Below are 144,179 nucleotides of genomic sequence, written 5' to 3' on the forward strand. Positions count from 1 at the left end.
GTCATGTAATAATTCTCCCATATTTTATTAATCAGAGAAGTCAAAAGCTCACACAAATTCAAGGGGAGAAATCAAAAACTCTATTATGTTTTTCTTGATTTTATATTGTTGGGAGAAAAAAAATTGTCTATCATTAGATGGGAAGAAATGTTAAGGAACCTGTGATTATGTTTTAAGAATCATAGGCTCACAGGAAATGCCGGAACTGTGATTTAAATCCAGGACTTCTACTCCAAATTCCATTCCTTTGATCCATTATATGAAGAGTCAGCAACAACCCACATGCCTGTAGGATGTAGAGACATGAGGGAAGAGGCTGGCAGGGAACTGTGGCAAACCAGGAAGCATAGACTCAAGGGCAGACCAAGACTCTGTGGCCAGTTGTGTTGACTTATCATAAAAAGATAAAAATCCAGTTTTTTATATGAAATCCCCCAATTTTTAAATATTGATAAATAATGCAAATTTTAATGCACAGTTTGAAATCTCTCCCCTATATCACACAATTTGAGCTTTTCTGTTTTGCTTTTTGTCGGGAAGAAAATTACACAATTATTTGTTTCCTTTAAAGCAAGAAGTGGCCGGGCATGGTGGTTCATGCCTGTAATCTCAGCTCTTTGGGAGGCCAAGGTGGATGGATTGCTTGAGTCCAGGAGTATGAGACCAGCCTGGCGAACATGGTGAAACCCTATCTCTACAAAAAATTAAAAACAAATTAGCTGGGCATGATGTCACTTGCCTGTAGTCCAAGCTACTTGGGAGGCTGAGGTGGGAGGATTCCTTGAGCCTGGGAGCAGAGGCTGCCAAGATCGCGCCACTGCACTCCAGCCTGGTTGACAGAGCTAGATTCTGTCTCAAAAAATAGAAAATAATACAAGTTCAGATTGGGAGTCAGCCTCAGATTCTAATTCTGGTTTTGTTAATTGCTAACTCTGAGACTTACACTAAGTCACTTATGCTCTCTGAGCGTGCATCCTCATATGTAAGATAGGGATAATAATAACAATAACCCTATAGAACTGCCATGAGAATAAACTGAGGCAATGCATGTAAAAAGCCTAGTATAGTTCATGATACACAGAAGATGCTCAGTAAATCATACTTATGATTATGGAGAGAAAAATATCCTACCACACTATAATATGAAACACTATGAAGAACGTTGACCAGAAATCAAAAGACCTGAGTTTTATTCTAGGCTCCATTTCTGGATAACATTCTGATTTTTATCAATTCAGTCTCAATTACTTCATCTATAGAATTGGTATGGTAATATCAATGCTACCTACCTCAAGATGCTGGGAAATCAACAAACTACCTGTGTGGAAGAGCCTCCTAAGTTGCTCCCAATATTTAAGCCACACTTAGAATACCACCATGGGCCATTAGACATCTTGACCCACATTGGATATCAGCATCAGAGAAGCAAAGAGCACACTGGTCAGAGATAAGTCTAAGCTATGAATCAGCAATCAGGGAGGCTAAAAGGTAGGGGGCCCCTACAAGAGCACAGTCTACTTCAGGCTGTGAATGGATATGTTAGTCCATTTTGTGCTGCTCTAGCAGAATACCTGAGACTGGGTAATTTATAATTAGCAGACATTTATCAGCTCACAGTTCCAGAGGCTGGGAAGTCCAAGATTAAGACAGCAGCATAAGGGGAGGGCCTTCTTGCTGTGGCATCACATGATAGAAGGCAGAAGAGCAAAGACAGGGTAAGATGACACCAAATTTGCCCTTTTATAATGTTATCAACACTGCCTATGAGAATGGAGCTCTTATGGCTTAATCACCTCTTAAAGGTCCCACCTCTTAATACTGTTACGATGGCAATTAAATTTCAACATGAGTTTTGGAGAGGACAAACATTCAAAGTGTAGCAATAAAGCACATGAAAACAGAAGTTACGATCTGTACTGAGGCTGCAGGAATAGGTGAGCAGCATGGTGGGCCCTAGACTTAAATTCTGACCATTATTTAGATGACCTTGGGAATATCACTTCTCTGAAGCTTTTTTAATTCATCACAGGTATTATGAATAATATAATCTCCTCTTGAAAGAGTTAATGTGCAGATCCACTCAAAAGCTCATGTTAATTATATGAGACTGTCTCATACATACTCTTAATGAATGTTTATTGAATCTGACTCTGAGCCATTCTAAAGTCAAGCAGAAGACTAAAAATTTTGCCCCTTTGAAACTCAGGAGAAGACACACACACACACACACACACACACACACACACCACAAATGAGTACAGTAAACTGATAAAACCTGAAAAGTTTTGTGGATTGTACCAATGCCAACTACCTGGTTTCTATGTAGCAGTAGTATACTTATGCAAGATGTAACCATTGGGAAATAAACTAGATGAAAGGCAAGCGTGAGTCCTCTCTATATTTTTGTGTGTGTGTGACTTCCTATGAATCTGTAATTGTTTCCAACAACAAAAAAAAAAGTTAAAAAAAAAAGTCAGAAGAAACAATGGAATGTAAATGAGAGAGAGAAAGATAAATTGGTAAGACATTAATATCAGAAAACAAGGCAAAGAAGAGAGTCGAAAGGCCAGGAACATTGTGGTGAAGGAAGAGGAAATCCACAGACAGAAAAAAAAAAAATAACTTAGGACCTAGCCAAATCCACGGCTGCAGATAAAAATAGGTAAATGTGACCACATGGCTAGAAAGGGAGGGTATGCTATGAAATGGGGGAAGAAACAGGGAAAGAATAGAGGTCACTGGAAAAAAAAATACCAGAAGTGGATTATGCATCACACTGTGTGTGGTTTTACATGTGTGTCCTGGAGCTTGTTCTGAGGCTAAGTCTTGAATGGTACATTTGTCTTTCTTACAGATTCGTGACCAGTTTCTTGTTTATTCAATCCATAGAAAGGTTAATTATGCTAGTGACTGTGGTTGGAAAACAATTCCTGGAAAATGCTTTGGTAACAACAGGTTGGCAGTGTATGGAAACCATCTGCTTCCTACAAATGTTAAGGTAAACTTTAAAACTTGTGGGGTTAGCAATTACAGATTGTATAGTAGTTTAATGGAGTGAAAATACATGCTGTGTTGATGCAGACTTTCTGGATCTTCTTGACACCCAGCCTAAAAGGAACACCATGTTATAAGAAGAATGGTCTTTGGGCATATCAAAACTTTGAGTAAGTCATCTTTGTTTGCATGTGTTAAGGCTAACAGAACAAGAACACCACACAAGGGAATATAGTATTTATACTGAATGTCTCCTAAGTAAATTAAGTCTCTCTGGTTTGCTCTTGCCTTGACCCACTAATGGGAACCGGATCATAGATGGAAGATTTGTTTCTCATAAAAATATTCTGTTTATTCTACAAAGGAACATAAAATGCTGTTCCTCTGACCTCATGGCATGAGCTGCTCTCAAGGGCGGCACTTGTGGTGGTTGCAGCTGCTTTGTCATAGAGCTGCCTGCTCTCCACTTCTAACGGCAGAGCTCTCCACCTCCATTCTGGAGGAGAGAAATGGAAATGGCTAATGTGCTCCCAACTTAGTAAATGCTGTTGGGGCTGCTAATCCATCACTCTAAGGGTACTCCTCAAAGAAACAGATCCTTGCTAAAACCATTCAGCTGAAGCTGAGAGGGAAAATTTTAAGTAGAGTGGAACTCAGAATTATGAATGGCAATGGAGAGTGGACACAAATCATATTTGCTAATGGAAGTGAAAAATCTAATAGGTCCCTTGTGGTTTCAGCTTCATAGCAACACCTTATAATGCCTAGGCCTTAGGTGGCTTATGTCCATTACTTATTGAGGAATGGCCATGCATACATATAAATTAAGGTCTTAGGCAATCCTAAATCTATAGGTAAGTAACATTCTCCACACAACATTCTCACCCTGATTAACTATCTGTAGTGCATCTGTTGAGGTCTGGCAAAGCCAGAAAAAAAACTGTGTTGTCTACTTCAATTTGTATATGTGAATATCTTGTAGGAATAGTTATAAAAAATGAAACATACATCCCAGTCAGAAGACTGTAGGGCATAATTAAAAGCCCCAAATTTGGAATTAGAAAATATTTGTTTGAATACAGATTTTGCCACTATATACTTAACCTTGTGATGGGTTTTTAAACTCTCTTACTCATGGAATCCTCCTAATTAAAACTAGATAGATGGCAATATGTCTTACATAGGATGGCTGTATGTGAAAAACAGCTATTTCACTTTGTGACAGATACCTATTATTCCCTCTTTCTTAGTTCATCAAGCCCCAATTTTGCCTAGGTATTCATATGTGCCCTAGCTATGTGTTCAGAGAAATGAATCCTCCCCAAGCCTAAGTGGAAAATCATGATCGGTCTAAGCCAAACATGGTCATTCCACTTCCTCTGACAGAATCTGGTCTAGGCATTGGTATGTGACAAACTTCTGGACAAAGAGGCATATGAAAGCAAGGCTTTGGGGGAAGAAAGTATCTAACAAATGGATTATTCACTCTCACATAGAGCCCCCTGAAGATAAACTTCACTTTCCTTCCTCAGGATATAGTCAGCCACATGGGACACCTGAAACTACAGCAGCCAAGTAAGAGTCATGAAAATAAAGCCAAGATAATTTCAGAGAAGTCAGGGTAGATCAGTTGCTCAATGACAGGCTGAGTCTATGAGTTAATAGCCCAAGAACCACCCTATCTCTCTATGATAAACTTACTGTGTTTAAGCTACTTTTTGTTTTACTTGCAACAAAGAAATCCTATCTGATATAATGTAAAAATCAAATAAATAATGTCCTGGGAGGCTACACTCTAGATATGGGATGAACCAGAGGCAAATGGTAGCTTTCTGAAGTCACGAACTAGCTTCTAGTCATCCCCCAGTCCTAGACTGTATTAAAGTGATCTGTCCTCTATTTACAGTCTTGCGGATATGGGGAACTCACTCTGGAGGAAAATGACATCACTCAGAGATTCTATAAATTCCCATACACAGTGTCTGGCATTCAATTAAACATGCCAGACAAATCAACAGGCAAGACTCAGAGAAAAATAAAAATAATAGAAAAGAACCAGAGATGACCTAGTCTGGGGAGTCATCAGACATAAACTTGAAAATAACTGTGAGTAATATGTTTCAGACAAATAGATGACAAGATAGAGAATGCAATCAGAGAACAGGGACCTATAAAATAAAATTAAATTCTATGGCTAAGAAATATAATAATATAAATTAAGAATTCAATATGGACTCAACAGTTAACCAGGAATTAGGTCAACAGAAACTAATTCAAGCCAAAGAAAGAAGAGCAAAGTAGCTGGAAAATTCAGAAAATATGAGAGATATATGAGAGATAATTGAAAGGTCTAATTCACATTGTAATATAAATTATATATAGTTCTCTCTATATATGTATATATAATTAGAGTCATATAAACGGAGCAGAGAGAGAGAGTCAAAGGCAATATTCGAAAGTTACAGCTGAAAATTGCCAAAAATTTATAAAAGACATTAAGCCTCAGATTAAACCAGTATTTATACAAAGAAAACCACACCTAGGCATATCATAGCAAAACTACTAAAATCTGAAACCAAAAACATTTTGAAATCAGCAAGAAGAAAAAACACGTTTACTTTCAAAGAATCAGTAAGTCTGATGGCTGGTTTTTCAGAAACTGTGGAAGCTTTAGGACTATAGAGATGTTATTGTTAAGGTACTGAAGGGAAATAGCTATCAATCCCCAAATGTAAAATCAGTAAAAAAATCCACTTAAGATGAAAGCTATCCTTGGTACCCACAGAAATAACTATTTATTTCCTACCAAAAAATATGTACAAGAATGGTTATCACAAGTTTCTTTTTAATAGCCAAAATTGAAAACCAACCAGTGTCTATCAATAATAGAATGAATAAGTAAATTGTTTTATATTTATATGGTGAGATACCTCACTGCAATAAAGAAAAATAAACTACCACTATTTATAAAATATAGATGGATATCACAGTCCTAGCCAGAAAGAAAAGTACGTATTACGTGACTCCACTTATATGAAGTTCAAGAACAGACAAAACTAACTTATGGTAGGAGAATACAGAATAGTAGCTACTTCTGTGGGAAGTATGAGGGGGCTTACTGGAGTGCTATGTATGTTTGAAACCTTGACTTCAGTAACACGCGTGTAAAAATTCAAGTTGAACACTTAAAATTTGTGCTCCTGAATGTAAGTTAATCCTCAATATTACTTACATAAAGAAGAAAAAAGCAAAGCAAAAATACAAGCAAAGAAACAAACCCTTGGAAAATTTGCTGTCAGCAGAATCCCTGTAAGAAATGCTAAAAGTAGTTCTTCAGACAGCAGGAAAATCATCTCAAACAATGAAATGAAAATGTAGGAAAGAATTAAGGGTGATGAAAAAAGTTATATAAGTAGATAAACCTAAATAAATATTTATCTTTACAAAACAGTAATAATGTTATGTGAAATCTAAAATGTATATTATATTGCTTCACACCAAAAACATCAGAAAGACAGCAAACATGATATAAATGTTCTAAATCTTAGCAATGTCCAGAAACTAGTAAAATACTAATTTATATTAGACTGTAATTAGTTAAGAATTTTTGTTGTAATTTCTAGGATATCCACTAAAAGCCTGATAAAATAATGAATAACTAATCAGTTAATTGAGTCAAAATAGTAAAATAATAAACATGATAGAGAAAGTGGAACAAACAAATATACTAGTAAATGCATTAAATATAACTGGACTAAACATTTCAATTAAAAACAAAGATTGTTAAATTCGACGAAACAAAATGTAACAACGCGCTCCTTGTAAGAAACACTCTTTAAATGTAAAGACATAGACAGATGATGAGTAAAAGGATGGCTTCTTATGCTGGAATTCCAGAGATGCAGACTCTGACACAAGAATTTGAGTGCAAATATTATAGTTAAGTATTAGGTTATGCCAGGATCATATGCAGGGGACTGGAAAAATCAGACAGAGAAAGGAAGGAATACAGGATGCACTAATGAACAGTTTAATTCTTCAGGCTACTGTAATTGAATTCTGCTATAGACAACTGAGAGGTGATATAAAATGTATAACACAGTTATCTCAGCTGAGACATTAGGAAGCTGGGGTATTTATCTCGAAACTTCCATACCTCAGTGGTGGAAGACTGCACCTGGAGAACTACTAACTTCCCCACACTTCCTGCCTGCTCCACAAGTCAATTAAAAGAAAACTGTACAAGGTGCCTTCATAAGCACTCAGTAGAATGCTGTGGCACTCTAGAAGAGTAAGTGCTACGTAGCTACTGCCACAATTTTTAAAAACATATGATGCAAACATTAAAAAAAAATTTATGTAGTCATGCCAAAGTCAGACAATGTAGGCTTTAAGGCAAACACATTGATAAAAATTTAAAAGTCTATTTCATGAAATAAGGAAATAATTTGCGCTTACTAAAATGAACTCAACTGCATAGCTTCACAATGTATGAAATATAAATTGACACAAGTAAAAGGAGAAATAAATCTACAATCATAGAAATATTAACAGCACTCTCTTAATAATTGACATATTGCCTGACAAAAATATCAGTAAGAAAAGATTAAGATTTGAATAACACAAATAACACATTGGAACTAATTGACAAATTAGTTCACTGCAAGTGAAAGCAATGACAGAATACACCTTCTTTTTAAGTGTACATAGAACATTTATCAAACTTGGCAATATGTTAGACCATAAACACATCTCAACAACTTCCAAACAATTAGAGTCATACAGAATATCTCCTCTGATGTCACTGTTTTATACCTAGAAATCAATAACAAAAAGACTAAATAGAAAACCCCTAAAACTAGAAATGATGCAAAATATTTCTAAATGGCCACTGTGTCAAAGAATAAGTCACAAATGAAATTAGAAAATATTTTGTATTGAATTATAATAAAACATAATATACAAAATTTGCAGGATGCTGCTAAATTAGGCTTAGATGAAAATGTGTATCCTTCCCATTCAGAAAAAAAAAAAAAAAGGGCAGCTTGCTGCCAGTGCTCATTTCTTTTTATGTAAATATGCTCTTTGAGAGTGAAGGAAGTCTGACTGATTTTCAATGTGAAAATAAAATATAAAAACTGTTCTTAGAATTATTTCTAAACAGAACTGGTCACTAATCCTCATGTAACAGAAATGTATATGATGATCACTATTTAATAACTTTTTTTTCATGTGGTAAATTTCAAAGCACACAACACCACAAAGCAGAACATCACATTCTGCCCAAAAGGTGATCTGGCATTCTCGTCGTTGTGCCAGCAGCAAACTTTGCAGCCACCAGCTGCATTCGGTTTCTCTGATGTTGGTGGCATGCTGTTGGGGAAATGTCTTCCAGACAGGCGAAGAGATGCGACACCAGCAGAACACGGAGGACCTCAGAGACATTGTTGCCTTGGCTTGTGATGCTTTTCCAGCATTCTTTCCATCAAGGTCATTCTGAAGTTTGCATGGTTCATCGTGTGTTCAGGATTGTCCTTCTTGATGTAGGAGTTCAGCACTGCAATGTTTAGAAGGTGGCAAAAGAATTTCTTATATCAAACCTTGTGCCTTTTGTGCTCCATTGGATAAGAAGTGAGCATCTGATCAGCCAAGTCCACTGCTCCCATATTCTCGTTATAATCCACAGTGACACATGGCTTCTTAGTTTTCTTTCCATTTCTGTTGTCTACTTCAATCACAGTATATTGTGGAATGTTGACAACATTGTCACCTCCTTCTTGTCACACCATTTTATCTCAGGGTAAATGCTGCAGCCGCAAGTGCCACTAGTGAGTATTCTTGGGGCAAATGGAAAATGGGTTAAATGCACATATTAGAAAAGAAATTTTAAAAGGCCGAAACTCAGTGATATAAGTAATTAATTCAAGAAGTAAAAGGAAGGAGATTAAAAAAAAGAGCAGAAAATAACGAAATGAAAAAATACAATAGAGAAAATAAAGCAAAAATGATTAGATTAAAAATGAATAAACATCTAGCAAGACTGATCAAAAAGAGAGAGAAAGAGGATAACTAGGTATAAAAAAGAGTATATTACAACATACATTTTTTACCCTTTTTTAAAAAGCATACTTTTTGAAAAGATAGATAATGAGAGGATATTATGAATAGTTTTATGGCAATAAATGTTAAAGTTTAAATAAAATTGCCAAATTTATTTTCTAAAAACTCCTACACTCTTTTGACAAAAGAATAAGTAGAAAATAATCTATATTTATTTTAAAAAGTTAAATCTCTAATTTAAAGCATTCCATTAATCTCTAGGCTCAGATAGCTACACTGGTTAGTTATTCCACATATTTAAGAATTAAATATTATCAATCTTCTACAAATTTTTCTAGACACAGAAAAGGTGAGTTAACTTTATAAGGCCAGAATAACCCTGATACAATAACTTGGCAAAGGTATTATTGTCAGAGCAATCTCTCTCAAGATCATATAAAAATCATAAATAAAATATTAACAAGCCCAATCCAATGTTATGCAAAAATGATAATACACCAAAGCCAAGTAGGGTTTTTTTTAGTTCAATCAATTTAAGTCAGCACATTAATGAAATAAAAAATAAAATCATATGGTAATCTCAACAGAGGAAAGCATTTGATAAAATTCAACATTCTATTCTAAAAACTCCTAGCAAACTTGGAATAGGGTGAACTTTCTTAATGGGACAAATAATATTTTTTAAATACTTATATCAAATATCATACTTAAGAGTGAAATACTGAAAACTTTCTCCCTAAAATTGTGAATGAAACAAGGATACCTGATATTACCATTTCTATTTAATATTGTACTTGTTGACTTGGCTGGTACAATAATGCAAGAAAAAAATTAGAAGTAAGAATTGCTATAGAGGAAATTAAAATGCCCTTACATATAACATGATTGTATGCAATAGGCAATCTAAACGAATATACAAATAGAACTAGCAAGTGAAACAAGTGAGATTGATATTAATTAATTACATAATAGTTTTCATGTAACACTAGTAAATGGAAAGTAAAATTTTAGAAAATACTATCATTTACAATAACATCAAAGACACAAAATACCTAGGAAAAAAATTAATGAAAGAGGCAAGACTTTCACAGTCACAACTATGAAATGTTACTGAGAGAAATTAAAGAAAATCAAAATAAATGGAGGGATATACCATGTTCATGGATTTAACAACTCATACTATAAAAATGTTAATTTCCCTCAAAATTGATCTATTGATTTCATACTATCTCACTCAACATCCCCAGCAAAAATTATTAATTTGTTTTGTGAAAAAAAGACCATCTGATTCTAAAATTTGTGTTGAAATGCAAAAGGTTAAGAATAGCAAAGACAATTGTGAAAAAAGACAATACTGGGAGATTTACCCATGAGTTTTCAAAACTTGTTTATGTCTACATTAATTAAGACATTGAAGTATTGGTGTGTTGATAGATACATAATTAGAACAGAAGAGAGAGTTCAAAGATACAATATATGGCCAATTGATTTTGACAGTTATTTCTCTGAAGTGTAGTTTAAAAATAATGATCTTTGCAATAAATGCTACTGACTCAATTGGAAATTATTATTGAAAAATGTAAATCTCAATTGTTTCCGAACAAGAAGCAACAAAAACTAATTATCAGTGAAATACAGATCTAAATATGAAAATGTAGAACATTAAAGCTTCTAGGAGAAAACAAAAGAATATACTTTTATGGTCTTAGGGTAAGAAACACAGATTTATTAAACAGAATACAAAATCAATAACAGAAATTATAAATTATATAAAAATTAGTAACTCTTATATACCAAAAGAGTATTTAAAGAGTGGAAAGTCAAATAAGGGGGCTATGGGTAAGGAAAAAATAAAATAAATAATTAATTTAAAAAAGAAAAAGTCAAGTTACAGAGTAGGAGAATATATTTGACATATATATAGCAAAGAATCCATATCCAGATTAAAAAATAATAATAATAAACTACAAATCAAGAAGAAAGAGGCACAACCAAAATAGGCATTTCACAAAAGAAGATGTCCAAATAGCCAATAAGCATATGAAAAGGTACTCAACTGCATTAAACATTTAAAAATGCAAATTAAAATTACAAAAACAGTACATTACACATCCAATAGACTAGGTATAAAATTTCTGACCTTACCAAACTTTGTTGAGTATGTGGAGCTACCTTCTACCTGCTGGGGAGAGAGTAAATTATTTGAACTACTCTGAAAAACCCATAGGCAGTATCTAACAAAGCCAACAAAACAGGTACTCTATGACCCAGCAATTCAGCTCCTAAGCATACAGCCAACAGAAATGTGTTTCTGTTTTATCTGTATATCGAAAAACAAACACAATAATTTATAGATCCCCAAAAGCCTGGAAATAACCCAAATGCTTTTTAACAGGAGAATGGATAAAAAATTCAATACAGCAACAATAAAGAACAAACTATAACACATGCAAAAACCCGAGTAACCTTACAAACATAACTGAGTAAAATAAACCTTACCTAAAAGTATACAATAGGCAATTCCACTTATTCAAGTTCAAAAACAGGCAAAACCAATTCAAGCTGTTGGAACTCAGAAGAGCAGTGACTTTGACTAGGATGCAGCACAAGGAGAATACAGGAAATGCTCTTCGTTCTTGGTCCTGCTGCTAGTTACATAGGTGCATTGTACTTTTTGAAAATTATTCTTCACTTGTGATGTGTGCATGTTTCTGTGTATATATTATATGTAATAACATGTATTAAAATAAAACAAAATAAGTGTATACTAATATGTTTGGTAAAATGAAAACTATGTAGAAACAAAATGAATATATGTGACAGTACTGTAAACAAGTTTTGATTGCTCAAGTGTAGGGATGTGATGATTCTCAAAATATGTTTGGTAAAGAAGGAAAGAGAAAAAGAAATACACAAGGAGGACTGAAAGACAGGTCAAAAGGAAAGAAGAGAGGGAAATAGAAACAGAAACTGCCAATACAGCCAAGGATGTATACACCTTGAGCAGTCTCTGCTATGCTAGCTATCAGATTCACTGACATAACCTGTACTTGCACACAAAATATAAAATTTCAGCAGTCCAATAACTCCTAAGTATCAGGCTCTGGGTTTTTCTTCAGTTAGACTTCCAGATCATATTTTTAACTTCCATCCTCTACTGCTAACACAATTGTCAGTTGTTATCTATGTAGACATATGCAAGTCTAAATAAATAACAAGACCTAAGGCTCTCCCACTTCTCAAATTTGTTTCTTAATATTTATCTTCCTTTATCTCTGATGAACAGTGAAGTTGTCACTTGATAAAGGAAAAGCAGTAAAACATAATACAACAACGTGGTTTCCTACACAGCAGTCTGGAAATGGGTCACTAGGAGAAATGTTTTCAGGGTTTGAACTTGCAGGTGAAGACAATGGGGCTCTAAAATCATGTTTGTCTATGTGCTCAGTGCTAGTAACTAAAGAGAAATGTCCCTTTGCTTTCAAAGCAAACCTTAAAAGTTTCTTTCCACCATTGAGAAAGATCTCCCTATTCTGACACCTGTAGTATCCAAGATCACACTGAAGACCCCTCTGTGTGACATCTTTATTCCCCCCCATGCACATCTTTCATGAAGCCAGTATTCAAGATTTCACATACCTCTTTTCAGGTATTCAGTTTCCTGCCCTTCTGAAAATTCTTATTAAAAACATGTTTGTTGCTCACCTACTGGGTGATTTTTATGGCCTATCTCAACGAATCCTCATCACATGTCTATGGGGTAGCTTATTGGTTCTCATGTTTCAGAGGAAGACAGTGATGTAGAGAGATGTTAAGGGGTGTGTTCAAGGTCATACAGATATTAAGGGGCAGAACCAGAATCTGTTGGATACTGAGACCTGTCTTCCCTTTCCACACACTGCCTAAATCAGGCCCACATTGCATATTGCAAACTGGTATGAACATCTGGAATCTGAAAAAAGAGAGAGGAATATGAGCAACTCTAAAAAGCAGACTAAAACACAAAAAGCTTAGCACCCTGAGGCTAAATGGCCAATCTTTCATAATTCCATAGCCTCTAAAACCTTAGTAATTGAATTACATTATAATTATTGAGGTTTGTTTATAATTACTCAGGTCCACTTATACATGCATTTATCAATCAAACCTTTAGTTAATATCTATCAGTTACCACATACTGGTCTAAGAACTAGGAATTCAAAAGGGACTATTATTAATATTATTATTGTCATTATTATGATGATGATGACAGCATGCTGCCTACTTTCATGTAGTTTATAATCTAATGGAAAGATAACCAATTAAATTAGCAACACAGTAAATGTGTTATCTGTTATAACAGGAAATTATGAGCTGGGTCATCAAAATAAAAATACAATCATGATTAGAGTTATGTTGTCAAGAAGGCATGAAAGTGGAAAATATATTTTAGATTTAAATCAAGATAATATTAAAATAAGTTTGGAACCTTTACATGTATGTGCCTTAATAATCAGAAAACTATATAGCAAGAATACTCTTTTTTGGATGATACAAAATAAATAAGAAATTATTCCAAGTGATTATCTACCTCGGTTTGGCAGTAAGATCAAAGCTCATCCACATGAGCTTTTAGGTCTGGCTGTATTTCCATATCTAGCAAGGTATTGTGTAAAATGCAAGATCTCTGGAGGCACAGGCACTGAGTATGAATATCAAATGTGTCCCAAGACTGGCTAGTTCTTTATTTTATTTCTATTAGAAAGAGCTATTCATAAGAATATTGGGCATAAGATTGTTGTGAGAACCGAGGAAGATAACATATATAAATGTACTTTGTTATATATTTTATTAATCAGACACTTTTTGGCTGCAAGTGCCAAAAACTTAACTCAAATTAGCTTTAAAAACAGTATTTACTGACTCCAGTAACTAGGAAGGATGGAGCAGATCTCTCCTCACAAGTTGCTAGGGCTTAAAGGATGCAATCTGAGTGCCCTCCATCTCTTGCCTTTGGCTTTATCCTTTGTTTTGTAAACAGTCTCCTTGAGGTTTACCTAATCTTACCTAGCAACCCTATAGGAGACAGCAAGTCTTTGTCTCCACTTCTGCATCTATAAATCCCACAGATTCTCATTGGCCAGACTTCATCCTATCCCTAACCCTCAAGTTAATTAATAGGACTCAAGTCAATTAATAGGACTAGAATAAGAGAATTAGTGTAACTGACTAAGCCTGGTCACATTTTTCCCATGTGGTCACATTTACCGTACATGAAATTGGCAGCCCTATCAGAATACTGCGGCAGGTGTTCCAGGGGAGGAGCAATTCTCCAAAGAAGACAGGACAGAAACAATCATACTGGAGAGTCAAATCTATGACTACACAATCCACTACACTGAGTGTGCCTGAAGTTAAGAATTGTGGATTTCTACAGACACCTCATTAAATTCTAGCTGTGTGATTTGGCCTAGATATTTCACTGCTCTGGGCTTCATTTTCCTCATCTATAAATAACGCACTTTGCAGAGCCATTGTAAACATTAAATGAAATAATCAACCAAGAATGCTTTGTGCCTTGGACATAGAACTGCTCTGTGGGTAGCCATTATTAATAATACTAATTTTCATCTCAAAGGCATAGGAACAAAAGCCCAAAGAGGTTGTGACTTACTCTTGGCCACATCCACTGAACACCCCCATGGAGAGATCAGAACAAGCAGAAGAGCCTGGAGCCCTGCACATAACCTTTACACTCTGGGAATTGTACAAATGATTGATCAATGGTGACGTTTGGTCCTGAGGGAGACAGAGGCTCACATTTAGCTGTGCTTAAGGACAATCGTATAATAATCATAATATCTTGTGCTTCATGGTGCTTTTATTTTTCAAAGTGTTTGCCATCAATTACATCATTTTACTCTTAAATATCCCTATGAGTCAGGAAAGACATTATTGCCATTAGTTGTTCTTCTTATTATTGATTTTTAAAATGCTCGCTTGTTACAGAGCAAATACAGCCATTCCCATTTTTAAACTGTTTCTAGTATATTTTTTCAATACATTCTGTGGTTTAGCTTTCTCTTACTCGAGTTGTCTTCAAATTGAAACATGGCAAATTTCCTTGACAAATGCACAGCAAAATGGCTTAGGAAGAGAATCACTAAGGGATGGAAGAGCAGGAAAATGCATTTTTATGTACAAAAGAAATGGATTACAAAATCTGTAATTCCCATTCTTGAATTTCTGCAGTGGCTCAAGTCAGGAGGACCAAGAGATCTATGAGCTGATATGACACCACAAGTTAGCAGCTGTTCACATGGATCCCAGGCAGTTGCCAAATGAATGCATCTCTCAACGTAAATAGAACCAGTGGAAAGTCTGGGCCTCATGAAATCTTGAAATCTGCCAAATTATTCCAGCTGCACGAAAATGAGTTCTTACCTTCTTTTCTCATCATACAGAGAAGAAGGTATGATGCAGAAAAGAGAATTCTCATCTAGGTAAAAGCCAGAAATCCCAGATTCATTCTACCACTCAGCTCTGCCATGGCCTTACTTTAGGCATGTCAAAGCCACTCTCTGAGACTCATTCACTTCTAGAGAATGGAAATACATGAACTTCTGAGGAAGAAGGTCTGGATGTGAATCTAGATTTTCTACATTTTGACTGCATGACAAGTTATTTAATTTTCTGAGCTCTAGTTACATTTGAATTGCTTAGATTTGAAGATTAACACCAATCTGTAAAAACACCTAATATAGTGTTGGGCATATAGCAGAGGATTAAGAGTTATTAGTAGAACAAAATAAGCAATAAAGTTTACATAGGCTTGAAAGCTATACAGATGATATATACATTTATAATTACAGAGGTATTTCTTAAAAATAAAATCAGTTATTTTAAATGATTATAAAGGATACATCCTGCATAGTATACATTAAATGTTTTATATCATTTAGAATTCCTGAATAAATAATTGCTCTTCAAAAAAAAAGTAACATTGTATAAAAGCAAAGGGTAGGATCACTCTCTTCTTTCAGACAATAATTATCTAAGGATCTCCTATGTGCCAAGCACTTTCATGCACATGCTACTAACAAAATATACGGTGTCTGCCTTGTATAGAAAGAACATTCAACCAATAATAAAAAAGGACTGTTCTCCCCCGGGGAAAGTACTTAGAAAGAGTGTTTGAGGAATATATAAAAGTGCTGTCAAACTCAGTCTCAACAGAATTTAGCTAGGTGAAAACAAAAAGGTAGAGAATTCTAGGTTGAGCAAAGAGCATCAATGAACCAGCTTTGAGGAAGAAGATGAAAGACATTTGCTAAGAAAGAGTCTATAGAAATCTTGGGGGGAAAAGCATGAATGAATCTCTTAACTGACAAGAGATAGCATCCTTGTCTAATAATATAAGCAGCTACCACATGATTAATGCCGATCTTTCCAAGGACTTCCATCCTTGTTTCCAAAATGATCAGTGTGCCCATCTACAAAAACAAAGCAGAGAGGAGTTTAGCTGCTAAACATGCTTTGGTAGCCAAATATTCTCATGAGTCTCTAAAGGTAACCACTTCCATAGTCCATCCAACACTTTGTGGACAACGGGGTTTCACAGTCCAGCTAGGCCACTTACTAGTCAGATGTCCTTGGGCAAGTCACTGAAGACCTAGACCTCAGTTTCCCCATTGTTCAATGTTGACAGTCATAAACCATTTCAGCCTTCTTTTCAACCGACCACATGAGACCAACATTTTGATGAGAGGTGTGTTTGGATGTTACCTCCTGCCCTACAATTTTATGTATTTATCATGAAGCCTGATTTTATCATCAGCCAATAACCACTTATAAAAATGAAAATATCCCTGCATAATAAGACTCTTGTGGGAATAGTAAGCGAGTTGGAACTCACTTATAAAAATCAAGTAGCAAAATGATTTAGCTGTTGGTTAACTCCAGCCTGGGCTATGCTGTGCGTGGGAAATGAGCTCAGCTTTGAATGCAGCAGATTCTGCTTGTTTGGGTAGTACTTCTAATCGAAGCATGTACGTATATTTTCCCTCAATCACAGGAAAACAAATTGGCAGTGGCATATTGCTTTGATATTTCAACCATTTGCTGGATTTCCATCCCTCCAAGATATCCAGCATCCAATTCATGCTAAACAGAAGCATGAAGCATGAGTAGGCCAAACTAGAGAAACCAGTATTTATGAGCCTATTCGAAGATTGTAAAGATTTGATCAGCAAATATGCCAATTGATACACCATGTTTTACAACTGCAGTTGTCTTGGTCTATAAAACTTATTATAATTCTGAAGGGATTTCTGCTTTCTTTGCAGACATTTCTGTTTTACTGCCACCGAGTGGTCTAGATTAAAATTGGCAGTTTTGTTGCTTGGAGTTTCAAGAAGCAAAAGAAAGAAGAGTATTTTTATTTTTAAGTATAAGATACAAATAAATGATCCAGAAAGGCATCTTTCTCTCCTGCCTGATTCGTTCTATTTTCTCCATCTAAATCATCTAAATATCTCCCCCAGTATACACACACCCACACGCGCATACACACACACACACACCCCATTCTATTTTCTCTATCTAAATCATCTAAATACCTCCCCCAGTACACACACACATCCCACACACATTATTCCAGCCAAAATCTAGAAGACCCTAGTATGGATGATGGCCTATAGTATCAATGGGCTATTATACCTGTGTGATCTTGACTAATTCATTCTACCTTTCTTTTCTACAACAGAGATTTGGTGAAACACTATAAAGGTTTTTTTTTTTTTCAGCTCTTCTTCCCCATCCACTCCCTAGGTGGTATTTCTGATGTTTTAATATTATCCCATTTGTTATAAGCTGGATTATGACCTCCAAAAATTTGTATGTTGAAGCCCTAATCTCCAAGTACCTCAAAATATGACTATATTTGGAGATATGGTCTTAAGAGAGGTAATTAAGTTAACATGAAGCCGTTAGAATGGGCTGTAATCCAATCTGACTGGTGTCCTTATAAAAAGAGGAAATTTGTACACATAGACTGCAGAGATGCAGGCACACAGAAGAAAGACTATATGAGGATACAGCAAGAAGGCAGCCATCTGCAAGCCAAGGAGAGAGACCTCAGAAGAAACCAAACCTGCCAACACCTTGATCTTGGGCTCTGGCCTCCAGAACTGTGAGAAAATAAATGTCTGTTGTTTAAGCCACCCAGTCTGTGGTACATCATTATGGCAGCCCTAGCAAACTAATATGCCATCTGAAGCAAAGATATCAAATAATACATAATGTATAGACTTTGAAGCAAGCAACTGGTGTCTTGTTAAAGAGTATGTGGCATGAAATTGCCTGAATCTCCAATCCTAAGAGGTCTCAAGATGATTGAAAACTAAAAGCTCCATCTGTGTAACTATATATACCTACATAGACATGTATATTTATATATGTAAATATGTATATTTACATATATGGATATATATTTATATATGTAAGTATATATGTACATACACATGCATATATGCTATATATACACACACACAGCTTTGAGAGTGAGACAAACTTAGGTTCAAATCCAGGCTCTGTCACTTATTAGCCGGGTGGCCTAGGCAAAATACTTCTCTAAGATTTATGACCCTGTTTTATATGACAAAATTGGAAAATAACAAAGTGTAATGGTATAATGAAGTAATACATATGTATTAAAGGGAGTAATCTTTCTTCTTCATAATCCATACTTATACCTCACATATTTATTAGTCAGTGTTCTCCATAGGGACAGGACTAATAGGATAGATGTATATATGAAAGGGAGTTTATTAAGGAGTATTGACTCACATAATCACAAGGTGAAGTCCCACAATAGGCCATCTTCAAGCTGAGGTGCAAGGAAGCCAGTGTGAGTCCCAACACCTCAGGGAAGCTGACAGTGCAGCCTTCAGTCTGTGGCCGAAGGCCTGAGAGCCCCTGGCAAACCCCTGGTGTAAGTCCAAGAGTCCAAAAGCTGAAGAACTTGGAGTCTGATGTTAGAGGGCAGGAAGCATTCAGCATGGAAGAAAGATGAAGGCCGGAAGCCTCAGCCAGTCTAGTCTTTCCATGTTCTTCTGTCTGCTTTTATTCTAGCTGCACTGGCAGCTAATTAGATGGTGCCCACCCAGATTGAGGGTGGGTCTGGCTCTCCCAGTCCACTGACTCAAATGTTAATCTCTTTTGGCAACACCCTCACAGACACACTGGAGAACAATACTCTGCATCCCCAATCCAATTGAGTTGACACTCAATATTAACCATCACACCTCAGATCATGAAGAAAATAATTTCCACTCCTTTCTACCCCTTACTCACGTTGCCCCAGCGGGAGGTGCAGTTAATGCTAATCCTGAAAACTGATGTAGATTTGGACCTGTTTTCACAAGAAGAATGGCCCAACATTAAAGGGAAACAGCCTCTCTTTCCCCATTATTTTCTGCTGATGACTTAGCCTGTGACCCAACAAGCCCCCGGCTAAGTACACGTACTCAGCATCTGCTCTACAGAATCAGCTAGACCCACAGTCAGGACCTAATCCTAACTTGGAGGAAGTAGAAAAGATCCCAAATCTATTTTTGCCAAAGGGCCCTGATCTTTAATATCTACTGGGCTATAAATAAAGATGACATTTTGGCTCCAATTTGACTCCATGTTTCAAAGTCTCTACTAGTTGGAATCCAATGGAATGAAGCTTCTAGTCTTCTGACAACAGGGACCAAGAAATCAGTGGTGTCACGGAGTAAATATGGGTTCCTCAGGAAAACACTGAGTTGATCTTGGCAGAGAATCATTGCCCTGGACAAGCACACTGGGGTGTCCAGTGGAACTTCTTTTTCTTATTATTTTTTAAATTTTTGTTATTTATTTATTTTTAATTCAATAGTTTTTGGGGAACAGGTAGTTTTTGGTCACGTGGATAAGTTCTTTAGTGGTGATTTCTGAGATTTTGGTGCATCCATCATCTGAGCAATGTACACTGTACCCAATGTGTAATCTTTCATCCCTCACCCCCTCCCACCCTTCCCCCCAAGTCCCCAAGTTTATTATATCATTCTTATGCCTTTGAGTCCTCATAACTTAGCTCCCACTTACAAGTGAGAACATATGATGTAAGATTTTTCCATTCCTGAGTTACTTTGCTTAGAATACTGGTCTTCAACTCCATCCAGGTATATATATATATATATGGTAGAGATATATATATATATATACACATATATATATATATGGTAGAGATATATATATATATGTAGATATATATATATGGGAGATATATATATATGTAGATATATATATATATGGTAGATATAGAGATATATATATATATATATATATCTCACAATTTATTTATCCACCCATTGGTTGACGGGCATTTAGGAAATGGAACTTCTTTTTATGAGATTTTAAGAGCAGTAAGCAAAGGCAAAAAGAGAAAACCACAGCCTCATTGTGCTCAGCATATAAAGTGGGAGAAAGATCCCATTCTACTGAGGCTTTATGGCTTCCTACAGAAATACTGGTTCCAAGGCAGCACAGAAATGTTTAGTCCCATCAGATTAATAATTTTTCATCTCAACACAGTAGCATCCCGACAAGGAGCATTTGAAAGAAGGAGATGTGTTTTAATAGCCACAATGAATGAATGGAGTGCACTCTTGGCATTCATTTCCAAGGGCTGGGGTTGCTAAATGTCCTGCAATGTTCTTGACAGTCCTGCAAAATGAAGCATGTCCCACCTAGAATGCCAGTACTACCTCCACCAAGAAGCACCACTGTAACTTGAGGATTTGGGCAATTATTCATTCTATTTCGTTCTTTAATATAACCTTTTCTGAGCTCCATATCAGGCCCTGAGTGAAAATCGATGGATCTGATATTAACAACATAGTCACCCATAAATTTCAAAGCATACCAGTGGATATTCCATGCATTCTCATCAACACACCAACACTGTACTTTGGTTGAATTTTTTTTCTCCCTTGGGAATATCATGGAAGCCACTTGAGAATAACACTTTGAGGGTGTTCTCCAGTAGGATGTTATTATAATTACCTGCCAAGGATGCTATGGTCCAAAGTGCTCAAAGCATCAAACCCTCAAGAGACTACAACAGACCTGCACTCCTTATGATTCTCACAGTGTTGAGGCCACACTGGGCTTTATGCCAAAGAATGGGAGACACTTTTGCTTTTCCCTTTTATGTAACTCTGTCACCTGTTCACCAAACAAGTGCTGCTTGTGTTCTCGTGTCTCAGAGTCTCCGCACATCACTCCTTTATCATCCACTTGTAGCTGTGTATAGAATAGACTGGGGTACATGAGCAGGATACCTAAATTTCAGATAAACACTCTAATGTCCAACCTTTTGCAGACTCTGTCCTAGATACCACATAAAACCACATTATTTTTCTCCTTCAAAAACCCTTTTCCACCCCCGGAAAAAAAAATCCGTCATATAAATCCGCTCCCTAAGGCTTTACTTACCAGTTCAATTTATCAGATACATGTAAATCCTAGTTTAGGATCAAACTGGAATGCCCCCTCCTACTACATATGAATTGAATTAACTACACTTTCTTATACCTGTTGATGATTTACATAGATTAGATAAATAGAGGACAGATCCACTGACAGAGAGAGGGAGGGAGGAAGGAAGGAAGGGAGGGAGGGAGGGAGGGAGGGAAAGAAAGTGGGTGGGTGCTTGGCAGACACCAGACTCCCAATTAACTTTAGCTATTATCATTAATACATGTTGCTACAACTCTGCTATCAATGTCATTTTTAAAATGCAGAAACTGAGGCTCAGTGTCACAGGCAATTAGTCCGTAGCTTTAGGAGTCTAACTCATTGCTGACTCCAAAGTTTAGGCACTTTTGATTAAATTCTATGAGCTCTACATTCCACTCTATGTAAAACTCAGCTATTTTGAGACCATGGAACAATGTATCATATATGGAAGACTGTATGTATACCCATTACGTAGTTGTACTTCATTCTGTAAGCATGGGTTCCTCTCTCATCACATTCTAACAGGGAGGGTAAACTGTCATGGTTGGACTGCAGTGTGCAGCTGAAGCCAAATGTCATGTCAGCTGCATGTCAACATAGCCTATGTCACACTTGACATACACCAGTTTATGCTATTCTAGAGATAATAACAGGCAGATTACGGAAATAAGTAGGTATCTTTCTTCCACATGTATTGTGGGTGGATCAACTGTAAACAACGTTTTCTTTATTTGAAAGTGGTAAATGCAACAGATGGGAAAATTTCTGTTAATAATATATCAGCAATCATGCATATCTGTATTTTGTTTGTAAATATAAACTTGTTCTGAATCATAGTGAATTTTCTGCAAGTGTGGGTGTGGTTAACATTACTAGGGCTCATTATTATCCACTTCTCTCTTTTCAGGCACAGGGAGACTGTGCCCTTTTTAAGGTACAGGGCTGTCATTGATTCAGGCCAATGGACTGCGTGCAGCAACAATGTGTGTGTCTCTCCTAAGGCAAAGCATTTCATTCCAGGTGGGTAACCTTCCAGCACTTTCTTGTCTTGCCACAGGCATCATGGTAGCATGTGTTGAGAGGGAGGTGCTGTAGGGTGCACAGAGACCAGATTGTTGAGCCAACACATGGAGGATAATCATCCTGGAGAATTGCCCAAATCCACAGCAGAATTTGTGTGAATGAAAATTGCATTTTTGGTTTCTTAAGCCACGGAGCTGTAGGTGTTGTCTGTTAACACAGTGTAACTTGGCCTCTCCTGATTAACACTATGGATGAGGTTATTTCATTCATATTGTAAGTTAACACATACATCTCTCTGTTGTAGTCAAAAGTAACATATGCATTGTCATCTGATACTCAAACTCTACAATCTGGCCCAAACCTACTTTAGCAATTTTGTCTTCTGAATTCTCCAAATGAACCTAGATGTGATTCCTTGGCCACATCCCATTTCTTGCTTTTCTATGTCTCCACTTAATGTTATTCCCCTGCTTAGTGTATTATCTTCCCTTCTCATATGTCAATTACTACCTGTCTTTTAAAGATTCAACTCATCTGTTAACTCTACAAAGAAGTATTTCCTAATCCTACAATTATGAAGTAATTTCTCTTTCCTTTGAATTTTCATATTTATTTTTTGTTACTCTTCCTTACTTTATGTTGTATCTAATGATTATTTATGAGCATGTTTTATCCCTCCGGCTGGTAATCTTTAGAGGGGCATTTGAATCTGATTCATCATTGTATCCTCAACAACTCACCATGGTGCCTTAAAATTACATTCAATAAATATTTGATAGATGTAGAGGTACCAGTATCATGAATTTAGTAAGTTTTATCATAAAATCAATTTGGGCCACTTGGGGATGTCTAAAGGAGTCAAGAAGCATTCCTTTACTCAATCATTTTTTCTTCCCCTTTTAAAAAAGGGAGAGCATTATCCTAACCAGGCCATGTTTATTAGTGGGTGGGGATATCAGGCATTGAAAAGTCCTGCATATACACAAGGCCAGTCTTCTAGGCCATGAAGCAGTATCAGGAAATAGAGCAGGCTTTCTTCTTGTCCCACAAGCATTTAGGAAATGGGGATTTTATGGCCCTTAGGCTTAGGGGCTGGTGGTAAGAAAATTGGAACTGAAAGAAGAGTATCAGCAGCACTAACAGTTATTGGGAATGTAGAGCGTACCAGGACCTGTGCTAACTGCTTTATGTATGTTACGTCACTTGCTATTTCCAAGAGCAGCAGGGAGATGGTATCACGTGGTGGATAATGCATAAGGTCTGTAGCCAGACTGCATATGTTTTAATTCCAGCCCCATCACTACCTGAAATCTTGGACAAGGCACTTGACTTGTCTCTGACTCAGTTTCCTTAATTAAAAATAATACTCCCTACCTATTATGATAATAAATGTGTTGATAAATAAAAAACACTTAGAAGAAGGCTTGTACATGATAAATTCACTATAAATATTGCTTTAAAAAAGAATGATATTGCTGTTATTATACTTGGTTTATAGATTAAGGTACTAAAGCATAAATGCTAAGCTCATTGCCCAAGGACATCAAGGTAATAATTAGCAGAGCCAAGATTTGAATCCAAACCTTCTAGCCTCAGAATCAGCATTCTTAATTCTTCTACCATACAGCCACAGGCCTTCAGCATCACTGGGATAGAATGTTATAAGGAATATTAATGCTCCACCTGGCTGGGTAGAAGAATGGCCAGACCCGATAACTTGTGAGGTGTATTTCAACCTTGAGATTCTCTGTCTTAATCTGCTCAGACTACTATAATAAATATACCATATACTGGGTGGGTTATAAACAACGGAAATTTATTTCTCATGGTTCTGGAGACCGGGAAGTCCAAGATCAAAGTGCAGCAGATTCAGTGTCTGAAGAAGGCCTGTTTCCTGGTTCATAGACAGTCTTCTTCTTGCTGTATTTTCCCACGGTGGAACAGGCAAGAGAGCACTCTGAAGTGTCTTTTATAAGGACTCTAAACCCATTCATGAGGGCCCTGCCCTCATGAACTAACCTCCTCCCAAAGGTCCCATCTCCTAATACCATCACCTTGGGGGTTAGGATTTCAACATATAAATTTGGGGGAATACATTCAGTATATAGCACTGTAGTTCTATTCACAGATGTTAAAACTTAAAGGCAGGTAAAGTTCTTAATAATCTAGAGCAGGGTAAGCTAATGGCAGAGGTGGCCAGATGGTCTTTATGTGGTTAGAACTTCTGCTCTGTGGTCATTCTCTTGAACTTTATTGCAACCACATTTTCCAGGCCACTATTATTATACTATAGAATTTTAAAACATAATGCTCCAAGGAGATGCTTTAGAGTCAGGCATATGTGAATTTGAATCATTGCACTACCATTTATTTGCAGTAAGATCTTGGGCAAGTTATTCAACCTCCTATCAGGTTAACCTCTATTGGGTTCCTGTACCTTATAACTGTCTGGGTACTAACTCTTCCAATAGCTCCTACTAACAATTTTGTACATGATTCTACCACCCACCAGCTCCATCCCCCAATACAATTCATTGGTTCAGATATTTCCTGACCAAGCTTGGCTGACCATAATTTCTCCTGTAGCAAATGGAACTAAGAAATTCTGGATTTTGCCAGCTCCTTGGGTAGAAATGAAACTTGTGAATTATGATTAGTGACTTTCTTTCTGGTGTTTATTTATGAGCATGTTTTATCCCCCAGCATGTGGCCTGGGGGATGAGAAAACGCTAATGTGTGCTACAGAGAAGAATAAATGAAGCTGATACGTAGAGTAGCAGAGACAAGAGTCCTAAAAAAATTCCCTGCCATAGTCCCTGACTGTTTCAGAGGCCTGGGTTCATTTCTGTACTTAGTTTCATGAGAAATTCCTTTTTTGCTACAGTCGGCTCTAGTGGAGTTTCAGCTATGTACAACCAAGGTCCTGGACAATCCAACACTCTGAGATTAGATTCCTCATCAGTAGAACAGAGAAAATAATACCCTACATCCCTTATAGGATCATTACTGAAATTAAATGAAGTGTCACATATAAAGTGCCTCATCCAATGACTAGCACATAGTAAATCTTAAATAGTAGCTGCTATGATAATATGCTTATCAAAATCACATTATACTATTAAAAGTCATCTATCATGTTTATTTTCTCTCGTGTATGTAATATACATTTGTGATCACATACTATGTACTATCACTGTGCTCAGAATGGGCTATGTGGGGAGTAAGACATACTATTTATTTATCATCAACAATTGAGCAGGTGAGAAAGATTCTAAAGTCATAATTACTATCGAAATAGTAGATTCAATAAAACTGCTGGTTTACTGAAAAGAATGAACCATCTGACTGGGGGCGTTGAGGATAAATGCCTTTGCAGGGTCAGTAACACGGACATGATCTTAAAAGTCAGAAACCGAGTCACACAAAAGACCTTTCAGGCAGAACAATGACGAAAACACTCAGCAGAGGCACGTGGGGATCAAACTCCAGGGAAGGCTGCGGAACACCAGTTAACTGCAGCTGAAGTTCATTGGGTTGGGAGAGAACGTGGGACATGAATTTGGGGAGGTGAGCAAAGCCAAACCAAAGAGGCCATAATGAAGAACATGAACTCTAGTGTTCTTCAGCACTGTAAGGTGACTAAGGTTAATAATAATTGATATGTATTTTCAAACAGCTAGAAAAGAAGTTTTGGGATGTTTTCAACACAAAGAAATAATAAGTATTTGAGCCGATGGATATGATAATTACCCTGATTTAATCATTATACATTGTACACAAGTATTGAAATATTACTTTTACCCCATAAAATATGTATAAGGAAAGAACACTAATAGCAGTAAACTCTTGCAGTACCAAACGCTATTCTAAACATGTAAACTCATTTTATCCTCACATTATTGTACATACTGGTATTATTCATGAAGAAATAAAGTCACAGAAAGGCAAGGTAGTTGCCTGAAATAACATCATATTAAATGGAAACCAGGTATTGAACCCTGTTAAGGGTTGAATGGTGTCCCTGCCTCCCAATTTATTTGTTGGAGTCCTAGCTCTGACCATCAGATCTCAAATGTGACCTTATATATATGTAGGGTGGTTGCAGAGGTAATTAGCCCAATATCACTTGTGTCCTTATACACAAGGGGAGATTTGGACACAGACACACACACACAAGGAGAACACCATGTGAACATAAAGACGGAGATCTACAAGCCAAGCAACATCACAGACTTCCTGCAAACCCCCAGAAACTAGGAGAGAGGCATGGAACAGATCCTCCTTCACCATCATCTGAAAGAACCAACCCTGCCAATACCTTGACCTCAGACTTCTAGCCTCCAATATCTGTGAGACAATGCATTTCTGCTCTTCAATCTCACTTTGTGGTACTTCGTTATAGCAGCCCTAGAAAACTACGACAGGGCCCAAAGTTGGCCCATCTAATCAGTATGCTACACAGTCTTGTTTTTCCAGAGCCAAGAGAGCATTTTAAGGAGAAAAGAAACTTGACCATATTTGCATTCTATTTAAAGTCGGCCTGCCTTTGCTTGTCTTTTTACCTGAAGTCCCCCATTAGTCATAAAGATTAGTAGCTTGGGTCCTGCATGTCACTTGGAGAAAAAACAAATGTAACACCCCCATATCTTTGTAATACATCTCAGTTTAACATCAGTATTTGCCTCTCCTCTATTTGGACAAGAGACTTCACTGCAAAATGCCTCATTTTTATAGATCTATGATTAGACTGTTCAAAAGAGCAGTTCTTTTTTGCTTCCTGTTTATAAACTCATTCTACTTTGACTTACAAGGGCAAAAACAAAACATTGGAGACCATTTTTTTTCCTCTTCCTTACTCTGTTTGATGGTAAATGTAAAATCCTGAAGTTTTAGGAGGGGGCATTCTTTGGTTCCCTTATTACAGCTATTCGTCTTTCTTTGGGAAGAAAGGAGAGAGCGCTGACTCGGATGGAGATGTTTCTGTGGAATCTTTCTCTGGTGACTCGTAATCTAAAGCTGTTGAATTCAAGGAACGCAGTTTTAACCACAGTATTTAATCTTATGGAGACATTTATTGCACAGCTTTTTGTTTTGCCTTGTTTAATATAAACCACTGGAGAGATGTTTCGTGGTTGTGTCATTTCATAAAGCAGAGTGTAAAGTAGAAAATAGCAGCTAAGAAAAGACCACTCCTTAGGAATTCTGTCACAGAATCTGCATTCTGTAAGGAATGAAGAGCCTTAAAACAGCAGCAATAAAAATATTATCACTAATACATATTTGTAGTAACAATGGCTAACTAACATCCACAGAGGAAGTAAGGAGGAGGGGCTGGAGGGGCTATAGAGGCTACTTCCAGAGTCAGGCACACCTGGATATTTTATTGTGCTTCAGACTTTTCCTAGCTACATTCCCTTCTGCAAGTTCTTTATCTTCTCTAAGCCTCAGGTTCCTAATCTCTGATATGAGAATATTAATAGTCTTTTTTCATAAGGTTGTTATGAAGATGAAATGGAATGTTGAATGAAAAGCTCTTAACTCAGTGTCTGGCACATACTAAATATTCACTAAATATTAGCTGCTATTGTTATAAACAAGAATATAATTTATTATAAGCCTGTTGCATGTCAGGGGCCTCCAGGTACATTATCTCTAATCCTGATAACAACCTTAGAGGGTAATTATTATTTTCTCCACCTTACAGATAAAAGAGTTAAATTACTTGTTCAAGGTCACTCAGCAGAAGTTCCCTCGGGTCTGAAAAATAGATCAGATTTCACCTGAATACCATCAAACTGGTAGAAGAGCTGCCCAATAGAAAGCCTCTCACCAATGCCACTATGTTTCAAGTTGGCATTTGTAAAACCTACGGAGTCAAGATAAGGTCAAAGGATAGTCTTTAGTAGAATAACTAATTTGATCAAAACCAATTTGCTCCTTCAAGCTTTATCACAGAATTTATAGGAAAACTCAAAATGCCATCCAATCAATTAACTGTATCCTATAGATAAAATTTAATAACCTGAAGTTTAAGAGTCTCTATGTTAGGTCTCTTTGGGTAAAGATTAATGACAGTCATCTCAAAATATTTTAAACAAAAGGGATGTTTATTACTCGTGTGTTTGAGAGTTCTGGAATCTCTAATTTCAGGCATAGCTGGATCCAGGCTCTTTGCTTTCCTCTCCTTCTCCACACTGGCTCCATTTTCAGCTCTGCTTTTCTCTGTTGGCTGAGTTCTTCCTCCTCTCTGAAAAATTGCAGTATGTGTTGATACAGATATCAACACCTTATCCTCACAGTCTAGTAATCTTAACAGATATAAACTTTTTTCCTCCTACATGTGTGTACAAATGATCCTTGAACAACACAGGTTTGAACTGTGCAGGTGCACTTATAAGCAGATTTTCTTCCAGCTCTACTACCTCCAAGACAGCAAGATCAATACCTCCTCTTCCTCCTCCTCTTCAGCGTACTCCATGTGCAGATGTTGAGGATAAAGACCTTTATGATGATAACTTTCACTTAGTAAATACATTTTCTCTTCCTTATGATTTTCTTAATAAGATTTTCTTTTCTCTAGCTTACTTTATTATAAGAATACATTATATAATACATATAACATACAAAATATGTGTTAATTTATGATGTTATCAGTAAGGATTCCAGTCAACAGCAGACTATAAGCAGTTAAGTTTTGGGGGAGTCTAAAGTTACATGCAAATTTTCAGCTGCATGAGGAGTCATCACCCCTAACCTCTGTGTTGTTCAAGGGTCAGGTGCATTGGTCATTGATAAGAACTCTGGCCTTCTTAAGCCATAGAGTATAATCAAGCAGGACTTTGATTGAAAATGCCCACAAGGACTCCTTGAAATAGGAAAAGAGATTCCCAAACAAAGCATTCATTTCACAGAAAGAAAGAATAGGCAAGCGTTTTAGGTAGATAAAACTCCCACCTGTACCATTTTCATTAGAGTATTTTTTAGAGAGAAATTTTAATACTTAATTTTGGTTCTATTCTCCTTCATTCATTTGGTCAAAAAATTTTGTAGAGCACACTATAATCTAGACACTGTTCTGGATATTTAACAAACACAGAGAAGAAAAAGAAAAGAAGAGTCCTTCAATAGCATGACGTTAAATTTTCCCATGGATAATATAATAAATTACCACACACAAATGTATTGTCTTACATTTTTGAAGGTTAGAAATCCAAAATCAGTCTCACTGGGCTAAAGCCAAGGGGTTAGCAGAATAGATTCCTTCTGGGGGTCTTGAGTAGAATCAGTTTCCTTGCCTTTTCTAGCTTCCAGAGGCCGTCTACATTCATTGGCTCATGATCCCTTCCCCAAATCCCTGTACCCTCTTGCCTCCATTGTCACATTTACTTCCTCTTCTGTCATCAAATCTCTCTCACCTCCCTCCTATAAAGACACTCGTGATTACATTTAGGGCTCATCTGAAAAATTTAGATAATCTTCTCCTCTCAAGTTCCTTCACCTAATCACATCCGTAAAGTTCTTTTTGCCATGGAAGGTAATATTCACAAGTTCTGGGGATTAAAAGGTGGACATCTTGAGGGAGGGGCATTATTCAGCCCTCTACAGCATAGCACGAGAAGCCCGGACAACCAAAGCAAATAAATACCACACTCTCAGACAAAGACACACATATTTCCTAAGAGAGAAACCACAAGTTATAGATAAGATGAAGAAGCCACTTTCAGCTCTGGAATCCAGTTTGGCTTCTTCCAAAATAAGAGCAAACATTTATATTGTTCGTTATGTGTCAGGCATTGTTCTAAGTTCCTTTCTTATATAACTCGCTTAAACTTCACAAAAAGTCATCCTCATTGTATAGAAGAGGAAACTAAAGCACAAAGATGTTAAGTGATTTGCCCAAGATTACACTGAACTAGCAGGGCAAGGATTTGAACTCAAAGTGTCTGATTCCCAAGTTCACATATCACTTGAGATCCAACTTAAAGAATGGATAGGCAGGCTGACACAGTGAGAAATGGAAGGGCATTATAGGCAGAGGAAACAAAGTGAACAAAGGCACTGAGGCAGAGATATGAAAGGGAGATTCAAGCCAGTGAGTAGACTGGGTTGGATGCAGCATAACAAGCCTAGGAGAAGTAGTGGGAGATCAAGCTAGAGATCTAGCTTGAAGTCAGATAGTGGAAGGTCTTGAAACCACAGACACCTGCTGTGGCTGATGAGATCTTTCAGACATTTGAGTAGAGGAGGGGGCTTGTCAGAGTTGGGCCTTGGGAAGACTGATCTGGAAGCAACGTGAAGGCTAGGAGGGAGGAGTGAGAAGGGAGCTGTCCCCGCTTCTCTGCTCCCTTAACACTTTCTATATCATAGAATGTGGCTGTGTGTCTCACCCACTAGAGAGTGAGCCCCTGGAGGGGAGCTGAGTGTGCTGTCCACCTCTGGCTGCATGTGCCAGTGGGTGATATATTCACCTGTAAAGCACAGTACAGCTAGAGGTTAGGAGGCAGGGGAACAGATGCTGGAGCTGCTGCTGCCTATGTTGATGCAAATAACAATACCGTTTGGGAATCAATCTAAAGTGTCTTTGCCTGCATCAGCTGAAGTTTCTTTTAGCATAATAACAACTGTCTGGAAATGTAGGATATGCAGATCTATATTCTAATCTTAGCTCTGTACTTGCTTTTGCAGGATTTGGAGTAGTTTATCAATACCCCAACTTGTTTCTTTTCTCTTTAAAATAAAGTAAAACTATTTTGTTTATAACTATTAACTTGTGAGGTGAGAGTTATCCAGCTTGTCATAGGGATCTGGCATAGAGACAGTACTCAACGTTATTATTATCAATCTATGATATTCTGGGTTTTTTGTTTCTTTGTTTGTTTGATATGGAGTCTCGCTCTGTTGCCCAGGCTGGAGTGCAGTAGTACCATCCTGGCTCACTGCAAGGTCCACCTCCCAAGTTCAAGCAATTCTCCTGCCTCAGCCCCCTGAGTAGCTGGGATTACAGGCGCGCACCACCACGCCCGGCTAATTTTTTGTATTTTTAGTAGAGACGGGGTTTCACCATGTTAGCCAGGATGGTCTCAATCTCCTGACCTCGTGATCTGCCCACCTCGGCCTAACAAAGTGCTGGGATTACAGGGGTGAACCACTGAGCCCCGCCGATATTCTTATTTAATTTAGTCACCAAATCGCAGTTAGGACAGTGTTGTTATTTTGCCCCGTTTTACAGATGAGGAAACAATCTCAGGGAAAAGAAGGGATTTACTCAAGCCATACAGTGGAGACGTCTGGATTTGAACCTACTGTGTTGGAATCTCAACTATGTGCAAACTCACAAAGGGAAATGAAGCCTTCGGAGGAAGGGCGGGACAAGGGTGACCACACAGGTGAGCGAGATGGGCTTCTAGAAGGACGCCCGCATATCTCTGAGGAACAGAGAAGGCACAGATCAAAAACACCTAGGCTCTTCATCCGTCGGCAGCCAGAGCCTGGGTCCATTGCCTAGGCAGTGGAGAAAAACCTGGTCCCCGCCCAGAAACAGCCTTCAGCGTCCTTAGCGACCAGGGCGGAACAGGCGCCGCCCGCGACGCGGGCCCTGTGATTGGCCGGATTCCTGGGCTCGGTCCCCACGCCCCGTCCCGTCCCCGGGTCTGAGAGTGTCAGCTTCCTGGGGAGAAGCACGGACGGCGCACCTCTGAGCTGCCAGGGTGGGGACGCTGCCCTAGCGGTAAGCCCCCCGACTCTGTTCTCTCCGGGCAATCAGGGCCGACATGCAGCTGCTGGGCAGGGAGGGGATTTGAGGATCACGAGTTCCGGGTCTGGAAGATTCCAGACAGGTGCAAAGAGGCTGCAGGTCCCCGGGATGAGGGGCTGCCCTAGCACAGCAGGTCTTTAGTATTGGACTTTTGGGAAGAACCCTGGCCTAGACATCAGACCCAAGTACTGGAAACAGTCCCGTCCTTCATTCCTCTGTGACCCTTGTCAAATAACACACCCTCTCTGGGCCTTAGTTTTCCAATCTGTGAAGGAGCCTTTGGAGTAGAATGATTTCTAAAGGCTTTCAGTCTCTGGGTGGTTCTAAAAGGGAGTGTTCAGCTGTGGCCAGATTTACTGAACTTCTGATTTTCCCTTGGCATCACTCTGTTTAAACACCTTGTGCAGGAGTTCAATTTCAGATTCATTGTATTGTTGTAGAAAGAGATCAGTGATCACAACAAAAGTCTGTCTGTCTTGTGTACAGTCTCCCTTCAGATGCATTATCTCCTTGGATTCACCCTCAAGTCCCTGAGAACAGACCTAGAATTACCCTGATCTCATAAATGGGGAAACTAAACATCAGAACTGAATATGGATTCTTCATATGTCCCACTAATGCCCTTGTTTCTGCTCTGACCTCACTGGAATTCCATCCTATGTCTTGTAGTACAGGAAGGTAGAGTCACCTAATGATTCAGTAGATCTGCTGTGCAGACCTCTTAGGTGAGATTCCCAAGTCAGCTAATTACTGGTGATGTGATGTGATGTGAGTAAGTCATATAGCTACATTTTGCTTGTTTGCTCAACAGTAAAACAAAAATGATAATAGTAGTTAAAAATATCTTTCTCATGCCTTTGTTAGGAGTGTTAAGTGAGGTAATATAGGTGAAACACTTTGTCCTGCTATTATTATTGCTTGTTGTTATTGGCAAGGATGATGCAGTTCCCTAATGGAAAATCAAGAGGAACTATTTACTTATTTTCACCCCTAGGGATCTGAAGGGATTTTGAAAGGAATCATGTCTTCAGCCTGGAAGACTCCCCGTGGATCAGATGCAATGCCTGAGATCATGGTGAAAATCATTGGAAGTAAACACTTTCAATACCTCGTGGAGAAGCCAAAGATGTAAGTCCATATTTGAAAAATATCTATGTTGCTTGGATGATAATGAAGTTTTATTGTTTTGTTTTCACCCAGAAATTTAAACTTAAAAAATGCCATCCATGGAAAACGAAGTCATTAAGATGCAACAGTAGAGGTAAAATCGTGTTGATAACTTCCATGTGCACTGTTTTCCTGATATTTTTCATCTTTATAATTCCCCATACTCCTTAATTACTTGGGCTGATTTTCCAAATAGATGGGAAATATGAGCATTGCGACATTTATAAATATTAATGGAGCACTGCTGCCTTTTCTCATCGGGCTTGTAATCTACCACATGTACTAATTTTGGGGAGAGTGGGGGAGGTTTAATAGTCAATTTGTTGTGAATTAAAGGAGTAGGATTAATACAGAATCATAAATTGTAAGGTTTTCACTTACTCCTGTTTGTATTTGATACTCCTCTAAGCTTGGGCTTCTCAGATCATGGCTAAGATCTCTTTCTTCTATTCCAAACCCATCACAGTCACATTTAAGAGATGACACTCCTGTATTTCTAATATTCACCAGATGTTTCAGCACAGAACAGTATGACTAGCTCTTTCTTACAGAGTTTCAGTGGCTCAAAAAAGGAGGGAAGGTACTAGATCTGTCTTTCATATAGTAGGCGTTCTATAAGTAATAGCTAGTCAAAAATTACTTTTCCTTCCTAAGATTATTTCCTTAGCTCTATCTTCTATTTCAGAAACTCATAGACTGAACAAATATACAAAGATATGGTATTGTTGAACATAGGTGCAAGAAGAAATTTTTGCTAAACCTAGCTGTCATCAGAATCACTGGGAGAGACCTCAAAAATACAGATTCAGGAACCAGCTCAAGGTCTGCTGAATCAAAATCTCTGAATGTAGGTCACCAAGACTGCTGTTATGAAGTACAGGCTTTAATAAGGCTTTAGAAAGGCACATTCGTTCTACTTCCCTACTATCAGTATTGTAAGGTCTAGAGGGATTCCAAAGTGACTGCTATAATCAGTTAGTAATGTCTGCCACTGCACAAGAACTGAGGTTTGCAGCACGTGATTCATACATTTGGGATCCCTACAGTGCTGAGAGGTGTGAAATTGAATCTTAGGTCTGATTCTTTCTTGCCTTTTTGACATTGGGAAAATGAATTAACATCTTTGGCCTTGGATTCTACATATATGAAGTGGGGATAAAACAACACCTATCTAGTAATAGGGTTATTGTGAGGATTAAATGAGAAAAAGTATGCAAAGCACCTTTCCAGTGTCTATTATAAATAACATGCTTAGTAAATAATCCTGCTATTATTATAGAAGTCTTTCTATAGATATTAAAAATGTAACAAAAAATCGAACCTCTTTCTCTGAAATGTTTGATGTCCCTTTTATATTCTATGCCTAGGACACAGTTTATGTCTGTTTTGTAGATGAGGAAACTAAGACACTGTGATATGGTAAGCGATTATTTTGAGATATGTCAAATCCCTGTCACTGTCAAGAAAAGTAAATAGAATTCGTTTGGACACCTGGCTCAGATCTCCTACCTGGAAAACTATATTATTACTAATTCCATTCCTTATTTAGGTTATTTGTTTAGCCTTATTCTCTCCCAAACTCCTTGCTTTTTCCAAGGGTAGGGAGCTTAATATGTTTTTAAACAGAAAGCAAGGAGTAGTATTTAATTTTTAAAATAGTGAAAAGTTAGCTTTATCTTATAGGAAGGTGCCTTTCCCCATTTTGTTTTCTAACCTTCAGGAACCAAGAAATAAAAGAGCACATTAAATCAGCTAAATTAATTGTAAAATAAAATATGCAGTTCTATCTCTCCTATTATAGTATAACAATTGGTATTTTTTTAGGTAGTAAGATGGATATTTTGCTTGTTTGTTGTGTTTCCTATAGACTTCATGTTACTGTTGCTGGGATGACATAGGATAATTGATGTGCATTGCTAAAATATTCTTGTATGTTTAAAAATAAATAATTCTTAAATGCTTCTTGTTGCTCAGGTAAGGAAAGTGCCGCCACTATCATGTCATTCATGCTGCAGAATCTGTCTTCCCAAAAGTGTTTATACTCATAAACCAGGGCCTCAAAATGCTGTTTTCTTTGGATTGAATAAGTTGAATCCATTAATAAAAATCCACTTAAGCAGCATAAGTAAACATCAAAAAATAAAGGCTTCTCCAAAATGAAAATTTGAATTAAAAGAAAATCATGGATCAATAATGGATAGAAAAAGAGAAATCTTCTGTATAACCACATTTAGCTCAGATTTCCTGCAAGACATGTGTTGATGATGGGATGGTATGACAGACTTGAAGGTAGCCTTTTAGATGCAGCCCACTATATTAGCTTGCTAGGGCTGCTGTAATAGTGTACCACAAACTGGGCGGCTTAGAACAACAGAAGTTCATGGTCTCAAGGTCTAGAGGCCAGAGGTCTGAAGTCAAATTGTCCATAGAGCTGTGATCCCTATGAAGGTGCCAGGGAAAGACCTATGTGTTCTAGGCCTCCCCTTGTTCTCGCAGTTCCTTGGCTTGTGGCAGCATATCTCCAAGCTTCACATGGCTTTCTCCCTGCATCTGCATCTGTGTCCAAATTGCCCCTTTTTATAAAGACATCAGTCAATTACATTAGGGGCCCACCCTAATCCAATATGACCTAATCTCAGCTCATTACATCTGTAATAACCCTATTTCCAAATAAGGTCATATACTGAGGTATGGGGGTTAGAATATCACCACAGGAATCTTGGCAGGGCCACAGTTCAACCCATAACAACCAGACTCCCATTTTACAGATGAGGTGAGATAACTAAGGCCTCAGTGGTCTTAAAGCAAGCCCCTGAAGTTCCAGGTTGGTTATTAAGAACTAAGACTGGAATGGAGCTCTCCTTCCCTCTTTCCTTAAGTTAACCTGTGTAATTGCTCACAGATCAAAGAAAAATACTTATATTTAGTATACATATATTTCACAAAAGAGAAAAAGAGACTAATGTTTGGGCTTCAAGGAGTGAAACAGGTTTCCCCTTATTTGTGCCATCATCATCTTCCTCCTAGGTCACTATAACCGCCTTCCAACATAGTTCCCTGTCTCTAATCTTCACACACTCTACTTGACTCTCTGCAGTTTTGCTCCTGAATGTGTAGTCCATGCATCCCCAGCATCAGTCTTAGCTGGGAACTTGTTAGAAACAGAACCTCAGCTCCCTTCCTGATATATTGAGTAAGAATCTTACTTTAAACCTGAATTTTCAGGTGACTCCTCCACACATTCCAGTTTGAGAAGCCCCATTCTCCAGTATGGCCAGGGTGATCTTTCTAAAATAAAAATTTAATGACGTGCTGCCACCACCAGACCCACATTTGCCTGCCCCACCTGGGGGCTCCTGTAACACCCGTAAGGAATAGTACATGCTTACAACTTCCTATGCATTTCTGTCTCCCCAATTTACTGTAAATTATATATGCACAACTATATCCGCAGCGCAGAGGATAAAATATTGTACATGGTAAAAGCCTATTAAATAAATTAGAGTGACATGGCTGCCAAGAAAAATAAAAATCTAGAAAGATAATACTTAGTTGCTTTAAATAAATCCAAATCTAAAGGCCCATGCTGTTAAAATAACATCCAGATGTTACTATGCAATCCTGATGAGTAACATGCCATGTGACAGGAGACAAATATTCTCATTTTCAAAAAGGAGATAGGAGCTAGTAATAATATCACAGAGTCAGAGGCTTGTGGACAATCCCTGCCAAAACTGTAGGCCAAAGAATTAAATATATTAGTTGTGAAAATAAAACACCAAGAGTAAGTATGCATTGACTAAAAATAGATTATGCCAAACTGTTCCATTCTCATCATTGACAAGATTACTGCAGCCCAAATGAAGAGAATGATAAAGACAGTATGTGTTGATTTTGGTGAGTCATTGGGCACAACTTTTTCACAAAGGCATGAAACAAGGCAGAGAACTCTAGACTGGATGGTGTTGAGATAGGTGATACACCAACAAAGTGGTGATGGAACAATTGATATAATCACAACTTGCTGGAGGTGGGGAGGATTTGTGTGCGTGACCCTGCTCTTATTCAACAGTTTTTAATACACAGTCAAAGGAAGATAGACAAATTGTTTTTGTAAACCCATAGGTAGCAGAAAGCTGAGAAGCCTTGGCAGGGAAATAAGCTAAAACCAACAAGATTAAATAAACAGAAATATATGCAAAGGCTATCTTTGGAGAAGTGTACATGGAAATGGTTATATGGAATAAATGTTTGGGTATTGCCTGTGTTTGAGCTTAGCATGAGTCAAGGGTATTCAGACAGAGAGATGTGGAGGCTCACTCTACACAGAACTCAGTGGAGTACTGCACACTTCATTCTGGATGCCACATTTTAGGAGGCGCCCTGGCATGCTAAAGGTGGGGGCAGTAGAGGGCATTATGAAATATCCATTGACCAGAACAGAGGCCTCAGAAATAACACCACACATCTACAACCATCCGATCTTCAACAAACCTGACAAAAACAAGCAATGAGGAAAAGATTTCCTATTTAATAGATGGTGCTGGGAAAACTGGCTAGCCATGTGCTGAAAACAGAAACTGGGCCCCTTCCTTATACCTTATACAAAAATTAACTCAAGATGGATTAAAGACTTAAATGTAAAACATAAAACCAAAAAAACCCTGGAAGAAAACCTAGGCAATACCCTTCAGAACAGAGGCATAGGCAAAGACTTCATGACTAAACTACCAAAAGCAATTACAACAAAAGCCAAAATTGACAAATGGGATATAATTAAATTAAAGAGCTTCTGCACAGCAAAAGAAACTATCATCAGAGTGAACAGGCAACCTACAGAAAGGGAGAAAATTTTTGCGATCTATATATCTGACAAAGGGCTAATGTCCAGAATCTACAAGGGACTTAAATAAATTTACCAAAAAAAAAAAACCCCATCAAAAAGTGGGCAAAAGATATGAACAGACACTTCTCAAAAGAAGACATTTATGTGGCCAACAAACATGTGAAAAAAAGCTCACCATCTCTGGTCATTAGAGGAATGAAAATCAAAACCGTAATGAGATACTATATCACACCAGTTAGAATGGCAATCATTGAAATGTCAGGAATGAGATACTATATCACACCAGTTAGAATGGCAATCATTGAAATGTCAGGAAACAACAGATGCTGGTGAAGATGTAGAGAAATAGGAACGCTTTTACACTGTTGGTGGGAGTGTAAATTAGTTCAACCATTGTGGAAGACAGTGTGGTGATTCCTCAAGGATTTAGAACCAGAAATACCATTTGACCCAGCAATCCCATTCCAAAGGATTATAAATCATTCTACTATAAAGACACATGCACACGTATGTTTATTGCAGCACTGTTCACAATAGCAAGACTTGGAACCACTCAAATGCCAATCAATAGTAGACTGGATAAAGAAAATGTAGCACATATACACCATGAAATATTATGCAGCCATTAAAAGGGATGAGTTCATGTCCTTTGCAGGGACATGGATGAAGCTGGAAACCATCATTCTCAGCAAACTAACACAGGAAGAGAAAACCAAACACCACATGTTCTCACTTATAAGTGGGAGGTGAACAATGAAAACACATGGACACAGGGAGAGGAACATCACACACCAGGGCTTGTCAGTGGGGGGTTGGGGGAAGGGGAGGGTTAGCATTAGAAGAAATACCTAATGTAGGTGACAGGTTGATGGGTGCAGCAAACCACCATGGCATGTGTATACCTATATAACAAACCTGCACATTCTGCACATGTATCCCAGAACTTAAATTTTTTTAAAAAAAGAACATTTGTGATTCATGGGAGGATGTCAAAATAGCAACATTAACAAGAGTTTGGAATAAGTTGATTCCAACCCTCATGGATGACTTTGAGGGTTCCAAGACTTCAGTGGAGGAATCACCGCAGGTGTGGTGAAAATAATAAGAGAACTAGAATTAGAAGTGAAGCCTGAAGATGTGACTGAATTTCTGCAATCTCATGATAAAACTCAAATAGATAAGGAGTTGCTTCTTGTAGATAAGCAAAGAAAGTGGTTTTTTGAGATAGAATCAATTCTCCTGGTGAAGATGCTGTGAACATTGTTGAATTGACAACAAACGATTTAGAATATCATATAAACTTAGTTGATAAAGCTGTGGCAGTAATTGAGAGGGTTGATTCCAATTGTGAAAGAAGTTTCCCTGTGGGTAAAATGCTATCAAACAGCATCATATGTTACAGAGAAATCTTTTGTAAAATGATGAGTCAATGGATGCAGCAAACTTTATTGCTGTCTTAAGAAATTGCACAACCACTGCAACCTACAGCAACTACCAACCTCATTAGTCAGCAGGTATCATCGAGGCAAGCCCCTCCACTATCAAAAAGATGAGGACTTGCTAAAGGCTCACAGATGATTATTAGCATATTTTAACAACAAAGTATTTTTAATTAAGGTATGTGCATTGTTTTTTAGACTATTGTATTGCACACATAAGAGACTACAGTATAGTGTAAATATAACTTTTATGTGCACCGTGAAACCAAAAAAATTATGTGAATCACTTTATTGTGATATTTGCTTTATTGCAGCTCTCTGGAACTAAACCACAAATCACTGAGGTATACCTGTAATTTGCATTGATATTTATACCCAAGATATGCAAAGTTCTGGTATTTTCCCATGTGACTCTCCTAAAGCCCATATTCTGTCATTTTTGAATCCTCCAAAACCATTTATATTAATAAATTCTTTGTGACTTGTCTTAAACTCCTTTAAGTGTTAAAGTTAATGGTTTTAGAAATTAATGTATATATGGAATTCCATCAACTTCCTTTTCACAAATATTAACTGAGCACCTACTGAGTGCCAAGCCATGGAGACACAGAAGTGTACCTGAAGTTCTAGTGATGGGAAACACATAATAGACAGATAAACAATGATTGTTCATGCAGGGATAGTGCAATAAGGAAAAATAAAGGAACATAAGGGTCTATCAGCTCTTAAAGGGTCCCAGAAGCTGTCTCTGAGCAAGAGACATTTGAACTGAGACAGTGCAGAGATAAGCAGCTAGAATTATGCAATGAGAATTATCCCAGGTTAGCTACCAGTGAGCTAAGACTAACCCAGCCTTCCTCCGTGTGCTTATGGCTCTACCAGATTTAAACTCTCCATGAAGCTAATAGTATCTTCTTCCCTCCCCTGCTCAAGAAAAAGAGGCTGCAACTATTCACAGGTCTCAAGTTTGCCCAATATTGGGCATCTGACATTCTCATTTACTGTTACAAACCGATGGCACTTAAGTTGACCGCCTGGAGCCCAGGTAATTTTTTTTCTTTTTGTATAAGGTTGCCTCATGCTTGCCTCCTTGTATTAGTCAGGGTTCTCTAGGGGGCAGAACAAATAAGATATATATAAATAATATATTTTTTAATATTTTATAAAATAATATATATATTATATATAAATAAAATATATAAATTATATATATTTATATATAATATATATATAAATATATATATAAAATATATATAATATATTTAAATATTTATATGTATTTTATAATAAATATTGATGTATTTATATATTGTATATTTATTATTTATTTTATATTACATATTATATAATATAAAATATTATATATTTAGAATAAATATATATTTATATATAATAAATATATAAATATATAATTATATTTAATATATATAAAAATATATTAAATATATAATTATATTTAATATATAATTATATATTAAATATAATTATATTTAATTAATTATATTTAATATATATTTATATATTAAATATATAATTATATATATAAATATATATTTATATATAATTATATATTTAATATATAAAATATATAACATATATTTATATATAGGATATATATTATATATAGGACATATATATTATATATGATATATATATCCTATTAGTTTTATATATATAAAATATATATAATGATGATTATTAGCATATTTTAGCAATAAACTATTTTTAATTAAGGTATGTGCATTTTTTTAGACAATGCTATTGCACACATAATAGACTACAGTATAGTGTAAACATAACTTTTATGTGCACCATGAAACCAAAAAAAGTATGTGAATCACTTTGTTGTGATATTGTGTGTGTGTATATATATTATATATTACATATATAGTATATATGATATATAATTTATATATTATATATAAAATATATATATAATATATAAAGGGGAGTTTATTAAGTATTAACTCACACAATCACAAAGTTCCACAATAGGCCATCACAAGGTGAAGAACAAGGAGAGCCAGTCTGAGTCCCAAAACTGAACAACTTGGAGTTCCATGTTGGAGGTCAGGAAGCATCCAGCACAGGAGAAAGATGTAGGCTGGGAGGCTAGGCCAATCTAGCCTTTTCACATTTTTCTGCCTGCTTTATATTCTAGCTGCGCTGGCAGCTGATTAGATGGTGCCACCCAGATTGAGGGTGGGTCTGCCTTTCCCAGCCCACTGACTCAAATGTTAACCTCCTTTGGCAACACCCTCACAGACACACCCAGGATCAATAATTTGCATCCATCAATCCTATCGAGTTGACACTCAGTACTGGCCATCACACTCATAAAAACCAGAACACCATCCCTCACCAGGAGCACAGTGCTCAGGATCAGGGAACCCATATACCTGCTGCTTTTCTGCCACTGAGGTCCAGCTTGCACCAAGTGATACCACAGGTACTCGCCTCCATCCTAGTGACTCCACAGACCTACAGAGAAAGTAAATCATGTAAATATCTGATGAAAGAGCATTCTAAGGAGACAGAATAGTCAGAACAAAGCCTCTTGGTATGCTTAAGAAAGAGCAGGAAAGCCATTTTTTGTGGAGCACGGTGGGGAATGGGGAGAGGAGCAGGAAATAAGGTCAGAGAAGCCAGTAGGGCCATAGTAGGAACTTTGGATTTTGTTCCATGTAGAATGGGAAACCATTGGAAAATTGAGAGCAATGCTGCTCACATTGTATTTATGTTTTCTAAAGGCTGCTTCTGTCTGTTAAGTGGTGAGTAACTTGGGAGTGACACAAATAAAAAGAGAGAAAACATTTGGAGAGTTACTATGATAATCCAGGCAGGAGATGGAAGCACTGAACAATGATAGTCCATACATAAAGTATGGATAAATTTTGTGATTGAAAAATTCAAGTATCCCAATTATTATTTTTTAGAAACAACTGATCAATAAGCCTTATCTTTGTTTACTACTTTTCTCACTATACAATCTACACAATAGCTGAATATCTATGAACTCAATCTCTCATTAAAACTGAACAATAACATCACAGAAGATACTTATCTTCATTTTTACAAGTTCAAAATAATAAAGTAGTATGCTAAAATCATACTTCTATTAAGCCCTTTCCACTGCATTAAACTGCTTCTGTATTAATATCCTGGAATAATTTTTGTTTGTTTTTGTTTGTTTTTGTGTTTGTTTTAGGCACTGTGAGAAGTATAAAGAAGCATAATATACTGTTGTTCTGGTCATAAGTCTGTAAATAAGAATACAGGGCATTATGAAAGCAAATGTTAAATAGATGTTTTAGAAAACTTATAAGTGTCCGTTGATCCCAAATATTGAGACTATGAGGTAACAGTTATTTTTGCCATTTGAATTCTATATAGTTTAAAAAATATAATACAAAGTCAAAGTCAAAAACAAAATACTGTTTACAACATATGTGACAGAAAAATAATTAACTCCTACATGCATAAAGGCTTTTCCAAATCAATGGGAAAAAGATGAACAGCCTCATTTCAATAATTGGCAATAGACCTAGACAGGAAATAGAAGAAATAAAAAGGAACAACAGATATGTGGGGGTATATTCAACCTGCAGGATAATAAAAGAAATGTAAACAGTAATGAGACATTATTTTTTACAAATCAAATTAGGAATGTTTTATAATGGAGATACCCAGTGCTGGCAGGTGTTTAGAGAAAATACTCATATGATACTGTGTTTTTTAAAGTATACTTATTGAAAGCCTTAAAAGTATATGTACTTTGGCATAAGATCTGTATCTATGAATCAGTTCTGTGGAAATGATTATGGATGGGTATAATGATTTGGTTTCGAAGATTTACACAAAAATGTGTGTTGTGTCTGGGTCCCAATAGGAAACAGATTATACACTCAAACAAGGATGGCTTTAGTTAAAAAGGACTAATTACAAAGATATATGCTGAGATTAAGAGAACTGCAAGTTATGGTGCAGGAATCATCGGCTAGCAGCTGCAAGGTTGGTAGGAGCACTAGGTCTGAAGAGAGGAGAGGAGGGGAATGTTACCGAAACTAAATAAAGGAAGCATTCTGCCGCTCGGGCCATCTTGAGAAAAGCAGTGACCTTTGGTCAAGAGACACAGGTAGCCTGAGTCAACCTTGCAGGGAGGGAACCTCCTCCTGCCAGGGCTACCCATTGGCCCAAACCACCTAGAATCATAAGACATAGGCACTGCTTTTCTTAGAGACAGGATCTCTGTCCATCACCCAGGCTGGAGTACAATGGAGGGATTGTAGCTCATTGCAGCCTGGAACTCCTGGGCTCAAGCAATCCTCCTGCCTCAGCTTCCCAAGTAGCTGGAACTACAGGTGTGCACCACAAAGCCCAGCTATTTTTTTTTTTTTTTTTTTTTTGGTAGAGATGGGGTTTGGCCATGTTGTCCAGGCTGGTCTGGAGCTCCTGGCTTCAAGTGATCTTCTTACCTAGGCCTCCCAAAGTATGAGATTATACGTGTGAGCCACTATGCCTGGCCTCATGGGCACCATTGATAGAGTAAGTCCACAGAGGTCAATTTCCTGGGGTTGAGAAGGATGGTGAGGATATAGGTGCAAAAGAAACATCTCCAGCAGAGCAGCAACATTGAAATTAATGAAAATTTGGAAATCAAATTAATGTTCAACAATATAGGAAAAATTAAATAAGCTATTTTATATCTATATAATGAAATACCATTAGACATTTAAAATGTTGGTGTAGAGATAGAAGTATTGGCCTGTAAAGGTATCTGTGTTATTTTGTCAATTGGAAATTTTTCTAAGAGATTAGAAAGGTTGATTACAATCAATCTTTGTTTTAGAAACAAAATAAAACTTCTCATGTGTGTATATGGAAGCTTTGTATAAAGAGATTAAATGATATTTGGCCACCTTTAGTTTCGCCAGCTAAGATTTTGAGATAACAAATTTATATTGATAGAGTATTTTTTAAATCCATCATCTTTTTATATATTCCTGATTTAGTTCAACCTGATTAAACAAAATAACGTAGCAATAATGATTGCTCCTCGTTCCCATAGACCATGTGGATGCATCCAGACGTGATGCAGAGACAGAACTGTTTATGCTGCATCCTCTCAGAGTATGGATAGAAGACCTGGCTCAGAAACTGTGCCCTACAGCACAGAGATCATTGGTGAAGAGGCCAGGCAGTTGCACAGTCATTTTGCTTAGACTTGCAAAAGCGAAACAGGAGAGAATGCAAGTGCAAAAGACATTACATTTCAAGTCATTAAAGATTGGTTCCCAGATTTACATTTTAGCCAATAAACATTGGCTCCAGACTGGTAAAGCTGCACTGTCTGTAAAGCTCTTGGGTGTAATCCACCTGAGGACATCGTGATGCAACAATGTTTGGGTTGTTTTTCTTTTAATCACAATTAAGGAATGTGATTGCTTTATCAGAATAGATTTTTAATACTAATTAATCTTTGTTTTTTAAAGGGGGGGTAATTTCTAAAATTTGTATTTACTGTGATTGGTAAATAACAAGGTGGCCAGATAGATTGCATTAATTATCTCTCTTTTTATCTATTTAAATAGATTTTCTTGAGTTCCTATCTACTACAAAACCTTTACTTTTTGAACTTTAGTTTTGTCTGTCAATAAAGGAAGTTTTGGGATTCCAGAGAAAGAAGCATCCCTTTGTACCTGAGTGATGAGGAGTGTGTGTATAAAGGAGCTAGCACTTTAAGTTATGATTAACATAAAATTACTATTTGTCGAGGGCTGCTGGAGGAACACCGGGCTTGGTGCTCAATATTTTATACATTTTATCTTGATAAGGATTATTTTTTCTCATCTCACAGCTGAGAACCTGAAAATCAGATATTCCCAAAGTCACACAACATGAAAGAATTTATGTGTGGTGGCTGACACACATAAGCATTTAGATAGAACATATTAGCTAAAATAATTACATTGATAAAGAAATGATTCAAGTATAGGTTCAGGAGTTGAATGAACATATTTTTATGATCTTTTCGAAGACTAAATTTCTATGATAATAGTACATGGTATGGTTCCATGACATAAAAAAAAAAAAAGAAAAGAAAAAGAAACAAAAAACCTTCATACTTCGACACAATAGCATTAGCTACATTAGCACAGGCTTCACATTTCAGCTTCCCTGTGGAGTTTGGTGAGCTTTTTCAGCTGTACTCCCCTCCCATTTCCGATTTTATTTTTTATTGTCTTTTTAAAAAGAGAAAAGTCTGGTTGTCTTGATTATCTCTTATTACTTACAAATAAGAACATGCTTTCATTTACTGAAATTAGATCCCCATTCACTGTGTTGGCACACTCTAGGCTGTCTTCTCCAGAGGGTTTAGGGCCTGTTAGATGGCGCACAGTTGGAAATTGGTGGCATTGAGTCGCTGCCAAGGCTGGCAGACCTTTAAGATGGCATCTGGTGACCTTTTGCTGAGCCCCCTGGGTCCTTCATTTGAGATTTTATGTTCTCGGCAGGGGTGTAATCCAAATCAAATGTGAGATCTGGTGAGTTGGAGTTACATGGGAGGTGGGGCCAGCGGGGGATCCCTACCTTGCTTTGGGCAGAGGATGCTACTAGACGCCTTTGCAATGTTTCTTTCTAACCCTGAGACTCTGTGCTCTAATGGAGGGTGACTCTAATGGGCTGGTTTGCAGAAAGAGCCCAGTGAGAGAGGGAACGACTGGACAGTTTTCTCCTCATTTATTTATCATCCAGGAACACAGTAATCCTCTCTAATTGCTCTCATTCCTGGATGACACTAAACTCTTCACGGCACCCCCAGAGCAGCAGCTGAGGTCAGAAGTACATATGCGGAAGCTAGCTGTGTCTTGCTTCCAAGATAGTATTGATGGCGTTTTTTCCCCCCTTCTTTTGAAATGGCAAATGTCTATTTTCAGTAATGTAGGTAGATGGTACACAAGCCTAGGAGGAAGAACTGTGAGTTTGTGAACAACATAACAACCAATGCGTGTTGACAAATTGTTTGTGCTAACCACGGACACATGCCGTTTCTCAGCTAGAGAGTCATTTTCTTGATAATTTTCAAAGCGCTATGTATTTTTTTTTAAATACAGCTTTTACTTGAAACAGATTTAACAGGTTATTTTTGGTTTTACATCTACAGGGACTGTTTTAAAAGACAGGCAGATACATTTTACATTTCTCAAGCAATTCTGTCTTGACACTGCCCACAAAAGGATTTCAAAGGTGATTAAAGCAAAGATAATCCATTGTCCCTGCCTTTATCCAAAAGAGTTAACTCCCTGCCAAAAGACCATTTTTGCCTTCAAATCCTGCATTTCCTACTTTGGTTACCTGCTCCTGTACTTTCAGCTCCTCACATAATCCCAAACTTCCATGGACCTTCCTCTGACTCTACTGCCAATAGGATCTGAGTCTGTGCAATGAAGTAGACAGGTTTAAATCCTGGCTCCACTACTGAAAAGCCATGTAAATAGAATTAGGCCAATCACATCAACTTTCCTGGCCTTAATTTCTTCATTCTAAAATAATAATAATAGGAATACCTGACTATATGGTTGATTTAAGAAATATATAATCTAATGTATATAAATAAGTATAGTGTGGCTGTCATGTTAAATGTTCAGCAATAATATTATTTATGTAACCATTGCAAACCATAGTTATTTCTGTTTCTTATGAACTTCAAATAGTACTGAATCTTTGTAATGTTCATTTGGCATTTATTTATATGCTAACTGGGTATGTTTCATATTACTTATGTAAATTTTATACCAATTTAATACTTTATAGAGATACAACATACCTATATTTACATAAAAGTATACATCATAAGTCTACCACTCACTGAGTTCTCACAAATGTGATATACTCATGCAATAAACACCCAGATCAAGAAACAAAATAGTACCAGCATCCCAGAAACCCCGTTATGCTTTCTTCTGGGCTATACATCTCCCCTCAAAGGTAATCACTACCCTGATTTCTACAATATAGTTTTACCAGTTGTTAGCTTTATTGTTTGCATTATTTTTGGACAACCAAATGAAATTTAAATTTCTTGAAGGCAGGGAACATATATGTCTTCTCTCATTGCAAAAAACTACTTGTCAAATATACACTCTCCTTCTCATACTCCCGTCTTGCACTATTATCATTTGAGTGTGTTTGTCTGGCAAAGCCCCAGTTCTGTGTGAGCCTCACTGTCTGCCTTCTCTGCATGTCTGCGAGGACTACTGGGTGAAGTGCCATTCACCCTCTCAAATTGATTTCACAAAAATCAATGGTCTTTAACCTTAACTGGCCACTCAGTTGGCCCAGCCAACCTGTCTTATTTTTCTGATCACCCCTCTTCCACTCTTCATAGCAGCTGTCCCAAACCATCTGCCCTTAATTCAGACTTTCTACCCCATCATTTCCCCGATGAGACACAAGGTAACCACACCTTGTTGTCAGAGAAAATTCAAGCTGTCAGCAATTTGATCAACATCTTGTCATCAAATGTACTAATTTGCCTACATCCTTACCTATTTTTCTACAACCTTAACCCTGAGGTTTCCCTTCTGTGTCTGTCCTCTCAATGACTTCCATTTCCCTTTGTCAAGGTTCATCTTATATCATCAATGATATCCTCTCCTTTTCTGCAGTTCAACTGGCTATTCACCATTGGCATTTCAACAGGCTAAACTCCCTAACATCTTTGAACATGATAACAAAGTCTTATCTGAAACCCTATATTCCACATCAATCATCACCCCATCTTTCTCCCTTCTTGCAGCCAAACTTCTTCAGACAGGTCTTTATACTTCCTGTCTACATTGCTTGTCCCCCGTCTTTCTTCAATCCACTTCAGTCTAGCATCCACCTACATTACCTCATTGTAACTCCCTATACCAAGATTCCTGACTACATCTTCATGGCTAACCCAATGGACCCTTTTCAGAAATTTCCTTTCTCAGCAGCATTTAATACTGTTGTCTTCTCTCTAGAGACATCCTCTTGCTTTTCTACCAAGTCTTCCTTCTAGTCTCCTGATTTCCCTTCTACTTTACCGGGAATTTTTTTAAAGCTCTTTTTAAGGCTCATCTTTCCTCTTTAAATGTAGTATCCATCAGAGTTTTTTCCTAGGCCTTCTTTTCTTCTTGTGCTACCACCACCAAGAGGATGACTATAAAAATATACATATATTCAAATTATTGCCCATGGTTTGGTCTTATTCAAATCAACAAGTATTGGAGTTCAACAAGTATTATTTAAATCAATGAATGTTATATTTAGATAACATGATATGCTTGTAAATGGATCTTTTCCACTGTATCTATAAATAACAGCTAGAATTTATAGAATGCCATGTAGTACAAGGCATAGCTACTTTGAAACTTATTTTTTCTGATTATAGAATAGTATTTTCCTATGTAGAAAATTTAGAACAATAATACTATGAAGTATAATCTGACATGATATAGTGTAATAGAGTGTAATGTAATACGCTGAGTTCTACCACCCAGAGATACTATTAACTTCTGGCACATTGTTTGCTACATGGAATAGGCACACACGTTATATACATGCCTTTTACACAGTTGAGACAATCATATATTCACTTACTTTTATAAGTGGACATTTACTTGTATCATTAAATTATTCATAACTATTTTAATGACTTCATACCCTTTATCACGAGCAAAGAATGAAATAGTCAATGCATCCACCTATTACTAAATATTTAGAGTTTTCTTTTTTTTTGCATTTTTCTCCTTAATACACATGCTTTAACATTGTTCTACAATGTCAGAGTTTCAGCTTCTTGACTCCTAATGTTTTGTCAGGTCACCCACTGTAAGAATTATATCTGTCTTCTATGTTTAAAATGGTACCTTGTTACTGTTTTGATTTGTAAGACTTTCCATTATTTTTTTATTTTTTATTTTTTTAGAGATGTGTCACCCAGGCTGGAGTCTAGTGGTGCGATCTCGGCTTACTGCAACCTCCGCCTCCTGGGTTCAAGCGATTCTTCTGCCTCAGCCTCCCAAGTAGCTGGGACTACAGGTGTGCGCCACCACGCCCGGCTGATTTTTGTATTTTTAGTAGAGACGGGGTTTCACCGTATTGGCCAGGTTGGTCTCAAACTCCTGACCTCATGATCCACCCGCCTCGGCCTCCCAAAGTGCTGGGATTACTGGTGTGAGGACTTTTAGTTATTAAACAAAGTTGAACCTTTAATTTTGTTTGTTATTTGAATTTCCTTGAATCATCCTACAGTTTTTTTTTTCTTTTGTCTAGTATTAAACTTAAATGAAAGGCTCCCAGGAGAAAAGGAAGTCTCAAGGGGAGAGGCATAGAGCAGAACTGGAGCTGACAAACTGTTTTGACTTTCTTTTCTAAGGCTGAAAATACCTGTTACATTTACAAGTAAGAAATGTGATAACCTTTAGGGTTCATTTTTCATACTGGCCATTGCTTACAGTAAGGGTTTGGGAGCAGATGGATAGATTATGAGTATGAGGAAGAGGGTAAGGAAAAAGATAAAGCCTGCAAAGATAATATTAATAATATGTTCTCTCTATGGTCAATGATGCATAGACAAATAACCAATGTTTATGCTTCCACATTCCACTGTGCTGAGTTACCACTGTTCACAACACCAAACACACCTTCTGTTCTTATGGCAGCCTAGTGTATGAGGAGTCTGCCTGTAAGTAACAAAGTATAAAATTCTTTCTTCACAGCAAGGAGAATGACAGCTTGAAAACAGAAACCCAAACAATGCACCAGAAACCAATGACTGATAATGCAAGGCAGATGAGCAGAGACACCCCAGTTCCCATTAACTTCACTGATCAGCAAACCAATGATAATCCAGATGATGTGAAAGAGAAAAAGCACCCAGAGAACAACCAGAAATCAGAAAACAACCAGAAACTACTAACAGGGGCAAACAGTAGCAGATTCCTGGATGGCAATGTGAGTGACAAAAAATACCTACGTTTATCTTGATAATTTATTAGGAAAATATAGATAAAAACATAGGTTCACACAAAAACACACTGTACAAATGTTCATTAATATATTTTGCATGAGATAGAAGTAAGAATCAATTTTTTTCAATCTGAAAATGAACTTCAGGGTCATTTTGTATATTGTATCTTTGCTGACCACCAACGGAGTTGGTCATGATCACCAAAGAAGTTGGTCATGACAACCAATGGAGTTGGTCAACCTATTCTGCCTGTGGTTAGCTCAATGATACTCAGTGTTGTTACTATACATGCAAAGTTGGGGCGTGTTGGAGGGTAAGAGTCTGTCTGCTTTTACATTACAAAAAGAAATTATTTTAAAAATACAATGCAACCATGTCTAATTACAAAAAAAAATTATAGGCCCCAAACTCTGTTGATAGAAATATATACCACTGCACTCTGTTAACAATCAACCAAACAATTCATAACAAACTAACTTGATGATGATGAATCTATATGATTAGTAGTTTGTAATTAAAAAGCAAGTAAAGCAGCAATTGAAAACTGGATCTAAATCAAGACAAAACTAATGATTCATTGATAACAAAGTACCATTTCCAAAATTGCTGAAATTGCAATTAAACAGATACATAGAGTAGGAGTTTTGCAATGCTGCCAAGCATTAAGTGACAGCCAGATATTTTAGTAAAATACTGAATTAGAGTCTGCAGTACACTCTAACATAACTATTTTTAGTTTGTAATTTTAATAGCCCTTTCTAAATCACTGAGCTACTAGCTAGTCTTTAGTCATATGAGAAAATGAATGCCTATGGATTTGTGATCTTCTGCTCATAAGAACCATGCAAAGGATCAAATTTTGGAGTGGTTAACAGCCTATCTATGGACCTCAGGCTATACTCTGCAAGGTCTAGTTGAACACTGAAGACCAGAAATGAAAGTGACTTTCCCAAAACATGAGTGACACAGATTGAGCTGTCACTCAAGCCTCTTAGTCTCCAGTTTGGCTGAGTCCTTGAATTTAGGCCTTGGTTACAGCAAAAGATAGTGAATCTGCAGAGGTGATATAATCCATTTGAATGATCAAATGTGAATTTTTATCTGAATGTTTTAACCTAATTTAGATTCTGGCATTAATATATTTGTTGTTTTTGCTCCCAAAGAATGGCCTTGGTAATAATATTATGGTTATAAAAGACGTTATTATTGACTGATTGCTTCGAGGTAAATTTTATTATTTACTCTTTGAAATTAACCCTGTGAGGTAGATACCATTGTTATTTCTACCACCATGGCATAGATGATAAAACTAACACTCAGAAAGGATAAAGTGACTCATAAGTGTGTAGATAAGATGTTTGTCTAGGTTTTCTTTTTTTTCTTTACTTAAATTTTTATTGAGCTTTCTAATTATAAAAATAGCATAACGATGTAGCAATTTTTGAAAAACAGGAGAATATAAATAAGAAGAAAAATATCAACTAAAGAAAACTAGTGGTTTTCTTTTCCTTTCTTCCTCTTTTTTCCTTCATGCATAGATATAGAATAAGAATCATTATACTCTTTATTATCCTGCTTGATTCACTTCATATCATATCAAAAATTCTCCGCTTGGCATGAAAAAATCATCCTACGCATCATCTTTAATGGTTCTGTGAGAGTTGTACTCAGAACTAACACTTAGATGGATAGCATTTACTATGTGCCAGGCAGTATTCTGAGCTCTTTACAGATATTAACTAATTTACTATTCCCAAGCACCCGGCGAGGTAGGAACTCCTATTATCTTTAGTTCATGTTTAAGGGAGCTGAGAAACAGAGAGGTCAAAGGCCTTGCTAAAGTCATAGAGCTGAGAAGTGGCAGACCCACAATTCAAGCCCAGGTTCTAGGTCCTTAGTCACCAAACTGTATACATTCCTTTATAGAGATATAACACAGTTCACTTAACAAACGCCTTATGGGCACTTAAGCCATTTCTAGTTTTTCTCTTATATATAGACATCTGTTTCTTGACACTCCTCCTAATACATCAAACTGCTCATTCCTGTCATGGACTCTGCATTCGCCATTACCATAGGTAGCATGTTCATTAGGTAAGCTGTTCTTGACCTCCATGATCTGGATTATTTGCTAGCTCGGCAGTACAGGGAGAAAATTTGCCCCTCCCCTCCCAGAACTCAACAGGGTTTCTAGTGGGAGGCTCAGCGGGGGCTAACACTCTGCCACCAAACAAGGAAGGCCTTGTGGGAGGTGTGGGGACCGACTAATTGGTTCTGTCTGCCGGGCGGGCGTGTGGTGCTGGCCTGCCAGATGGCAGCCACAGTTGCCTGGTACAGAGACCCTCATTACCAGCTTGACTAAGTGGTAAATGGAATCCTGCCGCAGTTACAGAAGCACACCAATCAGAACTCTTTCTAGATCCTTATCACTCACACATAGATGAAAATAAGCTTTCCTGCCTGGGACGTAACAGGCAATCTGGACCAGCTGAATTTGCTCCAAAAGAGAAGTTGCTGATAAAGACTGAGCTAACATGCGTGAGGACGAGCAAGTGTGAAACTCTTTTCCAAATCACAGAGTAAGTTCGAAGAGTCTCATTGGTAGGAAGTAAGTAAAACTGAAGATGTTAAGAGAATCCCTCATTTTGTGTATATAAGAACAGTGAGATATCTTACAAATAAACAAGTACAAACCTTCCTTTCACAAAGGAAGAATGAGAGGACCAGAGAGCTTAAATGCTCCAAGGTCTCACAGGAAAAGAGCTTGGCTCTTCTGACTCCTAGTCCTAGGATCTTTTTGCCTCCAAATTCTGCTTTATATGCGTATGTTTTTGAAAAAATACATATTGTTTATATCATTTCTCAGAATTATCAGCTCTGCTTCTCTCAGAAGAATAAAAAAGAATGTGTGACTAGCAACAAACTCAGTAGCACAGTTTCAAAAATAAAATTGTAGTGTGCTTTTTGCATCTGGCAGCATGAAAATGAAAGTGTTAGTGATTTAATTTTAATAATTATCACAGTTTATTGGGAAGGTTTCTTTTCAAAGCCCTTTTGTGTGTTTTCCCTTGTTCCTTCTCCACAATAGCCCTGCAAGCTAGGTAAAGGCACATGATGTTATCTTTATTTTATAGATGAATAGACAGATGTCAAGGACATTTCTACTTGGCTGTGCATTTGCAGCTCAGATTTAGAAAGTTCAAAGCAGAGCCTTTGATCTTGTACTTCTGGTGGTCTGTGTCTCACAGAATGGTCTCACCCCTCTCTCAATTGCACCAGCAAGAAACCTCAACATACTTTCCTCCTGTCTCTCCCTAACCCTGACATCCAACCAATCACAGATTCCGTTAAATTCTACCTCCTTCGTGTCTCTCAAAACCTTATCTTTCTTTTATTTTCCTTGTCATCACCTTAATCAGACCACCATTTTGTCTCACCAGGGAGATTTTAATCATCTTCAAACTGACTTTTCTGACTTTAAAGCTCTCTCTCTGTATTGGTCAGCTATTGTGATAAACACTGCTGCGTAACAAATCACCCCACAACTCAGTGGTTTATAACAATAATCATTTATGCTCACATCTACAGATATGAGCTTAGGCAGCTTTTATTTATCTCAATTGGGTTGGGCTGGGCTTGGCTCTAAACTGGATTTGATTCAGGTCTGCTCTGTGTTTTCTTGTTCTGAATCCAGCGAGCTCTTCAAGGTATGTCCTTCTCATACTGATGGAAACATTTTAAGAGAACAAACTCAATTACACAAGTGCATTTTAAGTCTTTGCTTTTTGCTTGTGTCATATCCACTAACATCCCATTAGCCAAAGCAAACCACATGGCCAAGCACAACATGAATGGGGCAGGGATATATATGCTATCTCTTTTAGGAGGAACCACTTGATCAGATATAGCCTCTGCTTAAAACACTTAAATTCCCTTGTTAAATCCCAATTCCCTGGTATAAAATTTAAACTCCTTGACTTAGCATTCTAGCTCAACTCTGTCTATTCTCTATTTCACTTTCATCCCCACATCTCACTAAACTGAAATTCTTTTCCATAGAGTTCTGTTCCCTTTCACCTCAAATCCTTTGCCCATGCTATTCTTTATGGGTAAAATTCTCTTCCCTCCATCTTTATTTGATTAACTTCTAACCATATAAGTGTCCCAACTTAGATAGCAGCTCTATCAAGAAGCATTATCATCTGATTTCCAAGACTGAGGTAAACGCCTTTCCTAATGTATTTCCAAGAGAATCTGTGCACACTTCTACAGTAGATGTTGCCATACTATTAAAATAAACTGTTTCCTTATCTGTCTCCTTCCACAAGTCTATAAGACCACTGAGAGTAAGAATTGTTGCTTGTTCATTTTCATTTCCAAATGTCTTTCTCTGTATATTGGCTCAAAGCCAACATCTAATTTAATGGGAAAACACTAGAAACTTTCTCATTTCAGTTTGGAAGAAGTTAAGAGTGCCCACTGTCTCCACTGGCTTTTAATGTTATCCTGGAGATATTTGCCAATGCAATTACATAAGAGAAAGAAAGTACAGGCATATTACTTAGAAAAGAAGAGGTAAAACTCTTTTCAGAGTATAAGATTGTACATCTAAAATCTCAAGACAGTTAATGAAAAAACTACCAACAATCAAGATAATTTGGCAAACTAGATAGTTATAAAATCAATAACACAAATCAATGGCCTTCATATATGTCAACAAAAATGAATTTGAAGATAAAATGGAGGAAAAGGCACCATTTACAATAGCAAATAAATGTAGAAGTAAATTAAATAAATAAATAAATCAAATGCCAAGACATAAACTTAACAAGAAATGTCCAAACCTGTATGAGAACAAAATATAAAGTACTCCAGAAAGACACAAGAGTAGATTTGAACAAATGGAAAGGCATGCTGTTTTCTTGTACATAAAATGTTAACATCATCAAAACGTCAATCCTCCCTAGGGTAATTTATAAATTTGTTGGGATTCCAACAAAAAAATAGTGTTCGGTTTTTATTTTGTTTTGTTTTACAACTAGCCAAATTGATTAGCAAGTTAATTTGGAATAACAAACAAGCATGAATAGTCAAGAAAACCCTGAAAAGGAGAGCAGCACTATGAGTAATGGGTAAGATACCATTACCAGATATTAAAACAAAAAGTCTGTATATTTAAAATAGTGTGGTTTTGGCACATGAATACATGAAAGACCAATGAAATTGAAAAGAAAAATTCAGAAATAAACCCACTGGCATATTGTTATTTTGTATATGATAAAGGTGACATTGGAAATTAATAAGAAACAGATGGACATTTTAATCAGTGACACATTATTGGATAGCTATAGAGAAGTTTTAAGTTGGGTCTATTCCTCATATACCATACATACGTAAGATGTACATTAGGATATATTCCAAATACATCAAAGGTTTAAGTGTAAAGAAATAAACATATACAAATAGTACAAGTAAACATGAGTGATTTCTTCTATCATCTGGGATAAGGGGAAACTTTCTTAACTGTGACTCAAAATGCAGATACAATGAGGAAAACGATACTTTTCACTGAAGGAGTGATTATTTTCACCATATGGCCAGACACCTGTAAGCAAAGCATATAAACACCTGACAAAGTAGGAGGAAAATCTGCAACTTGCATCATTGACAAATATATCTCTCATCTATAGAATATTCTGCTTAAAATAGAGAAGAAAAAGGGTTATACTATTAGAAAAATGGGCAAAATACATGAACAGGCAGTTCACAGAAAAACAAATGTAAATGTTCCTTAAATATATCAAAAGATGTGGACTTGCTTTTAATAAGTAGAATGTAAATTAATTCTGCCCTGAGATATAATTTCTCATTAGCAAAATCCAGGAAATTGATAACATAATTTGGCAAAATCCATAATATTGATAATATACTTTGTTGGAAGGCTATGGGGAAACAGATACACTGCTACAATGATAGAAAAAAATTTAAATGGAAAAACTGCTTTGGGAGAAAAATTGACAGTAATTAGCAGAACTACATCTACATTTTTTAATAAGAAAATCTCACTTTGAGAAATCTATCCCAAAGATGTACTTGAAAAATATAATATTAAAAGATTTATGCAGAAGATATACATTCCAACATTACCTGTTACACCAAAAAATTATAAACAACCTAAATTTCCATAGACAATGAACTGTTTGAATAAACTAAGGTACATCCATACATGGAGTACTATGAAATTGTAAAAAGAAATGTAGAATTTGTGTATATATGAGTATTATTATATATTATTATGTGGAGTAATATAACAAGATACATTATTAATTGAATAAAAGTGAGGTAGAAAAATATATATAGATTATTCTACCAGGTATCTATCTATCTATATATCTATTATGTACATATCCCTTTTGTTTTTTAAAATGAAGGAATTAATTAAGAACATTATTAAAAAGTGGTTATGTCTTGGGGATAGATGGAACATGATGAATGGATAAAAAATAGAAACCATACTTCTCTGAATGTCTTGTTTTGTAGGTTTGGCTTTGCAACCATGCAAATGTTTTACACTACAGAATTATAAAGTAAAATTATATGTTAAGAAAATCAATTTGTAAAAATCAAAAACAAAATAAAATAAATCTGGTTTTCTTATCTTTTGGTATACAACAAATTGCCCTAAAACTTAGTCACTCAAATCAATAAACATGTATTACCTGCTACTGTTTCTCAGGGAAAGGAATCTAGGAGTGGCTTAGATGAGAAATTTTGGTTCAAATTCTTGCAAAATTTCACCCCAGATTTCACCCAGAGATGCAGTTTTCTGAAAGCTTGATCAGAACTAGAGGATCTACTTCCAAGCTCACTCATGTGGCTATTGACAGAGGCCTCCTGGCTGTGTCCACAGGTCTCAGTTTTCCTCATTTGGGCTTCTCTCTAGGGGTGTGCATGACATGGCTGGCTTCTCACAAAATGAGTGATCCAAGAGAGATTGATTGTACACAATCAAATTGGAAGCTGCAATATCTTTTATAACCTAATCTCAGAAGTGACATACCATCACTTCCACAGTATTCCACTGGTCACATAGACCAATCTTGATTAAATGTTGAGGGGATGAAGGAGACTACATAAGGCCATGAAACCAGGAAGCAGGGATCACTGGGGCCACCTTGAAAATGAGTGACCACATGAACCTAACTATATATTAATTGGCAGTAAAATTAAACAGAATGAAACAATTGTAAATGATTTTAAAACACAGTGACTTCATTGCATATCCCTAGTGGAATATTTACTGTAAAGAAAATATTTCTTGAAAAAAATATTTAAATGTTTTTAATGACCATTATGTTGATACTGTTATTCTCTGTGTGTATATTTTATGTGATAAAGCAAGTGAGTCACTATCCTGGTGGTTTTCTCTTTTTGTTTTTTTTTTGGACTTGCTATTTGGGGTATAGAAGAAATAAAATGTAGGTAGAGTATTGATAAAATTACATAAAACCCCTATGGTCCTACATTTGAAATGAAAAATCAGTATGAACTCTTTTTAAAAATGTATTTCCCAGTTCTGTCCATTGGAAAAATTTAGAAACAATGACTAGGCCTGAAGCAATGAGTAGCCTTGCATCTGCATTATGTTCAGGAAAATTCCAAGAGCTGATTCCACCTTTGAGCCTGGAATATCCACTTATACCGAAAGCAATGAAGATACAAAGCCTTCCTAAGACTGGTCAAAAAAGACTCAGGATCTAACTTAAAGAGTTTCCCACAGTTGAAGGCGACATAATTTGGGCATCAATAAAAATAATAATTGCAATAGATTGAAACACATTAAATATGTTTAAACGTATATATTAATAATGATTATTTTAAAAAACAAAAACTCATTGGTTATCTCTGAAGAATGCTAGGGAACAAACTATTTATTTGAAAAAAAAACAGTAAATAAAACAACCAAGCATTTATTCATTTGGCCATTTTCTATGCAAACTGTATCTGAAGTAATAGTTGATGAAGGGACGTTTCCCTTTAAAGAACTATTTCTGTTAATAAATGAAGAATGGTGGGATAAGAATTTCACCATTTTGCAAAGCCCTAATGAAAATGAAAGGAATTAAGCAATGCATATGACTGCCTGTAATTATGATCCAAAAAAAGGCAATTAGATAGCATTTGCTTCCATAGGAAAATATACCACCTACAAAAGTGTCTTCTCAAATAAAATTGATCTTGAACATGAATATGACTTTAGATTTAACTACTATTTTACAAGAAATAAATGATACTTTTTAAAAACAGCATAGGGGTGCCAGAAAATGCAGACTGTGTAAAACTCTACAGTTCAGACAACACAGCTTCTTCAACAATTGCAAGAAAAAATAATGATGAAAGGGGCAGACTGGGAAGACTAGACATTTTAAAAATATGTAAGCCTGGATGCAGTGGCTCATGCCTGTAGTCCCAACACTTTGAGGGGGTCAAGGTAGGAGGATTGCTTTAGGTCAGGAGTTCAAGGCCACTCTGGGTAACCTAGCAAGAACCTATCTCTACAAAAAACAAAAAGTTAGCTGGGTGTGGTGGTGTGCACCTCTAGTCCTAACTACTTGGGAGGCTGAGACAGGGGATTGCTTGAGTCTAGGAGTTCAGGCCAGGCTGTGGTGAATAATGGCTGTGCTACTCTGCACGCTAGCCTGGGTAACAGAAAAAATTAAAAAAAAAAAAAAAAGAAGAAGAAGAAGAAGAAGGAAGGAAGGAGGAAGGGAGGGAGGGGAGGAAGGGAGGGAGAGAGAAGGAAAGAAAGAAAAAGAGAAAGAATGAAAGGAAAGGAAGAAAGGAAGGAAGGAGGGAGAGAGGGAGGGAGGGTAGGGGAGGGAGGGAGGGAGAGAGAGAGAAAGAAAGAAGGAGAGAAAGAGAAAGAAAGAAAGGAAGGGAAGGAAGGAAGGAAGGGGAGGGGGAGGAGGAGGAGAAGGGGAAGGAGAAGGAAAGAAGGAAGGAAGGAGAGAGGGGGAGGGAGGAAGGAAAGAAGCAAGGAGAGGAAGGAAAGAAGGAAGGAAAGAAGGAAAGAAAGAAGGAAGGAATTTTAAAAGATGTAAGGAAAAGAGGAAAGAAGGAAAAAAGAGAGAAAAGCAGGAAGGAAGGAAGGAATTTTAAAAGGTGTAAGAGATATTAACCTATTGCAATATATGGTTCATATTTTGAATATACAAACTATGAAAATAAGATTTACCAGAAAACAGGGGGATTTTAAACACTGATGAGACATTTGAAGATATCGAGGAATTACTGTTAATAATAAGGAATTTTTAAGTGTTATAATGTTATTATGTATTTAAAAAGAGTCCTCATTCTTGGGGCAGTGGTTCTCAAACTTCAGCGTGCGTCAGAATTACTGGAGGACTTATTCAAACACAGATTTCTGGGCCCCATCCCACAAATTTCTATTTAGTGGGTCTGGGGTGGGTCTCAATAATTCTCATTTCTCACAGACTCCCAGAGGAAGCTGAGGCTTCTGGCCCAAAGACTACACTTTAAGAACCACTGCTTTACAGACATATGCTGAAATAATGTGGATGAAATAACACACTGTCTGGGCTCACTTCATCTCTGGTGGAGGGTAATGTGGGGATAAATAAAATAAGATTGTCAGTTGATCACTGAAGCCTGGTGATGAGCACAGGGAGTTTCATCATGCTATTATCTCCACATGTGCCTGTTTTTGAAGTTTCCAAAATTAAAAGTTTTAAAATGTAAACAAAGTATACATTGTTGCAAATATGAGTAAAATAGTCAAATAATTAATATCAATATGTATTGTATTAATTTGTTTAAAGCACATTTAAAATCACATATTACATATAATATTAATTTGGAAATACATTTTTTTCTAAGTCTACATTTCTTAAAAAAAAGTATACAACTTTTTACTTAATGTTTCTCATGGCTGTCTTCATTATCACTACTGCCCATTTTTGAGCCATTTAACAGCTTTCTAGAACACCCCAGTACCTTGGTCTAAATTGTTTAAGAAACAGAACTTTTCACATCTGCATTTAATGCTATCTCTGGAAATTTTCTCCCAAACCACAGCTATCCATTGCATAATGTTAAGATGATTTGTTGTGTTCACTTGTCTTGAAAGAGAGTGTGGATGACTCCACACACACTCAAAAATAGTTTTATTTATAAGCAACCTTTAAAAGACTTGTTTACATTTCCAACTCTTGCAAGTTCCAACACCCCCAGAAGAGTTAGTAAATCTGTATTAGATTTCTGTGCTTCATTTGTACCAGTTCTTTTAGGCAAACATCACACAACTAGGATTGATTGAAGTCACTTCAGGCTATGGTGTTGGTCCCCAAGCGGTATTTTGTTATTCAAAGTAAACTAAATGAGAGAAACCTATGGTATTAGAGACTTCATAGGTGCTCTGACAAATCCCAAGGTCAGAAACCTGGGGAATCTTGATAAAATTTCTCATTTTATCTTTTTTGACACGTGGGGAACACTCTTCACTTTGGAAAAATGACAGCCCCAGGTGACTTAAATCAGCAAGGGAGAAATCTGAAGCCCAGCCTGCAGCTGGCCTGAACCCAGGCACCAAGAGCTCCTCCCCATTCTCCCATGCTGTTGCTCTAGTTTGTCAGCAGATTCAGGGCTGTTCTTGATGTGGGGGGGTGTCAGCCAGGCACAAGACAGAGTCCTGGCCCACATGGAGATCATATTATTGGAGGGAGATACACAAAATACAACAAATAAATATATCATAAGGTTTTAGAATGTATAAAATATTTAAAATACATAACACTCATTCTTCACAACATTCCAGGGAGTACAGTATATTTTCCTCTTTCCATAGGCGAAGCCAGAAAACTTAGTCTGTGGCTGGGCGTGGTGGCTCAGGCCTGTAATCCCAGCACTTTGGGAGGCCGAGGCGGGCAGATCACGAGGTCAGGAGTTCGAGACCATCCTGGCTAACACGGTGAAACCCCGTCTCTACTAAAAATACAAAAAAATTAGCCGGGCATGGTGGCGGGCACCTGTAGTCCCAGCTACTCGGGAGGCTGAGGCAAGAGAATGGTGTGAATCTGGGAGGTGGAGCTTGCAGTGAGCCGAGATCGCGCCACTGCACTCCAGCCTGGACGACAGAGCGAGACTCCATCTCAAACAAACAAACAGAAAACAAACAAACAAAAAGACTCAGCCTGTGATGTCTAGGCCCAAAGAACTATGAGGACAGGAGTCACACCTGCCTTGTTCATTTGTATCTGTACTGTCAAGGATAAAGGCACTTAATACATTTTCATGTTTAAATGAAAACAAAAGCAACTGAAAGATACCTTGACTCATGGAATGATGAAGTATTGATAACATTTCTTTAAAACACTATCATAGAAACACATAAATTCTCAGAGGCAAAAAAAAAATTTGTGTGTGGCTGAAAATGGAAATATTTTATATTGCAAATAATTTGCAAAGAAACATATTGTCCTGTGAACAATATGTCTGAAATACCTAGCCAAATACTTTAAAGAGTGAAATTGGCCAGGCCTATAATCCCAGCACTTTGGGAGGCCAAGGCAGGAGGATCAGAGGTCAAGAGATCGAGACCATCCTGGCCAACGTGGTGAAATCCCATCTCTACTAAAAATACAAAAAAAATTTAGCTGGGCATGGTGGCATCTGCCTGTAGTTCCAGCTACTCTGGAGATAGAAGCAGGAAAATCTCTTGAACCCAGAAGGCGGAAGTTGCAGTGAGCCGAGATCGCGCCACTGTACTCCAGCCTGGCAACAGAGTGAGACTCGGTCTCAAAAAAAAAAGAGTGAAATTGCTCTGTGGACTGACAGTGAATCTCCCTCATCCTAGTGTAATTGGGAAAAGCAGGATTCAAATATCTGCACAATTTACTAGGGAGTGTTTTGGACAAGTCTGCTCTAGTCATTGCTCTACTAATAACATTTTTATGGCTCCCATTGCCCTCAGAATAAAGCGTAGATGCTAACAAGGCTAAAGGTAATTCATTGCCTTTCTCCTGCCTCTCTCTCTCCAGGCTTATCTTTTGCCTTTTCCAAAAGTTAAACTATGCTCTGAAAGCATCATTTGTCTCTTACATGCGTGCATGCACCTTTGAGGTTTTCTATATCCAGTTCACTCTTCCTGTAATCCTCTTGTCCTCTCCTCCTCCCTCTCCACTTGTTAGCCTATCCAAATCCAAATCTGACTTATCTTGCAAGCCTAGATTTAGATGCCATTCCCTTCAGACCTGGACCACCAAGTCCAGATCAGGTGGACCATGGACAATTCTGAGAGTGGCCCTTAGAATCCCTTTTCTATTGTCATGGTTACTTTCTATGCCTCCCACTATCAGCAAACTCTGTGAGAGCAGGGGCTGAGTCTCTTTTTATCACTGCAGGGCTTATGACAGTGCCTGGCCCAAACTAGACAACCATAAATGTTTTTTAAATGAAGGAATAAAGTTATTTAACTTCTGCAAGACTTGGCTTTCCAAATGTAAAAGGATGCTAGTACTACCTACCTTGTATTGTTGTTGTAAGGATTTAAATAAAATGACATGAGCAGGACACCCGTGTGGTGCCTTGTACAGAGTATGAGCCAAATAAATAACTCTTGTGATTTTTGTGCCTATTCAGAACTCTCTGGCATTCTTGCCCACTCTGCTCACTCCAGAGAGCCTCTTGGTTTTTCCTTAAAATGTTCATGACTATAAAACATCTGTAGGTTGCTATTCATACTGATAGGTTATTCAACATGACTGTCAATTTAGTAGTTTATAGAGAATCCTTCTGATCATGTCGCCCTTCTATTACCTGGTATTAAAAATAACCATGTGTCCAGAGGCTGAGGCAGGAGAATCACTTGAACCCGGGAGGCAGAGGTTGCAGTGAGCCGAGATCTTGCCACTGCACTCCAGCCCGGGTGAAAAAACAAGACTCTGTCTCAAAAATAAATTAATTAATTAATTAATTAATTAAATAAAATAACCATGTGTCTTGATTTGTGCCAAGTTTTTGTTTTAATCAGATATGGTAAGATACCATACTTGGAGACAATTGCCTTTGAAAAAAGAGTTAATTGCTTTCATTTCCCAAGAGAAGCAGGGATTCCACACCATATCGGGCTACTTGAGGACCTCAAGAAGACAGAAGGAGGAGCAAGGAGAGAAAAGCACAAGCCACAGCCTTTCTCTGGGGTTTAGGTGGGAAAGGCAAGGCAGGGCAGAACAAACAGCTTAGGACTAGCTAGTTGGAATAATTCCCCCAGGCTTTGGGGCATAGTGACTATCCCTAGTTGTCTGGAGCCTAGTCTTGGATTTATTTAAGGCAGGAGAAAAAAAGGCTTGCTGTGTGAGAGTTAAATAAAGGAGGTATCTGGGGGTTTGAACTCAGGACTGGTTTGCATATGAAAGATGTATTAGCAGGCCAGTTGTTTGCCATCTCTAGGAATTAGCTAGTCCTGGGAGGGGCAGTTCCCCCAGCCAGCAAGGCCTACCTTCTTAAGATGTCAAAACACCATAAAATATGAATAATTTAAAAACACAATTAATATACCATGCTCCATGGCAAGAGAGAACAGGGTTTTATTATTGATCCTAATTCTATCATTTATGCTATTGTAACTTTTAGTGACATTACTCCTAGAGTATAATATTCTGAGCTTTTTAATCTCTTGTCAAAGTTAACAATTACCTTTGCTGCCCTTCCTGAACCTGCTAATTAAAACAGCCTAATGATACCCTTATCTCTAATAAGAACCCCACATTTGCCTATAAACACCTTATGCTCTACCTATTATTTTTTGCCTGTCACACTTTCTTGCCCAAATGAGACATACCTAAGTGTGAATATATTTATCTAACATGTGTCAAGCGTATAATGCTGAAATTGGTATGAAGGCAACATTTCTTCACGACGATTCAATGACTCAATGATATATGGGCTAAAGTTCATTTAGAACTGGGAATGTGCTTAAATAAATTGGTTGGTTTACTCATTTTCTCCATTCTTTCCTCTTTCTCTTCCCTACCTCCTCTTCTGCTCCTTGCTTCCCTTTGTCCTTGTTCTGTTAAGATTCCCAGTCAAGCAAATGTCCACTGCAGCTCTGTACCAACCGGAGACCAGTCCTTATCCTATGTGCATGGCGTTCCCAGGAGAAAGCTTAGAGACTGGTCCTTGGAACAGATGGTGAGAGGCAGCTCTGACCAACCTGAGGTGTGTATACTAAGAGTTGTTGAGTTGCGTCTATTGTAGATGAAGGAGTGTTATTTGTTGACTCAATTTCTTGATGTGGAGCAGATGATAAGTTGGTCTGAGGGCTGGTCATAGTGGCTTACACCTGTAATGCCAGCACTTTGAGAAGCCAAGCTGGGAGGATCACTTGAAGCCAGGAGTTTGAGACCAGCCTGGACAACATAGTGAGACCCCATCTCTACAAAAAAAAAAAAATTAAAGACAGTCTGAGAATAGACAAATGGACACCAGACTTTGTTTATCCAGTCAGCTTTCCAGAAAGTGTCCTGAGGAGTTCACAGACAAACCTTAAAAATTTCAACCGAACTCCTCATGCTCCTCGCACCTTCCTCCTTTTCTAGGATTGCTGAGCTCAGGAAGGGCCATTATGCTCCCAGTTAACTCAGTCAGGGTCTAGACACCATCCTTGATTTGCATCCCCCATGCTAAACTCCCAGCTGCAATGGGTCTCCAAACTGTGTTATTCTAAATTCTTATGCCATCAAAGCAGTTATTTTGTAAAAGGCAAATGATGTATGTTAAAGCATCTTCTACCAGACCATGTACTCTAGGATTTGCTTTCTTCTCCTGAAGGAAGAGAGCTGATGCATTGTAAATAATGAATACACCAGATTGAATGCTCACCTTCAGTGCCACAGACTTGTCCTGCTCCAGGCCAGGACTGCGAGTGGACACTCAGATACCAGCCCCAGTGTGCCTCTGCTTCCTTGCTTTGGTCTTTAGCTGGCTGAATGAAGAGTCTTGCTCTTTGTTTTCCATTGTTGTGTTAGGATATTGGCCAGAGCCCAAGTGGGACAACAAATGAAGACGCTTTTCTTCTTGCCCTGGTCAGAAGAGAACTCAAGTCACGTCCTTTGAGTTCCAACTTATTAGAAAAGCTTCAGAAAGAGCTGAAGATCCTGGACCCAATCTCTTCAGGATTTCTTCTCCAATCTCAGCTGAGCCGCCTCTTTTTGAAGCATGAAGTCCCTCTACAGTTACCAACAGTTAAAATCCTTTGTCAGAGATTTTCTAAGAGGGGTTCTCCTGAAATGGTATGGCAATCGTACTATTGGAAGTGTGGGTTCCTTTTTTTTCTTTAACTTGTACCCACCAGGGTAAAAGACTAAGAAGTTAGCTACTTTCTTGCAAATAACTTTTATCCCTGACTACTGAGATAAAAAGCTTATTTATATTCATGTGTAGAAATTTCTAGTTCGAATAGAAAATAGAGTTAGGTCTCTTCGCTCTGTTTCATTTCTCTTTAAAGGTCCTCCTTGCCCCAACTTGCATTGTCAGCTTTTAACAATGTTAGGGTAGTTACAGATTCAAGAAAATGGGCCCACTCAAGTCCATTCATGAGCTAGCTTAGTCTGCAGGACCCAAGGTAAGAATTGAGACTGAGCTAAGATCTGCTTTGTGTCATCACAACTTCCTAGAGAGTTAGAAGTGGGAAGTATCTTTGAAATTTACTGATTAAGGAAATGAGGCCCAGAGGATGTCCAATAACTTGTTTAGGAGACTCAGAGAATTAATGGCAGACACCATGCTAAGACACAAGTTTCCCAATGACAGGGCCAGAGTTCTTTGGGCATTGTATTTTCCAAGCTCATACCTATGTCTGAATATAAAGAGTAGTCCAAGTGTCACTAAATTCAGGGAGCCAGAGGAAAATACCCTGAAATAGGAAGAAATAATAGCAATAAGAATATCATTAGTGAGCATGTATCAATAGCAAGGCAATAGACAGCACAAACCTTAAAAAAGAAGGCCTGGACTTTAATCTTAATCCCACCATCTTAGCTCTGTGACATGGAGCATACTCTACTTAAGTCTTCCCATGCCTCAATGATCTCATCCAGAAAACCAGGCCAAAACCAACCTTGCAAGTTTAGTCTCAGGATTTAGTAATGTGATAAATGCAAACTAATAGAATTAGTTATATATTTATGAGAAGTATTTAGCAATACAACATTGATTTATTAGTGCAACCCATATGAATATTCAGTTCAACCAAATTTTCTGGCCTGAGACCTAGTTTCTATCAGGGGCCCTATCTAGCTTCCCTCTCCCACTGCTCACCACTCTGCTACCCTGGAGCTGTCTGTCCACCAGAGTCCTTAGGATGGCATCCAGCTTAGCAGTGGAAATGGATGACATTCCTTCAGTCCTTTCCTATGCAGAAAAAAGGTCTTCAGATTTTTCACTTGGCCTAATAAATTTTTGTCTTCAGATTATCTGAATATATCTGCTCAATCTATCTAAATATATCTGCTGAATACATCATATATAATAAATGTATAAGATATGTGAGAAGGAACAAGAGAGAGAGTGGGGGCAGTGGTGGGGAGAGAGAGAGAGGCTAGAGGTTAGGTTGTACTGTAGTAATAACCCCAAAATCTTTGTGGCTTAAAGCCACAAAAAGTTATTTTTTTTCATTTTTATTTCCATAGAGCCAGCCATAGTTCTTCTTAACACTGTTGTCATTTTAGCTCTGGGACCCAGGATGATGAAATAGCCACTTTAGGATATTTTTGGACAGGATAGCAGAAGGGGAAAAAGAGTCCTGGAGGGTCTCATGTTAGCTCACAGGGTCTCGGTTCTGGTTATAACTCATTGGCCAGAACTAGTCACATGGCCTTACCCAACCACAAGACAACCAGGAAGTACAATTTTACCATTTGTCCAGAAGGGAAAATAATAAGAATACTTGCTAAAAAGCACCAATAATTATGATACTATATTTTTAAGTGTTTTTTTAAATGTTTGATGGTAAACATTTGCCAAATACATTTTATCTCAGCAGGCCTCTTTCCTTACATATAAATTAAATGAGGATGTTCTATTTTACATTTAATTTTCAGGTGAATTATGAAAAGCTACTCTGGTTTTTAAACAGTGCAGCATCAGATTATCCACAGCAAAATAAAGCAGCTGCAGACCTGAGAAAAACTGAGAGTCATGGCACTCATAGCCAAAGGTACTCTTCTCCCTTTTTGTGAGGGTATTGTTCCTAGGTGTCTTAGTCTGTGTGGGCTGCTATAAAAAAGTACCATAAACTGGGTGGCTTATAAAGAATATAAATGTATGAATCACAGTGCTGAAGCGAAGGTTGAAAGTCTAAGATCAGGGCACCAGCATGGTTGAGTTCTGGGAGGGTTCTTCCAGGATGCACACTGCTGACTTCTCCCTGTATCCCCACATGGCAGAAAGAGAGCAAGCTGGCTTGCTGGCCTCTCCTTACAAAGGTATTGCTATGGTTTGAATGTGTTTCCCAAAGTTCATGTGTTGGAAGCTTAATCCCTAATGCAACAACAGCCCTGGGAGATGGGACCTAATAGGAGGCAATTAGGTCATAGGGCTCTGCCTCCTTGAACGCATTAATGTCATTATCTCAGGAGTGAGTTCATTACCAAGAGAGTGGATTTGTTGTAAAAAGCGAGTTTATCTCTCACCCTTGCCCCCTCTTGCCCTTCTGCCTTCCACCACAGAATGATGCAGCAAGAAGGCCCTTTCAAGATGCCTGCCACTGACCTTGCACTTCTCACCCCTGTGAACTGAAGAAATAAAATATCTGTTCTTTATAAATGACCCAATCTCAGATACTCTATTATAACAGCCCAAAATAGACTTAGACAGGCACTAATTGCACTCATGAGGACTCCACCCTCATGACCAAATCCCACAGGCCCAGCCTTCTGATGTTATCACGTTGGCATTAGGGTTTCAACACAGGAACTTTGAGGGGATACAGTCAGTCCATGGCACTAGATTCCTAGAGCTGGCAGGGATCTTGAAGGCATTCACTCAAACACCTCACCCGACGCAGAATCACTTTGCTCTTCACCAGCACTTGGCTTGTGCTCAGAGTTTTCTCTCTCTCTCTTTTTTGTGCGCAGGCCAACATAGAAAGTTATTTGCAGCAATTGCATATGTTTTTTAACATCAAGCATGTGTCTTTTTATGAGGTTGCTGTGTGAAAATGAAAAACCTCATTATGAAATAAGAAATGATTGTGTACGGGTGCAGAGCTCATCTATAAAGTGTGATTCCAAAAAGATGTTCAGTCAGTCAGCTCCTGAGTCGCAGGCACTAGCAAAAAAAGGTTTGAGATTCAGGCATCCATAGTTACTTCATATAATCTCAAGGGAGAGAAATTACTCAAAATACAAATAAGATGTGAGGAATATAATCAGAAATGAAACGCAATAAAGTATAATATTTTCATGTTTGCCAAAAAAGGTGACAAATCGCAGTGGTTAGGAGCATAGCCTCCATTGCAAAAGCCTGGCCTCAACTATTGTCTTTGCCACTCTGGGGCTATATGACCTTGGCATTTCACTTAACTTCTCTGTGGTTCCATTCTCCAACTGTAAAATGGGCATGATACACTTCACTTCATTGATTTGTAATAGTAACTGAGTTAATAAATGCAAAGTTCCAAAAATCAGTGCCTGGTACATAGTAAGTACTATGTAAGTGTTTTTATTATTTTTAACTATTCTTCTAGAGGACACTCTTTTCAGCTGCAAATAATGTGGCATGGTGGTTAAGAGCTATGGCATTAGAGTTAAGTGTTTTACTCTAGGAAGAAGGTAGCATTTTTTGTTTGTTTGTTTGTTTGTTTGAAAATGTCCTTGGGCCAACAGTTGGACTTGATTCCTTCCTACAGTGTGCCCTGTTTCACTGTGATAACTTCAACACTTATTGAATGTGAGCTGTTTGTCAGGCTTACTTTGCTGGGCACAGTGAATTCCAGATTGACAAAGCCTAGTCTCTTCCTTTAGGGCTCATGTTCCAAAGAAAACAATACTGCCATCTAGGCATTCCAGTCAAATATCACTCTGGGAGCAACTGTCTTACTGAGAGCCATAAAGCCCTAGAAATTTTTAACCAACAGCAACTATCCTTCACATAATACATACTGTAAAATTTTGACCCTGAGAGGTCATAGACCATGCGGTAGAAAACAAGGCCAATCCCTGGCATGTAAGGTCTTATGAGTCCTAGACAGAAAGCCTTTTCTGATACCTAGATAAGGTTAGATCTCTGTGTTGTTAGTTCCATAGTCCTTCCCCTTCATAGCGGTTATGGCATTTTCTGTTATTTATTTGACATTTGAGGTTAGGAATTGTGGCTGTCCTGGCCAACTCTGTGTCTAGCATAGTTCTAACATAGTTCCTGGCATACAGAAGATGCTCAATAATATTTGTTGAATGTAATTGGCACCTCCAATTTTCTAAAGAGCTCACATCAATTTACTTTCAGGGATACGTGAATATCTGTTCTATAGAAAAGGTGCATGAAGAAATCATTTTGAGCTCATCAGAGAAGGTGCTGCTTTCTAAAAACCAGACAGTATGTTTGTAGAAATACAGGACTGATGGCCTGTAATAAAGCCAGGCTATTTGTTAATTAAGGTATGGATCAGGAAAATCCTCTTCTCATGCTCTGTCAGGTAGATCCTCTAATAGGATAGCTCTGTGATGTTTTAAAAGGTTCCAGCATTGCCAGTGGCAGTAGGGGTGGCAACAGCTCTCATCTCCTAAACTGGACCAGATGAAATAAATTTCTGCAACAGGCCTTCTAAGAAGCCCTACCAGCTGCAGTAAATGGGTTCCATACAACACCTGCCCATCCAGTACTCAGTGTACGGAGCCAGGGACCAAAGCTTCATGAATTCTTATCCCCAGAAACTGTCCTTGCAAGAAAAGAGGAAGGAAGACTTATGATTCAGATCTGGAACAGAGATATCTGATTGACAGTGTTTGGGTCATGTGCCCTTGCAGCAAAGAGAGGCTGGTAAAGCAAATAGTTGGCATTCTCCTCTGCCACAGTGAGAGGTGGACTGTCTCATGAGCTGGGGAACTCCCTGGACAGGTGAAGGCACATGCAAAAGTTGGTGACCAAAATAAATGCACGTGCCCACTATTCCTTCTCTGTACCAAACTTTTGGAAATATTATATATTATTAAGTAGTTCAGAATAGTATAATTTGGAGCCAAAACTTGTGTGAGAGTCCTAGAGCCAAAAAAAAAAAAAAGGAAATAATATCACCTTTGGACAAAGTTACATACATCTGAAATGAATCAATTCCAGGTACTGTACAAGATCCCTGGGAAACAGTAAGGAACAAAACAGACTTGACCTCTTAGAGCAGACTACTAGGGAGGAAGTCAGACTTGAAAAAATAAGGAAATAGAGATGTGACTGCAAGTTGGAGGAGACCTATTAAGGAAAAGAACAAAGCACTATGAATAAGTATATAAATCAGGGGTGTGCAGGAGCCAGACATGAGGGCCAATGATGCACACCTCTTCCCAACTCCTCATTCAGCGATGTCACAGTGGTAGCCTGAAATCAACCATGGTGGGGGTATTTACACCAGGGAAATCAGTAATGCAGCAAATTAGGGCTTTATCTTGCAAAGCTGATTGTTAAAGATTTACCAGTATACCACTGAAAGAAACCCAATTTAGATGGGTAGAAGTTGAGCAATGTCATGGACTGTCCCTCTAGGGAACGTGGTGTTTAACTTGAGACAATGGAAAACAGGAAAAGCTTCACAGAGGAAGCAATAGTACACCTGGATCTGGAGGAACAAATACATTTGGCTGTTAGATAAGTAAACATATCAAACCAGTTTCATAAAATCAGTGAATATAACATCTCACCCTGTTGCTTTTCACCTATTATTTAAAATAACGATAGTCAGTTAGACAGACCACCTTAATACTTATGTACATTTGCATGCCAGACTGTAAGTAAATAATTACTCCCAAACATTTCTGGGTTTTTCAGATATAAGGAGCAGAGTCAAGGTTAATGCAGGAAATTCAGCTGGTTCAGGATTTCCTCCCAGGGAACTAGGCTCTCTTGGTATGGGGATCTGGTGGAATCTGCTTTGCTTTGCTTGTGGCAGTGAGCAGTTTCGAAATGTCGTTTGTCATCAGTAATTATCTGAGTTGAAGAAAAGTAAAATCAAGCAGATAAAGTAAACTACTATGATTGCTTATTTTTTGTCTCAACCTAGAAAAAAAAGAGTTACAAAGATAGATTAAGAATTTTGGCCTTTGTTGTAGTCAGATTGGTTGGTGCCTCTTGGAAAAGAGATTAGGTAGAGTTCACTCAGATGGAGCAGGTATGAGTTAAGCTATGAAATGTCTGCATGCGGCCTCATGACCAGGTTCCCAAGACTGAGAGGGCCTACGTAGATGGGCTGTCTGGTTCCATAGTGTGTAGCAAAGTTGAGAAATGTAGTAGGAAAGCATGCAGCTGCCTTGGGTGGATAACCTTTTCATAGCCTTTCCCATTTCCCCTACAATCAGCACTCCACCTCAGCACTCCAGCTCACAGCCAGAAGTGAACAGGAGTCTGTTGGAGATTTTGAAGATGGCACTAAGGACAACCAATGGCAGACTCAACATAGACAATCTCAATCTGAGTTTTCGAAAAGAAGATCGCTCGTTCTCTGGCTGCCTCCCTCCACCTAAGGTAACCAAAATTCAATTTCAGATTTGTTCCTCTGTAAAGGCCACTTCAGGGCATTGGGTCTATAGTAATAAGGCACAGGGCTGATCCGTATTCTGCCTGTGGATTACATTACACAATTGTTTGTTTTCTTTGCCTGAGAAGTGAAAAACAAGGCAGAAAAGGAATTGTGAAATGTACAGGAATTGTGAAATTGATCCCGGAATTACTTATATTGGGCTGTTTTATGTTAATAATAGAGAATATGACAACACTCAAATAATATTTCATAATGGAAAACAACTATTTTTGCAAGGCCAAATGTTTATTTCTCACACTCTTTCCTGGCTTCCAATGAGAACAGCATGTGGTGTCCCAACCCTTAGCAAAACCAAATTTTAGGGACCGATGTAATTTACTGCCAATAGAGGCTACCATGCTGTTTTGGAGCATTAATTAATAGTGCAGATGTGCTTCATGGAAGATAATCCAGAACCATAAAAATTCATGGAACTTCTGCAGCCAAATAAACCCCATCATAAGGCTTCTTTGGATACAGGTGAAATAATAATTACCACTACTACTGTAACTCTGTTAGCAACACCTCATCATCACTACACTTTTACTAAGTGCCAAGCACCGTGCTAAATGCTTTGCTTACATTATCTCATGTAACACTTACAAAGTTAATTCTGTACAAAATACTACAAAATCTAGGTAGTCCTTATAATACCCATTTAATAAATTTTTAAAACTGAGTCTCGCCAGGCGTGGTGGCTCATGCCTGTAACCCAGCACTTTGGGACACCGAGGCAGATGGATCACCAGGTCAGGAGTTCAAGACCAGCCTGGCCAATATAGTGAAACCCCGTCTCTACTAAAAATACAAAAAAAATTAGCCAGGTATGGTGGTGCATGCCTGTAATCCCAGCCACTCAGGAGGCTGAGGCAGGAGAATTGCTTGAACCTGGGAGGTGGAGGTTGCAGTGAGCCAAGATCACGCCACTGCACTCCAGCCTGGGTGACAGAGCGAGACTCAGTCTCAAAAAAAACAAAAAACAAAAAACCTGAGTCTCAAAGAGGCCAACTGAATCACCCAAGAGTCACAGCTAACAAGTGGCAAGGCCAGGATTCAAAGTCCAGAAGAGTTATGGAAACTGAGAGGCAGAATTGGCACTTCATTAGGTAGAAGATATCTGGATGATTCCATTGAGTTCAATATACAAGAGTTAGAATTCCAGAAGATTAGAAAGAATTGGAAATTATAGGCCAAAAAATCCCTGTTAGAAATATTGGGAAATGCCTTTCATCTAGGTATGCAGAGGTTGGAATTGAGGGAGTCAGAGAATTTAAAAGAACGGTGATATTTACTAAGGAGCAAGGACATGATATGCTGAAAATGAGTTCTTATTCTAGGACAAAAGCATTTTTCTTTTAACTTCTATATTTAAAATCAACATGCAAAGGCAAAACTCTGTGTGTGTGTGTGTATGTGTGTGTGTGTGTGTGTTTGAATATTATACATGCAAGCATATTTCATGAGAAAGAGAAATAGAGCATTGCAGGAAAGTCCACACAGCACATGTGGCCTTTACTTGTTTGTGAGAAGATCTACAGAAATAGACTCTTAGTCTAAAAATTCTTAGCAGCAATTTTTTCTTAGATTAGAAACCACATAACCCAATGGTGAAGTTTGAATATTCTCAGATGATACTCATAGAATGAAACATAAACAACTTGAAAATCAAAATATATTTACTAAACCTCTTTGAGTCTCAGATTTTCCACTGGCAAATCTGGGTCCCAAATATCTACCTCCTGTGTCTATGTGAGGATTAAATAAAATAAATATGTGAAGGCATTTAGCATACTATCTGATTTATAAGGCCCTCACTAAATATGCTTCCTTTCCTTCTTATAAAAAAGAAATCAGTGTTTGGTGAGGGTCTCACTTCAAAACAGCCTAAGAAAGGAGAATCTTCCCACAGTCAAGTGATGGCCACATTGAGGTCTGGTTATCAGGGCAGACCTTGAATCTTGAATGTTCTTCTCCCCACAGCCGTCCCTGAAAGCTTAACTTTATGGTTCAGATCCAAGGAGATGGGGTACATTTTCCTTGAAGCTGGTCTGCCTTTCGTGAGCCATCTGGCATCTCTTAAGACATCTGGAACTCACTCAGTGCATAATACAGTTCTGGGAGGCATGTAAAATAGAATTCTGTTTCCCCAGAACATGAGGCAAATTGAAGCCCAAGGGACATTGGAAACAAGAAGCAGCCACTATCACACCTCAACTCCCTTACTCCTGAACACGGGACTTCAGAGTGGACAAGGAAAGGTTATGACTGAGTTAAAAGGGTTTTTTGTGGGGGTTGTTTTGACCAGTAGCTCTGAATTTCCTTTGGGTGCAGAAGAGAGAATCACAGACTATGAAAGCTATGCACTCTCTCTCCAGAAAGATTAAAAAAAAAATTTAAAAGCACATCCAGACTGCCACCATTTCAGAGGGTTCACAGATCATCTATAACTTCCAAGATAGATAAATGCAGTCTTAAAGGATATTCTATGGGTCTTGTCACTAAAATCAATGGAATCTGACCATCCACAAAGATCAGTATAGAAGCATATAAAGTATCTGTCATCTTCATTCTGCGGACTCACTCATCCTGTTCCTCTAGCATACCTTCAATGCAATGATGGTTTCTGTCAGGACTGCCAAGGCAATGTGGATACACATTCATTGATTTATTAACTTCCCCAACTATTACCCAAGTCAGATGTAGATTCAATAGGGTTGTAGAACCTAAGACATTCTATGCATGCAGGCTCAGTTTAACCCTTTTACACAATCCATATTCTTCAACATTTGAACTCATCCTCTTTCTGCTTCATAGCACAAACCCTCCCACATTGCTCCCAAACCTGCCTCCCAGGAAGAGCTAGCTAGAACATAGGTTGTTTTAATTACTCTTTGCTTCATTTTCATGTAGCTTCCTCATCATTGGGAGGGAGTCCCCTTACTGATAGCCTGGGTTTGTGAATGTGAAGTTCATTCTTGTGGCAAGACTCTAGCTAGGACATGTGTTTAAGTGGACCAGGACTGTAAGACCTCCTTCTGTAGTTTGTCAGGTTCTATTTTCATATTTAGTGTTTTCTATAACTGGAAGCTCTGCCTTAAAAGTATAAAAAAGATTTTTACTAACTTTGAATGTTTCTCCTCTTCCAATGCAACAGCCACCTTTCTGATCAATATGGCATATTTAACCCTTTCTTGCGTTTGACGTAATAATCACTCAATATGTTCTGGGCATTGTGGTAGGCACTGAGGACAACAGACTTTTATGGTTTGGGCTCCCGAGTTCTCAAGGAGCTCAGGGGAAAGGCAATGTTTTAAATACGTCATCACAATTCTATGTGACAGTGCAATGACGGCAGTAACTCTGAACACAGAGAAGGAACACCAATGTGCCCACCTGAAAGCTCTCCAGAGGAGATGATGTAAACACTGAATCTTAGAGGACAGGCAAGTTTGGCAAAGAATGCGGGGACAGGGGGACCGGGCATGGTGGCTCACATCTGTAATCCCAGCACGTTGGGAGGCTAAGGTGGGCAGATCACAAGGTCAACAGATGGAGACCATCCTGGCCAACATGGTGAAACCCTGTCTCTGCTAAAAATAAAAAAATTAGCCGGGCATGGTGGCGCATGCCTGTAGTCCCAGCTACTTGGGAGGCTGAGGCAGGAGAATCACTTGAACCCAGGAGGCGGAGGTTGCAGCAAGCCAAGATCCTGCCACTGCACTCCAGCCTGGGTGACAGAGCAAGACTCCATCTAAAAAAAAAAAAAAACAACAACAACTTGGGGGGACAGGGGAAGAGATAGGAAAAGTGTTCTCGGTAGAGGTCGCAATGTGAAAGCACTGACATGAGAGCATGGCTAATTCAGGAAACTGTAAGTCCCGCTCAAGTCAACTTTAGAATGGAAAGTAGGAGCCAGTTTATGAAGGGTCTTTCTAAGGAGCATGAATTTTATACTGAAGGTCCAAAGGAATCATTGAAGGGTATTAAACAAGTGAATGATATGATCAGATTCAAATGGGAAAAAAAAGCATTCCAATCGAATTTGGAGAATTGATTAGAATTAGGCAAAATTAGGGGCAGAGAGACCTTTTAGAAGGCTGTTTCAATAATCCAGGCAAGAAATTATGAGGGTTTAAGCCAAGGCAGTAACAGGAGGGATGGAGACATCAAGAAGGTAGAAAAGCAAGTCTTGATGACTAATTAGATATGGGCCCTGACTTAGGAGAAATCTAGAATGACTCCCAAAGTTCTGGCTTTGGCAACTTGATGGATAGTGGTGCCATTCTCTGAGATAGGAAACAGAAAAGGAATAATTGAGAGGGGTAGAGGAAGGAGTGATGAGTTCAGTTTTGAACACGTTGATCTGGGTAGAGAGGTGAAACCTGAATAGTAATTTAAGACTTTTCAATATGGAGTGGAATTCATAGTAGTTAAGATCACCCAAGGATGTAATGGCAAGCGAGAATGGAAGAAGGCTGAGGAGAGCACTCATTGTTAAGGAGTAGTAAACAAAGAGAAGCCAAGAAAGGAAATTCAAAACAATCAAAGGAGACATGGGAGTGGAAAAAAAAAAAAAGCAAAAAACAAAGAGAGTTTGGAGAAGGATGGCATGATCGGCCATGTCTCATGCTGCAACAAGATCATCTATAAATACGATTGAAAAGTATTCATTAAATTTAAAACCACGGAGGTTCCTAGTAACTTGGTAAACAGAGTTTAAGCAGAATGAAGAGGTAAAATGCAAATGGAGCTATCTGTGGGAAAAGAGGGCGCTGAGACAGTGTGCACTGATCTTTCAAGGAGCATTTTGGGGAAATGAATGTTTATTTCACATGTTTTTTAATAACAGATATTTTATTTACTTCTGGTTAAAAACATTTCCTTATTAAACAGAATAAACTACATAGAAACATTTTCTTAACAAGGGTCATCATTATGAATATTGATGTTTTAAAGGATTTTAATAATAATCGTGAATAACATGGAATTGCTGTGATTTTCTGGTAGATGTTTCTGTTGTGCCTCTCTAACTGGCAGCAGTCAGTTCTTAGCAGCTATCAATCAGTCTGCTTCTAGGAACCCTGATGTACTATTTCTAATATGCTGTTCATTTTAGCCTAAAGCAAAACTCAGTGTTGCCAGAAGTAGGTGATCTGTTTTTAGAATAATCTCTTAATATTGATATTTAAAAATACATCAATATGTTCTAATCATGAAGATAGTTCAGTTCTTATTTATGGAGTAAAATGGCCTAGTGTGACCAATCTCTGACTCTTGAACTTTATTTTTTTGCCAACCTCCACTCATACACATTCCACTCTTCAACTCATGCATTCATGGCGTCTTTCACCCATATATACATTTATTCAATAATTATTGATCCTTTATTTTTCAATACTCTGCTAGCCAATGGTGATAAGAAAATGAATGATACCCAATCCCAGCCCTGAGTAAGCCACCACCTTGTAGAAATGCTCAACAAATAACAGATAATTACTGCCCAGCCTGGAAAGGGGTATGATAGCAGAACAGATAATGTCAAAATATATGCTGCTTCTAAAAAGCACCGTGCTCTTTCTCACCCATAATTACACATGCTTTTCCTCAGCCTGGAATGCCCCCCAACTCCTTATTCTTCTAGCAAACTCTATTCGTTTTTTCATGTTTCAAATCAATCTTTTTTTTCCCCCTCTTTTAAGCTTCCCTGACATTTCTCCTCTATACACAGGAACATGCAAGTTTCAAACCCGATTGGTTGTCTTTCCTTTCATAAAGACAAACGAAGATGAGCTTTTTGTTGTCATTTTAAAATGTTGGTTTTATGATTATTCAGGTATGGTGAAACCAACAGATCAGGAGATGAGATGACTGCTACTGAAAAGATAGTCTGTTTCTCATGGTTGCTAAGAGGAGCAGGCACGCCACACCATGCGGGGCCAGGCCACACCATGCAGGGCCAGAGGAAGCGCCAGGTTCTGTCAGGAGGCAGAGAGAGTGAGGGGAATGTGGGCCTGAGATTTTTTTGTGGGGAATGGGCAGAGCAGGGTAAACAGGCTTAGGATTGGCTGGCTTGCATAACCAGCAGGCTCTGTACTTGGCCCCAGGGTGGTTAGAGCAGGGAAATAGTGGCTCTGTGAGTGCATCAATAAAAGAGATGGTTGGAGTATGGGCTTTGGATAAGTTGGTTAGCTGATAAAAGGCAGACTTCAGGAAGGGCAGTCTCTCCAGGGTCAACAAAGCCCTGCGAAGGCTGAAGTATCAATATAAAAAGATAGGCTTAATACAGGCACTAGACTGAGCTTCCTCTAAAAATAGTAACAGTGACTAAAAATACAGGTCAAGTATCTCTTGTCTGAAATATTTGGGACCAGAAGTGTTTTGGATTTTGAATGTTTTGTTGGATTTTGGATAGTTACACATACATAATGAGCTATCTTGGGGACAGAACTTCAAATCTAAACATGAAATTCATTTATGTTTTGTATATCACTTATACACATAGCCTGGAGGTAATTTTATACAATAATTGTATTAATTTTGTGCATGAAACGAGGTTTGTGTTAAATACAAATGTGTAGAATTCTGCACTTGTGGTGACCTGTCAGCACTCAAAAAGTTTCAGATTTTGGATTTTTGGATTAGAGATGCTCAACTGTAGTTATGTTTGGACTAAATAGCTAATTTTAGTAGCTGCTATTATTTACTTATATATTCATTTTTTACGTAGTTACTATTAGAAATGTCTAATTTAGTGTAAATAGTCCACACATTAAACTTGACATTTCTTTTTTCCTTCCTTCTCCCCTTCCTTCCTTCCTTGATACCCCACTACCTCTCTCTCTCTCCCTCCCTTGTTTCCTCTCTTCTTCCTTCTTCCATTTCTCTATTTTCCTTCTTCCGTACTCTACCCTCTTCTCTCTTCTTTCCTCTCACTCTGCTTCCTCTCTCCTCCCTCTGTCTTTTCTTTATTTCATCAAATATTAATCAAATGCCTACTAAGAACCAGGCACTATCCTAAATGCTAATTTTATCATGCAATCCTGACAGAATCCTGGGAAATAGAAAGTACTAGTCTTGTTTAGTAAATGAAGTTGTAGGACCTAAAAAAGGTTAAGTAACTTCCCAAGATCAGAGAGATCACAGGCAGCAGATCTGTGCTCAGATAAGGTCTGTTTGGTTCTATCATTTATATGTTTAGCCATTATTCTAAATATACAACAAAAGTTACTACACCCTAAAAGTTTGAAATATTTGAATCTAAGTGTCACTTACCCACCAACCTGAGAACTGAACTAGTTTGTACTAGTTCAGAACAAGATTTAGAACATATTATGAACTTGGGAAACTTCAATGACACCTCATTCATTCATTCAACAAATATTTATCTGAGCATCTGGTTTCTAGACTAAGTTCCATAACTTATTAGCTATGTGACATTAAGGAAATAATCCCTCCAGGTCTTTGTTTCCTCATATATAAAATGTAGATAGTAATATTAACCCTGCTAATACAACAAGCTTGTTTGGCTAATCAAAATGGATGATACAAAAACATTTAGCAATTTACCTATATAATCAAGTATGTGTAATACATAGGCATTGACTACCCCTTCCATGGCTGATAAAAATGTAAGATCAGCATTTCAAACCCCAGTGACTTCTGAGTAATGAAGTATACCTCTGTGTCAACTGAATAAAAACTTGCTGGTAAGCATTCAGTTGCACATTCTTGTCCTAAATGGTATCCTGAAGGATACCTCAATGGTAGAATGTACTCCTGGGTATTAATTCTTTGTCAAAATAATATAGCTTCCAATTATGAGAAAAAACAAATATTAATTGTATTCTATTGAAACATTTTGTATCCTAGTGAAACATCAAATCTTTTTTATTTTTTTTAACTTGTAGGTCAGGGCTATATGTGGGAAGCATGGATTATATCTGACCCTGAGCCTGCTGGAAACATTGCTTAACCATCAAGATTTGGGTTACCAAAATGAAATAAAGTAAGTCAACTCTTATTAAGAACTGAATGTTTGTATCCACCACCCCTTCCCCAAATGATATGGTGAAGCTTTAACTTCAAATATGATGGTTTTTGGAGACTGGTTTGGGAGGTGATTAGGTTTAGATGATGTCATAAAGGTGAAACCCCCATGATGAAATTATTGTCTTTGTAATGAGAGGAACAGACATAAGAGTTTCCTGTCTCTGCCATGTGAAGATACAAAAGGTAGCCATCTGTAAGTCAGGAAGAGCGTCCTCAGCAAGAACTTAACATGCCAGCACCTTGATCTTGATTTTCTAGACTCCTACCTAGTGAATGACATTTTGTGATAGCAGCCTGAATTTTTTATTCACTCTGTCTTCTGTTAGGAGGCCAATCACATAGATCTGTCTTTAGAGTAGGAGTTCTATGTGTGAAGCAATCGATTTCATCACTTGATGGAGTTAAGAATGTTTGCTTTTATTGCGACCAAAGGGTCTTCTTGGCCATAGAAAAACAAAGCAGGAAACTTCCACTTACAACCATTACAGACTATCAGGGACTAGACTTACCATTCTACCTTAAACAACTACAAATAGGACAAAATATATGAAGCAGTGATTCTCAGACATCGAACGGCAAGCAGCACAGAACAATGACTCCTGGGAGAAGAAAAATAAAGCAAGTGAGCCTAGCTTATTGCATAGGAATGGGGAATTCAGGCAGAGCCCAGCATTCTTCCTGAGTTAAAGGGACAGAGTTTCGAGTTCAAGAAGGCCAAAAAGACTAAAATGCACAGTACAGAGGAGTAGAGAAGTGAGAAATCCCCAGGGAGCCATCTCTGGAGATTTCCAAGAGTTACCCTTAAATCTTCAAGTAAGTGCTGGCTAATGTGTCCATTTGAGGAAACTACCCAAGGCCAGGAAAGGTAACACCAAAAGAAAGAGGTAGAAACATTTTTAGATCTCACATAGGATTGGGAATACTTCATGTTTCCACCAGCTAGTGCGGCAGACCTCGTAACACATACGGCATTGAGTAGAAACCTTAAAAAAGTACATCATTGTAATAATGGTGCCAAATTACCCCAGACAAACTCAACAAATCTTAAAACTCTAACAAGGCTTGAAAATGATCAAAATGTTTTTGAGCAACTTAATTTTATCTAAGAACAAAGTCCCCCAATTTCAAAGGAACAGAAAATCTCAATCAACAATGCAAAAATCACAATTTTAAAATGTATACAAAAATTGCTAAGCACAAAAAGAAGCAGGAAAAGTAGGACTTATTATTCACAGAAAAACAAGTTAATAAAAGCAGATTCCTAAACAACACAGATAACACAATTAGTAAAGAAGCATATTAAAAGAGCACTTATAAATACACTTCTCCTGTTCAAGAAGGCATGAACATAATGAAAGATAAGGAAGATTAAAAAAGATCCAAATAGAACTTCTAGAGATAAAAAATACAATGTCTTCTCCCCTGCAACATGTAACCCCAGTGTAATAATGTGAAAAACACTAAACAATTCACAACAGAGAGACATTCTACACAATGCCCAGCCAGTGCTCCACAAAACTGTGAAGGCCATTAAAAATGAGGAAGATCTGAGTAACTGTCCCAGCCAACAAGAACATAAGAAGACATGAAGACTAAATGTAATGGGATAGCCTGGAGGGAATCTGGAACAGAAAAGAAATATTAGGTAAAAATTAAGGATATTGGAATTATGGACTTTAATCATAATGTATCAATATTGGTCCATTAATCACAGCAACAGTATCATATGATTGTAAGGTATTGACAAAAAGGGAAAACAAGTATGAAGTATATGAAAATTCTCTGTATTATCTTACATTTTTTTCTATAAAATCTAAAACTACTTTAAAAAAATGAGGTTTATTTTAAAAATACAGTACCTGAAAGAAAACTGTTTGTTATGGAAGCAACGGAGGTTAAAACACAATAACAAATAAATGAACTTGACGACATAGATACGGACACTATGTAAAATAAAACTCAGTGTGAAAAAATGAAGGAAAAACTAACAGAGCATCACTGGGCCTTGTGACACCAGCAGCCTAATACATGGGAAATTGGAATCTCAGAAAAGGAAGAGAGGGATGAAGAGAAGAAAAGTATGTTGAACAAATAATAGCTGCCATTTTTTTCAAATTTGGAGAAAACTATAAAGACATGGACGCAAGGAGCTCAATGAACTTCAGACACAAGAAATTTGAAATAAACCATGCAAAAGTTCATTGTAATCAAATTGCTTAACCCAGTGGTAAAGAAAAAACCTTAAAAGCACACAGAGAAAAAGACAAATTATAGTAGCCTTCCCCTTTCTGTGATTTCACTTTCTATGACTTCAGTTACCTATGATCTGAAAACATTAAATGGAAAATTCCAGAAATAAGTAATTTATAAGTTTTAAGTTGTGCACCATTCTGAGTAGCATGAAGAAATCTTATTCTGTCCTTCTTGGTTCTGCCTGGGAAATGAATCTTCCCTTCATCCAACATATCTGTGCTGTATATGTTACACCTGTGTTAATCACTTAGTAGCTGTCTTGGTTATCAGATTGACTGTCATGGTATCGCAGTGCTTGTGTTCAAGTAATTCTTATTTTGCTTATTTGCTTATTAATAGCCTCAAAGCAAAAAAGTAGTAATGCTGGCAACTTGGATATGCCAAAGATAAACTGTAAAGTACTTTCTTATGTAAAAAGATGAAGGCTCTCAACTTAATGAGGGAAAAAAATGTATGCTGAGGTGTCTAAGATCTACAGAAAGAACAAATCTATTTGTACAATTGTGAAGAAGGAAAAAGAAATTTGTGCATAGGATATATAGGGTTCAGTACTAGCTGTAGTTTCAGGCATCCACGATGGGTCTTGGAATATATACCCTGTGGATAAGGGGAAACTACTGTAATTTCTTTCTCAAATTTTTGGTAGAATTCACCAGTGAACCCAACTGGGTCTGGTGCTTTCTGCTTTGAAAGATTGTTAATTATTGATTTAATTTATTTAATTAGCAAATCAACTCATATCCAGAATCTGGTTCCCTGTCACCCCCTCTATTGTTACTTAACAACACCCATCCACACTACCATTATCTTTCTCCTGGATTTCTGTAATAACCTCCTAACTAAACTCTGTTTCTACTCTTATACCTAGTTTATCCTCACTCCCACAGCTATTGTTGTCTATTAAAAAACCTAAAAGTGTTTGCATCATTACTCTGCTCAAAACACTGCAAGAGTATGTTATTACACGTAGAAGGCAAAAAAAAAAAATCAAGGTCCTCTATCAGAGTTGCTCCCCCATCACTTTGGCTCCATCTAAAATTTCCTTTCCCTAATCTGTTCCAGTTACACCATGCCTCTTTTCTTCCTCAAACACACTATGCAGACTTCACCTTAACACCTATCTTTTGAATGTTCCCTCTACCTTGAAAGCTCTTCCCACAGATATCCTTATGCTAACTCCCTCACTTTCTTCAAGTTTTTGCTCAAATATCTCCTTGTCAATGAGAACTACACTAACCACCCTATTTAAAGCTGTGGTCCCCATCCTTTGTTCCCCTTCAGCTAGTCTCTTTTTGTTTTCTTTTATACACTTATCAACCTCTAATGAATTAGGTAATTTGCTGATTTATCATCTGTATAGCTATTATCTGTATCTCCCTGACAGACAGTAGATGATAGTGCCATGGGGAAGTCAGGGTCTTTGTTTTATTCATTGATGTATCCAAAGTGTCTAGAGCAGTGCTTGGCACATAGTAGGTTCTCAATAAATATTTATTGACTTGAACTGAATTGGGGGTTGGGGATACATTGACTTGAACTGAATTAGAGAGGTAATCCCTCAAAATATTCTCAGGGATGCAGATACATAAATTCTTCCCAGTCCCTATCTCATGAGCAACTTGAGGAAGGCCTTCCTTACCCACCTCACCAAAATCAGGTTCCTTGTGCTGTATTCTCTCATGGCACCCAGTCATTTTATTTGCTAACACTTATCAGTATTTGTAATTATGTGTGTATTTGTGTGATTTGTTAGTTTAATGTCTACATAGTGATCTCCATGCTAGCAAGGGGCATGACTATTTTCCTCACACTATATTTCCAACATCTAGCCTAGTTCTTGGCTGTATTAGTCTGTTCGCACAGTGCTATAAGGAACTACAGGAACTACCTGAAACTGAGTAATTTCCAAAGAAAAGAAGTTTAATTGACTCACAGTTCTGTAGGCTGTACAGTAAGCATGGCTGGGAGGCCTCAGGAAACTTACAATCACAGTGAAAAGCAAAGGGGAAGCAAACACATCTTACCATGGCAAAGCAGGAGAGAGAGAGAGACAGCGAGGGGGGAAGTGCCATAGTTTTAAACCATCAAACCTCATGAGAATTCACTCAACATCACAAGAACAGCATGGGGGAAATCCGCCCTCATGATCCAATCACCTCCCACCAGGCCCTTCCTTCAATACATAGGGATTACAATTTGACATGAGATTTGGGTGGGAACACAGAGCCAAACAATATCATTCTGCCCCCAGGTCCTCCCAAATCTCATGTTCTTTTTACGTTTCTAAACCAATCATGCCTTCCCAACAGTCCCTCAAAGTCTTAAGTCATTCCAGCATTAAAGCAAAAGTCCAAGTCCAAAGTCTCATCTGAGACAAGGCAAATCCCTTTTATCTATGAGCCTGTAAAATCAAAAACAAGTCAGTTACTTCCAAGATACAGTGGGAGTACAGGCATTGGGTAAATGCTCCCATTCCAAAAGGAAGAAATGTGCCAAAAGAAAGGAGCTACAGACCCCATGCAAGTCCAAAACCCAGCAGAGCAATCATTAAATCTTAAAGCTCCAGAATAATTTCTTTTGATTCTATGTCTCACATCCAGAGCACACTGATGCAAGGGGTGGGCTCCTAAGGGTTTGGGCAGCTCTGCCCCTGTGGTTCTTCAGGGTACAGCTACTTTGACTGCTTTCACAGGCTTGCATTGAATGCCTGTGGCTTTTCCAGGCACACGGTTGCAAGCTGTCAGTGGATTTACCATTCTGGGGTCTGGAGGACTGTAGCCCTCTTCTCAAACCCCACTAGGCAGTGCCCTAGTGTGGACTCTGTACAGGCACAGAGTCCTGTTTTTGCCACAGCTGTTTTTGCCACACCTGGAGCTGGAGCAACTGGGATGCAGGGCACCACGTCTTGAGGCTGCACAGAGCCTCAAGCCCAGCCTGGGCCCAGCCCACGAAACTATTTTTCCCTCCTAGACCTCCAGGCCTGTGATGGGAGGAGCTGCCAGGATCTCTGAAATGACCTAGAGACATTTTCCCCATTGTCTTAGCTATTAATATATAGCTCCTCATCACTTATGCAAATTTCTGCAGCCAGCTTGACTTTCTCCCCAGAAAATGTGCTTTTCCTTTCTACCTCATAGTCAGGCTATAAATTTTCCAAACTTTTTTGCTCTGCTTCCCTTTTAAACATAAATTGCAATTTTAGACCATCTCTTTCTAGATGCTTATGACTGTACACTATTAGAAACAGCCAGGTCACATCTTGAATGCTTTGCTACTTAGAAATTTCTTCTGCCAGATACCCTAAATCATCTCTCTCAAGTTCAAAGTTCCACAGATCTCTAAGGCAAGAGCAAAATGATGCCATTGTTTTTGCTGAAGTGTAGAAAGAGTGACCTTTACTCCATTTCCCAAAAAGTTCCTCATTCTCATTTGAAACTACCTCAGCGTGGACGTCATTGTCCATATCACTGTCAGCATTTTGATTAAAACCACTCAACAAGTCTCTAGGAAGTTTCAAAATTTTTCCGACATCTTCCTGTCTTCTTCTGAGCCCTCCAAAATGTTTCAACCTTTACCCATTACCCAATTCCAAAGTCACTTCCACACTTTCATGTATCTTTATAGCAGTGTCCCACTCTCCTGGTACCAATTTTCTGTATCAGTCTGTTTTTACATTGCTGTAAGGAACAACCTGAGACTGGGTAATTTATGAAGAAAAGAGTTTTAATTGACTTACAGATTTATAGGCTTAACAGGAAGGATGGCTGAGTGGCCACAGGAAACTTATGATCCTGGCAAAAGGCAAAGGGCAAGCAAGCATATCTTACCACGGCAAAGCAGGAGAGAGAAAGAGACAGTGAAGGGGGACGTGCCACACTTTTAAACTATCAGATCTCGTGAAAACTATCATGAGAACAGCATGGGGGAAATCTGCCCCCATGATCTAATTACCTGCCACCAGGCCCCTCCTTCAACACATGGAGAATACAATTTGACATTAGATTTGGGTGGGGACACAGAGCCAAACCATATCATTGGCACATGATAGGTACACAGTAAATGTTTAAGGAATTTACTTATTCATTTATTTAGCAAGCATTTACTGGGTACCTACTACATACCAAGCACTACTCTTACACACTAGGAATATAGATATGAATAAAACAAAGCCCCTTTCCTCATGAAACTTATATTCTAATGGGAAAGATAAATAATACATAAGTTAGAATATATGGCATATCACATGGTGATAAGAGCAATACAGAAAAATAAAGGGTAAAGGTTATGAGCCACATCAATCGATGAACATATGAATAATGAGGTTATGATATTGAGCTTAGTCAATGAATTTCCACTGTGCCAGCTTTGGACATGAGAGTCTGCCTTCTTTAAAACCTTGGGGGTGGTTGGATGAAGGCGAGAGGTGTGGTTAAGCTGGAAATGCAGAAAACTGAGCTAAGAGCCAAGTAGAAAATTGCAAGGCCAAAATTAAGACTACCAAAAAGGCACCAATCTAAAGGAGGAAAAAGCAAGTATCAAAGCTCACATTATACCTATACGTAGTAGAGACTCAATAGATATTTGTTGATCAAAAATTGAGATCCAGAACCAAGATTCTGAGAATCGGGAATATGAGACCAAGAGAAAATGCAGAGCAAATAATGTTAGGCTACTTACTATCCTATCAACACTCTCAATTTCTCACTGTTTTTGTGCAGATCAGAGAAGCACACAGATTTCTTTATTCACCTGTCTTTGACTTTTAAATGTTCAAGGATATCACAACCATAAGAACTAAAAAAGAATTGCATTTATAAGAAATATACCTGTTTCATCCCTAAACAGTCATTGGCTAAAGCTTCTTTTGTTGAATTAAATCCATTTTGTTAAGGGCTTTGTATGCAAACCTATATCCTTAAGAGATTAAAGATGCAATTTAGACACACAGTTTAGAAGCTGAATGCACGAATCATTATTTTAGTACATATTGTCCATTAATCTGCTGTTCAATTGGGAACCCATTTGGAATGTGGCTGCTTGCTAATTAGCAGGATTCTAGTGCTGAGCTGCTTCCTGACTAAATGTCCTTTAGAATCAATAAAACATCAGGAGGGATTATGGTGATGTGGGATTAGCCCCATCTAACCAAATAAAATGAGTTGTGCTTCCTCCTTAAACTGTCATGTTGTGAGAGTTGACGAGAGGAGCAATTTCACAAACCCTGTTACAAAGTTGTTGTTGTTGTTTTTTTAACATTGTGATTTGTTTTTTTGCCATTTGCCTACCAATTAGCAGAGACATTAGTGAATGACTGCCAGGATAAGGCGATTTTGAGAAAGACTTGATTACGATTTCAAATCTCTACTCTGAATCACCCTTATGTAAAATGAGTTCAGGTTTTGTTGGATGGAAATTATTATCCGTGTTCTTGGCCAGGAACATGTAAATCAGAATTAGCATTTAATGTTTCTGTGTGACTTTGCAATAAATGGTAATTAAGGAGGGCAGAGAGAGAACAGGAGGCAAACTAATACTCTAAAATTGTATTGGCAAAATTAAATGCTTCAAACCAGTTTAAAACACATGCACACAAGCCAAATTGTATTGGGGGAAGGGATAAATAATAAAGCTGCTATGGAAGCTTCATGAAAAGAGGGGAGCAATTGACACAGCCACAAGTAGGACTTATCATACACATCTGGCCCATTACTGAGAGTGCAATTAAGTCGAAAAAGACTGGTTTTGCTAATCCCAGGAACAACCAGAGGATTTTAGAAGATGAAGGAAACATGAGGTGTCTGATTCAGCAATTACTTCTGAAGGGAATAGGAAAAGTGTTAGGTAGCAAGCTATTAGAAATATGGTATAGATCTGCCCATTGGCTGTGCCTTAGAAATCAGACCTGCTGCCTTTTCTCTTCCAGAAAATAATAATAAGTGCTTTATAAATATTAACTCTTTTAATCATTGCAACTTTCCCATGAAGTAGGTATATTATTTTTCAAGTGAGGAAACTGAGGCACAGCAGCACAGAGAGGCTAAAACCAATACACAGCTAATAAATGAATTCATCAATAAGGCTAAGTCAAATGTAGGTTCTCTACCTTCAGTCTTGGCTCTTGGTCACTACACTACACTGATTCTCCTACAAGTCCTATGAAATTCAGTTTATAAGATAATGACTAGGCACAGAGGCTTTGGCCAAACTGCCTAAGTTCCAGAGCTGGCTTCACCCTTGGGCTTGATGCTGAACAGAGTTCTGGATTTGAGTTTAGTATCTCTTGCCCTCTCTTCCAGGACCCAGGAGGCATGTAAGATATGAATACCAAAGAGGGAAACATTTAAGCTCCAGGGGCAGGTATGATCCAAACAAGCCCAGAGCTTGGAAGCAACCTTTCCTTACCAGTGTAGCCCTTCTACCGCCTCTTCAGCCCCCATCTATGGAGAAACCCAGCATGAGTCCTAGCTGGCGACCTGGTTCTGAAATACACTAGTTTTGGGAGCCTGGATAAGTAACAAATTTCTCTTAACCTTAATTTTCCCATCTGTCAAAAGGGAAAAATAAAATTCATTTGTTTAGATTTCAGAGTTTATTGCCTCTATATCAGGGAAGGGCTGTACTTCTCCCAGTTAACTGAAAGGTGGAAAGAATATAACTTAGTACATGAACAAGAAGGTTAAAGCATAGAAAAACAATGCAAGTGAACGAGCGTCTCAGTAGCAAGGTTAAATTACATGATCAGAATAACCCCTTGACTTGATTGGATAAAGAATTAATGCATATGCACCTAATACATCCAGGTATGGGGCTAGATGCTCTACATGGCTACACAGCATAGTCCCAGCAACCCCATGAGTTGGTTTTCCTTTTAGAACCACTTCACAGATGAGTAAACTAAGGTTTAGAGACATTAAATAAATTACTCTCAAAAGTTAGGCTTCTTTGACTCTTACTTCTGTTAGGGCTGTTAAGGCTGAATTGTATCCCTCCAAAGTTCACATACTGATGTTTTAATCCCCAGTACTTCAGAATATGGCTATATTTGGAGGGCCTTTTAAAGAAGTGATAGGCTGGTTATGGTGGCTTATGCCTGTAATCCCAACACTTTGGGAGGCCGAGGTGGGAGGATCACTTGAGGTCAGGAGTTCAACACCAACCTGGCCAACCTGGGAAAACCCTGCCTCTACTAAAAATACAAAAATTAGCTGGTGTGGTGGCACGTGCCTCCAGTCTCAGCTACTCTGGAGGCTGAAGCACGAGAATCGCTTGAACCTAGGAGGCAGAGTTTGTAGTGAGCTGAGATCGTGCCACTGCACTCCAGCCTGGGAGACAGAGTGAGACTCTGTCCGCCAAAAAGTGAAAATAAAGAAGTGATAACTGAGTTAAAATGAGACTGTTAGGGTGGGTTCTAATCCAATCTGAAGGCTGTCCTTATAGGAAGCGGGCATTTGGACACACAAAAAGACACCAGGGATGTAGGTGCACAGAGGAAAGACCATGCACAGAGAACACAGCAAGAAAGTGGCCATCTGTAAGCCAAGGAAATAGGCCTCAGAATAAACTAAACCTACTGACACCTTGATCTTGGACTTGTAGCCTCCAGAACTGTGAGAAAATAATTTTCTGTTGTTTAAGCCATGTGATCTGTGGTATTTTGTTATGGCAGCCTGTCTTAGACCATTTGGACTACTATAACAAGATACTATTGACTGGGTGGTTTATAAACAACATAAATTTATTTCTCAGATTTCTGGAGGCCAGAAAGTCCAAGATCAAGACAGAAGCAGATTTAGTGTTTGGTGAGGGTCCACTTCCTTAGAGACAGGTGTTTTTTTCACTGTGACCATCTATGGTGAAAGCAGAAAAGGGTCTCTCTTAGGCCTCCTTTATAAGAACACTAATCCCATGCATGAGGGCTCTGCCCCCACGGCCTAATCACTTCCCTAAGACCATAGCTCCTAATACCATGGAAGTGAGGATTTCAGCACATGAATGTGAGGGAGATATAAACATTTAGACCGTAACACAGCCCCAGCAAACTAATATAGTCCCTAAAGGCTAAAGGCCTCTTCCGTAATCCTCCTGTCTGGCTCCTCCTTCTGGCATATTTTGTTTCCCTTGACTGAAGTAGAGGATTACAGGATTCTGAAGGCAATTCTTCAAATCATGGGACTTAATTTCTGATCCTGGCAGTCTGAACAGAGCTAACTCTTTATCAATATTCTATACTATGTCTCAGCTGAGCTTGGTGGGATTTGTAGGAGCTAACCAGGTAAGAGACAGGAAAGAGTATTTCAGAGATAAGGAGCAGTATGTGCTGAGACAAAAGCCAAGCAAAAATAAGTTTGGAGAACTACATACTGTACATACTGTTCATTATGGCTGGAACATACATTTCAGGAGGCAAAGAAAGGTAATGGGCTTGAGAGGTGAACACCAGCAAACCTTTTGACTTAAGCCTTCATAACCCCCATAGAAGAGCATACCAGCTGAAATTACCTTCATCAGTATTACAAGGATGTTTCAATAAAATAGCCTACATTTTGTGTGTTTAGTGCTTTAGGTTTGTTTGTTTGTTTTAATATATAAGGCTTTTTGTATAAAATGACGTCTGCCTAACAACCCCCAACTAAAATTTCTATGAAGAAGGAAAGAGACAAGCAACACATGAGTAGCAAAAACTGACTAACAGGGACTCTAGTGTCAGAATGTACAAAAGAAATCTTCACTAACTATAAATAAACGGAATATGGGAAAATCAATTAGTTGCTTGCCCCAGGCTGTGCCCTACCCACCTATAAGAAGTGCAGAAAACAGAAAATACTTTATCCCTTCACCACAATCTTCCCCTTGATTTGGGGACCCAAGTCTTGACCAACCAGAAAATTATACAAGTGTTGTTTTATTGTGCAGCCTGAGCGCTCTGGTTCCCCACATCTCCTTTCCTTCCCTCCCCTGCCCAAGGATACACACTTAACCACACACAACTCTTCTGTGCCTATTTGGAGAGCTCAACTATCAAGAATGACAGCAGAAAGTTGAAGTAAGCAAGGTGGGAAGGGGAAAAATATGACTATGGTGCTTGCATCTGATGAAGGTAATATCTGATAATAAAGTTGTAGAGGTTAGTACAGAGAGGAAGATCATTGTCAGTTGTATTAATGAGGAGCATATAGCTTATGGCATACTATACCAATATGGGGTATGTGATATACAACAAATGTGGTGAGAAAATCCTATCTCTGCCCTACCAAGGTGCACCAGGTGTATGCCTGAGAGGCACCAGGAATGGATGGAAGTTGTCATCTGCCCTTGACTTCAGGTCTAGTGAGCAGTGAGCAAGGCCAAAGGAAATCAGTGCAACTCATCTGCTGGGTTGTACTGAATGTGAACAGATACTCATTTGAAGCAAAACCCCTAATTTAAAAAAAAAAAAGCAAATATACACTACAAAACATGGAAAGGGAGCCACAATTCTGCAGGCTCCAAATCTCACCAGACCTTTTAAATTAATCTACTCTAAGAAAAATTTAGAAAACCATTGATTTTTTTGTAGAGTATAAGAAGCCATGTCCTCTACTGAAATGAATTGGAAAGTAATCAGCATAATGAGATTTAAAGGACACAAAAATGAAACTTAAAAAGCACAAAACATGAACAGAAGAAACTAGAAAGAATTTTGGTAAATATGGATGGTTTCAAGAAAACTAAAACTTTCATAGCAGAATTAAGAGGTAACGAAGAATCAATATGTAATGTCAAATTTAAGAGGCTTTTACAAAATCTAGAGAAAAATAACCAAGAAAAAAATAAGGATAGTAGATATGAAAGAATAAGAATAGAGATTCAACCTAAGAGGCCTTGGTATTGTGAAAAAGAAAACTAGAAAAAATGGAAAAAGAAATAAAAACGGAAGTCCCAACTAAAGAAACTTTGCAGAGCTGGTACAGCTGTACAGATTGAAGGGACTCAGTGTGATGTAAGCTAAATTAAGAAAAAATGTATTCACATCATTCCAACAAAACTTTTATATTATAAAGACAAAGGCAATTATTCAGGGATCCAGGCCAAAAACCCAATAAAACTAAACCAAAGCAAATAAAGAGAAAATTAATTACAAATGACCAAAAATCAGACTGACATCAGACTTCTGCAAAAATAAATGTCAGAAGACACTACAGCTGTGTCCATGGAACTGCAAAGACCACAAAAATGTAAATGAAGTCAAGTTACATTACGTTCGAATAGATTTGGATTCAGGGCATAAATCCCTGCTGTCCCATTGATCCATGTGCCTTTGGACAAGTCACTTACATGCCCCATAAAATGGTTGTCTCAATTAAATGAGATAATGCACAAAAAGTACTCAGAATGTTCACTCCATGCCATTTTAACTTGAAAAACTCAGTTAAAGTGGGATTTGAAATCAGGTCTGCCTGAATCTAGAATCAGGCTTACAGAACTTGTCCTCCAGTCCTGATCTGTCTGGCTTGACATTGGAGGTTTGGTACCTACTTTTGTTATTAGAATTATAGTGCCTGCTATGGCAACTAGAACCCACTCCCAAATTTAAGTTGTGAATAGCACTTTGAAGGTCTTGGGGGTAATGTAGAGAATGTGGGAGAAAAGAAATATTTTGTTAGAAGGATCTTAAAAATTGTATTGGTCATGTAAGTCCTATACCATTCAAATCAGGCAATATAGTTAAAAAAATTTCCCTCAATCTGCTTCCCCTGCTGTCAGCATATAATCAAGAATGGGCAGAAAATTTTCTGGTGTCATTTTATCCAGAGGCCTTATCTCATATCATACCTGATATCTAAGAGAACACTACCTGATAATTCCTAACATCTCTGAAAAAATAAATGTTGTGTAATGTGTAAATATTAATGGATCTAGGTTTTTGTTGTTGTTGTTGTTGTTTTGTGTTTTTTTTCATCAAAGGGTCAGAAGGTGCTGTAGCCATAAACCTGGACTTCTTAAAATAGTCTGGAAAGAAATTGCAGGAAGTGTAGAAGACAGGAGATGCTTCTATTGTAGTTTATTTGCAGATCTGTGCTAATATCAGATCTTTATATAATTATTAATATTCCTCAAAAGTGCTTGCTACTTCTTGTTCAACTTTCTCTTACCTGCCTAGACCTACCACATCTGATATAGTCATCAGCTTATCTGACTGGCAGTCCTGCATATCCATCACTTATCTATCTAATCATGTGCCCAAAGTGGCATGAAACTCTGGAGGTCACATGTTCAAAGCCCAATATTGTGATACTTACCCTGACCAAATAATTTCTCTAAATGTTATGTCATATATAGGAAAGCCTTCATGAAGTATAAGCAAAATAAACTAGTTACCTATTTAACTCATTTTATTTAAAGATAATAAAGTCATATGACATTAGAACTTTTCTTTAAAAACCCAGCATATATATTTCCCAACTTGCTCTTCATTTTCGCTTGACTTCTTCTGATGGACAAGATGGAGAAAGATAAAGATACTTAGTTGAGGTTTGGTTGCTAGCAACATAAACTGTCTTTTGCTAACACAAGTAAAAGGAAATATTTTCAAAGGATATGAATTAACACAAAATTGGAGAAAAATAAACTTCAGAAAGGAATAGAACCAAAGAGTAAGGCAGAGACAGTGGGAGAGAGAGAAGAAGTGAGGGAGGGAAGAAGGGAGGAAGGGATAAATAGATTGAGATTAACTAGAGGGGGTGGGTCACAACGTTGGCTAGGGCAAGGTATGGGACTTTGACCATACCGTAGTCCCATCCATACTGTATTCAAAAGGAAACCAGTAGCTGTCACCCCAGAGAAGAGCATATTTATATATAAATGGAAGGTGGATGCTGGGCAAGCAAATATAAGTGATTTTCAATGTCAAAGTTTTGCTAAAGTACTTTTTAAGCTTTAAATGATTACCTGGTTGTCTCTTGCAGACATATTACTCAATGTAATTTCCACTTGGGAATTCACTGACTATTGTGTTCTTGCACTCAGAACTCATATTTATCCCCTTCTATGTTTTTTCTCTGTTGTAATGCTTTCCATACTTGTGAAGGCTAGAAAGAACCTTTCTGAAACCCTCTTGACACAAAGTTCTAGAACTGCTTTAAATTCTGTCAGTGAGATGCAATTTCATGAGATTTGAAAGGCAGAAGCAGTGGTGAGAGGCCAGTGGCACAGAGACAGTTTATATTTATTTATTTATATCAACAGCAGTAGCAACTGCAGAAACTGGCAAGTGTTTTTTTGTTTTGTTTTGTTTTGTTTTGTTTCATTTTCCAGTGGCCAGAAAGCAATTTGTACTGCCTGATGACAACTTCATAGCTAGGGGCAACTGAGACATCAGCCAGATTTTCTTGCTGTTCCCTGATCTCTGGAGCACATCTGCTGAGGCCTGACCCTAAACTTAGAACTTTCTCTTCTAATGGCTTTGCAATAATTCCCTATATCAAAGCCCTTTTTAATAAAGATATACAAAGTAGTTTCTGTTTCCTGCATTGGAGCTTAAATGATAGAAGTATCAAAAAGCTTATTCAATATCACTACCAATATAAACAGAGTTTCACTGGACATTCTTTCAGGGCAATCATATTGATCACCAATTTATGTTTCCTTTTCTTGCACAGATGGCAGAATTTTGTTGAGATGCTGACCAGAGCTTCTTCTGATTTGTTATCTGATTTGCCTACAGGTGAGTTCCATTATTTTTTTGCTCCAGAGAGACCTTCCATTTTTCACAGCTATTGTTGACTATGCTGCCTAGTTTGAGTGGTTTGCTTGTTGGGTTTCATCTCATTTCTCTCAGAAATGTAAATAGCTCCCCAGTGAAGGAAAAACGGGAGTGAGAATCACCTTAATGGCTATTCTTTTAGGCCAGTTAGATCATAAAAGGCACAATTCTCCAAGTTTTATCATGAGACATTCTCTAGTGGTAGCCCTTATAGATGAATGCAGTACATTTACGGAAGTTAGTATTATTTAGCAGAATTTCAGGTGCATAGTTGCTTAGATCAAAGAAGCTCATAGCTAGGTATTTATTCCACTGATGTCTCCACACACACAAAAAAAAGACCTGTGAGATGTATATATATGTTTAGTGTAGGTTTTTTTGGTAAACATTTTTAAAAACAGAAATAGCAGAAAGATCCTTCGTGGGCTATTTAATTAAATTAACAAAATAACCAATTGATAAAATGATGCAGTTGTAAAATAACATGGCTGGGTTGCTACAGGAAGATTTCCAAGACATATTATTAAGTGAAAATTGTAACGATGCATTGGGGAAAATATTTAGCAATTAGCAAGTTTTAAATATGACAGGTGAAAAAATATGCATTGATATTAATCTGCTGTTGTAGTTTTTCTATTTACTATATCCATCAACCATTTACTGATTGCCCTTTGGATGAAAATATAAAGTACTGAATGTGCACGCGTGTGTGTGTGTGTGTGTGTGTGTGTCCGGGATTAAATATATCAGTCTGTATCCAAGTGGAAAAACCTAAGAAACTTTACTAGGTATTTCAAGCAGAGGGAATTTACTACAGGGGATTGGTTTTGTAAGTATCCAAAGGCTGAAGGATAAAAAAGAATATGGTGAGTATATTCATTTCCCAGGGCTGCCATACAAAATACCACAATCTTGGTGGCTTAAAACAATAGAATTTTATTCTCTCAGTTCTGGAGGCTGGAAATATAAAATCAAGGTGTACGCATGGCCAGACTCTCCCTGAACACTCTAGAGAAGAGTTCTTTCTTGCCGGTTTCAGCTTCTAGTAGCCACAGGCCTCCTTTGGCTTGTTATTGTGTAACTCCAATCTCTGCCTTTGTTTTCACAAGGCCTTCTTCTTTCTGTCTTCTATATATCTCTGTATCCAAGTGTTCCTCTTCTTTATCTTATAAAGACACCAGTCATTCTAAGTAGGGCCTGCCCTAATCTAGAATGACTTCATCTTAACTTGATTACATCTGAAAAGATCTTGTTTCCAAATAAGCTCAGATTCACAGGTACCAGTGATTAGGACTTGAACATATTTTTGAGGAGGACACAATTCAATCCACTACAGGGAGGTAATCCAGACATTAGTAACTGTAGAAAGCAGCTACCACCTTAAGGCTAAGGGAACATAGAGGAAGGGGTATTACTATCAGAATCTAGTAGCTAGTGTCACCACACAGATGGTTCTAGGGTCTCCACGGAAATGCCAAGCAGCTGGAGGAAGGATTTCAGAGGGGATTCCATACAGCTGATTCTTGGACTGCGACATAATTTAAGGCTCTAAGAAGGTGGCTGCACTTGGATCTCTTACAAAGCATCATATTTTCAATGAGGAGACCATTGAAGTGATGTCACGTGGCTGTTCATCTGACCTGAGATTTCACACGTGGCTAGGGCTGAGAATGCTGAAAAACATTATAGCAGTAGCTCTTCTGATGCTAGGTGGATACTTGATGTGTCCTCACATGGCTTTCCTCTGTGTGTGTGCATCCCTGGTGTCTCTATAGGTCTAAATTTCCTCTTCTTGTAAGGACACCAGTCAGATTGGATTAGAGCCCACCCTAACAGCTTCGTTTTTACTTAATCACCTCTTTAAAGGCCCTACCTCCAAATACAGTCAGATTTTGAGATTAGGGATTCAACATATAACTTTGGGGTGGGGGGTACACAATTAAGACCATAGCATATGGAATAGCAGAAAAATATGTAAAAAGATAAATTGAAGTCTCACACAACTAAATAACTAACTTATATTGGGACACTTATTTTATTTCTCTCTGACTCATTTTTCTCATATCTAAAATGGGCAAAATATAAAAGAAAAATGCAAACCTGCGCTATTGATCTTATAGGGTGATTGTGAGTCTGACAAACAAAATAGGCAACACATCACTAATTTTTATAGGCAACGTGTCTCTCTCCAGAACTACAGAGTTGGGGTAGTGTTGCTGTTGCATTGTTGTTGTGATAGCTCACTGCTTATTTACTTAGTCAATGTCTTGGTCTCTTCTTGTTTCTGTACTGCTGGATCTATGATGACTAAATGCTCTTAAGCACTGAGTGAGCCATTTTTTTCTGTCTATTCTTTAGCTCCACAGGTAAATGTTATGAAAGTTAAGGAGGGGCATTATACAGAAACAAAAAAAAAGATACTCCTTATGGGTGTGTAGAACTGTGAATTTTCTCTTTCCTATGACCTCTCTGCACTCAAAGATGCCGTACTAACCTAATTAAAATAACTCATTTTATATATACTGCCTTTATTAGAAAATTTATATCATTAAGAATCATAAAAATCCTGGGAACTTGTTTTTCAATGTGCATATAATTTTCACATAAATACTTAATATCTGTGACTTACACTAATGACAAGGAGAGACTACTTTCCAGCAAGCCAAACCTCCTGGCAAGAATAACTAGAAGATTAGATAAAATACAAAAGAATATTTGTTCGAAGACTCTTACTTGGAATTCAAACTGAACTACCAGACAGAAGGGGGAGAAAAGCTCTCTGTGAAAGGAGGTATCATACAAAATCTCTTAAGTTTTTCAAACAATATGTCCAGCTTCAATAAAAAATTGCCATGGATGATGTAAAGCAGGACATAGATTTTGAAATAACTGTAATTAATATGTTCAAGAAAATGAATGACAAGGTGGGGAATTTTCAGCAAAGAATTTGAATCTATAAAAGGAATCAAATGGAATATCTACATTTAAATTTATAAAAATTAAAATTTAAAAGCTCAGTAGATGGGTTTAACAGATTAGACATTGCTGATGAGAGGACCAGTGAACTGTGATATAGTTCAATAGAAAATATCCAGATTGAAGCATGGATGAAAAATTAGGATGTAACACATTTAAAAGTATGTAAGAGTCTGGGTGCTGTGGCTCACACCCATAGTCCTAACATTTTGAGAGGCCTAAGTGGGAGGATCACTTGAGCCCTGGAGTTTGAGACCAGCCTAGGCAACAAGGTGAAACCCTGTCTCTACAAATAATAAAGAAATTAGCCAGGCATAGAGGTGCATGCCTGTAGTCCCAGCTACTTGGGAGGCAGAGGTGGGAAGATCACTTGTGCCCATGAGATCGAGGCTGCAGTGAGCTCTGGTTATGCCACTACACTCCAGCTTGTGCAAAAGAATGAGACCCTGTCAGAAAAAAAAAAAAAAAAGTATGCAAGAGACACATAGGAAATGGTGACATCTAACATACATGTAACTGAAGTCAAAGAAAAATAGGAGAAAGAGAATAAAGATGAAGTTGAAGCAATTATGACTGAGAAGCTTCTGAAAGTAGTAAAAGACCTTAAGCCACAGATCTATGAAATATGATGAACTCCTATTAAGACACATATAAAAAGAGCTTAGGCCCCTCTAAACATGGTAAGGTCTAAAGTCTAAAATAGTATTTCACAAAAATGAAGTATGATCTCAAATTTGAATCTCTTCACTGTGGAGCCTGTGAACAAGAGAGAAGAAGAAGATGATGCAGAAAGCAAAGAGCAGAGTTCCAGTATGACTGCTGACAAGGGAAAATTCAAAGGAAATGAGGAGTAGCTTAAGAGGCTCATTGACACCCCTCAAACATTTCTTGAAGACCTATCACTCAAGAAAACAGAAAAATGGTGAAGGCTTGGCCTCCCTTTTACTAAGGAAAAAAAATACTCATACTAGTTACTAATTAGAACTACTTCTATTGAAGGGAAAGAAAAGCAAACTCAATTGGTTTAGACAATATAGAGATTTTGGTTTATTTAGCTGAAAATTCTGGCAGCAGCAAGGGCTGCAGGAATGGTTTGATCTAGCCATTCAAATATCAAAATCAAGGATCTGCCTTCTTTCTGGCTCTCTGATATGCCTTACCTGCTGTTGGCATCATCTTCAGGCTCTATATGGTAGTCCCTCAACTACTTGGACATTCTACAATAGCAAAATAGCTATGGTAGCTATGGCCATCACATCCTCACAGCTCACTCTTTGGATAGGTGTTCTCCCAAGAAGGAGAGAACTTTACTATCTAAGAAACTGTAGCAAGTATTTCTTCTCATATAGAGGCTCAGATTGAGTTTTATGTCCATCATTGAACCAAGACTGTGATTGGGATACCATGATAGGCTTAAACTAATCAGAGATCAAGCTTGGACTTGGAACTGGAGAGTCAATCCAACCAAACTATAGTGCACTGGGATGGGGTAGGAGTAGTCACCACAAAGCAAAACATAGTTGCTGTCTTCAGAAGGGGATAATGAAGGAGAGAAACACCAGAGGGGGGGAAAAAAAAAAAGAAGAATGCTGAGAAGCACACACACACACACGAATCAGCTTCAGTCACATGGTGTGGCCCATGGGGCCTTTTAGCCCTGTGAACACTTCACCCATTTCTCTTCCCTTTTCATTCTGCCTCACCCAGGCTCTGCTCTCAGTTATTGCCTGATGCACCAATCACTCCTGCCTCATGGCCTTAGCCTTTGCTGTAACATTTTCCTCCAATGCTCTTTACCCATATATTTTCACAGCTTGCTCTCTTGTCTCTCCTCCATTCAGGGTTTTATTTAAATGTCACTTCTTTAAAGAGGTCATTGATGAATTATCTATCTAAAATGGCAGCTATCATTACTTTCCATCCCCTAATCATTGGTTTTAGCTGTGTTTATAGCACTTATCACTACCTGACATTCTTTGATGCATCTCTTTGTTCTCTCCATCAGAATGCACACTCCATGAAGCAAAGATTCTGTCCTATAGTGCCCAGCATATAGTAAGCACTTAAATGTTTGTTACATGAATGAATTAGTTCAAGCCACAGACGTAACCCTGCCTCTGTTGTCTTAAAAAGGAAACTAAAACGTTCATTGCCTCAGTTTCCTCATCTGTCAAATGGGGATGATTTCTACCTCACAGGGATAATTCTTTAGATGATGTGGAAATATCTGTCATTTATAGATATTTGACATATATGAGTTTCCTTCTCACAAAAGCTTCATTCAGTAGGCCCACTGAAGCCAGAAGCTTTTATTAAAGTCAGTTGCTCTCTATCCTGGTTTTACTTTAGAATCACCTAGGGAATTTTTTAAAAAGTACTGAGTTGGGTTCTCACCTCCTGAGATTCTGACTTAATTGGTCTGGTGTGACGCCTGAGCACTGGTAATTTTTAAAGCTGCCCAGGTGGGTCTAACATGCAGCCAGTGCTAAAGGCTACTGATTTCAAGTCATTAGTGAGGGCAGACAGGAGCGCTGGCTATGTAACTATCAGAACCCACTGGAAACCCTGTAAAACCTGGCCCTCCAACACCTGGAAATCTCTAGAAGCCAGCTTGGCTTATTTCCTCTGGTACAAATCTTCAACTGGCAGACTAGACAGATGGTTATTATTTATCCTTCTTGCTGTGTTAGAAAGAAAAAAAAATAGCTCCGCCTCAGGTTTTTCAAACAATTTTTACATGTGCAAGCCATTACCTTTTTATATGCTGTTAGGTATTAGGAAGGAGAAAGGGAAGCTTAAAAGAGACCAAGTAGACTAGTATGTATTTTTTCCTAATGGAAGTTTTAGAAGTGCAGACGGTAGAGAGGAATGGGGCTAGGACAAATTTTAGGTTCTAGATCTTATTTTTAAAAGGATAATGCATTAAACAGTGTCCCAAAAAATGTCTGGGACATCATAATTAATGTTAATTTCTCTTCTCTGGGGAAGCTCGATTTGCTTAAGGGCACATAATAATAATAACACAACAACAGATAATAATACCTTGAATTGAGCATCTTCCCTGTGTTAGGTATTTTACGTAGGTTTTTTTCTTTAATCTCCACAGTATTATCGCAAATTTCTTTAATTTCACAAATGAAAGAATTAAGACCCAAAAGCTTGAAGCTGGTAAAGAGAAGAATCAGGGTTAGATGTTAGGTCTGTCTGTTCATCCTCCTCCCCTTTCCCCACGTACTGCTTCAAGAATCCCTTTAACAGGAGAGCTGTATGATTCAGAGTATTTTGAACCTTTTATAATAAACAGAAAGCTTTTCTTTCACATATTGGTTGAAATAAGCAGTAGCCAATGCTACTAGTTGAGGATGGGTTCTCGTGACAACTTAAACGTTCAACAGATCAAATAAGATCTGCCTCAAAAGGCCGCCCTAACTGGATGCCATCATACTCTTCGTTTAGCCACTATTAAGGTTTGCTCTATATAGCATCTGGGGTAGATATGAGAGGATAAAGAAACACAGAGAAAAATCACTCCTCTCCCAGGATTGGAAAAGAATTTGGAAAAACGGCACTAAATGTCTAGTGACTTTATTTTTCAAACTACGTATTAGAACACATGATCATTTATTTAACATGCATTCATTGAGTATTTAATTCTAATGAGGGGTGCTGGGGCTTCAAAGAAGGTTATGAAATCACATGTCTTCTTCATCAAGAAACTGAGGGAGAACTTTCACAATGATTTGTAAGTGTGATGCTAAAAGTCCATATAACAAATGGCTTTTAAATTGATATGTGAATTTATTTGTAAAAATATCCTTACCTAGATAACACTATTAGTTAACATTCACTGAACAGTCGCTGTGTTTCAGGTACTTGCTTTACACTTTCTAGTCCATTTAATCCTTATAATAGCCTACAGGTGTCATTATCCCCTTTATACAGAAGAGGAAACTGAGGCACAGAGAGGACAAGTAACTTGCTCAAGGTCATGCAGCCAGCAAGGAACAAAGCCAGGAATCAATGCCAAGGGCATCTAGCTCCAGAGATTATACTGTCAACCACTATGGTACACTGCCTCCTTTGTTTAAAATGTATTCATTAAATCATTTTTATTAAAAATAGTGAGACTCAATTTAGAAATAATATACATTTGTTAATGGCATATCTGAATTATGCACTGAATAATAAAGCTGAGGCTCCCAGAAACCTGTGCTGTACAGTCATCTGCAGACTTGCAAAATAAATAAGTCACCAAGTCAGATGGAATGTACTGAGTGATCAGTGAAGGATACCTACAATAAGGCTCAGAGGATTTCCACAGGTCTTAATATTTGTTTGTGTTTTTCCTGCATCCTGTGGAAATCTCTTCTATTCATGAAGGCAGCAGCCTGCAGCAAGTAGTACCTGGAAAACAGAATCCACTGGATTAGGGATGAGGCTGTTCAACCTGTTCCCGTCCAGTACCACTGACCATTGAAAGAAGCAAGGAAGGAAGATGAGAAAGGTTGTGCCTGGTCCTTTGGGTGCATGTGTGTGTAAAAGGAGGGGCAGAGGTTCTTAAGAGGCAGGACCACAGGAAGACATCCCTTCAACTCCCTAAGTTACAAAAGCCTTTCTTAGGGCCTTGCTACAGGTTGTTGTCTCTGCTTTTCTGGAACTCTCTGCTCTGTGTGCATCACCACCATCATCTTTGCCTGGATAACTCCTCTTCAGTAGTGATAAGTGCTACAAACACAACTAAAACCAATCCTTCAGGTTGCGAATTTGTGTCACTTCCTCCAAAACCCCCACCACTGTTACCCCGGCCCCCAAAGAAGTTTAGATACTTTCCTATTTTCTCATATTTTTCTTTAGTTTTCTTTATAGTAACTTGTAACTAAATAAAAATTTAGAGTCATTGTTTAACATCTACTTCCAAATCTGAGGTCCACCAGGGTGGGAATCAGGTTTTTCTCACTCATCAGAGTGTTCCCATTACCTAACACAGTGCCAACCACAGAGCAAAGCCTCCATTTTTGTTGTTGTTGTTGTTGTTGCCTTGTGTATATGTGTGTGTTAAATGAAGAGACCAAGCTAAACCCTTCCTTTTTTTTTTGTATTCTTGTTCAGGGAAGAATGAAAAGAAAGCCCCTGCCCCTCCAATGGAGCCTGAAGTCCCCGAGATGTCTCAAAGCAAAACTGAACATATGGTATGCACCTGGGGTATATAGAGTTTGGGGGAAGGTTTTCATGGATACTTGGCCTTTTCTCTGATGCTGGATGGGGCTCTCTCCTGTGGGTTTTGATTTTCTCCCAAACCCTTGATGTCAGACTGTCTTTGACTTCAAGACTCTCCTTGGGCAAAGAAGGAGGCAAAAGAACTACTTAAGTGTGGGTTAGTTTCTGTCCTTGCTGGTTTGCAGAAACCTATTGCCATCACTTGGTGATGGGCTTGCCACCTGCCCCAAGAAATTGGACTTGTAGCATACGTCTGGGTGTCCTTCCAAAGCTTGTGACCGATTCACAAACTGCCATCAAAATAAAGAGTGATTATGAGATCTATTTTAACATCTTAATTCCAACTTCCAGAAACTGAGGGTGACCTTTTCCCCAGACACCACATTTTAAAATGTAATAGCCTCTCTGATTAAAAAGAAGAAAGAAAGAAAAAAATCTGGCAAGCAGTTAAAACCCATTTTAATATTCCCAGCATTTAGCCAGGAGAAGTTGTAGACAGAATTTAAAAACAGCCTGAGTTTTTCTGTTGTTGTTTTTTAAATGCCCGGATTAGAACACAATTCATCTTAAAATGACGGGAGGCCTCCTCATGCACTTCACACGTTGAAATATTTTAGAAAATAGTACCCATTTTGGCAAGCCTCTTGCCATGCAAGAAACAACAGCAAATGCTTTTCTCCTTGAGTGTTAAGTCTGTTGTGAATAAGATTATAAAAAATATACTTTGCTCTTTTATTTTGCTTCTTGTTTAAAGAATTTATTGCATCTCTGCGATAATTGATTCTTCTCACATTCCTGTACAAACGGAATTGATTGTCCCACTTTTTAGAAAGGCAAATTGAAGCAGGGGTCTGGTAAAGCAAGTTTCCTATTGTCCCTGAGAAAATCATTCATTCATTCACTTATTCATTCATTAAACATGTCTTGACAACCTACTGTGTGCCAGCCACTAGCCAGACCTCAAAGATACATTAAAAACTATCTCACAGGCTCAACCTCTGGATCTCTGGTAGAGGTAATATTTGAAACAGACATAGACAACATCCAGTAGGAGTGCTGTGATGGGGAGCTACAAAGAATCACCTCTTGCCCAGCCTGGCGCTGTTGGGGAAGGCGTCCCACAGGAAATAAACAATTAGCCAAGTCTTGAAGAATGAGTAAGAACCCAAACAATCAAGGCATATATGGCAAGAAGGGTTTTTAAAACAGAAGTAACAACATTATAAAGGCAAAAAGGTATAAAACAGCTTCCATTTTTCAGGTTTTTGTGGCCAAAGAAGAAGATATGTATATAGGACTAAAAGAAGATTAGCTGGGTAGATAAGCAAGAACTAGAATATAAATGGTTTTGTGTGCCACCCAAGGAATGTGAACTTCATCCAGATACAGTGGGACCAAAACAGTGAAGGATGTATTAGTTACATTGTTAGTTACTTGCTTAAGTCTGATTCAGGTCCCTACAAATCTCCCCTTTTCCTTGTCTTCAGTGGTCAAAGAGAGAGTGTTGAACTATCTAAAGAAATATAAAACTACTTAAAAGTAATTTCTCAGATCCAAGGGCACCTGTGATCTCTCTAAAATTATCCATCAAAATGTATGCAAATGTGCATTAATCTGGTCAGATTTTCTAAAGCTTTCATCTGATTTCTAAAGTAGTCCAATGCTCTAAAAAAAGTATAAGAATCACTATTCTAATTTACTATATAAAAACTTTCTGCTTTTCGCAAAATTGATTTTATCAAAGTAGAATTCTTTTTATAGGAATCCGTTAAGACGTACTGGTTGTTTGTCATCCATGTGGGTACAATTTCATATAGCATTCCATGATCTCAAACAAAAGAATTCTTTACATTCCCCAGCAGCAACTTAATCCATGTTTGTTAACCAACTCAGAATTTGGCTTCTTATTGCACTTACAATTCTTTAGGGCTTTGGGATTCTCACAGCTTATATACGAGAAGTTTGAGACAAAGGTACAAAATTGGAAAAATTCAGACATTTGAAAGTTGGGGGAACACAGATGGTATACAAAAGTTAGAGGCATAATTTTATGGTGAATTAATTAGGAATATTTAGATTTCAATGAACAAAACCAACTCTACTAGCTTAATTTATTGGAAGAATAGAGAAGCATATTATACTCTCAAAGGACAGAAATGCAACAATGAACTAAAACCAGAGACTCTAACACCATCAAGACTTCCTATATCTTTTTTCTTCTCTCTGTTGTCAGCTTCATATTCTCTCTCTTTCTTTCTCAGTAGACCAGCTTTTTCTCATTTGCAGTACACAAAATGGAAAACCTGCTAGAGTTCCAATATCTCACACATAATCACCTCCATTTTTCTCTCACAAATAGTACCAAAATTCCTGGACAATGGGTTTTTGGTTGATTTTGTATTAGATGCCCAGTCCTAAACTATGCAGACAGAACATGGCAGTTCTTTCCACAGCTGTGTGGGTCAGCAGGAAGGGCAATTTCTGTAAAAGGTGGGCTGGGCAGATCAAATAATAGATGCCCACTCGCTGCACATGGTAAAGATCAGAATGCCTTATATGGCACTGCTGGGACTGATGTGTCTATTTAATTCTAAAACACCTCTATTTTATACTGGCAATGAGTTTAGGACACTAAGATGAGCTAGCCTTTATGCCCTGCTTCTAGTCTTAGGTCTACTCTAAGATGTGTGTGATCTTAGTAAACCACTTGTACTTTCTGGGCCCCAGCCTCCTTTGCTAAATGAACAGGACTGGCAGACTAAGAGTGCTTTAACATCCTTTGAAATGGACCCACAAGCCTAAGATAACATCATTATTGTTTCGATCATCTTTTGTCAAAAACCTCACACTCATGACTCAGAGGTATTTCTTTCAAGAAGTATGAGCATTGTCTGAAGTCTACCCCCTGCAGACCCCACTAGTACAAAACAGAGTAGAACATCATGAAAAGCCTCAGTCAGTTACAAAGTTCTTTGCTTCATGCAAGTCAAAAATGAAAACTGAATAAAAATCATGATGTCACCCTTCTCTTTAGACACATACACTTCACATGTTTGTATCCAGCAAGATTTGGCAGATATGATCTTATGGCACTGAAGATTTGAAGCTCATCCTCTTAGCTTTCCAAACTCAAACATTGCTATAAATCTTGCTAGTTGTGTGGCCTCATCTTTGGCCAAGAGATTGGAGAAGCTCTGGGTGGTGAATGTGTTGCCAATGCTTTTGTTGTTTTGGTAGAAAACTCCAGAAGAGGAGCTGCAGCCAGAAAGCTCTCCTGCTGAAACTTCAGCCTGCAAAGATCCTCTGAAACCTTTAAAGATCAGGCCAGTCTCCCAGCCCTTCGTGAATCCAGCTGTGAAGAACAAGGCTGAGGAATGTGAGACATGGATAGACAGGTTCAGGAAGCTGGAAAATGCCCTCTACCTGTGTGATCTGAGTAACACAGGTGAAGTATGAATTGTAAAGCTGGCATAGGTTTCTATTTGTGGTCTAGTCTAAAAGTAGGCACCTCATTTTCTTTTGCCTCTTGAACAAATGATATAATTAATATATAAATCATGTGCCCTGCAATGTGCTGAGCACAATCCAAAAATATGAAGATGAATCAGACAGGAATCCCATACCAGATTGCTTATAATTTCTCTGTATTCCCAATACTTCCTGCACCCTACTGCCAAAAAGTAAACCCACAATCCAATTTTATAATTCCTCTGATTAAAATACCTCAGAGATACCCCACTGATAAGAGGATGAACTCCAAACTCCTTAGCAAGGCAAAATCTGGTCCCTATCCACCTGGCCAATCTCTTCTCATACTATTGATATTCTCTCAGCACGTCCTGCCCAGTAATAATGAATAACTTGCCTTGCCTCAAGCAGGCCTTGTCTCGCACACGCCTGTGCCATTTCTAACTCCCAGCCTTTCATCTGGGCTCTTTGTTTCCTCTCTACTTACCCCAACCCCCACGAACTCCCCATCTTGTCCCCTGGCTAATCAATACCTAAACATCTTTTATGTTTGAATTCAAACACGATTCCCCTGAGACTCCCAGACAGATCTAGGCCAACTTTCCTATGGCTTCTTAGGATTCTTTAACATCCATCATCATATGCAACATATTGTATATTTTTATTTGGGGGCTTATTACTATCTCACCAGTAGACTATCTTCCTTTTTTATCCCTGGCACCTTGCACAGTTTTGTTTTGAGGAAAGAAATACATGAGCCAGTGTGCGTAAATAACCAAATCCAAGATAGATGGTGATAAATGTTGTTAGAGTATGCTCTGTGGGCATTCAGAGAAAAGTGAATTTCTTCCTGGTGGGGTCATAATGGAAGGCTTTGTTAATGTTAAATTGATCATTAAACTTAAAATGCAGTTTGGTCACAAAGGAATGAAGTAGCCTTTTCTGGCAAAGGTGCAAATGCTGTGTGTGAAGCTCAGTGCAGGGTGCTCAATATAGGGGCTATTAAAAAGAATATTAAATGATAAAGATGGAAATAAAGAATGGGGCCAGATATTGAAAGATTTTAAATGCCAGACCAAGGAATTTGGAGTCAATTCAAAGATAATGAGAGCACGGAGAGTTTCTAAGTAGAGGAGTGGTGTAATGAAGTTGTACTTCCGAAGGATCCTTGATGACTATGTGCAGAATGAAGGAGAAAGTGAAATAAGGGAAAGTGGAAAGGAGAGAGAGAATGAAGTCTAGAACCACATCAGAGTGCTGGGAAAAGAGGGAGCAGATAGAAAAGCACATGGTCCCAAACTGTCTTATTTACTTACATACTGTGGTTCATGAAGAGTTGGTGTACACATTAGTACCATCTAGAAGTAATCATATGACAATAGCAATGTCTGTCCTTTCATTCTCTTTGTGTGTTTTTGTTTTGCTTTGAATTTCCAAAGCAACTTAATTCTAGACCACGAGGAAGTATCATTGCCATACAAAATCCAAGGACTCTTAATAATTATACCAAAGAGAAAAAAAAACTGAAAATTTTAATTGAAAGATTCATCTGGTTGAATTATAAAGTTATTTATTAAAAATCCGTTATGAGCCTAGAACTGTGTTAGAGGCTGAACCAAGAGGAAAACCAGAAAGGATGAGACATGGTCTCTGGCCTCAAGGAGCTTACCTTTAGGTAAGACACAGAGACTAGCAATAGTTCACTGCCAGTAAACAAACAAAATTAAAACACAGCATTAAGTATTACAAATGAAGTTACATGGCTGGGCATGGTGGCTCATGCCTGTAATCCCAGCACTTTGGGAGGCTGAGGTGGGAAGATCACTTGAGCCCAAGAGTTTGAGACAAATGAAGGCACAAATAAGAGTTCAAGAGTCAAAAGGAAAGTGAAGGTATGAAATGAGGCTGACCATCTAATGCGAGGCTCGGGACCAAGAAAGGACTCCAAGAAAGAGAGAACTTGAGCTGAGACTTCAGGTAGAATTTGGATAGTTGGACAGGTCATCCCGAGTTTGAAGTCATCTCCTGCAAAAGTTAGAAGGTGAGAATGAGTATGATGGGAAGCGAGTATCAAGACAGGACTGGAGGTGGATGTTGGACATACAGTAAAGTTGAGAACCTATTATGAACCCTAAGGGATAGGATGAGGCTTCATTCTTTACCCAGTATCCAAACGTACATGCGGAGGAAGGCATAATGAAAGCTGAGATGGATGACTCAGGGAAGGTACTGGAGAGAAGGAGATGAAAAGATTATTGAAATAACCCTGAGTCTGGGTATTCACAACAGGGCTATGAGAGTGGTGATGAGGTTAAAAGCAATAACAAAACATTTTTTTAAAAAATGACATTGCTAAAGAAACAAATGCTTACTTGTGATAGTGGATAATGGATCATAAACTTAGTTGCTAAGACACTCTCCAAAGACTGGGAGCTTTCTCATGCTTCTGAACCGTTCTGAGGAGAAACGGAGTTTGTTGACTTTGGAGGCAGATTCCGACAGATTTGAAATGCCTTTCTCATGGCCTCTTCACTATTTATGCCTGTTTTCTCTGTTTCCATGAAATTCATTAGTTCCTCAACAGCCAAGGAATGTGTCAGCCAGATCTGGGAAAATCTACAACTGTCTTTAATGAGGAAAGAGGATTAACTGAGGTCACTTTGTTGGTTTATTAACCCACAGTACTTAGCAGACCACCATAGCCCCATTCTAGATGCTGAGCAGATGATATCTGCTTTGCCCATGGATGAATCACTATTCTTTATTATGTGCAAAGAAATATGTAGGCCAGCATGTTCTCCATCCAGGATGAGGACAGGCCATCCATCATCACATCAGTGCTTCTGGGAACCTACTGTGCTTATTCTCTAATGGGGGTTGTCAACAAAATAGCCTTGAGGAGAAGGGATAAGGAATGACTATGAATAACTGGTCATGTTTTCTAAAGAAAAAAAAACAGTGGTTAAGATAAATGTCTGGGTGAATGTTGCATTTGGAATTTTCCCAGTGAAGTGAAAGCTAAATAGAAAGTGTTTTAGAGTTCAGGGAGGGATAATGCAATGAGAGCCTTAAAGAAATTCCTCTGCATGAGCCCGGACTTTACATATACTACATCACTAAATCCTCACATCAACAACATGCTGAAGGGATTAGTATCCTTATTTACAGAGAAGAAAGCCAAGCTTAAAGTGATAAAATAATAGCCAGTAGGATGGTGAGCCATAATTCAAGCCCAGCTCTCCTCTCCATGAATCCCCACTACACCCAGTCCCATGACATACTAGAAAGAGCACACGATTTTGCTTGTTTTTTTTTTATCAGAAGATTTAGATTCAAATCCAGACTCCACCAGTTGTTGATCCATAAAAGCCAGTCACTTACATTCTCTTCACCTGTTTCCTCATCTACAAAGTAAAACTGATAATAATAAAACATACTTCCCAGATTTGAGAAAGGATCAAATGAGATAAAAGATTGAAAGTTCTTTGTATACTGTACAATGAAGTTGATGTTGGAAAGGTTCTTATGGTGGAGTGCAGTGGCTCACGCCTGTAATCCCAGCACTTTGGGAGGCCAAGGCAGGTGGATCACCTGAGGTCAGGAGTTCGAGACCAGCCTGGCCAACATGGTGAAACCCCGTTTCTACTAAAAATACAAAAATGAGCCGGCCGTGGTGGCAGGCGCCTGTAGTCCCAGCTACTTGGGAGGCTGAGGCAGGAAAATCACTTGAACCCAGAAAGTGGAGGTTGCAGTGAACCGGGATCATGCCACTGCACTCCAGCCTGGGCAACAAGAGCGAAACTCCATCTCAAAAAAAAAAGGATTCTTATTATTTTTTTATTTTGGTTCTGGTTAGAAAAGACAGGCTTTCCAACACTAAGATGGATTGTAAGGGCTATTTTATGCAGCTGTTCTGGGCATCCCCTAATGACAGAGTAAATTAGACAGATACAAATTTCATTCAGTGGACTTTTTGTTTGACTCTAGGCATCTTCTATCAATGGTAAAGTTTAGAAGATAGAAAATACTACTGTGATTCCTAGATGTATTTTTTAACATAACTTTTAATTTTTAATTAAAATATAAACTAAATGCTATTTTAATAAGCAATTACATATATACTGTTTATATATTTTTAAAATAATGTTGATGACATAATTATTATAATTATCCTATAGTAAAATTTCACATTATTGAGTGCTTACTAGTACTGTATACTGTGTGAACTTAATATTTTATTGATTTTCACACAATTTAATTACCCCTGTTTTCTTTTCCTTCTTTCCCTCTTTCTTTCTTCTTTTGACATTTATTTATTTATTTATTTATTTAAGACAGGGGCCTCACTCTGTTGCCTGGGCTAGAATGCAATGGCACGATCACGACTCACTGCAGCCTCGACCTCCCAGGCTCAAATGATCCTCCCACCTTAGTTGGTGCATGCCACCACACCTCAGTCATTTTTTGTCTTACAGTCATAAACTTATTCCAAATCCATGTCTTATATTTCCAGAGGCAGGGTGTGGAGAAATGGCCAGAGGAAGCAAAGCTAGACAGGACTGAGAGCAGCCATCCTATCCAGAAAACTTCGAAGATGCAATTGGCCAACTCAAAGAATGAGGTTTACATAAATGAAAGGACCACTGTTCTAATAAGAGAGACAGACAATAAATAGGCAATGAACAAACCAGAACAGAATAGAAAATGAACACACTGGAATAGAACAGAATAAATTAGGACCCCACCTATTGTGGCCTACTGTTAAGAATAGCCATTAGAGAGTAGTTGAGAAGGTGGCACCATGCACAATAGTACTTGCACATTTAAAAATGAGTAATATTTGGTATCTTAAACTGAGATGATAAGTATCTACCATTGCCCAACTCTAATGGACTAGTAGTGGCTTTCCGCAAAATGACAAGGCACTGCCTCTGGATTCTTTAAGAAGGAATTTCACCATCACTCTTACAGTTCCCACACATGATGGAGAGTAAAAGAGGCCAGGCACAGTGGCACATACCTATAATCCCAGCACTTTGAGAGGGATTAGGGGGAGGATTGCTTGAGCTCAGGAGTTCCAGACCAGTCTGGGCACATAGTGAAACTTCATCACTACAAAAAATAAAAATATTAGCTGAGAGTGGTGGCACATACCTGCAATCCCAGCTACTCATGTGGCTTAGGTGGGAGGATCCCTTGAGCCCAGGAGATCAAGGCTACAGTGAGCCATGATCGTGCCTCTGTATTCCAGCCTAGGCAACAGAGTAAGACCCTGTCTCAAAATAAATAAATAAATAAATAAATAAATAAATAAATAAATAAATAAATAAAATGACCCCTACTTGAAGCAATCTCTTTCCCCTCATTCCATGACATACTGTAGTGGTTAACCTTAGGCAATCAAGAGACTTGCAGTCTCTAGGCTTTAGTTTCACCCTCTGTGAAATGGGTTATTGTAAGGATTCAATTAGTTAATATTGGTGAAATGCTTGGAGCAGTTCCTGGAACATAGTAAATTTTATATTTAAATATTGTTTAATTATTATTGTTGTATCCCAGTTAATTTTCTGAATAACTTCTCTCCCCCACGGGACAGAGAACTTCCAGAGGTAGCATAAAAATTCTCTAAATCTTCTGTATTCCCAAGCACAGTATCTGACACATAGATATTTGCAATTAGGGGCTTATGAGTGAGTTATTGATCTTCAGTGATGCCGTGGTCTACACTGCGACTCCTCCCAACAGCCATCAAAATCTACCCAATTTTAACATGGAAAGCATACTGACATTGGTATTGGCATATATAATGTGTGGGTACCAGAGCATATCCTGCAGTCATACACATTACCACCTTTATTACGCAGATTCAAACTCTGAGCTATGAGAAGTTAGATGCTTCACCTGTGATTGCACAGCAAGCTGGAGGGAGTCACAGGACAGTCAATCCTCTGCATCTTTGTATTCCGCAACTACAGATTCAACCAACTGCATATCAAAAATATTTTAAAAAATAGAAATAAAATATAATGACACGACAACAAAAAAAGTACAAATTTTAAAACACAGTATAACAACTATTTGCATTGCAGTTGCATTGTATTAGGTGTTACAAGTAATCTAGAGATGGTTTAAAGTACACGGGAGAATGTGTATAGGTTACATGCAAATACTACTCCATTTTATATCGGGGCTTGAGCATCCATGGGTGTAGGTATCACTGTTGGGGAGGGGAATATTATGGACCTAATCCCTGCAGATACCAAAGAACATCTATAAATACATTTAGAGAAATGCATTTTAAAAATAAGCTGTTTAATCCCTGCATGTTTAGGAATGTGTTTGGAGACTTTAACAAGATAAAAAGAACTCAGGACAATTAGAAATTACTTTTGCTAGGCACCCCCAATGTTTCAAAAATTGGCCTTACAAGTTTTAAAGTTACAAAGAAAAGCCTAAATTGCTTTAGAATTTATCTATGGATCTTATTGGATCCCATCTTGTTCTCTTTCCCCTGAAATCACCCTCAGATTCTTCCTGAAATCTGTGATGCATACCCACAGCTATAAATATTTTTTAATATGCCACTTGATTTTTAAGAAGCTTAAAATTGCAAAGTATTAGCATTTAGTCTTTACCTGGAAGTCATTCAAGCTAATATATAGTTTTCTCTGTTTTCCCTCCATCCTCTTTAAAAAACCTTCCGCCTACCCAATCCAATCACAGGAGTTCTGGAGAAGGAACGAGCCAGACGCCTCATTCACAACTACAATCTCATTTACAACCTGTCCCTGAGCCCTCAGAAAATCGACCAGGCCTTGCGCAGATTCCGTTCGGGAGAAAATATGCTCTTGGAGCCAGCACTGCGGTACTTAAAGGAGCTATGATAACAAGCCCATATTGTGAGAACAGATGTTTCCCTTATCTCCCTTTTTACCCAGACACATGTTTCTCCCCAGCCTAAGTGTAGTGGCGGAGGCATTGTCAGAGTGGAGGCCGATGCAGCTATTGTAGATGCTTTTGATTTGGACTTACTTTCTGGCTATGATGCTCACTCATAAGCAGTTCAAAGTGATCAGAGGAAACCTAGTTTTATCTTTTGATGTGGCAAGAACCCAGCTACTTAGAATCTCCTTCTGTTTTAATAAAACTTATTATTAATATTACATGTTTGATTTTTTCCTACATTGCTAATCAAACTATGTTGTTTCAAACCCTGCAATTCCACATAGTAAAAAAAACATTAAATGTTGCCGCTTCCCCACAGTGCCTGGAACCTAGTAGACCTATGAACATCGTTTTTGGATAGGTAAATCATCCCTTCTCCTGGTCATTATTCTAGGAAGGATTTCCATACCTTAAGAAAAATAAAAGTATTACCAATACACTATCTTAATCTTAAGCAGTAGAAGAACCATTTCAAGTGAGGTTTTCTGAACAAGTCCAATATTTTCTGCAGTACAAAACTAAACAACATTACACTGTCCCCAGGGGTATTTTCCAAAAGTCCCAGATAGAAGTTTTGAGGAAGGACTCCTTGGGACAAAGGGTTTTGGGAATAGGTAACATCCTTTGCTCTGCCTGGACAGGAAAACCAGGTGGAACTTTCCATCAGCTCCCATAGTTCTTCTGTTCTTAACATCCCCCCTGACTTTGCACCACTCACATAGCACACAGTTACACACGTATCACACCATACAGGTAGCATGAGCTCATTGAAGAAACACTGGCCTGGAGCTTCAGAGACAATGTGCTCCCAGCACCATCACTAATACTGGGTGATCAGGGTACTGAGTTTCCAATCTGTGTGCCAGACAAAATGAACAAGTTAGGTCAAGGGGAAAATCAAACAGAAAGGCCTCTGGGCATCCCTTTCTATCCATTTTATAAAATGAGGTGCTTCATGTACTCTTATAGACAAGGCCTTAAGAACAAAACTATTTGGATCCACTAAAATAAATGGTCTCTAAGGGTCTTCTAGTCTGACCTGCTTTGGTTTTTATAATCCTTGAGTTGTCCAGAAAAATGACTCTTGAAACCGACTGACCACCCTTTCTAGAACCCTTGGACTTTCTGGCTGCCTTTTAGGTCAAAAGAGCAAGCAAATAGACACGGCTTTCTCATTCTAACAAAATGCCAAGTAAGGACAATTAGAATAGTAGGTCAAAAATTTAATATGCCTTGAGCAACTATTGTGTTTGAGGAACCAGACGTACTTTGTTTGGTCTATCTCTGACAATTCAATAAGACAGGTTTCACAGCTCTGTTTCACAGATGAGGAAACAGACTCAGAGGACAAGAAAGCTGTTTGGTTGTGCCAGTTAATATCTGCTAGAAGGTTCGTGCTTCCTGTGAAGGACTGGTCAACTGATACTGAGAAGGTCTCACTTTACCCTTCATCTCTGGGAGTAAGTGGGTTGGAGAGGCAGTTTGGGTAAAAGAAGATCCTAAACCTGAAGTCGGGGTTATTAGACAAAATCATAAGGCCCTAAAGAGCAATGATTTTACCTTGCGCAGTTCTTAATATCCAATATCTAGCATAGTTTCTGATAAGTAGCCTCAGCATCCCCAAGCTACACAAATGCAGGGGGCTGCATTTACATAGAATGCAGCATGAAAGGTGCCACCAGAGCTGTGTGACCACAGGTTAAGCATAACCTGTACTATAGTCTTGGCTGAATGAATACTTCTATAAGTAGGGTAACTTTTACCAGATCTGGATCCACAGTCACCCTACTACCCTACCCCCCATATTTCCACAGAGAGTAGAAAAAGAATAAATAGCTTCAAAAATAGCCAAAATCTGGCTCTTGCACTTAGCGGGTGGTAGACTTGACAAGTTGCTTAATCCCCCTGGAGTTCAGTTCCTTCATCTATAAAACAGAAGCAATTACATCTGTTTGAAGGATTGTTATAAACATTGAAAGCAATGCCATTTGGACAGTTCTTTGCATGTAATAAAGATATACCCTTTTATGTCCCTTCCCTTAGCTGCTGAACATTCAAGAAGCTTCCAAAGTACTTTGAACAACGGTCTATGTGAAATGGCATAGGGAGGTCAGGCCACTACTACAGTAAGAACAAATTTTGAGATGTATCTGCCTTCTAGAGTCAAGTATCAATTGCTTTTGCATCGTCTCCTGGAATTCTCCACTGCTTTTCCCCAAGGGGTGTGTGTGTGTGTGTGTGTGTGTGTGTGTGTGTCTGTCTGTCTGTCTGTCTTAAAGAAAAAATTATTCTGACTCTTGTTAAAATCGTAAGGCAAGTTTTACTCAAATCTATCACAATAGTCATAGGAACCACTGCAATGGAGTTTTGCAGTAGGGGAGAGATATTGGGCTCAACTCTAAATTCAACAAGAAAAAGTGGGAATTGATAGACAAGGAGCATTGGGGAGGGGTGTTGGTGGATGGAAAATTACTAAGAAGTGCCAGGAAGTCATTATGGTTCAGAATATCATTATGATCTCTATGCTGGAACTTCATGGTTTACTTATAGAAAGTCTGTTACTTTTCTCCCTTTTTTCTCAGAGCTGTGTCATTGTGAACTTCTAATAACCACTGTGTTGGGAAAGTCTGGTGTCAGTCTTGACCAGTGTCCTCCAAAAAAACCTTCCTAAATGGATGTCTGTGGGTAGTGGACTGGTTATCCTTCAATGTGCTCTGGAGATGCTTGGTGTCAATTGAGTATGTCCCAACTCCCCCAAAAACCTCAGGCTTTAAGGATGGAAAGGGCACAGAATGACAGAGGCAGGTTCTCATCAGCTGGGCAGACTCTTTCCCAGCTGTGTGGCCCTGAACAAGTCCCTACTTACCTGAGAGCATCATTCATATTAAATGAGATAATGCATGCAAATTGCCCAGCGCTATGCCTGGCACATAGACATGCTCCATAAGGGAAACTAGCTTATTTTAGTCTTATACAGGATTTCATTTTACCCCATCCAATGGGCCAAATGGTTGAATGCCTTTTCCAGGTACAGACATTTTCCAAGCCCACAGATGGTTCACCGACTGTGTGGTCCTGGAGGGCACAGAATATGTGTTCCACATTCCTGTCTCTCATTCTCTGTCCTGTACTTACTCCACAAAGTAAACCAATGAGGTTGGCATTACCATGCCCATTGTACATGGGAGAAACAGAGGCTCGGGGTAGTGTATGTACTTGCCTAAGGACTTATAGCTGTGAGTGACTGAGCCAGGATTAGAACCCAGTCTTGCATAACTCCAAGTTCCTCAATGCTGTTGGCCACAGTTAGAGCAAATAACCCATACAATTCTCTTTAGCATGTGTGGTGTGTCCCTCCCAGCAAGTCTGGAGGTGACTGCAAGCCAGGAACAAGATCTTCCTGTCTTTGTGACCAGCGCAGAGCTCAGACGCACTGCCGAGTGGGCACCTGGCAATCATCTGCTAAGTGGAGCCCCCACGGGTACATTTTGAAAACCCAACAGCTTTTTGCCCTCTTCCCATCCTCCAGCTTCATCACTGCCTTCTGGGAACTGGAACAAAGATGGTTTTCAGGACTCTGGCATGGTATGTTCACACTACTAGAAGCACAACTGTAGAGATGGCGCAGTCCAAAAAGTTTGCTAAGTGCTTGCTGACTCTTCTGAGGAATTTCCCAAGATCATTAAGAGAAACAATAACAGGGGGTTTGATATTCTAATTGGGATCAGAGATTGGACAGCTTTGGAGCTGGCCAGAGAACTGTGAAGCTCTGAAAACAAATGCTCTCCTTTCTTCTCTCCCTCTCTTCACTCCTCTCTCTTCTAAGAGCCTTTCAGCTACAGTTCCAATGTTCCTTAGCAACAAAGGCGGGGTTCCCAGAGTCGGGCGTGCCTTAGGAATGCCAGCCATTTCCCTCATTAGCATTCGGGGGCCCTCATCTGCCTGCACAGTTGGCCACGGGACTGTGCAAAAGGCAAAGAGGCTTGCGGGAAGCCCAGCATCAAGCGTGGTTTGTTGGGAATGGGAAACCTCCACAAAGAGTTTTCAAACAAAAGGCATCAATATTATTTGTGGAGCCATCAGACTGCCTGGGGCACAATATGGCTCTGGCTGGGCCACATGCTCTCTCTCCAGGTTCTGTGTGAAGGCTTAATGGGGCTTCCCAGACACCTCTTGGCCAAGAACGCTACCACATTGGAACGATTCCCACCTCTTCCCTTCTCTCCTGTCCTGTCTTTCTCCAGACTCAGTTTATCCAGGATGGACAATGGGTGGAATCCATGGGCGGATTCCAACTGGCAGTGGGAGTGCCCGGAGGAGGAAGTTGACAAAGGGTAAATGGTCAGATGGTAGGACAATCGCAAACAGATGGTGCTGCTGGGAATGGATTCCAGGCAAATTCACAGGCAGATTGAGCTCTGACAAAGGCTGATCGAGACTTAGCTGGTGAAGAGAAATTGGCACTTTGAACCAAGCTCTTGCTTAAAACACACACCCCACTCTCCCACACTATCTTCAACAGCTACACAAGGGCGACACCTAGCCTGGTTCTGACTCACCCGGATTCCAAAATACTGATCAATAGACCAATCTCTGGAAGATTACAACCAGCAAAACTATTTCTCAACGTTCTCATAGAACCAGCCCTAAGCAGGGTTTCCTTCAGCCTGCATATTCTTGGACACCTTCAGGGACATGGATCTCACTACTTGTCTTCTTTTGCTTTCCAGACAGCTCCAACTTGTTCTTCTAAAACAAGTTCCTCTTCTAGTCCCTTTTTTCTCTCCCTTGTGGCCAAAGAGAATGCAAAATGTGATCAATAATTGTAGCAAAAACTAACTCTGTGCCTGGCCCTTCTAGGCATCAGGGATAATTAAAAAGAAAGAAAGAAGGAAAGAAAACAGTATTTCTGTCCTCCAGAACTGACTTAATTTGGGAGGGATTAGGTGGAAGTGGATTTAGGGGAACAGATGTGTAGGCAAGTGTATTAGTTTGCTAGGGCTGCCATAACCAAGTACTGCAAACTGGTCAGCTTAAACAACAAAACTGTATTACCTCACAGTTCTGGAGGCTAGAAGCCCAAAATCAAAGTATCAATAGGGTTGATTCTTTCTAAGGGCCACAAGGGAGAATCTGTTTCATGCCCCTTCCTTGGCTTAATGTCTTCAGTATTGCTTGACTCGTTGAGGCATGACCTTGATCTATGCCTTCACCTTCACATTACATTCTCCTTCAGTATGTGTCTCTCTCTATGTCAGATTTCCTCTTTTCAATATGGCACCAGTCATATGGAATTAGGGCCCACCAGAACGATGAAGGACCTCATTTTAACTTGATCACCTCTGAAAAGGCTATTCCAAATAAGATCATGTTCTGAGGCACTGGAGGTTAGGACTTCAGCAGAACTTTCACGCAGGGATGCAATTCCACCTATGACAGCAAGTAGGTAAATAACTGTACTAGTGTGATAAGCACTTTCTTAAACTTACCGTGAGAGTAATGAGTGCACAACAGAAAGAATAAACATCTCAAATTGAGTGAATCAATGGGAGCTTATTGGGGGACAAGATGCTTGTGCTCAGCCTGGAATGTTGAACTGGATTCTGCCAGGTGAGTGAAGGCAGATGACCTTTCCTGGAAAGGGACAAGCATATGCAAGCCACATATTATCCCTTTTCCACCTGATGCTTTTTTATGATTTCCTGTCCCCCCCTCCCACAACACACACAATACCCCTAGGTTGTATACACTATGCCCCCCTCTTCCTCGATAAGCCAGGATTGGGATCCTTTCCTCACCCAGGGTGCACTCCTCCAGAGAGTATTGAAGACAGGACTCCAGAAATGCTAAAGGCAGCCCCAGGCTAGAAGGACTTGACTTCTGACATTCACATGATTGAAATATAAATCCTCTATTTCATGATGAGTGACTGACAACAACTGAAGGGGTGACTATTGCCTGAGGTTGGTGGGCATTTCCATAAGATCTTTCAGTGCCCTAACCCCACAGGGTAAGAATTCTGAGTCCCTTGTATCGTCTATTGCAAAATAACTATTGTTCAAAGTTTGCTTCATCCACTTAGGGAATGATACTTTCCAACCTCATTGATGTCAATCAGGCTTGGCCCATAACTTATGACTTATGACTTGCCACCCAGTGAGAGAATTAACTCCATCCTGTTGAGCCTGATCACTGCCTTTTGTCAGTGAAGTTGGGTAGAAGTAACATGTCATTCCTAATGGTAGTTTTAAAGGATATTTTGTGGTTCTCCCATGTTCTCTTTTTCTTCACCGATAAGCCTGTGATAGCAGCCTAGAACCCAAAGTAAAGACAACATGGAGCACAGTAGAAGTCAACATCATAGACATCAACATGAACCTACACATGAACAAAAACAAGTCTTTGAACATAAACAAAAAATAAGCCACTAAGAATCGAGATTGTTGCCATGGCAGAAGCTTACTGATACACCCTGGCAAGTAGGAGGAAAAAGAATATAATTCCCAACAAGAGCTTTTTAAACGCTGCAGCTTGAAATGCCCATTTGGAATCTTCTGGCTTTCCCTCTCCAACTCATTCATGGAGTCTTTGTTTCTTCAGCAAAATTGGCAGAGATAGCTAGCTGTCCACCAAAATTTGTGCTCCTTCTTTCATAATGGGTGGCTGAAGGTGGAAATTAGCTGTCGAGCAGGGGCTTCATTTACAGCGCATCTTGCAAACAGACATGGCTTCTTGGCTAGGTCTCACCAGTGGAATGTGAACTGGAGTAATACATGTTCCTTCTGTGCTAGATATTTTAAGAAGCAGCAGGACCTTCTCCACTCTTTGTCTTTCCACCATGCTCTTAATGACAAAAACAATTCTGCTTCTTTATTTACTTTCAGATACCTATAGCTGTCTCTCAGAGTGTGTTCCCTGGAATATTAAAACCAGGTGATGCTCTTCCAGACAGGTGTTCAATGTTCAAGTTTGGGAAACACCATAGCCTATATCCCTTCCTCCTTGGTAAGTCTCAATGCCCAAGGACTAACACAATGAAAACAAAACCAAACAAAAAGTCATCTTCTTCTTGTTTAATCCAAGTTCATTTGACCAAAGTAGTTTTTATTTTCAAATATAACATTTTGGCAGTTCTCAGAACTAGTGCTCTATGCAAGACACTATAGAAAATGCTTTCCTAGGTGAAGTTTCAACACCTTAAGTCTTTTAAGTCACCTACCACACTTACTGATTCAGCAAGCATATTTAAAGCATTCACTATGTCCCAGGCCCTGTGCTCCCAAAGTGTCAGGGCCTCAAGTAGGGCATAGCCTATATGGAATATCAAATCAATATTGTTAAATAAACTGTATACTAATTGCATGGCTGCCATCACTCACCAAATAAGACCAACTGCAGCTTGGCTAACATCTTGCTAGAAACAAGCAGCTCATTGCATCCTTTGACTCACCACTGCCCATCCCTCCTGCCTCATCTGCCACTGTTTTCTCATCTTTATTTCAGCCACATGGACAACTCTTTGCTTCCTAAAGACATTATGCATGTTCCTGACTTTTTGCCTTTGCACACGCAATTTTCTCTTCTTGCAATACCTTTTCTCTTACTTTTAACTGTTAAATTCCTTTTTATTCTGCAAGAACTAGATCAAAGGTACCCTGTTGTATAAAACTTTCCATATCTCAAACCCTGACCTACACCTTCCTCTTTGAACTTCATATGTGTGAACCTCTGAAAAAACAGCCCATCCCAATTAAGTCATATCATCTATTCCCACCAGGGCTGACCTTACTTAACAACACTTTCTACTCCTTACTCAGCCATGGCACCACATGCCCTTAAATTCAGCATGTGGGAGAGAGACTAAAGGAAAAGAAAAGCAGGTAGGAAAGGTATTCCACTCTTTAGGTGCCAGGAGTGGAGGTAGGAATGGAAGAAGTTATAGAGAGATTGATTTTGAATTAATCTGAAAAAACACACTAACAATCAGAGCTGATGAACAATGAAGTAGGCTACTCTATAAGGTTGGTAACTTCCTGAGAAGGACTCAGGATGGATGAAAATCTGTTCACGATGGGAAATAGTGGTCCCTTTCAAGATGGATTGTGAAGGATCTGAGAATTTGCCAGGTCTTGGCCTCATGAATCCAATGGCAGAAGAGGAGGGAGAAGGTACCACTACACCTAGGATAAATTCGTGGTCTCTGCTCTTTTATATCCATAATCACACTGGTAACCACATAAACATCTTCTCCAGCTGATTTGCAGTCTGGAAGGCCCTGTCTAAATAAACCCCTGCCATTTATCTGCCATACATCAAACAAAGTACAGTGCACAGTGGGAGTTTCCAGAGCCTGAGATCCAACTTACACTCTGACTTTTGAAGGAGCATTTGGGTTAGATGCTCCTCCAAAACTCAGAGTGTAAGCTGGATCTCAGGCTCTTTAAACTCCCACTCATTATTCCTCCTACCTCCCGGAGGGATGAATTTCTGACCAGGTCAACTGTGATGACCTATGCGTTATCTAGGGCATGTTTCCAAGCATGCCCTTTATCCTCAGAACAACACAGAACAGCCAGGGGTGAAGAGGAACAAAAGAAGAATGGTGACCATCTGCAGATGAGGATGCTGAGACTCAGAGAAGTTCTGTGACTTTGCTAAAGCTACAGGAGGAACTGGAGACGGAAGTGAAGACCTGCCTTCCTTCTGCACAGCTCTTGTTGCCCATTATTTGCTAGACCTGCCAGTCCTACTGCGTCCTGTCTTATTATCCAGCTTCCAGCAGCAGGTTTGCCCTGTTCCAACAGCCAGGTTGGCAGAGGGTGCAAGAAACTTTGTTCCCACTCAGTGCAGCTTAGGATTTGTTTCCTGCTGCCTTGTGCCAAGGTTCACTGAACCTAAGGCAAGGGGAAGGGGACTCTGAATATTGAACACACGCTGTGGGCCAGGTTCTGTGGTCTAATCTAATACTCGTGACAGCCCCGAGAGGTGGGAATTCTTTCTACTTTATGAATGAAGAGGTGAGGCTTGGCAAAAGAGTGGTATAGCCATGGCTTAATCACAGATCTTCCCAGCCCCAAGGCCTGTGATGACCCCCACCCTGGGCCACCTGGAGGAACATGTAATGGCCTGGGTGTAGCTTCGTTCTGGAGCTTCTAGTTACTGTGGGCCTCTCCGTCTCAGGAAGGAAAAGAGGAGCTCAGCCCTGCCTATTTCTGTCTTTTTTTATTCAACAAGCATTTACTGATCACCTACTGTGTGTTAGGCCTCAGTGAATAGTTTGAGTGGATTTCCAAAGATATGTCCAGACTTCCTTGCTAATGTTCCTATCCAAACACCACTAGACTTCCTTCCAATACTGACACTTACCTGGAATTGGTCTGTTGGTAGCTTTTCTCCCTAGTACTTAGGGGATCAGAAAATACATGTCCATTTTCATCTACCTTTCTAATGCCTCAATCTCTCTCATCCTGAGAATGCCAATCAGCCAACACCTTGAATTCCCTCAGCTGTCTCTGGGATCCTGATGAGGCATTGTTACTTATCCCTATATAGATAGCTTAGCTGTTCGTTGACACGAGGCCATCACAGATACTGCAGACATACCACACGGACACTTTAGAACAAAGCATTTGTCATTCTTATCCATCCATCCATTTGTCAGTTCAACACACACAAACCCGTCACTCTGCTCGGTGCTGTGCTGGGTACTGGGCACACGTGGATGAGTAAGGCAACATCACAATCTATGAGAGAAGGCAGACACTAACGCTGTTGAGTATGATGGTGTGCAAGTGTTGTGTGTGAGGAAAACCAGGAGTGCTTAGACACAGCAGAGAGGCACATGGCTCAGCACAGTAAGAGAAAGGCAGCTGTTGTCAGGGAAGGCTTCCTGGAGTATTTAGGACTAAGCAGAGTCCTGGGAAAGAAAAAGCAATTGGCCAGGGTGGGGATCGGGCGGGGTATTTGGGTGGCAGGGATGAATTTTCTAGGTAGAACGAGCAAGATAAGAGTGACTCTGAGACATGAGTTTGCTCTCTGTTCTGACAATTGTAAACTATGGTTACCTACACACATGAGATGCCAGGTGAAAGTGAAGGAGGCAAAACCAGAGAAAATAGGAGCAGATCTTAAAGACCCTTGATGCTCTTCTAAGATTCAAAACAGGGGGCAAAGGAGTGTGATGTAGTCAGATGAATGTTTTGATTACTTGGGGGCCATTTGAGGAGATAGGTCAGAGACTCAAAAGTGAAAGCAGGAAAACCTACTACACACCACTTGTGTAAATTGGTTAAAACATTTAATCATATTGAATTTCAATCTCTTCATCTGTAAAGTATAGGCCCTTGCAGGAGCTCTTCTGCAGGAGCATTATAAGGGTTGGATACAACATATAGAAAGCCTTACACACAATGTCTAACACTGAACAGATCTCATAATGGTAGCTGTGTACTTTATAATGTTCATGTTCTGTAATAATCTGATCATAAAGACAAAGGAACTTTCAGTGAGATGTGCCTTTCTTAGGAAGGGCATGTGGGATAATGCCATCAGGAGAACAGCTTCAAGGGAGTCATTAACACACACCAGTAAATAATTTATGCGTTTGGACCATTTTTTAAAAGCCCTATTATTATTCCTACTCCCTGCCTCACAGTGACGCTGGTATTCACAGTGCATTAGTTAATTTCATGGCCCTGTTGTGAATCTTACAATATTTCATCGCCCTAATTCAAAATATTCATTCCAAGTGGTTCCAACTTCACAAATAAATAATTCCTGTTGGAAAATGGAGTTTTTCCATCTGCCCAGCCCATTTTCCATCTGTTCCTACAAGCTCATGGCAGGACAGAGCTGGGTCATGAGGCCCTGTTGATTGGTCCTGATTTAAGAAGAAATGGCTTTCTCCCAGATGGATTGCGTGTTAGTGATAAAGATTAGTTTCCACTGTTATCAGTTACTGTGTTATGAGACAGTTTTAAGGATCCGGAAAACAATCGAAAAGTACATGACAGAAGAAAGAAGAGAAGTGTTGTGTTGTCTTAGCTCCCACGATGAGTTTGACATTCTTCTAGGCACCATATACACCATGCATACATCATTTCATAACTGCAACAACACAACAGGTATATGTGATTATGTCTATCTGACACATGAAAGAAGTAAGGATGAGAGGGGCTTAAAAATCTGCCTAAGGTCTCATAATTTGCAAATAAGGGAGCTAGGGCTGATCGCAAAACCCAGGCTCAGTCCACAATACAAGAGATTCAAAAGAGCCTCGTGCTTTAAGAATGGAAAGTATATTGGCCATAGAATTGTGATTATGTTTTTTTTTTTGGTAACCATGTAATATAATAGATGATCCCACAAAATAAGAGCAATTTATTTCAGATCTTTATGTGATGTGGAGCTAGACAAAGGAAGAGAGTCACTTCCTGATAATCAGAATATAGATAGAGTCTCATCTTAGAAAAAGCAGTGGACTATGAATTGGGAAACTTGAACTCATATTCTAGGATCCTCAGCTTATTGTCTTAACAGCAAGGGCAAACCACTTAACTGTCTGGGCTTTGGTTTCCACAACTGGAAAGAGATAGTTCACATTATGTTGCCTCTTCTGTACCTCACAAGGTCTAGAAAGGCACACCTACAGGAAGCATGTAGGACTACAGAGAGTAGTATAGTTTGTCAATGATAACATTTCATGCAAATATTAGGTAACACTTTTATTTCTGTCCCTGCCTGCAAGAAAATAAGGAGCTTGTGTCAGAGTGTAAATCTAGGCAATGCTTCCTTCATTGAGAAAGTCTGGCAACAAAAAAATAGTAGCGGAACTTAATGGTGTACTTAGTGATGTAATTGATTTACTTCATTACAGACTAAGCAAATAGTCCATGGACCAATGCCAGCCTGTGATCTCCATGTTGAGTCTTGCTGTATAGACCACCTTGAAGAAAGCAGCGTGTGAGCATTGATGAGAGAATGCCTGGGAATAGAGTCTCAGATCATTTCTTATGAACTTTGTATGACCTTGATCATCTTGCTAAATCTCAATTTCTTCTTTAGAATGCAGTTAACAATGCCAAATTGGTAGAGTAGTTATGAAGATGAAATGAGAATACATTTGGACCCTTAGAATAGGGCCTAGGACATAATAGCCAGTGGGGAAAAATTTTACTTATTAGTATCATCACCACCATCATCATTCACCCAAAGCATCTGTCCTCCTGGTCTACCACAGTTTGTGGATTCCCATAATTCAGGTATATCCCAGCTGTTTGTCAAACATCAAGGAGGTTGTGCCACTGACACTTAGTGAGTAGAGGCCAGGGATGATTCAAAACATCCTGCAATATCCAGGACAGCCCCTCACAACACGGAATTACCCAATCCAAAATGTCAATAGTGCTGAGGTTGAGAATATGAGTCATTCCTTTGGGTTGAGTGAGGTCCCTGGAAATCAGATCAAGATTTAATAACAGATTCTCAGGCATACCAAACTTGTGTTTTCATAGAGTATTAGCCCTAAAAGAGACCTTTGATGTTATATGACCCCAATCTGTTTTACTGAAAATAAACTTTAGAAGAATGAGAACTTACCTTCTTTCAAACATCCCTCCTAAAAGCACACTTCCCCAGATGGATTAGAGAGGCCCAAGGTCAAGGCCATCTGGCTACCAAGTGAGAGAGCTACAATTGCATCCCATGTTTCTGGATCCTGTGGCTGAGGCTAAAGAAGGGGGAAGGTAGGATAGCCCAGGGCGTCTGTAGTGCAGAGACCAAGCCTCCACATCTCTTGACCCCTCACCCCACAGAATCAGGAACAGTGGAGGGAGGTGTCCATAAAATAGTATAGTAGTAAAAAGCACTAGACTTGATGTCAGAAGGCTTGGAACTGTGTACCCTCTCTCTGACACTTTCTCTGTGTTATTGGCCGGTAATATAAGGCATAGAGCCCTAGAACGTTGGCACTGAAATGTCTTTAGAACACTTCAGGTGCAAAGTTAGCAAAGTTCATTCAATCTCTACCTATTCATCTATTGGTCTATCTATTATATATATATATATATATATATATATTTCTATCTCTGTATCTCTCTCTCCTTTCAAAAAAAAAAAGGGTCATGAATGTACTTACCTCATGAAACTGTTTGGAAGATCAAATGGGACTAAAAGTGCAATGCAAGTTGTTACTAATGCTTAAAAGTACAGACTTTGGAACCACACAGCCTGAGTTCAAATCCTGGCTCTGCCAATTACTAGCTCTGTGACCCTGGGGAAGTCACTTAACCATGCTGTGCCTATTTCCTCATATCTAAACTGGTCACAGTAATATCATTACCTGCTTCGTGCTAATATTGTGAGAATTTAGTGAGTTAGTATACCTAAAATGCATATAGAACAATGCCAGGCTCGTACGAAGTTTTATGCAGAGTATTAGCTCTTAATGTAACTAACCATCCTTTGTCCTTGTTCTTCCTACTAAAGCCAAAAAGCCAACCAAAGGCATTTTTAAAGTAAATGTGGAACTCTACAATGGCTAGTAAGAAGGCAAGTTTCTTCTCCCAAATTCTGCCACGCTCACCTTCCTGCCAAATCCTATTTTAGTATTAGGAGGCAACATCGCCCTCTGCTGCCCAGAACTGAAACAGCACGTTCAGCCCCTGTGCCGGCTTCGTTACTCCCGTCCTTTCTGCTCTGCCAATCTTGCCTCCTGAAAATGCGCTTCCCAGACAGATGAAATTGCTTCTATGTACTAATATCATCAGCGAAGCATTTTCCTAAGCAGCTGACTCATGACTTTTTTTTTTCAATCAAAAGGAACCATCTTTCTAGGCTCTAGTTAGAATAGGAAGAGCTGACTGTTCTCCAGTTCCCAGTAGGAAGCGACGCTCTGGAGCCCCAGGAACTGAGGAGAGCATCCTCTCCACCTGCAAAGAAGCTGTGGAATTGGAGCGTTATAACAAATTATTCCCATCCACCAATCACTTTATAATGTGGCTGTTTTCAAGGTAAACTCATTCGTCTTCTTGAACAGATGGCAAAAATAAATAAATAAATAAATTCTGTCTTTGCCTATGTGACTCCCTCCGGAAAACTCTATCCCAGATTCAGAAGTGGGCGAACAGGCTTTTGACTGAGATGAGCGCGATAGCTTGAGTAAAGTGGACTGTCTCTATTTCCTCAGAAAGAAGGCCAACATTCATTCAAAACCTACCACACCAGACGTTTTACGAGTATTATCTCATTTCATCTTTACGACAGCCTTGTGAGCTAAAATTCATCATGCCCAGTAATAATGCAGGAACTGAGGCTCTGAAAGGTTCAAGAATGTGGCCCAAAGCCAAACAACTGATAGATGCTAGGGCCAAGGATTTTGGTTTGGCTGTTGCTGACTCCAAAGTTCACCATACCTCAATGTCTCCTAGGGACTCAAAGTCACACTGGGAAAACGGTGACCTGCAGATTGGAGAGATAACACTAGAAATAATCAGAGAGGAGGAGTGTTTCATGTGTGGTTTGGAGAAAAAGGGATCCTCTATTCCCCTATTCACAGGGAGCTTTTAAAGGGTCTGAGGTGGGACACCCCTCCAACCCTTACCCAATAAAGACCTGCAGTCATCACGAAGGACTCTGGGTCATCCAGGGCTGCCTAGAACGTGAAAAACCTTCAAAAGGATGCAATGTACTGGCAAATTCTACCAATATTTAAGGAAGAAATAACATCAATTCCACACGAACCCTTCCAGAATATAGAAGAGGAAGAAGGAGCACAGCCCAACTCATGTTTTACCCAGATACCAAAACCAAAGACAATGTGAAGAAATCTACACACCAACAGCCCTCGTGAATATAGACCCCAAATCCTTCACACAATACCAGCAAATCAAATCCAACAATTCGTAAGATACATAATACCAAGTGGGGCCTCTCCTGGAAATACAAGGTTGATTCAACATCCTAAAGCCAATCAATGTAATTCACCATATCAGCAGACTAAAGAGGAAAAATTACATGAATAGACAGGAAACAATGGAGTCCAACTCTGACATTCCCCAGATGAGAAGCCCAAGGACCAGAAGTGAGATGAGATGTCCCAGTGTCACAAATTACTGACAAATCTGTATGTAGAATGCAGCTCTCCACACCACAGAGCCGTGTGAAGCTGCTGCCCATGCTGGGTGCAGGGAAGTCCTTAAGTATGAAGGAGCAGTCGCCAAGAGGCTTCATTCACAGCTCCACATAGCTGTAACTGAAGGGAGGGAGTGGGAAGCAGCTGGCTCCAGCCCACACCAGCTAGAAAATATCTGAGGTTCGCAGACATGAGCATCAAGGGAGCGTGAGGTTGGTGGTGGGGGTTATTTTTTCCCTGCAAATTCCCAAAAGAGGTGCAAATTATAACTGCTGAAAATGTGATATAAGGAATTCACTTTTACATATGGTGGCACGTGCCTGTAGTCCCAGCTACTCGGGAGGCTGAGATGGGAGGATCACTTAAGGCCAGGAGTTGGAGACGAGCCTGGATCACATTGCAAGATCCCCATTTCTAAAACAACAACAACAAAAATTAGCCAGGCATGGTGGCACATGCCTGTAGTACCAGCTATTCTGGAGGATGAGACTGAAGGATTGCTTGAGTCCAGGAGTTTCAGGCTGCAGTAAGCTATGCTCATAGGGTGCCCCCACTAAGTTCAGCATCAATGTGATGACCTTCTAGAAACCAGGGATTACTAGATTGCCTAAGGAGGGGTGAACCGGTGCAGTTTGGAAACAAAGCAGGCCAAAACCCCAGTGCTGACCAGTAGTGGGATTGTGCCTGTGGATAGCCACTGCACTGCAGCCTGGCAACATAGTGAAATCCAATCTCTCAAAAAACAAAAAAGAAAAGAAATGCACTTCATAATTTGAGAAATGCAAGCCATAGTTATTTCTTTTTAAACAGAGTTTTCAAAAATTTGGGGATTTTCATCAAGACACAAGGAAAGGCTACAAATACGTAAGTATAACTAAAATGATAGGGACTCCTCAATCTAACCATCTCCAACCAGGTGGGTTTCAGCTCTGTGACCTTCACAAATGTTCACTCTTGTCAATACCTTACATTAAACCATTCGATGTCCATTTTTTCACTCCTCTTTAGTAACTTGATATCTTGGTCACAATGACAAAACTGATGGTTTATTTACTCTTAGTTGTGATTCTTGGAAAATAATGTCAAAGTCAAAATGTCTTTTTTTCCCTTCCCACCCCAAAATTACATACAGAGAGAGAGAGAGAGAGAGACACTCACACACACACATGCACACACACTTTTCTCCCTTCTCTGCCCCTTTCTTTTCTTGGTTTGGAACTCTTGGGTAAGGTGTATACAAATTCACTTTTGTTTCCGGGGCAATAATCAATGGCCAACTAGCCTCAGCTCCAGAATCTTTAAAGTGAAGTGGAAATTGGATATACTTCTTCTCTGTGTGTTTCCTCTTAAACTAGTCCTTTTAAGTCAGCTCGACTTGTTTTGGAGCGTTATCATTTAAAAGGTACTTCAATACTTAATGCTCCCAGTTATCTAGTATCCCCAATTTACAGACAAGGAAATGAGCACAACAGGGTGAAGTAAGTTTCCTCCACCTGCTCAGTTGGATACAATAGGAGCCAGGCACTTGGGTCATGCTGCTGGATATAGAGGTATTATGGCATCCAACCCAAGGAGGGACATCTCATGGGCAACACTGGGCAAATATATAAATAGTGACTTAATCATAGCAACTATTTAATGGGTTCTTACTGTGTTCCATGCACTGAGCTACATGTTTTTTCTTCAATAGCTCCGTTAATCCACATAGTCACCCCATGGAGGAGGTGTGATTATCCCCATTTCGTTAAAGGAAGAACTGAAGCTGAGAGGGGTCATTTAACTTGGACAAAGTTACACATAACCAGGAAGTGGCTGCATCTTGCAAAGTCAGGGGTCCTGAAAGAGATGCAAACAGCATGCTGTGGGGGCAAGTGTGCAGTGGGAGTGGGGGTGTTAAGGAGGCAGTTTATGGTTGAGAAGTGACCTCATATGCTTGGGGAAGGGTATATCACATAAGATTATTTGGCAGTTGACAGGTATCTTGATAGATGAACCGGATTTGAAAAGGTAGACCTGAATGAGGGAAGAAGAGCAGGTTTCTAGATGGGGCAATGCCACAAACAGAGGCTCAGGGGTAGAAAAGTGTACTTTGTATGCAGATCATAATAATCCTGTTTGGAGGGAGGACCAGCTATGAAGTGTTTTGCAAGAAATGTGACACTAAGGGTAAAGAATGGAAGTCTGATTTTATGTAATTTTCCATGTAAATTAAAGTCAAGATTATCCTTGTAAATATCATGGTTCCTGAACTCAAGAAACTTGCACTCTGTTGGGAAGATAAACAACTAAACAAGCAATTACAGCACAGCAGTAAGTTCTATGAAAGGTTAGGCACAGAGTGGTCCTTCTAACTCAGACTTAACAGAGACATGTTACAGAGTGATGTCCAAGCCGAGAACTGAGGGACATGTGGGTGTTGTCCACACAATGAAGGACACGGGGTACTAAGTAGAGGGAACAGCTTGTGGGAAGGCTCAGACTGGAGTCAGACCATACATCCCTTGTTTGTGAGGGCTGCAGGTGTTAAGCACAGCGGAAGAGGAGAGAGCAGGTGGGAACTGATAACATGTGGGGCCAGGGGGCCTACACGGGGTCAGCTCATGATGAGACTGTGTGCCATGTTAAAGAGAGTATGTGGTAAGGCGCCCTGGCCCAGTGCAAGCATGGGCTGGCTTCCCACTGCAGTCAGCAAATCAATTACGCCCTCCACCGACTTTCGCCTTGTGTATTTAGAATGCATGGAGTTAGCCTGCCAAACATCTGCTCTCGCTATTAAGCATGCCATGGTAACCATTGCACTCCCGTGCGTCAGTGCCACCAGGATTGGTAATAATCACAAGTGTCAAAAACGAGAAAGAATGGAGAAGGAAAGCTGTGCAAAATCCAGCGGCAAGATGATTGGGCTGGCAGCTCCACTCCAGGGCCCCCGCCAGCTGCACCTTCTGCTGCCCCTGTTGGGGGCAGGGGAATTGATGCCGCTCTGGCCTCCTCTTGCCCCTTCTGTTGATCCCTTTCCCTGTATTATTCATCCACTGCTTCCACCGACATTGGAAAATGTGCCGTGCCTTTGCCAGAACAACATATGTGCCCCTGCGTCATTGTGTGTGATAGATAAACCCGCCAACAGCTCACCAGACCCAGGGGGCCTCTGGGTGAAGACCCCGCATTGACACAGGCAGGCAGCATGGTGTCCTGGCAGAGGTGCAGCTCCGAAGGCAAACAGACCTGGCTTAGGATTTCAGTCGCGCAACTTCACAGCCTTAAGACCTTGGGCAAAACTCTCACCCTCTCTCAACCCTACTTGCCTCATTTGTGAAATAAGAGGAGGAACACTTACCTCAGGACTGTTCGGGGGCTTAGAGATAATGAATGGGAGATGGCACAGCACCTTTCACAGAAGCAGAGTTCAAGGTTAGCTAGTATGATATTTTTTAAATTGAGCTCTCAAAAAAATGCTAGGCACAATGCTGAGATCTTTATTCAAATTATCGAATCGAATATATATATAAATATTATATATAAGTCTAGTTCTGCTGCTACAGCCACATATAATAAAATAAGCCTGTTTCCTCTTCCAAACCAAAGCCCTTCAGAAAAGCAGGGCGGGCTCCCATAGCCCTCGAATCCTCTTTTCCCCAGGAAAAGGGTCCTGAGTCCCTGAGCAGGGCTCATGCAGCCTGGTTCTCACACAGCCACTCCCCGCAGGGCACCCTCCACGCTGGCCAGTGTCTCTCTCAGAGATGATGCCCAGGTGGGCTTTATGTCTTTCCTTCCAGCCCTAGGAGTCACTGCATTTCGGGGCGCACACGGAGGACCTGGGCCTGGAGCTGTCAGGGCTGGTGCCTTCATCCGGCACACACCCCATCGTTTTTCCTTCTGTCCCTGGACGCCGCCTCCCAGCCGAGAGCGCGGTAACATGGGCTCCAGCGCCCTCTAGTGGAACGCGAAGGAAATCTGCGGTCAAAGAGCTCAGGATCAGCGTGGGAAGAGGGAGGAAGAGAGAAAGTGGCTGATTGTCTGCGTGAAAATCATAATTATTAAAAATACCCGCCCAATCCACCCCCGTAGCTGCCGTTAGTTTGTGTCTGGATTGAATGTCAGTCTCGCCAGGTTAGTGTGAGATGGGTGACTTCCCAGAGGACTGCTATTTCTAAAGTCAGTCAGGAAAGAGGCAAGGGTGTCCTCACCTCCCATGCTTTTAATTAAACCTCATTATCCACCTCCCCACCAGCGTTCCTTCAGCTATGCTAAGAATATAAGGAAAAGGCATATTTGAACATATCGGGGCCCAAGCATCAAAAGTAGAGTGATCCCGTTTGGCACAGCTGCCCCATAGGCTCTTGGGGGGGATGGCAGGAAGGGGTATGATGGGCAGGAAGGGGTATGATGAGCAGGAAGAGAACACCCGAGGCAGTAGTGGGGGATTACTGGGAACAACATGAGGTTAGATAGCAACTTGAGTTGGCGCTCGGGGTTACTGAAATACCCACTACTGGCCCCATCCTCCTGCCTTATGCAAATGAGTGGCTTCTTTCTCTACCAATAACTTTCTGGGGGTCATTGGGCAAGTCGTTTCACCTCCTGGGCAAGGTAGTGTCAGAGGTCCTCCATTCAGTTGTAATATTCAGTGAATATTCAATGAGCTCTAACATCAGATGGTCACCAAATCAATTTCAGCCATCTAGCAGACTGCTGCCAGACTGGGCCACAGGTCTACTGCACTGTTTTTTGTTTTGTTTTGTTTTTGTTTGTTTGTTTGTTTTAGACAGAGACTTGCTCTGTCTCCCAGGCTGGAGTGCAACCTCCACCTCCCAGGTTCAAATGATTCTCCTGCCTCAGCCTCCCAAGTAGCTGGGATTACAGGTGCCTGCCACCGGGCCCAGCTAATTTTTGTATTTTTTAGTAGAGACGGGGTTTCGCCATGTTGGCCAAGCTGGTCTCGAACTCCTGACTTCAAGTGATCACTCGCCTCGGCCTCCCAAAGTGCTAGGAAAACATAGAACTAGAACTATCATCAAATATCTGATGTAGCATTGACGCCATGGTTTTCTTCCTTCATGGTAACAGGGCGGTCTTCAACAAGCCAAAAATGAAGAAAAACATGGAAGTTTTTTTTTTTTATTGCCTTCATTTAGTATCTTTACAATCAAAGGAGTTTACATGCAGGAATCAGACTCAGAAATTACACTGTCTTATCCCTCATATGCAGGGTTATATAATAACAGCTTTCCCAGATTAAAATTCTTCAATGGTTTCAAAATTTCATAAGCGTATCATTGAGAGGTGACAGCGTGCTGGCAGTCCTCACAGCCCTCGTTCACTCTTGGCGCCTCCTCTGCCTGGGCTCCCACTTTGGCAGCACTTGAGGAGCCCTTCAGCCCACCACTGCACTGTGGGTTCCCCTTTCTGGGCTGGCCAAGGCCAGAGCCAACTCCCTCAGCTTGCAGGGAGGTGTGGAGAGAGAGGCGCGAGCCGGAACCGGGGCTGCGCGCGGCGCTTGCGGGCCAGCTGGAGTTCCGGGTGGGCGTGGGCTTGGAGGGCCCCGCACTTGGAGCAGCCGGCCGGCCCTGCCCGCCCCGGGCAGTGAGGGGCTTAGCACCCGGGCCAGCGGCTGCGGAGGGTGTACTGGGTCCCCCAGCAGTGCCAGCCCACCAGCGCTGCTCTCGATTTCTCACCGGGTCTTAGCTGCCTTCCTGCGGGGCACGGCTCGGGACCTGCAGCCCGCCATGTCTGAGCCTCCCCCTGTTCCGTGGGCTCCTGTGCGGCCCGAGCCTCCCCGATAAGCGCCGCCCCCTGCTCCACGGCGCCCAGTCCCATTGACCACCCAAGGGCTGAGGAGTGCTGGGCGCACGGCACGGGACTGGCAGGCAGCTCCACCTGCAGCCCCGGTGCGGGATCCACTGGGTGAAGCCAGCTGGGCTCCTGAGTCTGGTGGGGAGGTGAAGAACCTTTATGTCTAGCTCAGGGATTGTAAATACACCAATCGGCACTCTGTATCTAGCGCAAGGTTTGTAAACACACCAATCAGCACCCTGTGTCTAGCTCAGGGTTTGTGAATGCACCAATCCACACTCTGTATCTAGCTACTCTGGTAGGGCCTTGGAGAACCTTTGTGTCCACACTCTGTATCTAGCTAATCTGGTGGGGAGGTGGAGAACCTTTGTGTCTAGCTCAGGGATTGTAAACGCACCAGTCAGCGCCCTGTCAAAACAGACCACTCCGCTCTACCAATTAGCAGGATGTGGGTGGGGGCCAGATAAGAGAATAAAAGCAGGCTGCCCGGGCCAGCAGTGGCAACCCGCTCGGATCCCCTTTCATACTGTGGAAGTTTTGTTCTTTCTCTGTTTGCAATAAATCTTCCTGCTGCTAACTCTTTGGGTCCACACTGCCTTTATGAGCTGTAACACCGCGAAGGTCTGCAGCTTCACTCCTGAAGCCAGCAAGACCACGAGCCCACCAGGAGGAACGAACAACTCCAGACGCACTGCCTTAAGAGCTGTTAACACTCACGGCGAAAGTCTGCAGCTTCACTCCTGAGCCAGCGAGACCACATAACCCACCAGAAGGAAGAAACTCCGAACATATCCGAACATCAGAAGGAACAAACTCCAGATGCGCCACCTTAAGAGCTATAACACTCACCGCGAGGGTCCGCGGCTTCATTCTTGAAGTCAGTGAGACCAAGAACCCACCAATTCCAGACACATCATGAACCACTGAGTTACAACCTTGGTTGGAGCAGCTCGGAGAGGCACATGCTCATCACAAAGCTGGCACAGAATTGCTGTCTCAGTGACCTGCATGTGCTGGTTGGTCCCCCCTCGGGCCTTTTACACATGTCCACCCCTCCCACAGCTCCATCCTCTGGTGTCACTGTCCATGGAGCCACACAAACTTCTCATGCTCTGCAGCCAATGGTGATTAACGGAACTGGGATGCCCCATACTCTGCAAGGAACTCCCTGGAGGGAGAAATCTTCTGGAGTATGAGCCAGCAATTAGCTGCCCTGTTCAGGCTATGTGCCCACCGCCTCATCTTTTCTCGGAGGGACTCCAGGCCCTCCAAGCGTCCTGACAGCAGGCCTCAGCCATGAGGGTCCAGGTACTTAGGTGTGTGGGAAGATTGGGACCAAGAGGGGAATGGTGGGCTGTTGGGGAGGCAAGGCAGAAAAAGCAAGGGTTTGAGGAGAGCGACTAGAGAGGAAAAGGGAATAATGTGGGAAAGTCAGTGCCATAAAATAAGTCCAAATATTTTCATCTGACTCCAATCAAATAATCTCATCTCTTGTTTGGGTGCTTTGAAGATCTGTTTTAAAGAAACTTTTCTGGGAAAGGAAAGAGTCAGGCAGTACCAACTTTTTCATGAGAGCTATAGAATGGTTTCAAATAAGCCAATTCAGATTTATCTCTGTCTCCTTTAATGGTATCATCCACAGCTGGAGATCCCCGTGCACAATTACCTGCGTCACTTTCAGTTTACCTTCCTCTTGTCTGGAAGAACAGAGAATTCTTGCAATAGAAGCTTTGTGATATCACAACCTGCAAACCTGGGGACTTACTGGAAAGATGTGAGACTCACACACCTGGCCAGGTTGGTAGACCGTGCAGCTGTTTGTGTGTTTATATATAGTGAAAAAGTTGAGTCTTTGATCTTGATCTTAAAACACAAATGATTCTGATTTCAGATTTATGGAAATATAAATAAAACAATTTTATTTAAAAGGCCAGTATTTCAGTACTTGCAAATAGCATGTTACAGTGTAATCCTCCCACGTCCATACCCAGTGCAGCCTATTTCTTATGAGATAGGGACATGAAATGAGCTGCGCTCCCATAACTGAGACACAGGAGGCAGAGGCTTTGCTGAGTGTGTTTTCCATCTCATTCAAAATTAGAGCCTAGAAAGCCCAGCCTTGCTCGGGGATACATGCTCAGAAAGACGGCACACACAAAGGCAAGTCTGGTCTGCAGAAGGCAGATAACAAGGCAGGTGTAGGCAAGCAGAGGCCCCAGCAGTCTGGAAAGGAAACACAGCCCACAGCACGCCCTGATAACAGAATCCCTGTCCCTGCTGCTTGTGGTGGGCCATGTTAATGCAGCTTAAGGGTTATTTTCTCCTTTAAAGAATAGGTCGAGTTTTAAAACCCCATCTTCTTCCTAGCCGACAGGCTCATGCTTTGCCAAGCTCTGTTAAACACTGACTCATTGGAAAGGAACAGCCTTTCCAAAGAGGAAATTGGATGTATATTTGTGTAAACCTCTTTTAAGAGGTTTGCATAAACCCCTTGTGATTACATGGCCTGGAGATTTGTTCCTGGCTTTGTGGCTCCTCGAGCAAGAGCTTTCTTTAGTGGTTATCTCAACTCATTCTTAAAACTCGTGTAAGCTTTTGTGTCTGGAGTTCTCAGCCTAAACCATAAAACTACATCTGCTCAAAGGCTGGCTGGTTCAGAGATGGAGGCCAAGGTCATATTTCAGGGGAGAAAAACAGGGAAGGTTGGATATACATTGTAAAAGCAAAATGATTGGTTTGAGGAGTAGTTTTGCCTGAAGAGCTTGGATTTCCTTAATCTAAAGAACTTGTGCCTTTCAACCACCCACCACCAATACTTAGAAAGGCCAGGACTTCATTATAAACAACCATCCAGAAACTAACAAATTCAGTCAAATGTGTTCGGTTTAGCGATATGGATGAAAATTTATGTCACTTACCTTTTCTGCTTGGCCAAAGTGAATTCAACCAAACTAGCTGGTGTGTGAAGACAGTCACAGATGACGTTCATCTTCCTCCGCTGACGCCTACCTTTTGGCAAAGGTGTTGCTACTAAAGAAATTCAGCTGCTTTTTGTTTTCTTAATTGGCCCCACCTGCATTTTTTCTCATAAAACCTACTTAGTCCTTACCAACAACCACCCAGCAGTTTTTTACATGTTTGTTCATAGCACATTTCATATTGCATTAGGCAAAAACAGTGTCATAAAGTGGAAAGAACACCAGCTTTGGAGTCAAAGACCTGTGTTTGGGTCTCAGTTCTGCCATTACCAGCTGTGTAATCTACGTGACTTTCAGTTTCCTCATCTGTAAACTGGAAATGGTAGGAAGAAGAAATATCTACATCATGGGATTGCTTGACAATCCCATAAAAAACTTTAAATATTTTATGGTACCCAGGACATACCAAGTCTTTCATTAATGTCTCCATGAAAGGATATAAGTAGAGATTGCCAGGAAGGCCTTTGGAAAGAGATAAAGTTGAGGAAGGAGAGGAGTGCTCTAATGAAAAGTTTAGTCAACATGAAAAGTCTGGGCTGAGCTTATGTTACCATAAGACAGAATCAAGCTTAACCACTATTTCTCTCTGCCACCATCTTGCTCCTGGACCAACTAATGACAGGACAAGTGGGATCTATGATAAATGTGAAGGTAGCATCAGATCTTAAACATTACAAGCCTTCCAAAATAAATTAACCCTGCCACACACTAAGGACAAGAGAGCTTACCAATGGTTTCACAATTTACTCAACTAACATAAAATCACAAAGCTTCATGATCGTCAGAATTTGGGTACACCCAGGCTGGGCATGGTGACTTACACTTGTAATCCCAGCACTTTGGGAGGCTGAGGCAGGTGGAACACCTGAGGTCAGGAGTTTGAGACCAACCTGACCAACATGACGAAGCCCCGTCTCTACTAGAAATACAAAAATTAGCTGGGCATGGTGGGGGGTGCCTGTAATCCCAGCTACTCGGGAGCCTGAGACATGAGAATAGCTTGAACTTGGGAGGCAGAGGTTGCAGTGAGCCAAGATCACACCACTGCCCTCCAGCCTGGGCAACAGAGTGAGACTCTGTCTCAAAAACAAAAAAACAGAATTTGGGTACACCCTAGTAATGCCACAGCACCAAGTACACCACTGGTCAGGGCTGTCAATCCACTGAGCGTTCATCCCAGGACAACCACACAGCAAGTGCAGGAAAGGGGTACTTAGGAAAGTCCATGTCGTCAACTTTGCCGAAGCTGGGCCACTCTGACAGTAGATGACAACACACTGTATCTCTTATGCTCTGTTTCTTTTCCCAAATGTGACAAATGTCTTGTATTTGTGTCGTGGAGTTGGAGTAGCCCAGGGCTCAGCCCTCTAAACTCTGTTCTTTATCTACATTCACTCTCTAGTTGATTTCATCTAACCCAGGGCTTTATATACCAGCTATATTCAGTGTCCTCTGGTTTATATTTCCAGCCTCACCCTCTCCTGTCAATTGCAGGCATCCAGATCCCTGTTTAATATCTTTACTTGGTTGTCTAAGAGATATCTCAAACCTAACGGTACCAAAAGTGAACTCCTAATTCTCCACCAACATCGCTACTGTTAAACTTGCTTCACCCTTTTTCAGAAAATGACAATTCAGCTCATCTAACACATTATAATTACTCTTTACTCCTCTATTTTTCATATACTCGTAATTATGTTATCAGTAGATTCTATAAACTCTCATCTCAGGATATATCCTCAGTCTGACCTATTCTTGTGATCTTTCATATGTCATTCTGGCCTAAGCTTCCATCATCTCTCATCTAGATTATTACAATAGACTCTTAACTGGCCCCATGTACTACTCCTGCCTCCTCCCAATATAAATTTCTCCACATAGTGTGAAGAGATATTCTTTAAAAGCTAAGCCAGATCATGTTATTTCTCTGCTCAAAACTCTCCATTGGTTTCCCATGGCATTCAGGAAAAACAAGAAAAAAAAGTTTACAATCTGAAAGGTTGTAATGAAACTGTAATGTAACTGAAATTTTACTAAATTAATCAGACTGTGAACTTTTAAAATGCAAGCTTATCATATGGAATTTACCTTTATTTTCAGGAGGAAAAAACTCAGGACTGCAGTGGACATTTGTCCAATTGGTGGCCAACAATGAGCTTTGAGTAAATTTTCTATATTGAAGGAGCTTCTCATCTTATGCATGCCATCTCTGCAAATTAGAAGCTGGGACTCAATTTTCCAGTCTCTCTTGCAACTAGGATATAGACATGTGACCTGTGCTCTGGCCATTAGTTGCAGCCTTTTGAGATTTTCATTCACAACATAAAATGCGAAAAAGCGGGCACTGACTGAATCCATTCCTGGAGTACGTAAGTAGCAGAAAGTGATGATGGTGAGCTTCTATGGACATTAGTGCCTGACATCCCAGTACTGTGGTAGTATTCACACGCTTGGTTCCACACTGTCAGTGCCGGGCAGAGGTGAGATTGCAGCTAAACACATTCCAGAAAGGTGATTGCATCTTATCTGACCCTATTCTCTATCCAAATTGGAGGTTCATTGACCTACCCAATATCTTCTCATAAATTTTACTTGAACCAGTTTAAATAAGTTTTGGCCATGATTGATCAGACACTAAGCCTGTCAGTAAGTCAAAAAAATTAAGAGGCTGGTCTTGTGTTTTCAAAAAGAGACACATCAATGGGCTAAATAGACACAGACTGTCATCAGTAGTCTCTGATTTCATTTTTTTTAGGTATCGAAACATGATAAACTATGGTCATTGTCTTGCTTTATAAATTCCTATTATAAATTTTAATTTATAAAATATGTTTTTACTCACAGAGTATAACAGATAATTTTACTTTTCATGTGAACTGTTTTGTTAAACCCCAGTGTCTAGAAGTGTTCTAATAAAAAATGTTAAAGCTGTCTTGTTTGCAGATGAGAAAACAGCTTAGAGAGTTGTTTTTCCAGGACCTGATAGCTATTCATAGACATATCCAGGGCTACACTTGAGGCCGCCTGACTCCCAATTTCATGTATTTTTTATTTCAAGATGGTGTCTCAATTGAAAACAGGTTGAACAGATACCTGTACATCTATGTTCATAGAAGCATTAATTACAATAGCCCAAGGGTCAAAACTACTCAAATGTCCATCAATAGATAAATGGACGAACACAATGTAGTATATACGTACAATGGAATATCATCCAGCCCAGGAATGAGGTTCTGATATAAGCTGTAACATGGATGAATGTCATCAACATTATGCTAAGGGTAGTAAGCCACAAAATGACAAATGTATGATTCTTCTTTTATGGAATATCTAAAATAGGCAAATTTTCAACCACAGAAAGTTGATTAGAGGTTACCCAAAGATGCGAGAGGAGAGATGGAGGAGTTATGGCTTAACGAGTACAGAGTTTCTGTTGGGGTGATGAAAAAGTTTTGGGATTACATAGTGCTGATGGTTGTACAACCTCGTGAATATAATTAATGTCTCTGAATTGTACACTTAAAAATGATTAAAATGGCAAATTTTTCATGTATATATTTTCCCACAACTTAAAAAATTAAGAATGTAATTCCAAACGCCACTGAACTATGCCCTTTAATTGGGTGAATTGCGTATCTCAATGTGAGATGATACATACATAGGTATTTGAATTATATCTCAATAGAGCTATTTAAAAACAAAATGTTCTGGTGAAAATGGGAACAATTTTTATAATACATAATACTTTTATAATACATAAGCATTAAAATATTCAAAAAGATGGTGTCTCATCCATATTCACTCAATGGAGTCAGCTTGTTGAGAAAAACAGAAAAGCATTCAGAAACTGGATGGTTGCAAAGCTGGAATGGACTTTTCTCAAAGATTGATGGGATAATTGGTTTGTTTACTCTATAGTAGAGCCAGATGTCATGCACTTTTAAACTTGTGAATTACAGTGTCAACGTAGTGTTCTGGTGGATGTTAATCTCAAGGATACCCAGATTTTAATCCCACCTCTGCCATTTAGTTGGTGTGTTGCATTGTCACTGGTCAATTCAGCAACACCAGTTGTATCCCTATTCAATTATAACATTATGACTATGTCAGTGTTGTTCACTGCTGAGCCTAGTAGTTTACTCTGATTACATTTCCATTTTTACAGATTTTGTGTCTTTCTTGAATTGTTAATTGACTATTTCTCTGTTTGTTTGATTTTCAATCTTACCAGCTCTAATTCTTTGCTAGCTCTCCAAGAGTCTACTCTAAGTGGTATTTTTCCCAAGACAAAATGTATAAACCAAAGAATTTTTTTCCCCCTGGAGTCATCCCTATTGGAGCTCTTCTCCTCTGGTTCCTTTTTAGCAATGTTTCTTCTCAGGCTGGCTACATGGCTGCCATCCTGGGCTTCCCTTTGCTGCTGTCTTACATTAGGGACCCAGAATTATGAGTTACTTAGGTTATAGGTTTACATACTTTTAGGTTTATCCCATTGACTCAATGCAACATATCCTTCAGTAACTTCCTAGGCAGCAATTTCTGTATGATAAATTTTTGGGAAACATGAATTTCTAAAATGTTTCCATTCTGCCTTCATTTTTTAATATAACCACAGCTTTATTGAGATATCATCTACATACCATAAAATTTACCCATTTAAAATATACAATTAAATGTTTTTGGTGTATTTCCAAAGTTGTACAGCCATCACCATAATCTATTTTTAGAACATTTTATCACTGCAAAAAAAAAAAAATCCCTTATCACTAGCATCACTCCTTATTATCTACCTCATCCTAGTCTCTACGGATTTCCCTATTCTGGAAGTTTCATATAAAAGCAATCATACTATATGTGACCTTTTGTGCCTGGCTTCCTTTGGCAAGCATAATATTTTGAGGTTTATTTATTCTGCAGCATTTATCAGTACTTCATTTCTTTTTATTCTATTGTTTGGATGTGACAGATTTTTATTATATAATTATAATATTGTATGGATATGACACATTTTTAATATCCACATTAGTGGATGGATAATTGGGTTGTTTCTACTCTTTGGTTACTCTGAATAATGCCTCTATGAGCGTCCATGTATAAATTTTTATGTGGACATGTGTTTTCATTTTTCATTATATATAGCTGTGGAATTTCTGGGTTATATGGTAACTCGATGTTTAAGATTTTGAGGAACTGCCAGAATGTTTTCCAAAATGGCTTCACCATTTTTCATTCCTACCAGCAATGTATGAAGATTTCATTCTGTACACATTCTCACCAATACCTTAGTTGTATGTCTTTTTTATTATAGCCACTCTAGTGGGTGTGAAGTAATATCTCACTGTGGTTTTGATTTGCATTTTCCTAATGACTAATGATGTTGAACATCTTTAATGCTTCTTGGGCACTCATACATCTTTGGAAAAATATTTATTTAAATCCTTTCCTCATTTTTAATTGTGTTATTTGCCTTTTAATTATTGAGTTATGTGACTTCTTTGTGGATATGAATTCCTGATCAGGTATGATTTGCAAATATTTTCTTTTATTCTGTATGTTGTCTTGGCACTTTCTTATTGGTATCACTGAAACACAAAAGTTTTTAATTTGGATGAAGCCCAATTTATCATGTTTTATTTTATTGCTTGAGCTTTAGATATTGTCTCTAAGAAATCATTGCCTAACCCAAAATTATGCAGACTTACTTCCATGTTTTCTTCAAAGAGTTTTATCATTTTAGCACCTATATTTAGGGATATGATTCACTTAGTTAATTTTTGTGTATAGTATTAAGTGGAGGTCAAAAGTCATCCTTTTTCTTATGGATATCCAGTTCCACCATTTGTTGAAAAACCTGTTCTTCCCTCATTGAATTGTCTTGGCACTTTGGTCAAATCCTTTATTTTATTTTCTTTTTAAGATGATGGAGTCTTGCTCCACCCAGGCTGGAGTGCAGTGGCACAATATCGGCTCACTTCAACCTCCGCCTCCCAGGTTCAAGTAATTCTCCTGCTTCAGC

At 39.1% G+C, this 144,179-nt stretch overlaps 1 protein-coding gene across 1 annotated transcript; it reads left to right on the forward strand.

The window, feature by feature from the left end:
* Window positions 1–32,178: 32,178 nt before the first annotated feature.
* C1H1orf87 (chromosome 1 C1orf87 homolog) lies at window positions 32,179–114,480 on the forward strand. Its single transcript, XM_003824230.4, has 12 exons — window positions 32,179–32,329; window positions 33,351–33,484; window positions 50,560–50,794; window positions 64,905–65,045; window positions 65,855–66,118; window positions 67,928–68,043; window positions 72,392–72,557; window positions 80,520–80,617; window positions 95,553–95,617; window positions 103,742–103,821; window positions 107,087–107,294; window positions 114,041–114,480. The coding sequence occupies exons 2-12, from the start codon at window positions 33,378–33,380 to the stop codon at window positions 114,199–114,201; spliced, it is 1,641 nt and encodes a 546-aa protein (XP_003824278.1). The 5' UTR covers window positions 32,179–32,329; window positions 33,351–33,377; the 3' UTR covers window positions 114,202–114,480.
* The last annotated feature ends 29,699 nt before the right edge of the window (window positions 114,481–144,179 follow it).

The sequence above is a fragment of the Pan paniscus genome, chromosome 1 (assembly GCF_029289425.2).
Source record: "Pan paniscus chromosome 1, NHGRI_mPanPan1-v2.0_pri, whole genome shotgun sequence".
NCBI classification, from domain to species: domain Eukaryota; kingdom Metazoa; phylum Chordata; class Mammalia; order Primates; family Hominidae; genus Pan; species Pan paniscus.

Bases quoted from the DNA above. Each gene is read 5' to 3' on its own strand.
- C1H1orf87 (XM_003824230.4), top strand. From the start codon at position 33,378: ATGTCTTCAGCCTGGAAGACTCCCCGTGGATCAGATGCAATGCCTGAG. The intron at 65,046-65,854 runs GTGTGTATACTA...TTGTTGTGTTAG, and splicing joins GCAGCTCTGACCAACCTGAG to GATATTGGCCAGAGCCCAAG. The intron at 95,618-103,741 runs GTGAGTTCCATT...ATTCTTGTTCAG, and splicing joins GTTATCTGATTTGCCTACAG to GGAAGAATGAAAAGAAAGCC.